General features: G+C 42.9%; 1 protein-coding gene and 2 long non-coding RNA genes across 3 annotated transcripts; 2 read left to right on the top strand and 1 right to left on the bottom strand.

The window, feature by feature from the left end:
* Positions 1-73,872: 73,872 nt before the first annotated feature.
* Positions 73,873-81,548, bottom strand: PIM3 (Pim-3 proto-oncogene, serine/threonine kinase). Its single transcript, XM_007054567.4, has 6 exons — positions 78,628-81,548; positions 78,082-78,191; positions 77,851-77,901; positions 77,074-77,437; positions 75,609-75,785; positions 73,873-75,493 (listed from the first exon to the last, which is right to left on the bottom strand). The coding sequence occupies exons 1-6, from the start codon at positions 78,710-78,712 to the stop codon at positions 75,309-75,311; spliced, it is 972 nt and encodes a 323-aa protein (XP_007054629.2). The 5' UTR covers positions 78,713-81,548; the 3' UTR covers positions 73,873-75,308.
* On the top strand, positions 78,595-113,174 carry LOC122466526. Its single transcript, XR_006292123.1, has 4 exons — positions 78,595-79,412; positions 106,128-106,212; positions 106,626-106,738; positions 110,865-113,174. It is a non-coding gene; the product is annotated as an uncharacterized LOC122466526 (long non-coding RNA).
* Positions 86,173-87,073, top strand: LOC122466525. The gene is made up of 2 exons (XR_006292122.1): positions 86,173-86,347; positions 87,011-87,073. It is a non-coding gene; the product is annotated as an uncharacterized LOC122466525 (long non-coding RNA).
* Positions 113,175-144,179: the final 31,005 nt, after the last annotated feature.

The following is a 144,179-nucleotide window of genomic DNA, read 5'->3' as shown; positions in this document are numbered from 1 at the left end:
TTTCTCAGAAAGTTGCGAAATACAAAAGCTTCAATTCTCCGCTTGTTTAGAGGGCTCTTCAGTGCACTCTCCTTTCATTTCCCTTTTTCCTTCCACCAATCTACTGTTTCCATTTTATTACATTTTGTTCTCAGAAGTGTGATTCTTTTTTTAACTCTAGTCCTTGACATAATTTTTTTTTTCCGTTCTTGTTGCATCAGATACATAACTTAATTGCAGTTGTAGGTTATTGGGGGAGGGTGACACTCTGCAGCTCTTTGTCTTTGTTTGCTTTACCTCTTGGTTCACCATATTTCCTCTTTGTCGTTTTCTAAAGGAGTCTATTCTGGAAATGATCTCGTATTTTCTGAGATACAATTCAGTGTTTTGCCAGCTAGTGCTGGTTGAGGAATCAAATGATTTACAAATATTTTCTTGAATAGAAGTGGCAGGTTCAGTTTGCAATTATTTGTGTGGCTGTATTATTGTCTGCAAGTATTCTAGGAGCTGATAGGTATTGAAGAATATGTTCACAAGTTCCAATAGTTTCATTAACTTTAGCGTAAATCAGTACTCTGAAAATTCATACCAAAGTGTGCTGGTTTCTATTTTTTTTTTTTTTTTTACTTTAAGAGATTTCAGTCACGCGGTTAGAAAACTGGCAGTATCACGTGACAGGTACCAATCATACTTACCAGAGAGAGGATAGTTGAGATAAACAGTTCAGCAGCAACCCATTGGCTGAAATTTGTTTGCATTAATGGCAAACACTAATGAACACATTAACAGAACTTATGATTGGTTTGCAAATGATTCTTGAACAGAAAAATGGGCCAAATTTGTAATAAGTGTTATTCACAATGAATAATTCAACCAGCTACGATTTCAGGTTTATTAGAAGCCTCTATTTTCTGATCCAGAGAATTTTACAATTCCATGTCTGGCATGACTGCTGTTCCTGTTTTATCTAACACAATGGTAGATTTCTGATTGTCTACGTCAGGCTTTTTCATCCAATTACCAAACACTCCTAAGCCGATATTTATCCTGACTTGTACCAGGTTTTTTAGTACTGAACAGGAAGCCCCAAATAGCCTAGTCACTGCAGTAAATCCTAAATGGCCAAATTAGACTGTGAGCAAATAAGTGCTTGGTGGAATTGTGCATCTTCAGTAAATCAATTGAGCCAAATCCTACCCTCTACTGGTTCAAATCCTGAGCGCCTCCATTGACTTCGTGTTTGCTCTTGGTTTGCATTAGTTTAACAGAGATCAGAACTTGGCCCACGGTTTCTAACTAACACTCTGGAGAATGTGTAAGAATGGAATATCTAGTATCTCTTTACTATGACTTAATAGTATTAATTTTTTTGTAGTAGCTTCTATATCAATAGTATATTCCAGTTTTACAACAAATAAGATCTATGAGGGAAGATTGAAAAAACTGGGTTTGTTTAGTCTGGAGAAGAGAAGACTGAGAGGGGACATGAGAACAGTTTTCAAGTACATAAAAGGTTGTTACAAGGAGGAGGGAGAAAAAATATTTTTCTTAAATATTTCTCTGAGTACAGGACAAGAAGCAATGGGCTTAAAGTTGCAGCAAGGAAGGTTTAGGTTGGACATTAGGAAGAACTTCCTAACTGTCAGGATAGTTAAGCACTGGAAATTGCCTAGGGAGGTTGTGGAATCTCCATCATTGGAGATTTTTAAGAGCAGGTTGGACAAACACCTGACAGGGATGGTCTAGATAATACTTAGTCCTGCCATGAGTGCAGGGGACTGTACTAGATGGCCTCTTGAGGTCCTGTCCAGTCCTACGATTCTATGATCAATGGGGATAGCTGATAGTTTCCAGTAAACCCTTAAAATCACCGAGATTCTAGGCATGGAGTTGGTCTCTTTGAGCCTTCTCAGAAGTTTTGCCTCTTAGATCATACTGGAATTGGAGAAGATAAGTTTCATGGTCATTTTTCTTGTGGACATTTTCTGTTTTTAAGTTATTTTAGTGCATAAATCATCCAACAGACTTGTACAAGATACTATTGTATGAGGCAAGCCTATCTACTCTATTTTGAGATAGATTTAATGTAATAATTATAATTGTACAGTCTTCAGGGAAGAGACTGAGATTTGTACGGTGCCTATTGCAATGGCACCACATACTGTGGTAGGCTCTCTCAACAGGCCTTTCCCTCAGGGCAGGGTTTATTAATTCCAAGCACAAAGGCTCACAAAATCACAAAACAGAACTTTTTCCCCAGAGCAAAACAGTCTGCAGGAGTCTAGAGAGCCCCTTCTTGGAAAAGAGACCCACCACTTCCTTTCTAGCCCAGCTGAATCTTATGACAGACTCTAACCCGTTCCTGGCTGTTGCAGCCTGTCACAGACTCCATTCTGATTGGGGTCTCTGGGCATTACTGTAACAGTGATAATCACCCATTTTTTCATGGTTTGTGTGTATAAAAACGTCTTCTGTATTTTCCACAGTATGCATCCGATGAAGTGAGCTGTAGCTCACGAAAGCTTATGCTCAAGTAAATTGGTTAGTCTCTAAGGTGCCACAAGTACTCCTTTTCTTTTTATAAATACTCTCTAACACTTCTACAGGAGACTGATACTGCTGGTCTCATGGGACATATATGGAACGGTGGGGGAGCATAGGGTTTGGGGCAGACACCATGGCCTATTTGACAGGGTGGGGGGAGGGGGGATGGAGGCAAACCCAGTTACCCAGGTACAGCAATTCAGGAGAAACTTCTGCAAGGAGTGACAATCAGCCCATTGTTTGCTTCAGTGTTTGTATTTTAAGCGTTTGCAATGGAAACCAGTAACCAGCACATTTCTGTGCTTGGTTTTTTCTATACTGTATTTTTTTATTGGAAATCCACTCATGTTAAGATGATGATATGTGATCCATACAGGCTTAAATAATCATTATTACAAAATGACACCTATCACATTTACTAAAGGCAATATTTTCCTTTTGTTGTTAACGCTCTCTGTTTTTCTTATGATTGGAATTGGAATTCTACATTATTTGGCTGTGAATGTTCCTGAAACTATGCACCAAGTTGATTTTAAAACAGCTCTGGCATCCAGACTCTTTCTATTTTTTGATGGGGGAAAGGGTATACTGTATTCATTACACTGAAATCTGAAGTAGCAACAATTTAGTAGCACAGTGGAATTTTGTTTTGTTCCTAAGACAACATAAGAGTTAATATAGTCAGTATTGCAAGTATGATGAATTCCCTAAATACAATACAAGGAACTGTGGTATTTACAAGTTGTTGGGTAATTTAGAGAATTACTGCTATACACTGCCAGCTCCAGGCACTCCTCTTCCTCTGTAGTTTAATGACTTGAAAATAAGGTACACGGAGTTGTTACATCTCTGTATCTTTACACTAAAAAGCCAAACAAAAGGAAATGAATGAATAACTAATGTTTTGCCACCTCCAGGCCTTTAACAGGGTTCAGATGGATTATGCTGTTTCACCATTGACTCCACCCCTAGCTCCAATTGCAGAGTAGAAACTCATAATGCAAATTGATGAGAGAGTCTTTAAACTTTGTCCATCATGCTGCTTAGTGTGTCTGTGAGAAAGTAATGCTTGTGAAAGGGGTCATGCTGAAGACCATGGAGCCTGAATTCTCTCCAGCCTCAGTGTTCACTTTGCCTCTTTAATTCTGCACCTTGCAAAGTGTGCACTCAATAATGCAGAGCTCCTGCAGAGCCTTTGTCTCAGTTCCTGTGAAACCCATTCTAATGTTGGAATGGGACAGAAATGCTGAGGCATCTTTGAACAAAAACTGAGTAGTTTAGTGTGGAATATTAACATTCTTTTAATGTATGTTTTGAGTGGAATTTAATTTATATTTCATAGAGATGGAACACGTTAAGCAAATACTAATTAATTACTAAAATCTTGGGGCCAGATGCTGCTTCTATCAAAATCAAGGGCAAAAATATCCCTTTGACTGCAGTGGAGCAGAATCACGCCCCTCCAATAGGGAGAACTGAATCCTGAAAGGTGCTGCTGAGTGCTTTTGTCAAGTGTAAGGTGGAAGAAAAGGGAGAAAGGAGCTTCCTCCATTTTGCGTAACCGTAACCTGCATAACCTGGGAAGAATTACAGCCGTGGGGGCAGGGCAGCCCAAAGGGTGCAGGGAGGAGTGGAGCTGTATCCCCTCACGTCTACATGTCAGTGTCAGGATGGTTGTATGCACACGGAAGTTCCAGGAGAAAAGTTTGCCTCTGAGGCGCCATGGCTCCCCATAGGCCAGTACGGATCTGCACCACTCCAATGGCAAAGCAGTTTCTTCAAGACCCAGACTAGGCCTTGGTAATGAGGTAGCCCTGAATTTCAAAGATGTTTTAATGATCAGTTGCTTTTCATTTGTCATACAAAGCTACTGTGCCAATACTTATCAAAAGATGATACAGACATGTGAGCTATACACTTATAATCCATTCAATAGTGTTGATTTTTGATAATCAAAAACTGTTTGTTTAACATATACTGATATGTGCAATCAAAATTAAACGCTTACTTGAGCTAATTTAAGACATGAAAAAAATATTGCTGGAGCAATTTATGACAGAAGAAAGACATCTATGATATTCCTATCTGCAGCCTATTCTGCTGTATCCCGTCTTGACCTTCCTTAGCCCTTGTCTCTGTCTGAATGTGCTTATAGCGTCTTATAGATCCTTCTTCCTGCCCTTACAGTATTTTAGTTACATAACATAGTTTGTGTTTTGAAATTCTTGTACAATGTATGAAGAGAAGCAAATCATTAGATTAAGAATATGACTGAAGCATTTGCAGATATCTCATTTTTTGTTCTTATGTTTTAAGAATAATTTTAAAGTACTGATTTTTATCATTTGAAATCTCTTGGCTAAAGTTTCATTAACATGCACTGAAGTCACATAGGTGAAAACCTGCAGAACTCTCCTCTATCATGCAAGGATTTTTTTAAAATCCTTTGATCTTTGGGATTTGTGCTAGCATTTTAAGTTACTGGATAACTAAAATTAATTTACATTGCACCTTTGAACTTACAGAGCTCCAAAGAACCTTACAATCCATGGAGCAAATTCAGGGCTTCTTCACATTGCCTGCCTTCAAATAAGGGTGCAAACTGAAGATACAGAAACAGTTTTGTATCTGAATTATTAACAGATAGGAAGAGTCTGCAGTACCCCTGCACATTATTTGTGTCAGAAGCACAAATAATCCCATCAGAGGAGGGTACATCAAAAATCGGAGGAGTGCATTGGAATGTTAAATACAATAATGACTCAGCATAACCATGTTTCTGGAGAGGAAAAGGAGAATGGTGAAGATACAGGGCAGATAACATAGGAATGGGGAGCTGTTCTTGCCACATACCACATCCTATTGCATTTAAACCCTTGCAGACACTGTTTTAGATGTGAAATGAGTCCAATTTTTTATGTATTTTTATTAGTGGATGTGTTGAAACCTGAGGATGAAATCCTGGCTCCACTGAAGACAGTGGGAATTTTACTATGGACTTCAGTGAGGCCTGAATATCACCCTGAGAGTGTTGGGTTCTGCAGACCCTTAATTTATTGGTTCCTTATTTTAAAATGGTTTTAGATCTAGCAAACAATCACAGGAACATATTAAGCTGTTTTTTTTAGTATTTCTTTTTATTGTAGGGTTGGAGAGGGCAGGGGAAAGATGGGGTCTCTTTTCAAGATGTCATAGTCCTTTTAAGAGAAACGGCTTGAAGAGAAGCTATGCACTACTAAAGAAATCCTAGGGAACACTTAGGAGTTAAATGTTCAGTCAAATATGCTAATTTTCAAGCAAAATTGTGCCCAAAGTTTTGTGGAAAGAGGTCTAAATATTGGTGTTCATTGGCACAAACAGTTTGCTCTTCTGCTTTGGATTAAACTTGTCATAGTAGGGGCTGTTCAATAACTCTAATTTGGCCATTAAATTTTTGCCACCTTTGCCCTTTCCTAATGATTGTGACAAAATGCTGTCTGCAATCAGCAAGGCTCAATCGTTGTGGGAATAATTTGAATAAATAATCAAGTCTGCAGCTCATCCATCACCTTGACTGATTTCTCTATTCCCTGTTCACCTCTTCATGACATTTGGCAGGTCACTTGATATAAAATATGCAAATAGCAATCTGAAATAGGCCAAATCTGCTGAAATAAGTTGGCTGAACCTGTCTTCTTAAAGCAGCTATGAATCTTTTGTATGGTGAGCAGAAATACTTGCTTAAGAATTTCGTCTCATGAGCATAACGTTGTTTTAGACTTTACTCTTTTCCTATTTTTTCCAGATCTGAATAACATTCATAGAGCTTGCTGCATGCAAACCAACACTGACTGAACCATAATATTATAAAACATTACCTCTTAAATCTCCCACTTCCTGGGAAGAAAGCTGCCAATGAGAAAATGGACAAGGGACTGAGAGAGATGGGGGAAGGGAAAATTGGGAAAATGAAAGAGTTAAAGAGAAAAGAGAAATAGGGGGAAATCAAGTAAAAAGGAAAGAGAGGTAAAAAAAGGAAAAATAGAGAAGATCCTAATTAGAGATGGGAAAGACCTATTATCATTGAGTCCTTTTTGTCAAAAAGGCAATGTATAGACTAATGATAGACAATGTATCAAATACTGAAAGGATTTTACCTTACTAAAAACAGCACTGGGATGAACTTTGGGCTTGTCTACACACAGTCACTGAGTTAAATAAATTGGTTTAGAAACTGATTTACTTAAATCGGTGAACCCCTGATTGTAGACATCCTTAAATTAATTTAAGAAGGTCCAAAGTCAGGTTAGATTAAATGTTATAAACTGATTTAAACTAAACTACTATACAACATTCTTAGACTGACTTAAGAGCATCCCTACATGGTTGTAGTGATTTAACATCACACCTTCAGTTAAACTAGTGCAGCTGCATGTGGACCAGGCCTTTGCTCTTCAACCTTCCTCTTGCTCTCTCATCTTCTTACCATTCCACTGTCTTTTCTTTCCTCTTTCCATCTTTCACCTCACCTTCTCCCATTTCAGTCTTCAGCATTAATCACCTTTATTTGTGAAAGAGAAATGTGATTTTACCATGGTGTTGGAAGTCTTGGATTCTAAACAAATCACTTAGGGCCCAATCCTGCTTTTCTTGACTTGTTGAGAACAGGTCCCTGAGCCTTTAATTAGTCTGTTCCACACATACTCCTTTTGTAAAATAGGAATAGCAACTAGATCACCTGGATATTAGGACTAATTATTTACTGTTTGCAAAATACCTTGAAGATTAAAAGTGCTAAGTATAATTACTTTGCTTACCACAAAGTCCTGGTCCTATTTCCATTGAAGTCACCCAGATCAGGCTTTCAAACATGTAACCAGATTGGTCCTTAAGCAGATGTAGCCAGTTGTGAAGACTTTGGCAGGCCCAACAAATAATTTAATAGGAACAGTATTTATTTATCTGGCTTTTGTTATGATGGATAACAAATTCATACAAACTTCCACTATATCTAAAAGATACTAAAACATAAAACAGTGGCATTAGTTAGTAATTTTATACAATCAGGTAGAATTCAACAAAACATGATTTAAAGGAAACATGCTTTCTAGCCCCCAGAGGCCTCTTCTCCAGGTGTTTCACTATGCATTGTAATAAAATAATAATAATACAAAAGAAATAAAATTCTACTTCTTTGAGAAAAGATATGTTCATAAAAGCAAGTTAATAAGCTAGTGAGGTATGATATATGTCATGAAACAACTGATACTCACAGGTGGAAATCTCCATAAAAATGACATACATTTTTGCTTGACAAATGTTTTATTTTAAGTCTCACGGCTATTAAATAATTCCCAGATTAATTTTCCTGGTATCCTAAACAGCTAATAAGAAAGATTGCATTCCCTAGTCTCTTATATTTTCATGTTGACTCTCAAACAAAACTTTCAGTCACCTTTTCAGTAATGTTTCCTCTTCTACTTCAGGTGCAGAGCAAAGTAACTTTTTACCCAAAGGGCCATTTTTAGGGAATCTGGAGCCAAGTTATGCTTTCAGCTATGCAGGTAGACACATATTACTGCATACCACATAAATTTAGCTTCTGAGCCAAATTAAGCAGTGAGTCTGAAACCAGGGGAGTCTAAAGAAGTTTAATATGGTGCAACTAACAGCTCTTTCAAGTCCCATGTATCTTGTACTAAGCTGGACTCACTCAGCTAAATCCTGGTCTTATCAAAGTCAATGGAAAAACTCCTATTGACTTGAGTGGGACCAGAATTTAGTCCATTTATACTTACTTAGTCACACCTACTTTACTGATGCGTAACTTACAACCTTTTACACATCACATCTGAATTTGTCTGAAGCAGAGAAGGGGGTCCACAATGTGGCTGAAGTACACTTCAGGAAGATTTCAGAGTAGCAGCCATGTTAGTCTGTATTCGCAAAAAAGAAAAGGAGTACTTGTGGCACCTTAGAGACTAACCAATTTATTTGAGCATGAGCTTTCGTGAGCTACAGCTCACAAGAGTGTAACTTGTAAGGTCCATTCACTGATGTCTGGGGCATAAGTTAGCCTGGGTGCAAACTTGAGCAAATCCAAGACATGATGAGGAGTGCTAAATTTCTCATGCTAAGTGATCTTATTATGCTACCTCCAGTGAGTAATCCTCAGTGTATTAACAGAGTTGAAAGGTAGGTGACTGAGTAAAAAGCAGATAGAAGGGAAGCTGCAGAGACCAAATGCTTGATCCAATGACTGAAATTCATGGGAGGATTTCCATTGACTTCAAAGGGTGTGGGATTGGTCCCCAGATAAACAAACACTTTGGAATAGACCTTGCATGAGAGCTTTGTCCAAAGTGAATTCCAAACAACAGGAAAACCTGCGTTTGGATCAGATAGCCAGGGTCAGCCTGAGGAGATGGGTACCTAAACCTGTGTGGCCTTGCTAAGACAGGGCTATTAGATTTTTGTATCTGGACAATGCTATACATAACTCAACCTAGAAGTACAGGATGGCAGCAATGAGTCAGCTACCTGGCACTGAAGCAAACTGGTGGGCAAATGTGAAAGGTGGGCTGGCTGTATTTGTTCTGCTGACAGCACAGTTATAGTTGCTATTAGGAGGAGCCATCGAGTATTAGAGGATCCTAAACATTCCCCAAAAGGTCATGCAATTACATGGGTGAGCTAAGGCACACCCTGATGGTTCCAACGTATTCTATTTCTTTCATAAATAAATAAAACTTGCAGTGTCTTTTGCCGTTCAGTCTTGCCATAATTGGTTGGCTGATTTCTTGTAGACTTCATAGCAGAAGTGAGGATTTGAAGGAATAGCAGGTATGGTTCAGCCAAAGAGTTTTCCAGACAGAGGGCCCAGTGTGGGAGAAGCAGACAAACTGGGATTCAAGCCTGTCATCTTGGCAGAGTGGAAGATGTAAACAGTGACTTAAGAGACAAGAGCAGCTAAGCAGGGAATAATATCAATTACAATTAATTTGTCTGAAGACTTTCAACCTTAAAATGTAGCTATAAGCAGTCCTAACTTCAAAGTACTGTCAGCTTGTTTTGTGCCAGATCAAAGATATCAAATATTTGCTTCCTCACCTTCAGCCCCCAACTAAAACCTCTCCAACGCATCATCAAGGATCTACAACCTATCCTGAAGGATGACCCATCACTCTCACAGATCTTGGGAGACAGGCCAGTCCTTGCTTACAGACAGCCCCCCAACCTGAAGCAAATACTCAGCAGCAACCACACACCACACAACAGAACCACTAACCCAGGAACCTATCCTGCAACAAAGCCCGTTGCCAACTGTGTCCACATATCTATTCAGGGGACACCATCATAGGGTCTAATCACATCATCCACACGATCAGAGGCTCATTCACCTGCACATCTACCAATGTGATATATGCCATCATGTGCCAGCAATGCCCCTCTGTCATGTACATTGGCCAAACTGGACAGTCTCTACGTAAAAGAATAAATGGACACAAATCAGACGTCAAGAACTATAACATTCAAAAACCAGTCAGAGAACACTTCAATCTCTTTGGTCACTCGATTACAGACCTAAAAATGGCAATTCTTCAACAAAAAAAACTTCAGAAACAGACTCCAACGAGAGACTGCTGAATTGGAATTAATTTGCAAACTGGATACAATTAACTTAGGCTTGAATAAAGACTGAGAGTGGATGGGTCATTACACAAAGTAAAACTATTTCCCCATGTTTATTCCTCCCTCCCCCGCTGTTCCTCAGACATTCTTGTCAACTGCTGGAAATGGCCCACCTTGATTATCACTACAAAAGTCCCCTCCCCTCCCCCCGCTCTCCTGCTGGTAATAGCTCACCTTAAGTGATCAGTCTGGTTACAGTGTGTATGGTAACACCCATTGTTTCATGTTCTCTATGTATATAAATCTCCCCACTGTATTTTCCACTGAATGCATTTGATGAAGTGAGCTGTAGCTCACAAAAGCTTATGCTCAAATAAATTGGTTAGTCTCTAAGGTGCCACAAGTCCTCCTTTTCTTTTTGCGGATACAGACTAACACGGCTGCTACTCTGAAACCATAATGTGTGTGTCGTGGCAGAGATGAAGCTGAGAGGAATAGCAAAATACAGTATTTAAAAAGATGATAATTACTCAGCATTTATCTAGCACAGTGGTTCTCAACCCCAGGTCACTTGCAACCCAGTCAGCACACAGCTGTGGCCCATGTGACATCCACAGAGCCACACAGGGAGTACATATATTGTGTGGATGCAGCCAACATAACACATAGAGAGCTGCATATGAGGTCCACAATGGTAAATAGGTTGAGAACCACTGATCTAGCACTTAAATTTTGTACAAACAGTCATTATTAACAAGATTTTCCATTGTCAGAGCATTTGTTAACTATTCTAACGATCTCAAGTATTTAAAAAAATGAGTAAGCACTATAGCCACAGTTTTTCAGGTGGAAAAACCGAGGCCCAAAGAAGTTAAGCGACTTGTCCAAAGTAACACCTGAGTCAGTATCACAGCCAAATTTTAAAGTGCGGCGTTCCAAGTTTGCCAAGTACTGCTTAGTTTACTAGACAACATGGACACTTTGGTAGGTTACTATTAGAGCAGGGCGGGAATTTTACAACAAAATCAGTTTTTGTCACAAGATGCTGATTTGTCAAAACAAATGTTTTGCAAAAAATATCTTGGTTTCAACAATCCCTGCTTGACTTCCTGCCTGCTTGTCTCGCAGGCTGCTGTGGAGCCTGGGGTTCTGGAATCCACAGCTTCAGGGCACCTCCACCAAGCAGACTGCCCTATGGTCAGGGATGCTAGGGCTTCAGGGGTCCATGGCTCTCCTGCCATGCAGACTGCGCCAGCGCTGGGCACCCAAGGACTTCCAGGCTTCCTGCCACAGAGTTGGGTGCCTGGAAGTCCTGGTAGCCTTTGTTGGGGCTCTCAGGGCTTCCAGGCTTCCTGCCACAGAGCCAAGAACCTGGAAACCATGGAGGCTCCCAGAAGTTAGATTTCCTGCTATGGAGTTTGGAGTCTGAAAGCCCTGGCTGAGGCTGGGAGTTTGAGCTCAACTTAGTTCTGACATTTTCAAAATGAAACATTTTGATTATTTCAAAACAAGCTTCCTTTTTGTATTTTCCCTCCATGGGAAATCTTGAACATTCTGAAACAGATCCATTTTTTTTCCCAGAATTTTGGAATTTACAGTGGAATGGAAATTCTGACTTCTTCTGACCAGCTCTAGGTACAAAACAATATGATGCCTTGTTTGGTCTCAATTACCCATAGCAAGATATGGTGTTCCTGAGTCATGCTGTAAAGATCTTTCAGCTATGTTTCCAGCAGACCGGTATACAAAAGTATGGAGTTGAAGGATGCTTCAAACACCTAATAAAATAGACAGCTGTCGTCTTGAATTTGTACACCATACTATTCACTGATACTAAGGTAAAGTGTATCTACTTAGCATTTTTGCACACAGGTTTTTAAAGGTGTTCCGGTTGGTTTCTGCGAAGCATGTACATTTTAAAGCAATATGAGCTATAAATTCCCTTTTGTTGGGGAGTTATGAAATTTAAATGCAGAGCCCTTCCTAAAGAACCAGAAATAGCAGGAAACTGGTGCATTATTATGTTCACCAAGGTCAAGTTACCTTTTTCATATCCAACAGCTGTCCTGGCATCTTGCTCAAATCCTAGGTACAAAATACAAAACAGTCTGTTTTCCTCTTGATGGAATCTGATGCTGCTGGCTCCAGATAGATGAAGGGGAGGATCGGTACAGTGCCCATCTAAAGAAAAGAAAAGAAAGCTTTTTTGGCTGTGATATGTAATTTCAAGTGTGCTGGAAATAACTTGTTAATCAGACTCATTTCTTGTACAAAGAGGATGAAGCCATAAATAAACCATCATAGATTTTGGAGATTTTTCTGGCAGCTCTGAACTCTAAAGCTTATCATCCTTGGTACCGTTTGACAATTAGAGCCACAGATAGAAGGCAAGCGGCTCAGAATCAAAGGGGATGCACCTATTATATTGTCCAGACTGAGAGAAAGAAGTGTTCTGATGGCACTCCTCTGTCTTGATTGCTCTATTATATTTACAGATACATTCTTTATTCCAGTTCCACCATAATTTCACTAGAATGATTGACCATTTGTTTGGTTCCAGTTGCCCTTCAAATGCCTAAGAGCAAGGACATTGGGAAAAGTGACTATTTTAAATGTCCGTGTGCCTATCCCACTAACAGCTTTTGCAAAGCTTCCTTTTCGACCCCTGTCACTGGTTACAATCTCTCTGCAATTTGTCTTGTTGCAAACACATTGCATCTTGGCACTAATGATGATCAATATTTTCTCAAAATAATTTGGAGGACAGTTCAGTCGTCCTATGGGAGTTGGGCCTCCTCCAGTTAAAGCGGAATGAGCCTGCAAAATTCTGGAAGGGTGGTTATTCATCTATTCTGGATGGGTGCCCTGACACATTTACCATGAGAGTTGACTTACTTCTCATAAACAAGGCTAAAAAATAATAATAAAAAAAATTCTAGAAAATAATGTGGATCATGCTGGTTAAGTACTAGTACTATATACTGTCGGCTGTGTTGCAGGTTACATGACATATGCTAATTGCTGGCAAAAGTTCAGTGAGGTTTCTGCTACTTCATATTAACTGCTCATTAAAAGCTACTGCTGATGAAATTTCAGCAGGAGGAAATTATTTTTGTCTCTATCCAGAGATCAAATGATTACAGATGGAAAGTACTGTAACCTTGAAGATAAAGAGAGAAATTTTGTCACTGTATTCAGAAGCATATCATGACAAAGTTGGTTTCAAAGAAAGCATTTTTGACAGAGTTCCATATGTGAAGTTAATGACAATGTTTAAGGTGTAGGAGTCATGGGATAAGTAGAAAGTTGTTGCTGATCATTAAAAATAAAGGGCATGAAGAAGAGAAAGATTAGTGCTTGTCAGAAATGGACTGTACTGTGTGAGAGGGGCTGTAAGTAATGATGAACAATGCAACTCTCTCTCTACACGCAGATTTCAGTCACTTAAAGACAAATAATGGGATTGTACACACTGAGATAGCTAAAAAGATATTAGGAAATATAACTTAAAAATTTTACTCAAGGAGTCAAAAAGAAAATGTATTTATTTAGCCTGGATATTTGAATATCTAGAGGATTAGTAACAGACAGCAAAACAATGCAGAGCCTATTAACCCTATTGGATGATATAACATTGGGGCCAAAGTTTTCCATCAGCTGCCATTAACTTTAGAGGGAGCCACACCCTTGCATCTGAGAGCAGACTGTTGCCCTAATTAAAGTTTAGATTTTTGTATATTGTCATCAAACTGTAATTGACCAGCCAAATATCTCATGTATCAGGTGCCTTTAAAAACTAGATTTTTATTTCATTTTATGTAAAAAACCCTTATTAACTTCAATTAAGATATTTGCTACATGACAACTACAATGCAGTGTAAAGATATTAGCATGCAGTTGTAACTTTAACAAGTTGTAACTATGCATTACTTAAACATATAATCCTAGCAACAATATAATCTATATTTTACTTTAAATAGTGAAATTACATTTCTAAATGCTGGTACAGTATTACTAGGTTATGAACACTTTGTGAGTCTCCCAAAAATTCATACACAACACCTCTTCTCCAGTTATGTATCTCTAATGCTCCATTAATGTTAATGAGAATTGCATATGTATGTGTCCAGAAGAGAACATACATTCTCTGCCCTATCTATGACCTCTCTACATAATCTTGCCACTGTTAGTGTGAGACACTTCTCCTCTGCAGCTCTTGTCATGTGGAGCAAGCTTTCTATATCTCTCTGCTTCATTTCAGCTTTCAGCCACATTTCAGGTTTATCCTCCTTTGCTTATAGCTTTTAATTTCTTTCTCCATTGTTTTTATTTTAAACTTTGCATCTATACTTCTCCATTTTACTTCAATGGGACAAACTGCCCAAATAAAAATTTTCAGGATCAGGTCCAAGAATGGTAAAGGTCAACTGATGTCAATGAGATTACTTTTTTGAATCAGGATTTGTAGGGTCAGAATCCAATTCTCAAGTGGTTGGGTACCAGTTTTTATGAAAAATGCTATAGTAAATAAAGTAGTATTGTATTATAACTTAGCTCTTTCATTGTGGTTCCTGAGGTCCTGTCCATCTCAGAGTTTCCACAAAAGAATGGACAAAATATCAGTGTTCCCCTTCAGCAGCTCTGAAAAATGTTACGTTATGAGAGATTGTGAAACATAGCCCTGAACAAATCAATGCAACTGTGTTATTTATGTGTGACATTAAGAATAGCACGGGGGGGAGGTGATTTTTTATTTTTTTATTTTTCTCCCTGAGATGTGTGCATCTCTTTGGATTTGTGTGGCTTTTCAACAGCTGTAGGAATCTGAAAGAGATTGTAGGGTTTATTTAACTTTTAAATTCCCATTAAACATCACATAGTTTTTGGTGTAAGGTGTAATCACAGGCACGCAAACTCTAACTTACAGCTTGCAGCAGTGAGAATCACAACTTTTATGTCATTCAGTCTCAGTTCCATATTGCACAACTTTTCTCTTTTTTTGATCTTTGCAGTCAATTTTATGATTCTCTAGAGGAGCTATTCACATCTCTCAGTTAAATACTTTAAACACAATCATATTTCCAAAAATAATGTTCGGTAGAAATGTTCAGTTTTTGATAATGACCCAATTTTAGTTGTATTCCACAATGCCAATATGATAGGAAGTATATTATCATAATGGAGTAACTGACACGTCAATGTAGGACTAAGGAGAGAACATCCCTTATTCCTATATGACACTGCTCTGCACCCATGCAATGTTCTCTGAATGGGAAAGCTCTACAACTCCTATACAGTTGGGGCCCATGAAATGGCTCATGGACAACTTTGCCCCCATAACCTCCCTATGAAAAAAAGCCTTAGCCTTCTGTTTACATCTATGTACTTAAAAACCCACAAAGAGCACCAACCCATTCTCCTGTCCTCCTTCCCGTGGCAGTTCACCTGTAAGGAAAAACTATGATGGATTTTAAAAAAACTGTCTTCACCATAAAATCTTCTATTATTTCATCTGGTTGTAACACTGTATAAATCAACCTTTAAAATAAATGTTATTAAAAATACTTAACAGGAAGGTTATCTTTTCTGTCTTCTGACAATAAGCCATGTTCTGCTCTGGATTTTGTCATGTTCTGAAATCACTGAGGGCTGATCTGTGTTACAAAATTGTGAAGAATCATGTTTTGATGATTTGTGATCATTATATTGACCACCGTTCTTGTCAACGTAGGCCCGGGCAAATCTTGCTCAACATGATTACGATTATGATTAATCTAATTATGATTTAATTATTATTATTGAATGTTTTGTCTGACACAATACTGACCAATCAGGGCATAGATCAAGCTGATTGACCTTAGTCTACATTGTCAGTATGTTGAGGTCAGAATCATGTTAGCTACTGAGATTCTTCAAGATTGCATTCCAAGATAAAATTCTCTCATTTTATCAGGCCCTGAGTGATCAAGAGGACTACGGGACTAAATATTTGACAAAACTATTGTTTATTGTCATTCAGTTGAATGAAAAATGACTCATAGCTGTTTTAAAGGATGTTTTATTATTTATTAAATTTATCTGAGAGCTTAATGTTACTTTAAATAGTTATGTATTTAACCATATTTATAATATGAAAACTCTTGTAAAAATAATAAGGTATCTACTTCTTCTTCTTTTTTTTTTTTAAGGAGATCACCAAGATTTATTGACCTAAGAGGTAAATATTGACCAAGGCAAACTTGAGGTCAATATTTATCTTGAGGGACAATAAATCTCTATGTTCATTGAAACATAGTCAATTAAATGAAAACATTTTAATTAATGTTATGTGAATATTGCCAATATAAACAGCCAAAAGTTGAGCTATTTTCAAACTTTTTGCATTTAATTTCCTCGTTTTGTTTTTTTTAAAGAAAAGAAGAAAACGCGGGGGAAAATGAAAATGCCCTCACGGGCATTAATGAGCTTCCATAATTGTTTTGTATAGCTCTGTACAGTTGGGTTTAAACTGATATTCTCTGTAGATGGTAAAATATCTAGCTACAATTCTACACTGTTATGCACTTTGATTGCAGACAAAGCCCTGGCTGTGTAGATCTAAGCAAGACTTGGTTAAGTAAGTTGGATCTTTCTTAGTTTATCCTTCACCAGGCAGATATTCTGTGCATTCTATGCAGCAAGTGCCAACAGAAGATTGAGGATGAGTTGTATCTGTGTTATTTTCACAGTTGTAGGTTGTGACACAGTATGATTGAAATATGACCATTTATATCATTAATATTGCCTCTTTTAGACAATTGCAACAAATCTTATACAAAGTAGGTCATGTAGGGCATCAATGGAAAAGTTACAATCTATCAAATATGATTATCCTGTTTATATGCATGTATCCTCTTTCTATCTAAAGTTATGAATATTGATTGTGTACTAGTAGTTCAAATGTGTTTGCTCCTGTGGTAACACCCACAAGATAATTTACATCTAATCTGGCCAGCACATTGTGAATGAACTAATTGAGTGGATGGCCCATTAAGGAACACTTAATTCTTACAAAGAATCATAGAAGAGACTCGTCTCCACCACGTGATCCTTCCTGTGGACGCTTTTGCCAGAACATCTGTAATGGCCACTCCTGTGATTCATCAAAGCATGCAAAGGCATGTGTCTAGCTCATGTGACCCTGGACTCCATCTTGTGCCTGTAATTTTCCACAAACTAAGACTGAGAGCAGCCCCTCCACATGGGTGAAAACATGAAAGACTCTGGAAGCATCTCCATTTTACCTCTTTCCTGCTCTGATCTCTGGATTAGGGACTTATATTAAAAGGAACATTCCAATCTATGGATTGAGGACCTTCCAAACTTTTGGAAGTTACTAGGGACTTTACAAGCCAGCAATTTATTCCATCACTGCTACAAACTTGATCCAAGAACTTTGCAATGATTGTACGTATATGATCCATTTTAACTCTCTCCTTAATCTGTTCTCTTATAAATAAATCTTTGGATATTAGATACTAAAGGATTGGCAGCAGCGGGATTATTGGGTAAAATCTGAGGTAAATATTGACTTGGGTGTGTGACTGATCACTTGAGATGAGAAGAACCCTTTGTTTGATTAAACTGGTTTTAAATAACAACACAACATAAAGTCTAGTGTCTGGGTGGTGAAACAAGACTAAGGAGACTGCATTTCTGACTTCTTGTTAGCCAGTGTGGTGAGACAAAAGTTTACTTTTGTTACTGGCTTGGTATATTTTATGGAAGAATAACCACCAGTTTGGGATGGGTCCGCTCCATTTCTCAGCAGTTTGTCCTGAGTCTGGTATTTTCAGCTGTGACCCACTGAGGCCTGGTGACATAGGTATATCTTTCCAAAGGCTGATTCAGTTCAATGTGTTTGCCTTGTATGCGTGTCCTGAGATGGGGTAATGATAGTAGTGAGTATGGTGTTCAGATTACCCTTTTACGCTTCAGAACTCCAACCTGAGCCAATGGTTGTTGTCTGACTTACTACTGGATTCATCCAGGCTTATTGTAATGGTCTCCGTGATTACAGGGGGGGGAATGGTAGCTCAGTGGTTTGAACAATGGCCTGCTAAACCCAGGGTTGTGAGTTCAATCCCTGAGGGGGCCATTTAGGGATCGGGGCAAAAATTGGGGATTGGTCCTGCTTTGAGCAGGGGTTGACTAGATGACCTCCTGAGGTCCCTTCCAACCCTGATATTCTATACCATGTTCCTATTACAAGTGGGTTTAGGCTTTACATATATAGTCAGATACATCCTGGATCCTGTGACCCTGGTGACTGAAAGGGTAAGACTGACATCTTTGTAATGGCCAGACCATTACTTCCAACAGTTTGCAGCCAAGGCTCACCTATGCTTCTGTGTGGTTAGAAACTGGTCTGACTGCTGAGCCTAATGGAGAAAATACATTTTTATGTTTCTCTTGAGTGAATACTTTGCTGCCAGTGGCCTGGTATGACATTATAATCTTCTGTCCTTGGAGATACAGTGGCTCTTTAGTGTTCTCTCATCCTAGTCCTCTTTGACAGGCACACTAGCAGATGAATAGCCAGGAAAAGATAAAGCTCATGATAAAGAGGATAGGGCACCATTATTGTAAGTCATGCTGAATTGAATCGATTGCCACATAGTGCAGTGATTGGGTCGCAAAATGTCAGGCACTGAGTCGCGGCGGTTCTGGTCAGCACCGCCGACCGGGCCATTAAAAGTCCCATCAGTGGCTAAGGCAGGTGAGTTCCTACCTGTTCTGACACTGTGCTGCACCCCAGAAGCAGCCAGCAGCAGGTCCGGCTCCTAGGCTGCCCCCGCCCTGAGCACCAGGGGCGAGAGCCAAGCGGAGCTGCTTTCGTGCCTCTGCCTAGGAGCCAGACCTGCTGCTGGCCACTTCCGGGGTGCAGTGCAGTCCACAGTACCAGGACAGGCAGGAAGCCTGCCTTAGCACCCCTGCTGTGCCACTGCCTGGGAACCGCCTGAGGTAAACCCTTGCCCCAATCCCCTGCCCCAGCCCTGAGCCCAACCCAAAGACAGAGCCCCCTCCCACACCCTGAACCCTTCATTCCTGGCCCCACCCTGCAGCCCACACCCCCGCACCCCAACTATCTGCCCCAGCCCTGAGCCCCTCCCACACCACAAACCCCTCATCCCCAGCTCCATTTGGTTGCAGGCATCAAAAATTTTCCTCAACTGGGTTGCCAGGAAAGAAGTTTGAAAACCACTGACATAGTGGACCAGATGGTGACTTTAAGAAAGCTGAAGAAGCTGTATTATAGCAATGTCCCAGGACAAATTCTAGCTGACTTGGCCAGAGAAAAAAAACAACGAGGAGTCCTTGTGGCACCTTAGAGACTAACAAATTTATTTGGCCATAAGCTTTCATGGGCTAAAACCCACTTCATCAGATGCATGGAGTGAAAAATACAGTAAACAATATATATATTACAGCACATGAAAAGATGGGAGTTGCCTTACCAAGTGTGGGATCAGTGCTAATGAGGCCAATTCAATCAAAGTGGACATCGCCCATTCCCAACAGTTGACAAGAAGGTGTGAGTATCAACAGAAGGAAAATTACTTTTTGTAGTGAGTTTCTCCTGGGGAATCCAGGGAAAGTGCTGCTGGAACAGCAGCTCCACAATCTTTGAAATGTTCAACCTGGGTCCTTTCTTGCTGCAGGTCTCTGGGTATGTCTACACTACGAAATTAGGTCAAATTTATAGAAGTCGGTTTTTTAGAAATGGTTTTTATATAGTCGATTGTGTGTGTTCCCACACAAAATGCTATAAGTGCATTAAGTGCATTAACTCGGCAGAGTGCTTCCACAGTACCGAGGCTAGCATCGACTTCTGCAGCGTTGCACTGTGGATAGCTATCCCACAGTTCCCGCAGTCTCCACCACACATTGGAACTCTGGGTTGAGATCTCCAGGCCTAATGGGGCAAACACATTGTCGCGGGTGGTTCTGGGTACATGTCATCAGGCCCTCTCTCCCTCCCTCCGTGAAAGCAACGGCAGACAATCGTTTCTCGCCTTTTTTCCATGCAGACTCCATACCACAGCAAGCATGGAGCCTGCTCAGATCACTTTGGCAATTAGGAGCACATTAAACACCACACAAATTATCCAGCAGTATATGCAGAACCAGAACCTGCCAAAGCAAAACCGGGTGAGTAGGCGACATCATCACGGTGACGAGGACATGGACACAGACTCCTCTCAAAGCACAGGCCCTGGCAATGTGGGCATCATAGTGCTAATGGGGCAGGTTCATTCCGTGGAACGCCGATTCTGGGCCTGGGAAACAAGCACAGACTGGTGGGACCACATAGTGTTGCAGGTCTGGGACGATTCCCAGTGGCTGCAAAACTTTTGCATGAGTAAGGGCACTTTCATGGAACTTTTTGACTTGCTTTCCCCTGCCCTGAAGCACAAGAATACCAAGATGAGAGCGTAGCCCTCACAGTTGACAAGTGAGTGGTGATAGCCCTCTGGAAGCTTGCAACTCCAGACAGCTACTGGTCAGTCAGGAATCAATTTGGAGTGGGCAAATCTACTGTGGGGGCTGCTGTGATCCAAGTAGCCAACACAATCACTGAGCTGCTGCTATCAAGAGTACTGACTCTGGGAAATGTGCAGGTCATAGCGGATGGCTTTGCTGAGTGGGATTCCCTAACTGTGATGGGGCGATAGACGGAACGCATATCCCTATCTTGGGATCGGATCACCTTGCTAACCAGTACATAAACTGAAAGGGGTACTTTTCAATAGTGCTGCAAGCACTGGTGGATCACGAGGGACATTTCACCAACATCATCGTGGGATGGCCAGGAAAGGTACATGACGTTCGCATCTTCAGGAACTCTGGTGTGTTTCAAAAGCTGCAGGAAGGGACTTTATTCCCAGACCAGAAAATAACCGTTGGGGATGTTGAAATGCCTATAGTTATCTTTAGGGACCCAGCCTACCCCTTAATGCCATGGCTCATGAAGCCATACACAGGCAGCCTGGACAGTAGTCAGGAGCTTTTCAACTACAGGCTGAGCAAGTGCAGAATGGTGGTAGAATGTGCATTTGGAAATATAAAAGTATGCTTGTGCAGTTTACTGACTCGCTTAGACCTCAGCTAAACCAATATTTCCACTGTTATTACTGCTTGCTTTGCACTCCACAATATCTGTGAGAGTAAGGGGGAGACGTTTATGGCGGGGTGGGAGGTTGAGGCAAATCGCCTGGCCACTGAATACGCGCAGCCAGACACCAGGGCAGTTAGAAGAGCACAGGAGGACGCGGTGCGCATCAGAGAAGCTTTGAAAACCAGTTTCATGACTGGCCAGGCTACAGTGTGAAAGTTCTGTTTGTTTCTCCTTGATGAACCCCCCCTCCCTTGGTTCACTCTACTTCCCTGTAAGCTAACCACCCTCCCCTCTCCCCTTCGATCACCACTTGCAGAGGCAATAAAGTCATTGTTTCTTCACATTCGTGCATTATTTATTAATTCATCACACAAATAGGGGGATAACTGCCAGGGTAGCCCTGGAGGGGTGGTGGAGGACGGAAGGACAAGGCCACACAGCACTTTAAAACTTATTGAATACCAGCCTTCTGTTGCTTGGGCAATCCTCTGGGGTGGAGTGGCTGGCTGGCCGGAGGCCCCCCAGCGCGTTCTTGGGCGTCTCAGTGAGGAGGCTATGGAAGTTGGGGAGGAGGGCGGTTGGTTACACAGGGGCTGTAGCGGCGGTCTGGGCTCCTACTGCCTTTCCTGCAGCTCAGCCATACGCTGGAGCATATTAGTTTGATCCTCCAGCAGCCTCAGCATTGAATCCTGCCTCCTCTCATCACACTGCCGCCACCTCTCATCTTCAACCCACCACTTACTCTCTTCAGCCCGCCACCTCTCCTCGTGTTCATTTTGTGCTTTCCTGCACTCTGACATTGTCTGCCTCCACGCATTCATCTGTGCTCTGTCAGTGTGGGAGGACAGCATGATGTCAGAGAACATTTCATCGCGAGTGCGTTTTTTTCGCCTTCTAATCTTCGGTAGCTTCTGGGAAGGAGAAGATACTGTGATCCTTGAAACACATGCAGCTGGTGGAGAAAAGACAGTGGTATTTAAAAAGACACATTTTATAGAACAATGGATACACTCATTCACGGTAAACCTTGTTGTTAACATTACATACATAGCACGTGTGCTTTCGTTACAAGGTCGCATTTTGGCTCCCCCCACCGCGTGACTAACCCCTCCCCCTTCTCCCTCCCCCCACTGCGTGGCTAACAGCAGGGAACATTTCTGTTCAGCCACAGGCAAACAGCCCAGCAGGAACGGGCACCTCTGAATGTCCCCTTAAGAAAAGCACCCTATTTCAACCAGGTGACCATGAATGATATCACTCTCCTGAGGATAACACAGAGAGATAAAGAACGGATATTGTATGAACGCCGGCAAACATACACTGCAATGCTTTGTTCTGCAATGATTCCTGACTACGTGCTACTGGCCTGGCATGGTAAAGTGTCCTACCATGGTGGACGGAATAAGGCTGCCCTCCCCAGAAATCTTTTGCAAAGGCTTTGGGAGTACATCCAGGACAGCTTTATGGAGATGTCCCTGGAGGATTTCTGCTCCATCCCCAGACACATTAACAGACTTTTCCAGTAGCTGTACTGGCCGCAAATGCCAGGGCAAATTAATCATTAAACATGCTTGCTTTTAAACCATGTATACTATTTAAAAAGGTACACTCACCAGAGGTCCCTTCTCCACCTGGCGGGTCCGGGAGGCAGCCATGGGTGGGTTTGGGGGGTACTGACTCCAGGTTCAGGGTAAGAAACAGTTCCTGGATGTCGGGAAAACTGGTTTCTCCGCTTGTTTGTTGTGAGCTATCTACAACGTCCTCCTCCTCATCTTCCTCGTCCCCAAAACCTGCTTCCGTGTTACCTCCCTCTCCATTGATGGAGTCAAAGCACACGGTTGGGGGAGTGGTGGCTGAACCCCCTAAAATGGCATGCAGCTCATCATAGAAGCGGCATGTCTGGGGCTCTGACCCGGAGCGGCCATTTGCCTCTCTGGTTTTCTGGTAGGTTTGCCTCAGCTCCTTAAGTTTCACCCGGCACTGCTTCGGGTCCCTGTTATGGCCTCTGTCCTTCATGCCCTGGGAGATTTTGACAAATGTTTTGGCATTTCGAAAACTGGAACGGAGTTCTGATAGCACGGATTCCTCTCCCCATACAGCGATCAGATCCAGTACCTCGATCCATGCTGGAGCTCTTTTGCAATTCTGGGACTCCATCATGGTCACCTCTGCCGATGAGCTCTGCACTCACCTGCAGCTTGCCATGCTGGCCAAACAGGAAATGAGATTCAAAAGTTCGTGGGGCTTTTCCTGTTTACCTGGCCAGTGAATCTGAGTTGAGAGTGCTGTCCAGAGCGGTCACAATGGAGCACTCTGGGATAGCTCCCGGAGGCCAATACCATCGAATTGCATCCACACTACCCCAAATTTGACCCGGCAAGGCCGATTTCAGCGCTAATTCCCTTGTCGGGGGTGGAGTAAAGAAATCGATTTTAAGAATGCTTTAAGTCGAAAAAAAGGGCTTTGTCGTGTGGACGGGTGCAGGGTTAAATCGATTTAACGTTGCTAAATTTGACCTCAACTCCTAGTGTCGACCAGGGCTTAGTGTATTTAGAGGAAGAAAGGCCACTTTTGAGGTTAGCACTATCAGCATTGCTAAGTGGGAATAGTGTCTCTGTTTCTCATCCTGACTGCAAAGTGTCACTTACAGGGGCTCTCAAAGGGGGCTAGATTCCTCATGCAGTTCCCCTCCCCTTTGTAAATCCATACAAAGCCCGGCAAATCTAGCCTCCCTTTGGTATAGTGAAAAAAGTTTTTTCCTCCTCCACTACACCACCTGAAAAAATTCCATTAAAGTCCTGATCCTGTGAGGTGCTGATCCTGTGAAGTGGGAGCACCTCCATTGTAGCATATTGCAATATCAGATTCTAGACAATTAAAACCAACCACTGCTGTTTTTTCTTCACTTCGTGTCAGATCCTATTTCTAAATCAAGCTTTCTAGGTGTTTGGTATTAAGTAAAGTAAACTGTGTAACAAGAAAACTTTAATTATCCAAATTCTCTGCGAGAAATGTGTGGCAGGCACAAGACATCTATTGACTCTCAAAATGTCTGGCTTGATTAGCATTCATGAAGCAATGAGGAATTTTACAGTGAAACAAAAGCATCACCTTAGGTGGGGGGGTGTTAAAGTGCATTGCAAAAAGACTGACATTCCTGTTAGATTTGCATTGTGATCAATTAACAGGCTGAAGATAGCAACTGTACTCCAAAGAACTTAACAGTAAGATTACTTTGAAAATGCAGCTTTCCAATTCCATTCAGCTAACAAGAAAGCCTAAAATTTGTATCCATCGCAATTATAATGGTTTGTGGCAATATATGCTTAGAGTGTATACATCACCATGCATTGTGGGCCAGATTTTCAAACAGATGAATGCACTTTTGCATACATTCATCATAGGCCTGGTCTACACTGAGGGGGGTGAGGGGGGGCAGGAATCCATCTAAGTTATGCAACTTCAGCTGCATGAACGTACTTAGATCTACTCACCACAGTCTCTTCACTGCAGTGTCTTCACTGCTAACACTCCCCTGCGACTCCACCTGCACCTCTCGCCCTGGTGGAATACTGGAGTTGACAGAGAGCTCTCAGGGGTCGATTTATCACAGCTAGACTAGACGCGATAAATCGACCCCCGCTGGATCGATCGCTACCTGCCGATCTGGTGAGTAGTATAGACATACCGTAAGGTATTTCAATTCCGGCAAAGTGCATGCCCAAAATAGGGTTGTGTGCACACACAGAGACAACCACAACTTGTGTGTACTTTTTGAGGGATCTTTGCACCTGAATTAGAAGTGTGCACATAAATACAGACCCATTCAAAAATGAGGGTCCACTTACATTCTATGTTGGCAGACAAACACTCAAATAGAAGTAGGATTGCAATTTTAACAATAAAATTTAAAAGACTGTTAACATAAATACTTAAGATATTAATATCTTAAATTATTTTTGCTTTCACTTATACTGACACAGGAGCACACAGTTCTTTAGTATAACACAAGAAGAGAGTAGCCTTATCTCTGCTGGGACTTGATTTCAGATGTTCAACTAGTCTACAAGTTTTATAATACAAAAGAGATGCAGAAAATGTTTGCAGCTGTATTGTTCCTTGGGGAAAAGTGGGTCAGGAAAAGGTTCAGGATGTAATGTAATAGTTTTTATTGGAATAGTAAGTAAATTGTAATACAAAAGCTTTCCAGGTCTGCCAAATTGAAGAAGGGATCTTACTGATGCAAAAATCTGCAGTGTTATAACTTGCTTGTTAGTCTGATAGAATATTAGGCAGTGTATCCTCTTCATAAAGATATACCATCTATTAATTGGAATTTTGAAAAGCTATTAAAAGATAGTAGTAGTCGGACACTGAAAATGTCCACAGAACATAATTTTCATAAGTACCGTTTACCTGAGAGAGCTGAATGGTTCCTCTGGTGATTAATGGTTTCTTTTAGAGCAAACGGTTTATTTTAAAGCAAAGGCTCCAGAGTTTTTTATGTTTCAATCTTCTAGGAGTATTAAAACCTAGAAATCCCAAATCCAACGTTATGCAAAATAGATCATGCAAATTCCTCTCTGTAGCTAACTCTTATTTCCTTAGTCAACAGGACCATCAGTGGTGTATTAGCCACTGGGTCAATTGGAGGGCCTCAGAAAAATGACTGCCCCTGAGCCCTGACCTCACTCCCCAGCAGGAGCGCTGGGTGGGCGAGGGAAGTTCCCGCACCCCCAGCGCCGGGAAGGCGGAGCAGGGCAAGCCCCCACAGCCCAATCCCATTTCCCCAGCAGGAGCGCCAGGGGAGGTGCATGTGGGGGCGGAGGGGGAAGACTTCAGGCAGAAGGGATGGAGAGGAGGCCCCACTTGCTCTGGCCCAGGGCCCTACAGAACGGTAATCTGCCTCTGGGTACCATAGATCCTGGAACTAGGGGTGCTGGGGTGCTGCCTTATCCCCTGGCTTGAAGTGGTTTCCATCATATGCAGGGTTTACAGTCTGGTTCAATGGCTCTCAGCACCCCAGCTATAAAAATTGTTCCAGCATCTCTGCATGGGACTACTTGCAGGAGTGAGGTGAACAGGGTTAAGTCCTGTGTATGGGGGTGATTCTGGAAGTCACAGAGCAACTTCTGAGCCTTAAAAGGCAATAGGAATTGAGGGCACTTACCCTTTTTTGGAGATACTCTGCTCACACAGTCAGGCCAACTGGATCAAATGTTTTTAGGCTGTGACACATGGTTGTCAGAGACTGTTTCCTAACACTAGTTATATCCAGGACAATCATTGGTCTGCACACCTGCCATTTTATATTTCTATTAGGTGTGATTATTTTAATATGGATTGTTGAAATCTTATATTTCTCTTTTTAATCAAATGCTGCTGCTTCTGGTTTTGGAACAAGATGAGAGAAGTGGTTTTAATAAGCAGACCTGGGACATGAATTTCAGAGCATTTAAGGAAAATACAAGTGAGAAAGGGGCTTTCAGATCCACACATGTTTCATAGAGTTTCCAACCAACATATGTCTGTCTGTATCTGCAGCTTTTCTAGTATAGTCTAGTTTTAGCTGCTTCTTCTCAATATTACATTTTTCTTTTATGCTGCCCCAGAGTGTGCTAGGGTTTTCACAGAACCAAACAAAACCAGACCTTGTCTGAGCCCCAAAGAGCTTACGTCAAGTATTAGGCAGATGGAAAAAGCAGTTATAACAAACAAAAAGAAGAGAGAACAAGGAAAATAGTGATAAGATTGTGAGCTTACTCAAAAATCAAGCTTGACATCTTTAATAAATCTATATGCCTAATGTATATTTAATTCATGTGACAGAATGGTGGCCAGCACAGCTGTACCAGCACTCTGATCACTGGATCACCCATTCAATTGCCCGGGAGTAAACCTGAGGGGCAAAGCTGTGGCTAATTGATAGATTGAGAATGGCCAGGAGAGAGCGAAAAGCCTAGAAAGTAGAAAAGACACAGGAAGGAAGTGCTCAGAGGGGAAAAGAGAGACTGGAAGGCTTTTCAGAGCTGGAGCCAGGAGAGTTCTCACTTTTCTTTACCCCCCTCCTTGACTGAGTGAGCAAAGGAGTGAATGCTACTGTAAATACAGAGCTGCACAAGTTTGTAAGGGTCGGGGGGAGGACACTGTAACGACAAGAAGGTCTCTGAGTGGTCTGTGGCTAGAAAAGAGACAGGAGTGGGATGACGCCCTGTCAGAACTCAGTATTTTCACAAAGGGCACACTGAAGTTTCTCCCTCAGAACTCTGTGGGATTTTGAATGAGAAACAGATGAATAATCCATCGGATTTAGGTTTTCACATAGATATCAGGCTGAAAGGAATTAAGCGAGGCACAAAATTAATGTGGACAGAAGGCCAGAATAGGTCCCATAGATTTTAATCTGGATGGTTCTTTTTGAGTTGCTAGTGTTAGAGTTTCTGAATGCATATCACCCAAAATATCTCCTCTTTCCAGCTGTTCGATTTCATGCTCGTTCTTCCAGGTGTGTGTGATTTAGCAGGAACATACAATCCTGGATCCAGTTCTATTCAGCATCTTCATAAGGGATTTGGATAATGGCATAGAGAGTACACTTAGAGAGCTTGCGGATGATATCAAGCTGGGAGAGGTTGCAAGCACTTTGGAGGACAGAATTACAATTCAAAATGCTCTTGACAAACTGGAGAAATGGTCTGTCATAAAAATAAAGGGAAGGGTAAACCCCTTTAAAATCCCTCCTGGCCAGAGGAAAAATCCTCTCACCTGTAAAGGGTTAAGAAGGTAAAGGTAACCTCGCTGGCACCTGACCAAAATGACCAATGAGGAGACAAGATACTTTCAAAAGCTGGGAGGAGGGAGAGAAACAAAGGGTCTGTGTCTCTCTGTCGGTATGCTGCTTTGCCGGCGATAGAACAGGAATGGAGTCTTAGAACTTTTAGTAAGTAATCTAGCTAGGTATGCGTTAGATTATGATTTCTTTAAATGGCTGAGAAAAGAATTGTGCTGAATAGAATGACTATTCCTGTCTCTGTGTCTTTTTTGTAACTTAAGGTTTTGCCTAGAGGGATTCTCTATGTTTTGAATCTAATTACCCTGTAAGGTACCTATCATCCTGATTTTACAGGGGTGATTCCTTTACTCCTATTTACTTCTATTTCTATTAAAAGTCTTCTTGTAAGAAAACTGAATGCTTTTTCATTGTTCTCAGAACCAAGGGTTTGGGTCTGTGGTCACCTATGCAAATTGGTGAGGATTTTTACCAAACCTTTCCCAGGAAGTGGGGTGCAAGGATTGGGAGGATTTTGTGGGGAAAGACGTGTTCAAACTACGTTTCCCAGTAAACCCAGTTAGAGTTTGGTGGTGGCAGTGGTTATTCCAAGGACAAAGAATAAAATTAATTTGTACCTTGGGGAAGTTTTAACCTAAGCTGGTAAAAATAAGCTTAGGAGGTTTTCGTGCAGGTCCCCACATCTGTACCCTAGAGTTCAGAGTGGGGGAGGAACCTTGACATGGTCTGAAATAAACAAGATGAAATTCAATAAGGACAAATGCAAAGTATCACACTTAGGAAGGAATAATCAATGGCTCAGTTACAAAATAGGAAATGACTGCCTAGGAAGGAGTATAGCAGGAAAGGATCTGGGGATCGTAGTAGATCACAAATTAAAGATGAGTCAACAATGTAATACTGTTGCAAAAAAAGCAACCATTCTGGGCTATGTTAGCAGGAATGTTGTAAGCAAGACACGAGAAATAATTCTTCCACTCTACTCAGCATTGATAAGGCCTCAGCTGGAGTACTGTGTCCCATTCTGGGCATCACATTTCAGGAAGAGTGTGGACAAATTAGAGAAAGTCCAGAGAGAGCAACAAAAAAGATTAAAGGTCTAGAAAGTATGACTTATGACTAGGGCTACAATTTTGTCATGGAGGTCACAGAAGTCACAGATTCCATGACTTCCAGAGACCTCCGTGACTTGAGCCCTCAGCACCTGGGAGCTGTAGGATCTCCCGCACCCTTTGAGGCTGGGAACTGCAGGGGCTGAGCTTCTAGCTGCAGTGGGGAACAGGGGTGCCCCGGAGCTCCCAGGCAGTGGGGAGACCCCAAGCTCCTGGCCACCACGGCTGCTCCACAGCTCCCAGCTGACACATAGCTCCCGGACGCTGGGGTGCCCCGAGCTCTGAGCCGCCGCCGGTGGCGTGGGGAGGCTGCAGCTCCAAGCCAGGCCCTCCTGGGTGATGTGTGAAAGTCACAGATAGGTCATGGGCTTCCATGAATTTTTCTTTATTGCCCGTGAACTTTCTGTGACTTTTACTAAAAATATGCATGACACAATCTTAGCCTTACTTATGAGGAAAGACTGAAAAAACTGGATTTGTTTAGTCTGGAGAAGAGAAGCCTGAGGGTGGACATGATAACAGTGTTGAAGTATGTAAAAGATTGTTATAAAGAGGAGCATGATAAATTGTTCACCTTACCCATTGTGGACAGGACAAGAAGTAATGGGCTTAAATTGTAGCCTAGAGATTTAGGTGAGACATTAAAAAAACTTCCTAACTTTAAGGGTAGTTCAGCATTGGAACAAATTACCTAGGGAGGCTGTGGAATCTCCGTCACTGGAGGTTTTTAAGAGCAGGTTCGACAAACACCTGTCAGGGATGGTCTATAATACTTAGTCCTGCTTCAATCAGGGGATTGGACTAGATGATCTATCAAGGTCCCTTCCAGTCCTACATTTCTATGTTTCTATGTGGCCATACAGGTCGGTCTTAGGGAGTGCCACATGGTGAATGTAGATTGCAGTGATTCTGCATTAATTAGAAGGAATTGCTTAATTTCCCTAAAAATCTTGGGAGATAATTATTAAGTTACCACTTTTTTACACAAAACCTAGTAAATGGTATTCAGTAGGAATTTTGCCAATGACTTCAGTGGGATCAGGATTCAGCCTTTAGATACAAATCCTGCCCCTTCATACATGATTGTGGAGGGTTCTCTGGCTGCAAAACAACTATGCACACAAGGACCAGGATTTAAGTAGGTGCTGCAGGTGGTTTACTCTCCCTAAATAATGGATGCAGAGCTCAGCTTGGTCTGGACTCCATGCACTGCTGTGCCTGGGGATAGGCTTGGGAGACATGAGGCTGAAAATGCACTGCTACTAGAGTTGGTCAGGAATTTTTCGACAAAACATTTTTAGTCAGAAAATGTCATTTAATCAAAATCAATTTTTTGGTTTTGACTAAACTTTTCTTGGGAGAGTTCCTCAGGTGCAGGATGGAATTTCTGATCAATCAGACCCCCCCACTCCCACTATCCCACTACCCCTACCCCATAATAGCCTAGCAGTTAGGGCACTCATGTGGCATAGGGGAGACCTTGCTTCCAGTCACAAGCCTCCAGTTGCTCAGGCTGAATGGCGAGGAGATGATTGGTCTGATATCTCGTAAAAAAACATGGAAATCTTTGTTTATATCAAATGACATTTTTATGCACGTTTTCTACAGATGTTAAATTATCATTATCACTAGATCTATTCAATAACCAAATAACAAATATTTGTTAAAAATAAGATAGCTACCCACAATCACTGTAATGAACCCATCCTTATGTGCTTCTTGATTTTTTTAATATAATCCTGTTATAACTCCTTGGTTTTTTTGGCAAAGATCAGCTGTTCACTAATTTAATTTTCTAAGCCCTTATTCATGCTTGTTACTTACCTTCAGTAGTCAGAGACATCTTTGGGATCCATAGTTGGGACCTTAGCTCTAAAAATACCTACTTCCATTTGCCGAACTAATTATTATTTATCATTGTATTAAGTTAGTTCCTAGGAACCCCAGTAATGGATCAGGACTCCATTGCAGTAGGCACTTTACAAACACATGCCGTGAAGAGTTTATGTAACTCCATTAGCTTAACCTGGAGATGGTTAAACACAACAAACTTGGCATACATAACCCAGTAAAGGTCAACGGTACACACACACTGGTGAATATTTTATGTACTCTCCCAGTTAAGACAGTGATTTTTTCCCCTTGAGCACAATGCAGGCCATCTAAAATTCACATGCGTTCAAATCGACAATCAGGCTGTAAACTTTGGTAGGACAGTGGGATAAGGGTTGAGCAAAGGCTAAGAGAGGTCAAAGACTTTTCAGAGACAGAATAGGGATGATCAGGATGTTACTTCCTTGTTGCATACACAACAGGAAGATAAACTTAAATTGATTTCTTCTGAGATCTCTGTTAAGAAAATTAACATAAAGTAGTCAAGAACCTCTAGTATTTAGAACTTGTGTGCTGAATCCTGAGGCCCATGTAAAGAATGAGTTTCCTGTAGCATGGAAAAAAGACAGTCTGACTTAATCTGTCTGACTTCAGTGACTCCTCCCATTACTATCCTATACTGATAGAAGAGAATCACTTTTATATAGTTAGCAGGTGTACAAGGTGTCACCCTACCCTTGTGGAACTGATGACATTGCATTGACAACAGGAGGCATTGCACGTCCTGTAGCCAGCTTGAAATAAAATAAACGATTGCATAACAGTTCAGATTTACTTACAGACACCTTGGTGAAAATGATGGGGACAAAGTAGGCGTGTATTATATTTATTTGTTTAGACTTACGGGGGGGCAGGGGAGCATTTATCCTGGACACTTATTGTTATTAGCACTTAGTGACACTTATCATTTTAAAAATACGACTCAAGGAGAAGGAATATTTATTATTGAATTATTGAAATGTTAGAAAGTACAAAACGTTACTGGGATCAATAGCCCAAAAAGCAAGGGCTTCCCTCTAGTTTCTGGAGCCAGGGTCTTGTAAATCCAACACAAGGATTTATCGGAAGAAAGTGAGAGGCAGGCTTCTATGAAGCCTAAGTTTACTTTAGTGCTGCATAATGTATGCAAAGCACAAATTTCATAGTATATTTATAGCAAGATAGAATGTCCAATGACTTTCATTAAATGAAGACATCTCACTCTTTTTGTGAACGGAAGAACCAACTCTTTCTACACGATACCTGCCTTGCATGTGGGAGCAAACAAACTAGCCTTCAGAATTGCTACAGAACTGTGGAGTGGGAGTGCTTTGAATGTTCCTGTCACTAAAAAAAAAAAAAGGGTATTTCATAAAAGTAAACAATGGATCAGTAATGGAAATGGACCTATTTTTCCTGCACTGATCAAATCGCTGGATAAAAAGCTACATCTATATTAACATAAGATAACTATTTTACCACCCACACTTCACTGAAACAAACTTGTTAAGGCCTATTTTTATTGCAATGGTCACTGTAAGAAAAATCATGTATCCAAACAAGCTCCTCTGTTTAGTTTGGAAATATGATTTATGGATACTGGATGGAAATTTCCTCTAAGCTTTTAGCTCGGGGAACCATTATATGTGAATGTTTGCTACAACTTGGTATAAACAGTAATCCCTATACTCAAAATGGGAAATACTTCAAATACTGCAGTAAATTTTCTGGTGGGTGGTAAATATTCAGATTTTAATGGCACCCACTGCAGCCAGACCTTGACCCATTTGACTTTACAGACTTCTAATATCCCATAGAAAAGAATTATAATGGCTGCTCTGGTAGTGCAAGCTATTCTTAGCTAGTCAGCACTATCTGCAGAAACAAACTGATTCACTTTGATTGCCACTCAGCAGGACTGAAGGTGGAAGTCATATGTAAATAGATGGGCTGGAAATGGATGCCTGTATTCATTAATCTTTCATTAGACTCAATCTCAAAATTACCCAAAGGTTTTACAAGGACTTTTCAAACTCTAATTTGGCCCCTGGCCTTTAAACAAAATGAAAGCTATTGATTGATGTTCTGGCCAGGATGCAAATAAGCCCATAAGCTCCTGAATCAGGTTTTATTGGTTTAGATGCACTTTCTTAGGTCTGCTCAAGAGACCTACTAAAAATGAAAGTTACTATAAAGCTTCATTGTAAGGTTAATTCTGTGTTAAGTTTAACTAACAATGAAAGAATATTAAAACCAGACTTTTTAAAATTAATTTCCAGAAACTTCCTGAACATTTATCTCAGAATTCTTCAAAACTGAAAAGCAAGGTAGAATATAATAAACAGGTCTTCAAAGAACTAAATGAGATACATATTTAAATCCACCGATTTAATAAAACATACTAAAAGATTTAGACTCTTGGTCTCAGAATTTTGCTTAGTGACAAGTTAGTTACTTAGAGTTGCTTCTGAAAAAATAAGCATTAATAATATGTACTGTAATATCACTATTGAAGGAACAAAAATAGGATCCTGATTTTGATCTTAGTTACCCTGTCTAAATTCAGAATAGCTTTACTGAATATAGTGGCTGTCTCCATATTATTTCTGTGAATTCACACCAGAGTAACTGAGATCAGATGCTGTCAATAACTTTTTTAAGCACTCAGCAGATGGCTTTTTGAAGGGATTTATTTTTTTGTGCAAGGAGGGGAAGGAGGGTTGATGTGCATGGTTCATTCATCAAAATAAAGGTTTGAAATGTGGTTCTACTTTGAAAAGTAACGGTTTCAAAAATACTGTATCACAGAGTTCCACACTCTGTTTTTTCACTGATTTCATGTCAAATTTCGACAGCTGAAAAATAAAAATGTCTGTTCTGCAAACTCAACCTGGAATCTGAAAATAAAGGTTCCTGAGTTTTTGGCGCCTGTACCATCCCTAGTAATAAAGAATCTGCAGTACTCAGTTACACCTGTGCGACCCTACAGTCCTCTTCAAATTATTCCCTCTGCTACACCTGTACCACTCTACTGAAAGTGGTATGATGGCACAGGCATAGGCTTGTGGCTGTGTGCATAATCTGCAGATAGCAGGGCTTCCCAGTGGCCTGCAGTTGGAACTATGTTAATAATTGTTAATGATGTGTGAGCTGGAACAGAATTTAGTTCAGCTGAAGTGGCTCTGCTATGCTAACAGAAGTAAAAAGCAGCTCAATCTTACTTTTGTCACTAAAGTACACATCTGTAGCTCCAAATACAGAGGTGGGGGAGGGAGGTCTGCTAGGTAAGTGTGACGTAGCGGGACTGTTCTTAATGTTTCCTCTAAAAGAAAAGGAGGACTTGTGGCACCTTAGAGACTAACCAATTTATTTGAGCATGAGCTTTCGCTCAAATAAATTGGTTAGTCTCTAAGGTGCCACAAGTCCTCCTTTTCTTTTTGCGAATACAGACTAACACGGCTGTTACTCTGAAATGTTTCCTCTGAATATTGTGGGGGTGCCTCAGTTTCCCCTATGCATTCTTAAGTATCTAGGTGGTGGGATAAGGGTGTATGATAGTTGCAGAGTCCTAGAGGGCAAGTGTGTGCAGGGGTCTGGACACAGAGAATGGCCAACACCCTGTTTCCTGGCAACTGATGGCCTGGCCCTTCCCCCCTGCAAGGTGAGAGCTAAAGGGTTGGAGAACAAAGGAATCAGGTGACCGCCTGGCCCGGGAAAGGGACAAAGCCCAGAGGAGGAGGGGCTAGAGAGAGTTTCAGTTTGGGGCTGGCTGGGGACATGGAGTGAAGTGCAGATGTGGTTGTCTGGCTCACTGCCCCCCAAAATGGACCCAGCTGAGGGGTCCTGTTCTCTGCACCTACAAGCTCTGTTTTAGACCATGTTCCTGTCGCCTAATAAACCTTCTGTTTTACTGGCTGGCTGAGAGTCAACGTCTGACTGCGGAGTTGGGGTGCAGGACCCTCTGGCTTCCCCAGGAGCCCGCGTAGGCGGACTCGCTGTGGGAAGCGCAAGGAGGGGCAGAGGATGCTGAATGCTCCGAGGTCAGACCCAGGAAGGTGGAAGTTGTGTGAGCTGTGTCCCCTGAAGACAGTCTGCTCACAGAAAGGAGACTTCCCCAGAGTCCTGCCTGGCTTCATAGGGAGCAGTTCCAGAGCATCGCCCGGGGACTCCATGACAGTAAGAAAACCCTATTTTTGCAAAGTCACTTTTCAAAGTAGAACCACACTTTAAATCAGGCTAGTTGTCACAGGTTCACAGATCTGGATTAAAAAATACAGAGACCACAAAGCTGTGTCTGAAATGGGTCATTCATTTGCAAGAAGCATTATAAATGTATGAAAATAAGCTTGTTATGAACAAATGAATTTCCATCATTGGGAAATGACACATCTGGTATTAGCACCACTTTAAGCTCTGACCAACGCTGTGCCATTATAATACTTAGCTATCTCACAGGAATGTCATGAAGACTACTAGTTCGGTCTGTTAACAGTGGGAGACCTGGCAAGAACTGGCACCAGACATCTGTCAAATGGACAGTGAGCATGAGCAAAAGCTAACAGCAGTGAGGAGGAAACACTCCATTTGTATCACAAATGGGTGATCTGTTCCTTATAACTGGAGTTTGTTGGGTCTTATTTAATGAAGAAGCAGCAGTCATCAGACTATGAGTCTGGCATCAGTCAACAGAGCCAAATTAGGTTAGAGAGGATCCAGGATGGACTTTCTCTTCTTACGGGGTCAATGCTGAGCACTTAACTTTTGTAGGGGGTTGCAAACAGGGGCAAGTGTTCAGCATTAAGGGAATAAAAGGGAGTAGGAAATCAAGGGATGGGAGAAGAAAGGAAAACAATGTGCAAGCCATTGATTCTCAGCTTTGAACAATAAATAGAAAGTGTGGAATGTGCTCTTGAATAATTATAGCACAGCTTGGTGTATTGACTGCTGCAAGGCCACAGGCAGTAGCATCTGTCTCCCAGGAGTATTGGTGATATGCAATAACATATAACTTGGAGCATCTAATTGGGAGCTGGGGGGAGGGGAGGATGAATTACACTTTTGAAAGTGGTGCACTTAAATAAAACAAAGCAAAATAAACTCTTTTATAATAGATTTTTTTTCTATGAAAACCTTAGTCCCAAATGGCTATGCTGATCTGTTAGCAGATTTTTAATTTCCATCTTTAAAGAATAAATATCCTGAAAATTCTCAGTTGTTTTTTAAAAAAGGATGTATTCTTGTCCCTGAGGTAATGGTATAGTGCAGGCCTTTTAGATTAGCAGCAGTCAGAAGTTGGGGGTATGACTGCAAACAGTAGCCATTTGAGTCAAATCATTTTGACCGCTGCCACATGACTGACTTTTTGTAACCCATAGGACTAAGACAAGGAACTAAAACTTTTCTAGAAAGGCTGGCTGAACTCACTGAGCTGTTCACGTGTCTGGTTCAAGGACTCTGACACCCCTCTCCTTTATTATGGTGAGAACATACATATGTCCCTTGGGAGCGCAGCATATCAAACTTGGGCAATTGTTCATTTCTCAACAGTGGCTAAGAAACTGGGAATGTTCTGAGTTTTCTAGCTTCCATAGCTTTTGAGTTATGCAACCATAAATGTTAAAATTGGAACATTTGGAGAAAGTGTGTTGTTTTGTTTTTTCTTAATATGCACATATATTCTCACACACTTGAATAATACAAGAACAGCTCAGTGAGTTCAGCCAGCCTTTCTAGAAACAAAATCAGTTATGAATGTTTCAGAGTTATGAACAACCTCCATTCCTGAGGTGTTTGTATCTCTTAGGTTCTACTGTATGTGTCTACAATGTGGTTCTTAGTGTTAGGATAGTTAGTAAGTTTTAGTTCTATTTTAAAAACCTATTTGGACTTGTTGTTTCCCCGTTTTTTTTCTGTTCTTGGTACCAAGGTATGCTCCAGTCACAAGATTTCAAGCCATGTGCTTCTTGCTCCAGGCCTATGCCAGTGAGCGACCCACACAACAGCTGCCTTAAGTTCTTGGAAGAGGCACACACGAACAACCAGTGCCAGATTTGCAGGGAGTTCAAACCTAGGATGAAGGATAGGGAGGCTAGTCTGAAATTCCTACAGATGGAAGCCACCGGATGTCAGAGACATCCCAGTCTGATTCAACGTACCTCCAACATCAGTGGAATCCCGGCATCATTCTCCCTCACCTGTACTGAGGAAGAAATACAAATCTTCCAGAGATGCACCAGCCAGGGGAAGGTCTCCACTCTCTACGTTTGGTAAGAAAGTCAAGACAGAATGGAGTAGAAGTACATCTGAAACCTAAACACTCGTCCTCCAAATCTGTGCTTAAGTCAGCGCAGTTGATTATAATGCTGCAAGGGGTAACATCAAGCCTGGTGATGGAAGCAGCATAGTCAACTTCTTTGGCACTCTAACGAGACCACCGTGGTGCTGACTACTCTGGAAGCCTACTAAGATGGTGTCAATCCACCCAGCATCTGGGTCCCGACACTGATCCCCGGCATTGACTGGATCACCTCCGCCATGGTCAGAGGAAAGGGAATCCTCCTCATTGGACTTGGAGGTGGGATCATATGTATCTCAACCTTGAAGCAGGACCCAGGAGTCTCCACACAGATCCTGTCTTCCTACCAATCACTGTGACCTTAAATTGGACCTCCCATTGGAATGTGGCCAGGACAATGGGGCTCTTCTCTGTATCAGTGGCTGTTTCGGAACCCTTGGGGATTTGCCCCAACTTCCAGATCTCCCACCTACCATGCGTACTCAGAGCCCTCTTCTAGAAGGGCTGAGTCTATGCACCAAGTGGCTCTGTCCCCAAAGTCTGGAACTGGGCTCGGTACTGAGCATCAGGGGGAGGTTCCAGAGACAGAGCAACAGCTGGTAGAGGAGATTCTATCCCTTCCAGTTGGGTAATCCACTTCATCCACGCCAGACAAGACTGTTTAACCCAGCACAATTTCACTTCCTCCTGATGATTTTAAGTTTTATCAAGAGTTGCTAAAGAGAGTGGCCGCAGACTTAAGGATACAGGTTAAAGAGGTCAGGGAATCTTCATATCACCTGGCTGACATTTTATCATTGGTTGGTCTCTCTTCAGACTAGCTCAGCCAATTAACAAGGCGATACTAGAGCCTGTAAAGGCTCTATGGCAGACTCCATCTTTACTGCCTCCCACCTCAAACAGGGCAGAAAGAATTATGTACCCTTGCAAGATTTTGAGTACCTTTATACTCATCCATCACCAGGGCTCATTACTCATAACAGAGGCTAAAGAGAAAAAGCATTAAAGGCAGCAGCAGGCTACCATCCCCAAATCAAAGGACACTAGAAGGCTGGACTTATTTGGTAGAAAGGTTTATTTAATAGGGAGTCTGCAGCTGCATATCGCTAACAGGCTCTGCTAGGGTAATATGATTTTATTAGTGGGTCGCCATGCAAAAGTTCAGAGAGCTGCTCCTGAAGAAGACTAGACAGGAGCGCTCTTTCCCAGTCAGTGAGGGAAGACTAGTCAGAAGAACATTGCTGCAGGTGGTGCTGGAGCAGCAGACCCAACAGCTAGAAGAAAGGGCACACTTAGACCATCCTGGCTGCAGGCTTCTGCTCTTCCCTGTGAAGTACAGAGCACTATCCAGGACATGCCATTTGAGGGTCCTTCTCTATTCTTGGAACAGATAGACAGCAAATTCCATAGTCATAAGGACACTAAAGTCACCCTGAAGTCTTTAGGTCTGTACACTCCTGCCCCAGTCAGGAAGCTCTATCAGCCACAGCAGATGCACCAATTTTCCATCCCACCTCCTCGGCAGGACCTATTAAAAAAGAGGTCCCAGGGATATAGGTGTAGGTTCCCACTCCTGCTGCTTCGGCTATGGCTCCAGGCCCCTCAAGACACTGGGAACCGCAAAGCAGTCATTGTGATAGGCCAGTCAAGGTTGATGAACCCGTCTCCATATCTCCTGAAGAACCCCCACACACGCCTTCTCAAACAATCTGTCTCACATCCACAGTGCTTGCTTTGGACCAGTGAGTCTTGAGCACTGTAGAAGTGGGAGGTACTTTCCAGTTTGCTTCTACCCCTCTCTCCCCATACCTCTTCAGGGACCACTCCTTACCGAGTAAGTTCAATCGCTGCTTTTCTTGGGAGCCATAAAGGAAGTTCTGCATGGTCTCAGAGGGAAGGATTTTATTCCTGATATTTCCTAATTCCAAAAGCAAAGGGGAGGGGGGTCTTAGACCAATTTTAGACCTGTATCAACTCAACATATTCTTAAAAAGGACAACGTTTTGCGTAGTAACCCTAGCTTCTATTATCTCTTTCCTGAATCCTGGGGACTGGTACGCTGCCCTCAACTTAAAATATGCTTACTTCCACGTGGCAATCAATCAAGCTCACAGGAAGTATCTTCCAATTTCTGGTAACTCAAAATCATTACCTGTTCCCTGTACTGCCTTTTGGCCTGTCAACAGCTCCCAGGGTCTTTACAAAGCTCATGGTGTAGTAGCTGTAACAATCTTGGGGTTCATTAAATAATAAATCAGTGAATGAGAAAGGAATACAACTTTAATAAAACAAACTGGAGAGCTTGTGTAGTGAGCTGCTGCAAATAGCCATGTGGTGTTCCTGACCTCTGCCTCCAGAGCAAATCTCCAAATTCCCAACACTCTCCCTTATGGGGGAGCATCTCCAAATCACAATCTTTCATAAACATATGTCTATATCTTCCCCCTTAAAGAAAAACAAATTAACTGTGTATATATACTGTTAACAACTATCTAATAACACATACATTAAATTCTCAACTCATGTAGTACATTTCCATATACCCAATGTGTCAACTACCTAGAGAGGAGAGATTACCAGCACAACACTCTTGAGTGAGTCTGTACCATTCACTTTCCTCAAATCCCCATTCTCCAGGCAGGCTAGCAAGTCTCTATGAGTCTTTCAGGACATTTAATCTCTTGCTCTGATCTTCTCAGTATCAGTCTTTCATTAGAGTCTGAGTTGTTTTCTTGTTGCTGAACAGTTTCTCCTTTGTGCATTGATGATAAAGGATCAGTCAGATGGGAAATGTCAGTGGCCACCTCAGCTGTCAGTGGGTTGGAACTTTCTGGGGTTACTCATAGATCCCTTCAGTTACATCTAAATGTACCCCGCTGGTCTGTCCGGGCTACATAAGACCTTGCATGCAGCTGTTCTTTAAAGGTACCCCTTTGGCCCCAAATATTAGAGGTGCGATTCCACAGGCACACTCTGTCACTTGGGTTAAGAGATGGGACATCACAGGCCCTTTTGTCAAAATAATATTTCTGCTTCCATTTCTGATTTTCTTTCATCTTCCGTATGGTTGCATTGTGACGAGATTTCAGCAAGTTATCAGTAATTGGTAAATTAGATCTCATCCTTCTTCCCATTAACAGCTGAGCTGGAGAAAAGCCATTCTCTAGAGGTGTACTTCAATAAACCAATAAAGCTTTATACAAATCACCCCCACTGTCAAAAGTTTTTTTCATAAGGTTATTTATGGTCTGTATAGACCTTTCCACAAGTCCATTTGATTGGGGATTAATTTGGACTTGATGTTTTGTGATCAAAATCCCAATGTATGGCAAATTCCCTAAAATTTGCACTGGAAAATTGCAGCCCATTATCACTAACACTTCATGTGGAATTCCATATCTAGAGAAGATTCCCTTCATACTGGCTATCACAGACTTACTATTAGTACTATGCAGTGTGCAAATTTCTGGATATAGAGAATAATAATCTGTGACTATTAAATAATCCTTTGATTGCCAGGTAATTAAGTCAGTGCTGATCTTCTCATTAGGTCTTTGTGGAACTGGATGAGGTCTCAGTGGCTCTGCCTTTTGGCATGGCTTGTATTTCAAGCATGAAAAGCAATTTCCTACCACATTAGTGATATCATGATTGATCCACGGCCAATACAGCACCTCTTGTGTTTGATGTTTGCACCTCTCAATTCCTAAATGACCCTCGTGGATCTTCTGTAGCATTTCTTTTCGGAGGCTCATTGGAATTACAACTTTACTGCCCTTGAAAATCACCCCATCCATTACAGTCAGTTTGTGTCTGCATTTCCAATAGTGTCTTATACTTGGACAGCAACTGCTTATTTCTTCAGGCTACCCTTTAATTATCACTTCTTTAAGTGATTCAATGATTCATCTTTCTCCATTCCCCCACTTATTTGTTGCAGTTTCCTGTGAGCTAAGGGAATTTAATTTACAATCAGATCTACATAGGCTTGCACCTCTGTCTCTAAAGTCTTCTCTGGCTTTGTGGTAGCTACTGCTCTGGAAAGTGCATCTAAAGTGAACATAAATTTACCAGCCATGTAGGTCACAACCAAATCATACTTTTGCAGCTTTATCATCATTCTTTGAATTCTTAAGGTACAGTCATTTAGTGGTTTGCTAAATAATGCTATCAGGGGCTTGTGGTCCATTTCAACTTCCACTGTCTATCCATAAATATACTGATTGAATCTCTCACAGGCAAACAGTATTCCTAAAAGCTCCTTTTCGATCGGTGCGTATCTGGTTTCTGCCTCAGTCAGTGATTTGGATATATATGCCACTAGTTGCCAACAGACCTCATGCTTCTGTAAAATCACTGCACCTAACCCAGACTGTGAAGCATCTGCTGAAATTTTATTTGGCCTTCCTGGTGCATAGAACTTCAACACTGGTTCTTGTATCAGTTGTTTTAAACCTTCCCATGATTCCTCCTGTTCTGCACCCCAATACCATCAGTTTTTTTTCTCTAGGAGTTTTCTCGAAGCTGCTGCTTTAGTAGATAAATTACATATGAATTTTCCAAGATAATTAACCATTTCCAGGAAGCACTGAACATCTTTCTGTGACTGGGGACATGGCATCTTTTCAATCACAGGCCTTGACTTTCAGCTTTCCCCGGGGGTGCTCTACCCCGACTCAGCCCCGAGGTCCCACCCCCACTCTGCCCCTTCCCCCAAAGCCCCGCCCTCGCTCCGCCTCTTTCTGCCCCCGCTCCTCTCCCTCCCCCAGCACCTCCCATCCACCACCAAACAGCTGATTGGCAGCAGGCAGGAGGCACTGGGGGGTAAGGGGAGGAGCTGATCTGTGAGGCCCACCAAACAACTGATCAGAGGGTGGCTGCTGGTGGGTGCTGAGCACCCACTGTTTTTTTCTGTGGGTGCTCCAGCCCCGGAGTACCCATGGAGTCAAACCTATGTTTTCAATTGCTGAAGTCTTCCTTTTATCAGGTTTTATGCCTTCATTGGAAATAATGTCCTCAACAAAGGTCAGTTCTGTAACCCCTAAAACACATTTCTCCCTATTTAGTTTGAGGTTTGCATCTCTAGTTGCATCCAGGACTGCCTGAAGCCTTCAATCATTCTCCTCTTTTGTTGAGCCCAATAATGATGTCATCCTTTGAGGTGTCAACACCATTAATATGTTCATAGATCATATGCATGGTTGCAGCACACTTCTGGTACTGAAGCTATGCTGAAGGGTAAATATAAAGTATTAAATGTGCATAGTTTTGAGCTTTCTTCAGTTAACTTTAGCTGCCAAAATCCTGAGGGTGCATCCAATTTACAGAAATATTGAGCATTTGCAGTTTGAGTCATAGTCTCTTCTCTGCTTGTTACTTTGAAGTGTTCTCTTTTTACAGCCTTGATGAGGTCTCTGGATCTAAGCATATGTGTAGCTGGCTGTTATTTTTTTCCATGATGACTAGGGTGCTCATGCATTCTGTTGGCTCCTCAATTTTTTGAGTTACTTGCATTGCTTCCATTCTTGCAAGCTCAGCCTTGGGTTTATTACAGAGTGCAAAAGGCACGTTTCTACATTAGTGGATAACTGGAGGGACCTGCTTGTTTATCTGGATTGTATGTTCACCCTGCAAGCAATCCAGCCCTTGAAACAGGTCATGATATTCCCAAAAGGATGCCTTGTAGCCAAGTTTGATATGATCTAGTTTTACCAAATTGCGTTTCTCCCATGCATCTAGGCCTAAAATTGGTGTCACCTCCTTTGGCACTACAATGAATGGGAGTTTTTATGGTTGATATTAGCAATGCACCTCCCCTTCACTGGTATATTGCTCCAGAATAACCAGTTATTTTTATTTTTGTTGATCCCAGTTTTGGTCTTATTTTCAGTCTCTCCTAATCTTGTTCAGACAGAATATTAACCTGAGCTCCTGTGTCTAGTTTCGGTGAAATAATTGTTCCATTCACTGTCACAGGTAGTGTACAATCCCTCTTATTAGGCTTGGTAGATACCAGTACGTCTATGAAAATTGCCTCAATCAGATTGTCTTTAACTGAATGTACTTGACTTTTCTGCATTTGGGATCTGGAGCATTTTGCAAAATGATTATTTTTCCCACATTTATGACAGAGTTTCCCAAAGGCAACACATTGTTTGGGGGCATGCTGTGATCCACACCTTCCACACATAACTGTCTGTACCTAGACTTCTCCCTAGCAGTGGTTTTCATAGAGAGTGGTTACACTTTCTGATTTGACCTATTCTGGCTATATTCTTTAGTACTTAGTACATGGATAACCCCTTTTGGTGAATTCAGACTTTTGGCTTGTGCTTTCAGAATTTCTGCTGCCCTGTGTATTTGGAGAGCTTTTTCTAAAGTTAAATCTCCTTTATGGAGCAGTCTCTCTTAACACATTGTCTGATCAGAGACTCTGTCAACTCACCAGTCACAGGTCTAACTGAGTTTCTTTAATTCTGTGACATACTGATGCATGGTGTCATCAATTTTTTTGCATGCATGTAAAAAATGTGTGTGTCTCAAAGGTCTCATTCCTTTTTGGCATGCAGTGTTTCTCAGATTTAGTCATTATTTTACTTAGGTTTATGCTTTCATATTCTTATAAATTATAAGTTATTATAAATATCCAATGGTGATTTCACTTTATCATTTTTCTCCTCCGCCCCTATGGCTGCTAAATACAATTTAAATCTCTGTCAGAATTTTTTCCAGTTCTCTGCAACATTGCCTGACAACTGCAAGCTGGAAGGAGGTTGCAACAGATCCATTTTGATTCCCCCACCTCTTCTTAAGCTAGTCAAGCTACTATTGTGCTCACTAAATACATGCAAAAGCCTCTGTGCATGGTGCTCCATGTGCTTCTCTAGTGCCTCCCTTTGTCTCTGCTTCCCATTGCAAACACAGGGATTAACTTCAAAATCACCACAGTTTCCTTCTCATTTGGCACGTTTGACACCATGTAATGATCTTGGGGTTCATTAAATAACAAACCAGTAAATGAGAAAGAAATAAAACTTTAATAAAACAAACTGGAGAGCTTCTGTAGTGAGCTGCTGCGCACAGCCATGTGGTGTTCCCAACCCATGCCTTCAGGGCACATCTCCAAATTCCCACAGTCACAACACTGTCTCTTATGAGGTCAATGTCTCCAAATCCCAATATTTCATAGACATATCTCTACAGTAGCTGCATTCCTCCAAAGATCAGGAGTGCAGGTTTACCCCTACCTAGATGACCAACTTGTCAAGGGACAGTTCAAACGGCAAGCGCAGAGCAGTGCTGCCCTGATCCCGGCAATAGCCAATGCTCTGGGACTGTTTAATCAACACAGAAAAATCTGACCTCTCCTCAGTGCAAAATATAGAGTTAGTTGGGGCTGCTCGAGATTCATTTCAAGCCAGGGCCTGCCTTCTGGATTCCAAGTTCCAGGCAATTTGATCAATTGCCATTGGTTTGAAGGCTTGCCTGGTCACAAAAGCATGCAACTTTTGAAGCTTCTGGATCACATGACTTTTTGCACCTATGTGGCTCAATACAGCAGATTGTGATTCAGTACTCTGAAGGTCTGGCTGGTATCAGTCTACTCAGCAAGCTGCTATCAGCTGGACTCCATGGTAAGACTGCTCTCCCATGTCCTCCCTTCCCTAGACTGGTGGACAGATCCAGCCAATGTATAGGTAGATATTCTGTTTGCCTTCCCACAACCGAATCTCACACTAGTGATGGATGCTTCAACCCTGGTATGGTGATCCCACCTCAGTTCACTACAGATGCAGTGTCTATGGTCTATCAGAAAACGTAGCTTTACACATCAGTGTCAGGGAACTGAAAGCTGTCAGACTGGCATCCCATTTCTACCACGGATCAGGGAAAGCAGCCTGTTAGTTCTCACAGACAACCCTGTGGTAATATTTTACCTCAACGAGGAGGGGAGCCTGCTCTTCTCTACTCTGTGAGGAAGTGACTGTACTCTGGGAGCTCTGTATTGCCAACTCAGTAAATCAAGAAGCATCTTGTCTGCCGGACATGTGGAATAACCTACCGGACAACCTGAGCAGATCATTTACAAGTCACCACAAGTGGTTTCTTTGCCAAGATGTGGCCAGTTACATCTTCCAGTGATGGGGTTTTCCCCAAGTAGGCCTATTTTGGACAAAGTCCAACCGAAAGTTTAAACAGTTCTGCTCCCTATGGGACCACTGCCTGGGTTCCATGACAGATGCCTTTTCACTGACATGGTCAGGCATGCTGCTCTATGCTTTTCCACCAATTCCATTCATTAACAGGGTATTGCTAAAAATAAGACAGGACCAGGCCAGAATCAGATATATAGCCCCAGCATCAGCACTTTTTTTCCACTCCTGGTGCTGTCAGTGAAACCTCCAATTTCACTTCCACTGGACTGGGACCTAATCTCCCAGGACCACAGTTGCCTTCTTCACATGAGCCTACAATCCCTTCGCTTAATTGCAGGGATACTCCACAGCCAGAAACTAGAAAGCAGTCTTGCTTGAAAAGAGTTCAAAAGATCCTGCTAAATAACAGAAAGCCTTCTACAAGACTACTTACCTTGCTAAATGGAGGCATTTCTTCATCTGGTCTCATGACTATGGGGTATCACTGATGAGGTCTTCATATTCTGGGCTACTTATTATACCTGAAACGTCAAGTTTTGGTGGGTTCCATCAAAGTATATCAGGTTGCTTTTTCAGCATTCCATCCTAAAGTGGACAAGCACTCTGTTTTCTCCAATGACATGCCATAAGGTTTTAAAAGGCTTAGTCAAATTATACCCTCAAGTACAAGGCTCCATTCCCCATAGGATCGAACCTTAGTATTGTCAAGACTTATGGGTCCCCCATTTGAACCGTTGCCCACCAGGTTTCTGCTGCTGCTATCAGTGAAAGTGACATTTCTGGTGGCTATTATCTCATCCAGAAGAATAGGGGAGCTGTAGGCATTAACATCAAGGACCTCCGTATACAATCTTTTTTAAGGACAAGGTTTGTCTGCGCCCTCATCCAAAGGTGGTTTCCTTTTTCCACATCAACCAGCCAATTTATTTGTCTGTTTTCTGCCCAAAACCACTTATGAACAGGAAGGGTGTTTGCATATCTTGGATAGCAGAAGAGCCTTTGCTTTTTACTGAGATAGAACCAGAGACTCTAGTAAATCTTCTTAGCTGTTCATAGCAGTGGCTGACAGAGTAAGAGGTCAATCAGTCTCCACCCAGGAATTTCTTCCAGGATTGCATACCGTATACGCATGTGCTATGATCTAGCTAATGTCGCTCCACCTGACAGAGACACAGCTCATTCAATGAGGTCACAGTCAGCCTCGATGGCCTTTATGGCACAAGTTTCAGTTGCGGACATTTGTGATGTGGCAACCTGGTGTTTGGTCCACATGTTTACCTCCCACTGTGCTTTGGCTCAAGACTCCAGAGACAACACCAGAGTGGATCAAGTTGTTCTCCAAACTTTATTGATATAGGTTCTATTCCAGTCTCCTGTTCTATGGCTTGTGAATCACCAAGGGTGGAATGTACATGTGCAATCACTTGATGAAGAAAAAAAAGTTACTAATCTGCCCCCTAACTGTTGTTTTTTGAGATGTGTTGGAAATGTCTATAGCTTTATTATCAGAGTTATGGTATGAAGGAACTGAAGGGACCTAAGAGTGGCTCTGCCCTTTATAGCTGCATGCAGTGATGCACAGCAGCAAGGGGAGCTCAAGCCACCCAGAGGGTACCACTGAGAGGAAAAGTTTCTGACGCCCATGCACTGGGTGTGCAGACATCAAGAGTGGAATGAACATGTGTAGCACATCTCAATGGTTATGGAACAGGTTAGTAAGCGTTTTTTAGTCTGGCATGATCTAACGTTGGCAAACCCATGTTCCATTAAATCTCTTTTACGAATTACCTCTATGAATTTAATTATTCTTTCCTTCACAATTTGCCTTAAAACCTGTGTAACTTTATCACCTTCATGGCCAAGATGGAGTCTGCTTTGCAGGCACCTCTGGCCAAGAGAAGGTGCACGCAAGGACGCAGCAGGGAAAGTCCGTTCCACCCCAGGGGCACCTGTTCCAAACCCCCTGAGTGAACACACACACACATACCAGAAGAGTACAATGAATATAGGAAAGGGAAACATTTGTTTACAGAAGGATGAAAGGAAAAAAACAACAACAGGAGGAAAGATACGGGTAGCGGTAAAACAGGGTTGCATTCAACACAAGGCCCCACAGACCCAGTGGTACCACAGTCTGAAAGGGCTGACACCAAGCAATGTGTCTTCACACAGAGTTCAGGAGTCCTGGGCAAAGTTCCAGTCCAGTGGTGAGTCTTGGGTGCTCCTGGTCGTCTTCAGCACCAGTAAACTTTCAACAACAAACCCCTCCAGTGCCCTCTTTTGCTGCTCTCTGCAAACACACAGAGCCTCCCTCCTTATTCTCAATGCAATGTCACCAGCCCCAGTACTCACGGCCCGAGACAGCTCCTGGCAGCAGTGACACTGGGTCCAGCTCCAGTTTGCCCTTCTCGGGCAATTCCTCCCTGGCACAGTGCTCCTCCTGTCTCCTGTCCTGGGGCGGCCCCAATCAGCCACTCTGTCCCTCCCAGGATTTGGGCAGGATCTCAGCTGCTTTACTCTGTGAGGGCCTGATTGCTTGCTGCAACCCTTCTGTATGGAGCTCCAGAGACACACACCCTGTCGCTCTCCCCCCATACCCACCCCCGTCTCTCTCTCTCTGCTCCCCCTCCCCCAATAGGAACAATCAGCACATCCCCACTCAGGAAAAAGATTTAAGGGGGCCATGCTCTATAAACCCCAAAGGGGTTACATGTTGCATATACTGAGGTCAGAAAGGCAGGTCTGTAATTGCCCAGATGACCTTTTTTCCCTTTCTTAAACAGAGGTATGATGTTAGCCATTCTCCAGTCGTATGGTACTACTACTAAATAGACAGATTTAGTAAAAATCCTTGCTACTGGACCACCAATCTCATGCGCCAGTTCTTTCAGTATTCTAGGATGGAAATTACATGATCCCCCAGATTTGAGTGCATTAAGATCTTTTAAGTTTTTCTTCCACCTCAGATGTGGTAATATCTGTTTCAAGACATTCATTTCCATCAGCTGTACTGCCTTCATGTACATGTCCCATATTATCATCAACACTGAAAACTGAGGCAATGTATTCATTTAGTTTTTGGTCTATACCTAGATTATCTTTAATCTCCTTCCCTTTCAGAGTGCATAGCGGTCCAACCTCATCATTCCTTATTTTCTTTCAATTTATATAACTAAAAAATGCTTATTACTTATTTTAATTTCCTCAGTAAGAGCTAATTGATCTTGACTTTTACCAATTCTTATTTATTCTTACATTCTCTAACCTCCACAATGTAGCTTCTTTGCTGATCAGTACCTTTTTCCATTCCCTGTAGGATCTCTGCTTCCTCGTAGTAAGATTTCTAAGGTGGTTATTTATCCAGTGGGTCTGCTGATTTGAAGAAATTCCAAGCCTCCTCCATATTTAAGTCTTTGAGCTTTTCAGTCCATGTGACTTTTTTAGCTAATTCCCTCAATTTTCCAAAGACTGCCCTTTTTGAAATTAAAAATCATAGTTGCCAACCTGGTTTTGATTATCCCTCCATTTAATTTAAACTGAATTAACTCACAATCATCGATCCAAGGTTATTTCCTATGATCAGCTCTTCCACAATGTCCTCGATACTTCATAAAACCAGGTCTAAAATTTCATCACATCTTATTGGTTCAGTGACGATTTGATGAAGAAAACTGTCATCTATTATATCCAGGAAAAACAGGTTTCTACCAGTATTAGTAGCATTTATTCTCCAATCTATATCTGGGAAGTTAGTCTCCCATTATGACATAATTCTGCAAAGTGCTCATCTATCTAATAATATTGAAGACGTCACTATCCATACCCGAGTCTAATCTTGGCAGTCTATAGCAGACTCTTAACACTATCCCAATAGAATCTCTTTTACAATCCCCTCCCAAAGTGATTTTGACCCAGACTATGTTGTCCATATTACCACTTTGTATCTCTTTGCTGCTTCGCTGACGTACAACGCTACCATGCCACCTTTACCTTTATTCTGATCTCTCCTAAACAGCACAAACCTTTCAATACCTGTATTCCCATCATGAGTGCTAATCGAGGCAAATCTCTGAGTGGGCATTTATTCTGGTATAAGAGTGCAATTTATTTAATTAATTTATTTATTACTATACGTCAATTGGGAACACATTTAAATTAAACCAAAATAAACTAAGGGTGTCTACACAAAAGTTTTCACTGGTCTAACTAAACTTCTCGTCTTTTTTCTTGCCACTTCTCTATTTGGGATTGGAGACTTTTACAGGCTTCTTTCACAACTCATGATCATACACCAGGCTGTCCTGCAGATTCATCTCTCTGTAGTCCATTGATATTCAATCTGTATACCGAGTCTTTGGTCTCTCCTTTGGTCATCTTCTGTTCACAATCATTGCAAGAGCTGTCCTACTGATATAGCTCTCCAGTGTCTGCTGGATATGCCCATATCGACGCAGTCTAGCCTGAAACAACTTGTCTTCAGTTGGAGTGACCCACATTAGGCTCTTTACAACTTCATTTTTGTTTCCTGTGAGAGGGTGTCCAACCATTTGACCATCTCAACATCTTCATTTCCATGGTGGAGAGCATACTGATTTCCTGTCCTGTGGCTGGCCAAGTCTTTGTTCCAAACAGTAAGATGTGTTGAATTACAGTTTTATACACTCTGCCTATTAACTTTACTGGCACCTTTTTGTCACAGACAACTGGGGTCAGCTCCTGCCATTTGCACCTAGCAACTTAATTCCACTCAAGAAGGCACCATTATCAGCAACCACTGATCCTAGGTGTTTAAATTATTTCACTGTTCTAAGCTCTCTTGTGATATTCTTAATGGTGAATCCTCCTCCAGCAGTTATCATAGGTTCAGTTTTATCAACATTCACTCTAAGTCCAGCCTTCTCCAAACTATGTTGTCACTGTTCAGAGTTGGTTTGCGGAGTATCACAATCTTCCTCACATATCACTAGGTCATCAGCAAACAGCATGTTCCAAGGCAGTTCCCTTCATATATTCTCACTTATCACATCCATGACAACTGCCAACCCCTGATGCAGGCTAACATTTACTTGAAATTATATATTGTAGCCCCATTTGGTTTTGACAGTCACTCCATCATACAAATCCTGAATAAAATGGACTTATCCTTCTAGCACACCTCCCCATTTCAGACTAGTTCTCTTGGTACACTGTTGTATGTCTTTTCCATGTCCACAAAGACTGTATGTACCCAGTAGCCAACTCTCTTCCCGGAACTTCTCCATGAGCACATCAACTGTGCTTCTTCCCAGCAAGAATTCATATGATGCTTCCAAATTTCAAGCACTCTACTCAGATGCTTACTTGAGTGATTAGCACACAGTGTAATAATCTAAACTGATTTAATTAAACAGTGAAAGTTTGTATTTAAGAAAGACCCTAATAGCCACAGCGCTTCCTCCAGATATTTTCCCCTGTAGACAGCAGCAGCATCACGTCTGTCTTACTTGGGATGACCCTAAGCCATTTTTCTTTCATCCATATTAAAGCTTCTGTACATTCTATTAAAGTACAGAACCTGTAGTTGTGTTCCGTGAGAGGGAGATGTGAATCTGAATGAATCATCCCCACACTGATGACTCGAATTGAACAAATAATTGAATTTTGACTTTTCTGATTATAAAATGTTCATAAGCAGATAGTGAGAAACTAATTTATTTGAAATTATTGGGAATTTGTTTGGGAATTTCTTTTCCTCATAAAATTGTTCACTAACACTTCTGTGAATATTGAAATATCAACATTTGCATTGTATTTATTAGTTACACAAGTCTTGTGGTACTGTCTGTTCCCTGATTGACTGATTTATATATCTAACCATCAAATTTAAAAGATTATAATTGAATATAAATGCTAACTATGCATTCTGTGACTATCTGAGCTTTAAAATCCATTTTTTGCAAGTGTTCAATTTTATAAAGTTTGACCCCTTGAATAGTCTTGACAAACAAAGACAAAAAGGGTGTAAACACAGTAGAAGTGAAATGTTTCTAGTTCAACATGCACATAAGGGTTTTCCATTATTCACGTAGCTCTGTTGATGACTCTACTGGCCAAAACATTTCACTACTTCACCTAATGGTGTATATGTCCATTTCAGAGTAGGGGTGACGATCAAAACTGAGGTGAGATTCCTTTACACTGACTGAAAGGGTCATAATGGCATAAATGAGCCTTTAAAAGCCACAGTTTCAGACCAGGGAGAATTCATTCCTTTGGTGTAGGCACAGAAGAAGATAGCCTTACAGCTGTCTTTTGAGGACTCCATGAATCCTGGTTTAGGGGCCATGCCAGGGCAGAGCTAGGGTGGGATTTGCATGTCAACAGCTGTGCCACAGCACTATAGGGATTCTGAGCAGCATTGCAGCCCATAGGGCAGGCTTGAAAGACTGACATAACTTAGACAGGCCCCTTGGGCTACCTAGATGATGCTGGGGACGTTTCCATCCTCTGGAGCAGCTAAGCAAAAGTGGCTTAATGCTGCCCTAACTCTTGCCTCCCTCTGAGTTCTGTGCTGCACCTCTGAAAGGTGCAACACAGAAACTGTTCAACATTTTCTCTCCCCACTCCAAACATTTACAACTTTGATTTTTTTATCCCCATTGCACTATGTTTTGAAAACTGTTATAATGCTTACACAGAACCTCTTGCGAAGGAGTGTGGTTGCTATAATGGTACAGCACAAAGCACTGATTGATTAAATTCTGTAGCTGAATCTAATTTGCAGCTCTGTCTATATCATCACTGAAAATATCTGTTGTTTGTCTCAATTTGTACTCTGGATGTGTGATTACATGGGTTGCCTGTGCTTCTGACAAGTACTGTACAAGTGTCAGAGCTGCTTCATTTCCTGCTAGGCAGTAAGACTGGGATCTACCGACACAAAATATAAAAACCTTAGTGTCACTACAGACTAAGAATCTTGGGAATGAAAACTCTGCATTCTTCACTCTTTGTAAAAGAGATTATGTATGTTTTTCCTTGAAGGATATTTTGGGCTTTTCAAAAGTTAGTAGGGCCTAACAGACTAAATACAGCATGTTCTCTTGTAGTGAAGCATTACCACATGCTGCCTGCTTCCATGAATTTAAATCTCGACTGGACATTCAAGGCTACAAAGAATACACTGAGATCTCACTTGTTTTTGCTTGGACTAATGTTCTTCTATGCCGATGAAGACGTTTGTTATGATCCTCTTGACAACTGTTTAGGGAGAAAACTTATTTTATTGTAGCTAGGCCAAGCAGATGCAGACAAATGGAAACAATAGGGCTGAGGAGTTCTGAAATACAGAAGATATAAAAAGAAAATGATACTGCTGCCTAAATAAGGAAACATGTATTTGCCTCTTTCATTAGTTTTCTATCATGATTTTTGGAACTGGTTACTTAGTAACAGACTGCATTTAGCTCTATTGATCACATTTTGGAGGAATAGATGCAATTAAGTCTTTCATTGCTATATATAATGCAAAGACATGTAAGCAATAACATTATGATGTGGGCATTGTTTTTGACAATATATGAAAAATGGAACATTAGTGGCTTGAAATGAAGCTAAATGGGGCTAACAGACCAAGCTCTGTTGTTACAGATAATGGCATCACTCACTTTAGAGGGATTTTATTGCAATTTTAAATTAAAAAACTTGAAAATATCATTTTTAGAGGGTTTGAGTTCATACTAAGAAGTATATAGACCCCAAATTTCCTTTTAATACTTTCACTGTTCTAGAAAAGTCATCTGTATTAATCTAAAATGTTGAACTTGACCATCTTAATTAATGGCCAGGTTTTTCAGTTTTAATGTCGCAGGGACAAGTACTGAATTTTGGGCATCCATTTTTAAGCTGATTAAAAAGCAAAGGTAGTATGAGTCAGTGCCCAAAGATAAGCCTGCCACTTGAACAATTACTCTGCTCTATCTATGTACTAACTGAAAAAGCTAGAATTTCAAAATGTTGCTTCTATTTGTTAACATACAACTTTGCATGCACAGTCACTGACATGTACATTTTTGTACACTCTAATGTGTATGCCTAAGTGATAGGTTTCATGCATAACAGCTTTTCAGCATGAAATTATGATGCATATTATAAATTTGTTTGCCTGAGGAATAGCACATGAAAATTGAGCACACAAATTATTTCTTGCTCTGTTTATAATATATCTGTCACAGAATCTCAGGGGATCATCTAGTCCAACCCCGTGCTCAAAGCAGGACCAATCCCCAATTTTTGCCCCAGATCCCTAAATGGCCTCCTCAAGGATTGAACTTACAACCCTGGGTTTAGCAGGCTAATGCTCAAACCACTGAGCTATCCCTACCCAGGTTCTAATTACATGAGTAAAGTTGCATGTGCATGAAGATATGCTAGGTTGAGACCACTTTGAGAAATTAGTCCTGTAGACTAATAATTATTTAATCTTTATAGATTCATAAATTTACTAGTGTTTCTTAATATCTCAGAAGGGCATCACAGCACAGAAGTCCACAGACATTGATAGTACTCAGAATTCTCTCTCTAGCTGAAATTTCTTGTAGACTCATAGGTCAGAAGGAACCATCTTGATCATCTAGTCTGACCTCCTACACATTGCAGGCCACAGAACCTCACCCGCCCACTCCTGTAATAGACTCTGGCTGAGTTACTAAAGTCCTCAAATCATGGTTTAAAGACTTCAAGCTACAGAAAATCCACCATTTACACTAATTAAAACTTGCAAGGGACCCATGCCCCATGCTGCAGAGGAAGGTGAAACCCCCCCCAGGGTCTCTGCCAATCTGATCCATCTAGGTAGTTTGAGTAGAGAACAACCACTCTTTCCACCTGGCCTTCCGCTTACTGCCTCCCTGCCACAAATCCCCAGCTGCCCAAGGGGGTCCCACGGGATCCAGGGCAGGGTGGGAATGTCCAAGGTGATCGCTGTTTCTCCCCTCCATGTAGGAAAGCCTCTGCATAGTGCAGACAAGTAACAAACTTTCAACATTATTATTGTCCAGATGATCTTGGCTCAAAATATCTACTTTGTTTAAATGATCAGCTGCAGTGAGAATAGAGAAACTTCCATGACTGACAATAACTTTAGACATGGCTCTGGAAAAGAAGACATTTAAGATGACTCTTTGAGAAAATAGGGTTAATTTCTTCTTCTGGCAGAATGGATCAGGACTATTCTCTGTCATATGACTGACATTGTCTTCAGAATACAAGGAGATAAAGATGGCTGGAGTAAATTTTGTATGGGAGGATGACTAGATTCTGTGCCTCATCAAATTTGGAAAGATCGAACAATAAGCCATGCTGATTCTGTGGTGGGGGGAAAAAAGCACAGTCATGGTACTTTTCCTAACTTAATTACTCAGGGGGAAAAATGGCCCTCTAAATTATTTAGAACTATTGATTCACATTTCAAAGCAGTATATTTTCTCTGCTTGCCAAATTTCAAAAGAATTAAAGGAGTTAGAAATGAAGTTCCTTTTCCTGATGGGCAACTCAAAGTAATTGGTGCATGAAAATTTGGCCATGTTTGTTATTGCAATTGTACAGCAGACTGCAATGCTGTGCGGGTACTTCAGTCATCACAATCTTGTGGATATGTGATGCTCAGCGGCTTTGCCCAGGAAAAAGACTCACACGCAGGAGTCATAAAGTAGAAAGAATCTTTTGTCTTGGGGTTGCACCAAACTTGCAAAATAAAATCGGCGCAAAATAAAATTCGTTCAGTTTGAATACATACTTTTGTTGCGTTGCTGAAAATTTGTGTGTGAATGCTTTTATTTCAGATGAAGAATGACGTATTTAGATTTACCTTAAATTGTTGTTGTTTTTTAAATCTGTATAAAAGCAGGCCAAACATTTTTTTTAAAATCGTCTCAGGCCTTTTTTATACAAATTAAATAAGAAAAAAAAATGACACAAGCCCAATTTGGGAAAAAATATAAAAAACCTTGACAGGTTACTTTTTATGCCAAACTGCCTTTGGTGTCATTTATTTTAGTGGTAGCTGTAGCTGCTTGTGTTTTGAGCAAAAATGGGATTTCATCTTAATACTTTTTTTAAAGGTAAAGCAAACAAAATATCTTTGTGTCGTTGATTGATAAATATTGCCTTATCGTTGTTGTTCCCCAACCCCACCCTTAGGAAAAAGCTTTACTACTTTCTAGATTTTTCCATTTGAGGGAAGGTTTCATGTGCCATCACCGATCAGGTCCTCCAAAGATCTTGCCAGTGACCACCAGCAAAGAGAGGGAAGCAAAGACTTGATATTTCTCATTTATAAAATATGATAAGCTTTCTCATTTATAAAATTTATAAATTATGATAAGCTTTCTGAGGGACACTTTTAACATGCATTATGAAGGAGTAGCTAAGGGCACTAACAAAATGTTTACATCTAGGGTTGCCAACTTTCCATTTTTCAAAACCAGACACTACAGGACCCCCAGCTTCCCCCTCTTCCCCATCACTCACTCCCCCTTCCCCAGGACTCACCTGCTGCCTGCAGAGCCAGTCTGGGAGGAGGTGACATGGAGTCTACCTGCTCAACCAGGGCATGGTGGAGGGTGGTCCCCAGAGCAAGGGTCCAGGGGCAACTGGGGCATGGCAGGGCAGGGGGATGTCAGTTCCCAGGGTCAGAGGCATGGCAGGGCAGGGGGATGTCAGTTCCCAGGGTCAGAGGCACAGCAGGGCAGTGCGGGTGTGTCGGTTCTCAGAGTAAGGGGCCAGAAAGCCAGGGCCCTAGGAGGCTGAAAAGGCAGTACCTACCTCCTTCTGTCAGAGCCAGGAGTCAGTTCCTAAGCTTCTCTCCAGTTCATCAGCTGAGCTCCTCCAGCAGCAGCTGCTCTTCCCGCCCTCTTAGCAGCGGAGGCCAATTACTGCAGTAATTGGATTTTTGTGCCGGTCAGCAGTACTGACCGGCCACTGCACTGGTCCCCTTTCGACCGGTTGAAAACTGGACACCTGACAACCCTACTCAATGTCACTTTTAAATAGCATCTTTTTGCTAAGGCGAAGAGTAACTAAGCAGAGATAAAGCAAAATCAGTAATAAAGGTCAGAATATTTGGGTTGGCCTAATGTCAAGTTATTCAGATCACAGAAATGTGGGGCCAAATGAACAAACATACTGTATACTAAGAAGTATTTAGACCCCAAATTTCCTTTTAATACTTTGACTGTTCTAGAAAAGTCAGCTGTATTCATCTAAAATGTTTAACTTGACCATCTTCATTAATGTCCAGCTTTTTCAGTTTTAACATCGCAGGTACAAGTATTGAATAGGTCAGTTGGCTGGCTATATTCAGACCTCTATTCTTTCTTTTTAAAATGTCTTATTTGGATTTTGTTTCAGTCTCTTTACAATAATGCTGCTCTAACAGAAAAGCAAGAGAAATATATGGAATTTATTATGTCCCACTTAGACAAAGTTAAACTGAGCAGGCTGTATTTTTAAATAAGGACTTCTATGCCAGAAGAATGCCATCTGATTTAATTTACCTTTTAAATATTTTTTGTTGGTCTCGGTACAGACCACAGTTAGCTTTAGGGCAGAATTATGGATTATTTAAAGTAAATCTAGTCTTTGAGAAAAACCATAAATTATTATTAGAAAAAAAACTGGTTTTATATAAAACCAGTAATCCTATCAAAATATATTATTGATTTTTATTTTTTTATTTTTTTTTTGGATTCTGACACTTTGGAAAAAAAACCACACCTAAAATGATGGGAATTCGTCTTTTTTTATTATTATTGTTTTGCTGATCAAGGAGCGTGACCTGACTTAGCTATTGCTGTCTCTTTTCCTGCTTATGTGCTGCCACTGTCTATACGAAGCTCTTCTGGCAAGAAGGGAGTCGCTTCTCATGAAGGAAGCTGTGTGTGGTAATACTGCTGCCATTCAAAAACCTTGACCCTGGAATCTTTCTAAATATTCTGGGTTCTTCAGCATAATTGTACCTAAAATAGTGTAACTGATGTGTTGCATGTGACATTGGCTGGGAACTAATTGATTTTTTAAAGGTCCACAATTATTGTACGGATTGGCCGGGTTTTTTTGCATTAAAAACATGGATTAACTGGTAATTTTTCCTGGTTTTAAATTTTGATTTATCAGACTGAGTCATTGAACATTTTGCTTAGGCCTTTAATAAGTACCTGATTTTTAGTCTGGGATTTACCTTGAAAACCTTTAATACAGGTGAAAGAGCGGGAGAGCATCCCTATCCACTGAATCTGAAATAACAATAATACTTATAAGTGAATGAGTCCGAGGCACATGTCAGGCTCCCTGCACCAAGCTTAATTAAGCAAAGGCACTAATGGGACATAAACTTTCCACAACAGCTTACCTGAAAGTGGCACAACTCTTTTAGGGGGGAAAATAAGCAATCAAATGGCACAAATAACTGAAGAAAGTAAGCTGTCTTAAAATGAGGCTTTTATGCATGAGACAGAGGACCTTACCACAGATCAAACAAGAATAACATGAAAATTAAAAACAAGTATGGTGGGGCAATAATACTTTCTCTACTGCAGAATGAATGTTTTACGGTAGGAAGAGAAAAAAGAATCTGGATTAAACGACTTGTGTAAATTTAAGATCTTAAATGTAATGAAAATCAACAGAGCTTTGAGATAGTAGTATTCAAATCACCTTGTTAAAGCAAGGTAATGCACTAATTTAGTGTTCATGTTCTGTACAGCAAAACAACCCTAAATTACTAAAATGTACTGATGAAGGTTCACAGATGAAAATATTAAATTCTGCAGGCATAAGGGTTATTTATACTTACCTATTGCCAAAGACAGGTGTCCGGCATGGGGCACATCTGAACACAGGGTAGCTGCAAGCGTACACCTGAACAAATTGTTTAGCACTATTTAAACAATGGTAGCTTCTGCAGCTCCACTGGTGGCAGCACTTGTGTGGACAAGCTACCAGAAGCCAATGGCGTTTTAACCATTGTATAATCTAGAGCTGCTCCATTACAGCATTTCCTTATCAGAGCCACCCCTGGCAAAGTTGTGTGTCACAGCCGCTGCTCAGCCTCAGCTTCCCAGTGGGCCTTCTGCTGCTCCACCAACCTTCCAGTGTTTGATGGGTTGCAAAGACTTAGTCTTTCTGCTTGGTCACTTAGAGATCTACCCTTCTGAGGTATTCACGGCATGCCTACGCTACGGACATTATACCGGCATAGCACTGACATAGTCCCATAGTGCAGATGTGGCCTACACTGGCGGAAGGAGATTCTCTGTTGGTGTAGGAATGCCAGCTTCCCAAACAACATTAGCTAGGTTGATATCAGTATTTTTCTTGGGCCCAGAAGTGGCACTCCACTGTCTGCAGCTTCTCCGTGAATGTTACCAACAACCTTGAATTGTTTTTGACTATATCCATCAGCAAAGTGTCCTCGAAGATACTTCCTGTATTTGCAATTTGTCCTATATTTGCAACTACCTACTTGTGGTGCACCACACTTTACATCAATGAAAGCAGCCAAGTATGCATGCACCTAAGTGATGTACCAATTGTGGTGGCAATACACCAACGTAACTTGCGTTGACCATGGTTGGTAGTATGGACATGGCCTGAGCAGGGCTCTTCTTTTTAAGCCCTTCCCTGGAAGCCATTATCTTTCCAGGTACTGAAGTTAAACTGACTAGTCTGTAATCCCCAGGGTTGTCCTTATTCCCCTTTTTATAGATTAGCACTATGTTTACCCTCTTCCAGTCTTCTAGTATCTCTCCCATCTTCCATGAATTTTCAAAGAGAATCGCTAATGTCTCAGACATGAGTGGTGAGTAGCATAGGGAGAGGAGGGCTGTGCCTCCCCAAACAGCACTGTGTGGCCCCGCCCACTCTCCACCCTGAGGCCCCCTTCTGCTTGCTGCTAATTTAAGATCTCCTGGTTAAATCAGGGTAGTCTCTTGCTCTACTTTTTATCTTTCCTATACAGTGGGATAGTGTGCTTTTGTGCCCTTAATAATATTTCTTTGAAAAACTGCCAACTCTCTTGAATTGTTTTTTACCTTAGACTTGCTTCCCATGGGGTTTTACCTACCAACTCCCTGAGTTTGCTAAAGTCTGCCTTCTTGAAATCCATTAACTTTATTCTGCTGTTTTCCCTCCTACCATTCCTTATAATCATTTATCTTTATCATTTGATGATCATTTTCCTGCAAACTGCCTTCCACTTTCAGATTTTCAGCCGGTTCCTCCCTGTTTTTCAAAATCAAATCTAGAACAGGCTCTCCCCTAGCTTTCTCTACCTTTTAAAATGAAAGAAATGTCTCCAGTGCATTCAAAGAACTTGTTGGATATCTGTGCCCTGTTGTATTATTTTTCCAACTGATGTCTGGGTAGTTGAAGTCACCCATCACCACCAAGTCCTGTGCTTGGGTGATTTTTCTAGTTGTTTAAAAATGATAAAGCTTTATTATTCTTTATAGCTACCTCTTTCTCTGTAGGCCAACCACAAGAAAGTGACAAAATCACAAATAGTTGAGAAGGTCTGACATTTTGTCCAGGAGTCTGCTGTGGAACATATGTGCCCTTAAATTTCCCAACATTGCTAACACTAATACAATGGAAAATTTGGGGTGTAAACAGAGCCATACACAATACCCAGTACATTACAGGTCTTTGCACCTTGCTGCAATAACACAGGAATCACTGCAGTTTTCCTGATTTGTTTTTTTTATTGACTCTTTACAAGAGTGCTACAACACAGCAACCTGGCTAAATTAACTCTGAACAAGTTTTATCAACACTTCCACTCGTACAAATATCGGTACAGGAAATTTCCTGGTGGTGGACTTGATGCAGAAATTATGGTGTGAAACTCTATGGTCTGTATCATGCAGGAGGTCAGACTAGATGATCATAATAATACCTTCTGCCCTTAAAATCTGTGACTGATTTTTTTTTTCTCCTCCATTTTCCACCACACTGATTTTAAACCCATTCAGTTTCATTGTTATTCCATCTCTGTTTTTCTCAATCTGCATGATGATTTTTGGAAGACATTTATTAAAATAGTACTTGACTGTTACAACTGTCACCCTTTGTACCGTAATATAAATCCCAACAGAATGAATTTCTTAACGTCTGCATGTTGCAGGAAACATGAATTCTTAATGAATCTAATGATACAAGTATAAACAGATGACAGTACTTTCCAGTCTGCCATGGAAACAATATGTTTTAATTAAGAGTACAGTTTTAATACATTTCTCACTCCTTGTACAAAAATTAATGGTGATTAACAGACTACCAACAAGCCAACTCTAATAATTTCTGTTTAAATGTTTTTGTTTAGTGTTTTCAGTCACTCTCTACAGGGAATTAATTACTGGAAATGAAAGGGCGGGGGTGGGAGGAGGGGAGAGTTCATGCCAGTTAATATACGTGAGAAAGTGGAAGGTAATCAACTGTATAAATTACAGTCGTACACGCAGCCTTGACTGTGGTCAGAATATGCACAAGAGGCCATGGTTATTTTTGAAATTGTTTACATTGCAAGGGAGAAAACATATCTATCTTAAACTCCCCTGCACTATGATTAAAACTAGCCAGTGGTAATCTATCATCAGAATAGCAGCAAACCAATCTGATTTTTTCATTATTTTATCATAGTTCTGGCTGAATTTAGTTATTACAGTGGCCAGTGGAATAGTGCATGCTTGATCAGTCACTTAAAATAAACCCTTTATGCTGCAAATTGCTTTTCAAATAAATAAAATATTCAGCTAAAGCCTTTTCTACATAGGGAAATTTGTTGGCATAATTATACCACTATAATTATGCCATTATAACTCCCCATGTGGAAACACTTAGGCTTGGCCTACATTTAACATAGCTATTGTTGAAATAGCTGTTGCACTCAGAGATGTGAAATTCACACCCCTGAGCATTGTCGTTCAGCTGACCTAACTCCTTTTGTGGACACAATGCTTCCTTTGAGCTAGCTACCATAGCTTAGGAAGATGAAGTCCCTACAGTGATGGGAAAGCCCCTTCTGTTGCAGAAGGAAGCATCTACATTACTTGGGCACAGCTATGGCATTGTCGCTGTTCCGCTGTAGTGTCCCTAGTGTAGACATGCCTTATTCTGAAATAGGGCTATGTCTACATTACAGCAGCTATAGCAGTACTGCGACAGCACTGCAACTGTGCCACTGTAGTGTAGATGCTTCCTACATTAACAGAAGGGGGTCTTCCATTAATGCAGACAACCCTCTCTGAGAGGTGGTAGCTAAGGGCTTGTCTACACTTAAAACACTACAGTGGCACAGCTACACCACTGCAGCTGTGCCGCTGTAGCACTTCAGTGTATACAATGCCCATGCTGACGGGAGAGATTGTTATGCTGGCGTAGATAGTGTACTGCCACGAGAGGCAGTAGCTAGGTCAATGTAAGAATTTTTCTGTTGACCTAGTGGTGTCTACGTGGGGACTTATGTCAGCTTAACTGTGTTGCTAAGGAGCATGGATTTTTCATACCTGTAACCAACATAGTTAAACTGATCTAATTTTCTAGCGTAGACCAGGCATAGGTTTACAGAAGAATAAAGTCATTGACCTACCGGTATCTACAGTATGGGTTAGGTTGACCTACCTACGTCGTACAGGGCATGACATTTTTCACAGCCTTGAGTGATGTAGCTAAGTCGACCTAAGTTTTAAGTGTAGACTAGGCCTTAGTGTCTTTTCAAAGTAAAATTATACTGGTTTACTTTTCTCATGTAGGCAAGCCCTAACTCAGTTTTGCAGAAAACTCTGACAAATAATAGGAACAGCAAAAGTGGAAATTACTATATATACTCCTTTCACCTCAAAGAGGTGTTAACTTCAAAGGTAAGATGGGAAACTTTAAAAGGCAGTACTCTGAAGGAAGGCAACTGAGAAAAAAACATTTATCTGAAGTCTGTCTGGTTATGTCTAGAGTTTTTGTTCCTGTTTTACAGTTAATTAATTGCCAGCTAATTTTTTATCTAATAGCTTTATGAGCAGTATCTAGACACTTCACAACCAATTGAACATAACCATTGGTCATTTATTCTAGGAATATGTCTACACTACAGACCCAATACTGGCACAGCAATGCCAGCATAGCTCCCTGGTCTAGAAGCAACCTATGCCAAAAGAAGGAGTTTTTCTGTCAGCATAGGAACATCACCTACCCAAGCAACATTAGTTACATTGAGAGAAGCACTCTACCATCAACAGAGCTGTGTAGGGGTTTTTGTCAGCATAGCTATTTTGTTCAGTGGAGTGATTTTTCACACACCGTCTGATGTAGCTATGCCAAGATAACTTTTAAGTGTAGATGAAGCCTAGGTCTCTGCCAATTGGCAGTCAATTAGTCATAGTCATAGAATATCAGGGTTGGAAGGGACCTCAGGAGGTCATCTAGTCCAACCCCCTGCTCAAAGCAGGACCAATCCCCAATTTTTGCCCCAGATCCCTAAATGGCCCCCTCAAGGATTGAACTCACAACCCTGGGTTTAGCAGGCCAATGCTCAAACCATTGAGCATTAATTTGAGTTCCAACAGAAAGAAACACCCTAGGGCTGGTCTACACTTAAAAATTTAGGCCAGCATAGCTATGGTGCTCAGATGTGTCCCTGCAGTATTGAAGCAGAATGAGAACTTATCAGAGCTTCCCTCAGGCTCACCAGAGCTGGACTGCTGGGAATGGCTAGACTGCTCAGGAGTCAAAAGGAGGTCCTGGCTTGCCACATCACCAGATCTCCCTCTCACCAGTCCTTCATCCTCATCCTCCTCTTCCTTGTCCAGCACGTCATCCTCAGGGTTCACTATGGTGGCCAGTGACTTCAGTCCCCCTCCCACTCCCCGAAGTACCCATGGGGCTCTTAGTGGTGGAAGTGGGGTTGCCACCAAGGATGGCATGCAACTCCTTGTAGAAGTGGCACGTGGGCGGCTTCGCACCAAAGTGACTATTTGCCTCCCTTGCTTTCTGCTGCGTCCCTATTTTAGCCCTTCTCCTCCATGCCCCAACTGATCTGGCCGAAGATGTCAAAGCTCCTGTGGCTGAATGGAGCAGAGCTATGCTTGCACAGCCTCCTCTCCCCACAGACCCAAGAGATCCACCACCTCTGGAGTACTTCAATCAGGAGCGCGTTTGCTGTGTGGCGCCATCATGGTCAGCTGGGCAGTTGCTATTTTAGCTCTCCATACCCAGTAAACAGGAAGAGCAATTTCATAAGTTCCTGGGGCTTTAAAAGGAGAGGGGCCTATACCGGTGTACCTGGCTGCAGGACAGTCTAGTTCAAAATGGTGACCAGTGCGGTCACGGTGGACTTTGTGGGACACCTCTTGGAGGCCATTAAGGTTGCCATAAGCAACGCAGTGTCTACACTGAGACTGCATCGCCCTAACAATGTCGACCTAAGCATTATATCTCTCACTGAGGTGGTTTTATTAGGTTGCCGTAGTAGGTGAGTTAAACTGCCAGGAGGAGCATTGTAGTGTAGACCCCTCCATAGTTAGGTTGACGTAAGCTGGTTTACATCAACCTAACTCTGTAGCGTAGACTAGGGCTAAGGTGCTTTGCAATACATCTGGAAGAAAGATGCTATATACATGTAAGTTGGTTGTCATTGTAAAAAAACATAAATCATTTTTAAAAATTGTTATTAAATAACATAAATGTAAACTTGAAAAACATGAAACCAAATCTACCATGTTTTCTGAGCGGACTCCTGCTCCCACTGAAATCAGTAGATGCTTTGTCATTTATGTTAATCGGAAGCAGGATAGTGCCCTTAATATGTGACAAAGGAAATACAGCTGAGGAGATGAATGGAGGGCCAGATTATGAATCCTTAGCTCACACTGGTGAGCAGTTACTTACTCAAGGAGTCCTACTGAAGTCAGTAAGTCCAGTGAGAGAAACGGGTTCCCAAACTGCGCTGCAATTTATATGGTAAGTTTTATTATGTTAGAATATTTAAAAAGTTACGTTATATTCAAACACAATAATTCAGTCATTTTTTATAGAGATTACTGCTCTGGAATTTTTAAAGAAAATAGAAGGACTCCCCTTTCTCTATAGAACTCCAGCACTACAATAGGGGGTTTTCATTACAATTTCAGCCTTTCTTATTCATTTTTCAGCTGAACAGCACTTCTTTTGTCACAAACCAAGGGATAATCCTGCAGTCATTACTCAGGCAAAACTCCCTTTGAAGTCAGTGGGAGTTTTGCCTAAGAACTGCAGAATCAGGCCCTATGTCAGCACAAGCACTTTGACCGGGAATTGTCATGAAAATAATCACACTCGTTTAGAGACATTCAAATGGTTCCAACAATTGAAATAGTAAGTCAGTGAAATGTGTTTCTTTAAAGTGGTCTTGACATTCAGCTTTTTATTTAGATGATCCTAGTTAATAAATGTATAATGAACCTACTCTGAGGACTAATTGCTGCAGTTTTCCTTTATTTATTTTTTTAATGGCGGCAGTTACTGTAAAAGGTGCTCAGTAGAGGATATTGTGTGTGGGGGAGAGGGAGCTATATTTCCTGGAGACTCAGTGACACGGGAACCTGGGAAATCACAGGCCTTCGGAAAAGAACCTTAAATGCAAATTTGATCTTGAATCTCCTGCTTTTCTGTATAATGATGTTACATCACTGTAACATTTCTTCTGTGTACACAGCTGGAAAAGTGACATTATTTATTGGCAGTTCTACAATGTTTCATACATTCTCTCATTTGAAAGTGTACCTGTGAGATTGATTAAGAAGTAGGGCATCCTTTCAAACTTGTGATAATATGAATGATTTAGGGCCTGACTTTTGGGAGGTGCTGAGCAACCCAACTCTCATATCAGGTGGGGTCCTCAGTACCTGCCAAGATGGTGCTCAGCATCTCTGATGAAAAAACCCACCTAGAATAAGATAAATGAGGAATGAAAAATCTCAGTAGAATCTGCCAACATTCTTGGGAAATTCTTTTGTCATGGAAGTGGTAAACTAGTGTAACCCTTCTTCAAGGTGGTGTCGGCAGCAACAAGTGCCGCGTTCACTATCCAGGGATTCCGCTTAACAATGCAAAACAGAACCAGCTCAAGTTCCACGCAGTAATCTGGAAAATTAAACATCATCCTTGGGCACCTCTAAGAGGCAATACTTCCCCACTCGCAAGCACTGTGCCTGTGTATAACAAAAGAAAAATGATATTAAAAGGGGAAAGGAGTCCAGCATTACCTTGCAAAAACACCACACCCACCACTCAAAAGCATGTAACCATAAGTAAACACCCATCCCACAGTACGTTGGGCAGTGTCTTTTGCCTCAGTTTCCCACCTTGCTGTGTGAATGTCCAATGACTGACTGTCCCTTTAACATGCCACTGCGCCCCACTCACAGTTGGTTATCCTTGGTCAGCAAAGACCCAGAGTTCAGAGGCATGTTCACATGGGTTCATCTACCACCCTTGAAAGGGATGGGGGGAGAGTAATACCTCTCCTGCTACTGCCGACACCTCTGCAATTGGCTCACTGCAGCTGCTATCTCTGCCACTGCTTCCTGCAGCTGGCTGCTTGCTGCTGCTGTCTTTGCCACCGCTTGCTGCCCCCGCCATTTCTGCCTCCACTCAGCTCTACCACTGTTATAATTGCTGCTGCTCATGGTCACCTCTACAATGCAGCACTCTGAGGTTCCGCCACTTAACCAAGTCGCTAGTGATTTCAGCTCTTCGTGATTTCACTGTGTAGTGGGGAACCCCACTGGTAGTGCAGTCTCTGCCTTGTCTACCACTGCAGCACTGTTCCCACATCAGGGTCTATGCCTTAACCTCTAGCTCTGCTCCTCAGTGAGGGTACCAGTTCGAATACTCAAACAATTCGTACAATGGTGCACAAAAATGGGCAAAACCCCCTTCAGTTTTTTAGAAGCATTTTCTGTAATTTATCCCTGCCCCTACTCACAGATTGAAAATAACTGCTGTTATGAATCATTTAGAGTAAACCAAGAAGTGTACTCAGCCACCACACACTGGGTTTTGCTTATGGCTTAATCTCAAATTGAAGGTTTAACACTGACTCACCTTAAAAAAAAGAAGTGCAAGATAAGAACATGTCCCACTAATTCCGCTATTGCTATGCTATAAGCAGTTTTTTAAATAATGGTTTATGTACTCAATTAGCAGATTATTAGCTATAATAGATAGAATTCTTATTAAGTCTTATGAAACTTAATCACAGTTTATCTGATGCCAATATTGAATTTATATTATTACATAGGCATTATACCTCTGTAGGCCAACTTTGATACAGTAGACCTTCAGAGTTACGAACACCTTGGGAATGGAGGTTGTTCGTAACTCCAAACTTTTCGGAACGCTGAACAAAATGTTATAGTTGTTCTTTCAAAAGTTTAAAACTGAACATTGATTTAATACAGCTTTGAAACTTTACTATGTAAAAGAAAAGTACTTCTTTTCCTTTTTTTTGGTAGTTTATATTTAACGCAGTACTCTACTGTATTTGCCTTTTTTGTTTGTTTGTTTGTTTCTGCTGCTGCCTGATTGTGTACTTCCAGTTCTAAATGAGTGGTGCAGTTGACTGGTCAGTTTGTAACTCTGGTTTTCATAATTCTGAGGATCTACTGTAATTTTCTTTACAATGTGTTTTAAGAAAATGTGAATTCCAAAATCTGAGATATAAAGTATGCAATAGTTTTAACAAATACCTGGAAGTCAATTAAATTTCTTTGGACATTCAGATGCAACCACGCCAGATTGCAATACAAATAAATAAATAACAACAATGGATCCAAAAGCATTGCATTAATTCTGCATTCAGTTAATATGGAGGGACTGGTAGCTAAGAAAAGTTATGCACAAATCATCCTTTGGCTCTATTATTGCACCTCATTCCATCCGTGCAGCACCCTTGTAATCCTAGTTCTAGAGCTTTCCTGGGCCACTTACCTTACCCAAAGCAAAACCCATGAGCCATATGCAATAAGGTGATGCTTTATGCTCACCTTTCCCCTGGATCATATGGCTTTACCAGTTTTAAACCAAGTCTGTCTTGAAATTAATTAAGAGTTCTGCCTAAAAACAGATGGCAAGTGTAGTTCCTTGTAACTTCAGCACGTGCACAAATCTGCTGATCTATAGAAGCCATGCAGGCCTTGTCTACATTAGGAAAACTGGGGCCAATAATTTGCTAGCGGAGTAGATTTGTCAGAGCGTTTTGTCTAATGTAGACAAGACTCAGGCATTTTTACCTCCATATTGTCTAAACCTGCTCTGTTTCTGCCACTGTTAGAGTTGCAACCAATGGAGAATATAGGTTCCAGTTTCCTTCACCTCAGTGCCATCTGCCTATGAACGTGCCCATCAGCAAAGGGACTTAAGTGCCTAACTGCAACTTTAGGCGCTTCAGTCCAAGGTTTAGGCATAATGCAGAGTCTCAACCCCCCACTCAGCTGCTGCCTAACCCTGTAGGTACCTAAATTCCCTAAGCACTATGTTTCTGTGGGTGGGTGTGCACAAGAACACATAAGTCCTGTTGCTGACAAGCTGCTCATCGTCCTCACTAAACCTCAGTAGGATTCTCACAGTAGCTGTTTCCCCACACCTCTGTCTCCTGTGGGGGCCACTCCGGCAGGCAGTCTCAAGAGCACCAGTTCAGGCCCCACACAAGCCAGATCAGATCAGCTGACTGGCAGTGTGTATTCCAGCATGCCAGGGACTGGAGTACATAGCTGGGATGTGGGAGGTCTGTTTTCAAATCCCTGCTTGGCCTGATTTGGAGCAGGGACTTGAATGCAGGCCTTGAATGCAGTGAGTACCTTAACCACTGGTTTATTGGGTATTTGGAGGCAAGGCTCCTTCACTCTTTCCTGTTGAAGCTTTTTACTTTGTGTAAGTACTTAAATATTCATTGGGCCACACACCATACATCCTGGCAGAGGAAGGATTTGAAAACAGGTCTCCGACATCCCTGGTGACTGTCCTACCCACTGGGTTATTGGCTATAATGCAGTGAATGCTCACTCACTCTTTCCCACTGGTTTTTCACGATAAAGGGATGGCCTGGTTTCGGTGCCTTACTCCATGAGAGGGTCCATTCTTGTGAATCCCAAGTGGAAATAATCCTCCCTCCTTTGCCTCCCCCCCCCCCCCCCCCAGCCTGGAATTAGGTGCCCTTCTGTCTTTGAAGGCAGGGCCTAAGACCTTCTTCTCTTCTGAGTATATCCTACTTGCTAGTTTAGGCAACTCCGCACTCAGCTTTTTGGGTTCTGTGATACCCTTTCTTAAGCATCTAATCCTCCCCAGGCATTGTATCGGGAATCTGGATGCCTAACTTGAGGCTGAGGAGTCCACTGGGCAACAGGGCAACTAAAAGTTGGGTGTGGGAATGCTGAGCATTGCCATGCCTCTGTCCATTTGTGGCTCTAGCCTGAGTGCTTTCCATGTAAAATCAGGAAGACTAGTGAATGTTCTAGTTAGACCTCTCAGTCTCTGGCATTGTGCACTTTTTGGGGGTACAAACTGTTTGGGTATCTTTTTTGTTTTTTTCTGCTTAAAAATATGTGGCCCCAGATTTTTTTTACTGAACTCAAACAACATGACACTCCTGTGTCAAGGAAGAGAGTACAAGCAGATATATGCAAATTGGGTACAAGCCTCTGCTCCTGATCAGGTGCCAATATAACACTTGGTGCCCTCAAAGTGTGGGCACCTTGCCTTTAGGTCTTTGTTTTAATTACATGATCTCTTTTCGCTTAGTTCAACTGCTCTGCAGCTCTAATAAAGCAGTCTGACCAAAGTTCAGTGTGTATTTGGTAAGCCACCATTACCTAAGGGAAAGCCTCAGGCAAGTATATTAGTGGTTTAAAGCACTAGTAACCTTGCAGCTAACCAGTCAGTAATTTAGAACCACAGTGAGCTACATATGTGCTTGGATACAGTAACATTACAGGAACCTCTTTTTACTTGTACAGGGATGCTGATGTCAGCTGTGAGAAATTAAGCTGCTAAACCTCCAGCTGCCCCATAGGCAACTGATGGCCATGAGCTCATATTTCTGTAGTAGTTTTGTCATTCTACTCATAGGAAAATGAAACTAACAACAGGGTGAAATGGCCATAAAGCTCTGGCACACTGTTATCCCATTTAAAATACTATTATTATTTGTACGTTTGTGTGCTAGAGGACAAGTTTCTCTCATGGTGATTGAAGCTGCAGTCTCCTTGGAGCAAAAGCCAGTACAGACTTTGAAACATGTGCCCAAATACTGTGATGATGAAAGCCATCTAAGAACCTGGATAGATATATTATTCCAGCAACAATCTCAAATTTAATATAGAGTATGGCTAAATTGCACAGTTAAGAACCTAAGAACAGCCATACTGGACCAGACCAAAGGTCTATCTTGCCCAATGTCCTGTCTTCTGACAGCGGCCAATGCCAGGTAGCCCAGATGGAATGAACAGAACAGGTAATCATCAAGTGATCCATCCCGTCGCCCATTCCCAGCTTCTGTCAAACAGAGGCAAGAGACACCATCCGTGCCCATCCTGGCTAATAGCCACTGATGGACCTATCCTCCATGAATTTATCTAGTTCTTTTTTTGAACCCTGTTATAGTCTTGGCCTTCACAACATCCTCTGGCAAGGAGTTCCACAGGTTGACTGCGTTGTGTGAAAAAATACTTCCTTGTGTTTGTTTTAAACCTGTTGCATATTAATTTCATTTGGTGATTCCTAGTTAACCTGGACTCTTACCTTCATTTTAGACCAACCCCTCCCACCATCATCCACACACAAAAATCTCTAACCCAAGTTTGGAGCTGCTTTAAACAGCTGTTTATATTTCACAAATTTACCAGCGTGTGGGCATGGGTTAGCTTTAACTCAGGCTCGAACCCACCCACTATACAGCGAGGACACATGCTAAAACACTCCAGTGTTGACTACCCTTTGCACAATTCCCCCTGAAGGACAGACAAATTCTCCTGCAGTTGACACAATTGACTGGGATGAATCCTAGAGCGTCTCAACACAAAAAAAACATGGCATATGCCACCAGACACACATCAGCAAGTGCAGAAACAGTGAACTCACAGTAACATGAGTATGTCTTTGCAGTGGGGATGCTCACACCCAGGCTAGGCTAACCTCGGTGCACAGAGGTGGGGGCCAATCACCTGCATTAAACGTACAGTGTAGACATAGCCATGCAGAGTTGACTATTTTTTAAATTCATTCTCCACACTTGTCCCTTTTTCAACTCGTTTAATCAGACTGTTAACGTCCAAAATGGGGTAAAAGGTATGTTGTGTGTTTCTCCCAAGGACTGCACTGCAACAGCTAAGCTTATTGTCTATCCTGCATTGCCTTAAGAGGTTCTAGAGGTGAAAACCTGGTTCTGTATATGCTCTTAATTTGTCTACTATGAATTCTTTATAATGGAAGCCTTTCAAATCTTATGAAATATTTAAATCCAATTCTGCACCCCTCTTTCTGCTCCTAAAGCTACGAGTCAATGGACAGTATGTTAAAAACCACTCTGCAGGACTCAGACATCATATTTTTCAGAAGATATACTTTAGTTTCACCAACAGAGGTCACTAAACCACCACATGTTTAATGGTTTTCTTTCGGCATTTTGGGAGAACACACCCTGAACAAGTTTTCTGATGACAGTCTACTACATTTTTAAAAGAGCTCTAATTTGCACACTTAAATAAAAATCATTTTGGTTAAGTAACTGGAAAAAACAATACAATAGCATGATTATGCGTATAGAATACAAAGGGTTGTTAAGAAGATGATTATCAGCTGTATCGCAGAAAAGATAACATTGATTTATAAAAGTACATTTAGTACCTGAAAAAGTTTGAAATCAGAGCTGAGCTAATGGTGTACATAAATAGGCCTGCTTGCCAGCTAAATCAGAGTGTAAAACTCAAACAAGGTTCTGATGTTTAACAACTAGAATCTTCCATGATCTAATTAATGCTACTTTCCACATTTTGCAATGTCAAGATCCAGCCTAGTATGCAGAGAGGAGGCAATAAGGAAAAGAGTCCCTGAACAATTAAATTTTAAAAATCAATGCTTAACTGGCAGCAGTCCTGCTAAAACCAAGAGCAGCCACAGATGTATTAGCACACAAAGCCAGTTAATAGAATTGTACAAACAAAGGTCATTTGCAAACCTACAGCTGTAGTATAAACCTGGTTTTGCAAATAATTATTATCCACTCAGGATATGGTACTCTAGCCATTCAGCTCCCATTATAACATAGGGGAGCTGCACAGCTAAAGCCTTGTGCATCATTTTGAGAATATACCTTTTATGTTGAACTAATCCCAGCTGGGAGTCAGCATTAACTCTGGTGTCCTTTTGACCTTTTTCCTTTTAATATATTTCGCCTCAGTAGCAAAAGGTGAGAATGTGTTTTTCAATTGCAAAACAGATCATTTCATCAGTGGTTTTTTACGAATGTAAGACATGGCCTGTAAAATGTACATGTGGAAAATGTAGACAGTCCCCAATTCAGACATTCATTTGACACTTAATAATAGATTTACAGCTATGCTTTTAGGGTTGCTTTTTTGGTATCCCTTTGAAACTTACTCATAATGGTAGGCCTCACTGACACCACTCTCAACAGCTGCTGGTATGTATGAAGCTACTGGAGTGGAAATGTTAATCATCATCAGCTACTGGAATTTCTCTAGGGACTACTTGTGGCCGGACATGTGCTTCTCTAAAGAACTTCAATAGGCTTTTGGAACACATCTTACAACCAAAAACAGTTGTCTGAACGATTGCAGAAGAGAAAACCCTCAGGTTCTATCCTTAATATTCTTTTCATAGTGTATGATTTGTAAAGTCTCTCAGTTTCCCTGGATGTAAGTTATTTAAATAATGTTGGTTTCAGAGTAGCAGCCATGTTAGTCTCTATCCGAAAAAAAAAGAACAGGAGTACTTGTGACACCTTAGAGTCTGACACATTTATTTGAGCATAAGCTTTCGTGAGCTACAGCTCACTTCATTGAATGAGCTGTAGCTCACGAAAGCTTATGCTCAAATAAATGTGTCAGTCTCTAAGGTGCCACAAGTACTCCTATTCTTTTTGCGAATACAGACTAACACAGCTGCTACTCTGAAACCTGAAATAATTAGAATACCACTTTATGAAGAGAAAGACCTAAACTCCTTTCATATCTATTTCCATCACAAAACTGCAAGAAAATATGTGTCCTTCCCACTTTTGCTTTACCTCCTGCTAGTCAGTGGCATTTACAGTCTAACCTTATTAACCTCAAGAGTTTGACCTTATGTCAGAGAGGATGATTGCCCACAGGAAACCTAAATATCAGTGAATGACCTGGCAGAAGACAGGGCTCCCAGGAAGGGAAAATAAAACTTGTTGGGGGGTGGGAGCAGGGGGGGGAAGAGGGGAGAAGAAAAAAGTTTTAAAGTCCTGACTTTCACCATTATCATAGGTATTGCGTAGTAGCGCTGCAACATAGTAACCTATAACGTGGTTTTTTATAATAGTGGAATCTTGCAGTCAAACTTCACAAGCTTCGAAAAAGTGGGCATTTCTGCTTCTCTTCACCCCTAATTAACTGATTATTCAATAAAACAAGAAGGCTGAATTTGATATTCACTTGTTTCCATGGCAATCACAACCCTAGGCTTGATTTCATTATTGACCCATATATTGTGAAACTGGGCTGTCACATTTGCTTCCAAACATAAAATTTGAAATAGTAGGGGGAATATTGTGAATAGTTTGCTGGCTAACTTCTCTGAATCAAAAAAGTGTTCATGTTCTCAAAAGTGCATTAGTTGAAACTGCCATCCTTTCTTGGACTCATTGTAGAGATTGATGCACAGGAATTTTTCCTCTCCCAAAATGGGGGTAAATTTACTTTTCCCACTTAATTATGGGTTACTATTTCACAACTGGATGTAGTGGAAAGGCTTCTTTGTTATGGTTTAGAAGGGTGTTAACAATAGTTGAAGTACCAGCGTATTCAAAATCCATAAGTAGTGGTTAATTTCTTTTGTGATGAAGTTCTATATAGCAGCATCATTTTTGTTTTTTGAAGGAAATTCACATAGATGTAGTCAAAGTGAGTGTGTCTGAACAAATAGGAACAGTTTGAAAAGAAGATTGGCTAGAGCCTATTAATTCTCTGGCTCAGCTGCTGGAGCCCCTTAAAGTTATGTTCTTCAAATATTTATAATATAACTGCTTTCTTCCCTGTGTGGTCTGAAATGTAATTCTGAGTACAAGTGAATACACAACACAGTACTGTTATATACAAAAAAAGTTTAATTGAAATACCTGTATAAAAAATATGATCTCCATACATTTCACACTGTTAAACAGAAGGAAAAAAATCCAAATCCAAGCTGCACAAATGCAACCAGATCACAGAAACACAGCTATTAAAATAAATTAAGGTTTATGACTCTGCCACCCTACCTTCCAGAGCCAATACACAAAGACTGTACAATGTCAATAATTTAAAACCCTTCCAAATAGCATTACTTTACATTTCTGGTACAATACCAGTACCAGATGAAGGCATACTAAACTTTAAAAAGTCATTCTATTTCCCTTAAATTAGACTTTGTACAACAACAATTTTCCATCTTCCAACAGAAACTGGTAAGGTCAGAAAAAAAATTTTGTTTTGTTTTTTGAACAAAAGTTAACAGGAATGCAGAAAAGAGTGTCATGGGCAAACCACTAGAATTCCCATGGGGGAGGGGGAAAGCAGTGTTGAATATAACTCTAACCAAATAAATTAAGCAAATAAATAGCCACAGTTGAAACTGTGGGAGGTCTTCTAAAACTTCAAACAAATAAATAAAAAACTGTATAATACATGGGAAAACCAAATTTACATAAACACATTATACAGGTATGGAAAAAAGTAAAGTCCTTGAATATTGCATTGATTGTGCATTTAAACATGCCCATACATACTTTAAGACTCGCAGGTTGACAAAAGGAGGGGGCGGAGGGAGGGCGGGATTGAGAAAGGGGCTTCGCATGCCCAGTGGTAGAGATGATAAAAAAAAAAAAAAAAAAACAAACAACCCAAGAGTGAATGTTCCTGATAAAAAAGCTGATATACCTGTTCATATTTGTATGCAGGCTACAGGAAATATTTTGGAGCAGCAGAGGTGGGTTTGGGGGCGGGACAGGGACTGGAAGGAGTGAAATGTCTGTGTTCAAGTATTCCATCACCAGTGGATGGGACTACTTCATTCAATCACCGAACATGTTCTCCAATGCATCATAGGAGCTGCTTCCTCCAGCACTCAGTCTAAAGGGAGCAAAATCCTATAATGAACTGGATCTTCTTTGGACATACACAGCTCAAAAAAGAAAGTCCCACTGAAGCAGCTTTCAAAAAGGCACTCAAAAGCAAATAAAAATCTAGTCCAGGCTCTATGAGAGCAAAAGAGTTTACCATGTATTCAAGAGGTCACTGCTTTCTTAATAAGGTCAGTCTTTTGACTAAGTACTGGCCTGCAACTCCCAAACAACAGCGTTTCCAAAGGAAATTTCTCATTCCAAAGCAGAAACCAGCAAAAGGGGAAAATAAAATCAAGTCCCTCAGACAAAGATTGAACTACAGAATAATGAATGCATTTTTCTAGCCCCTCCTACGTATTGGCAGCAGCACTGTGGTCTTTCTGCTTGTAGCTCCCCTCCCATTGCGAGGTCCTTAGTGTTTCACAGACTCTCATTGCTTGAACTTGTGCTAGATACATCAGTATCAAGGGTCCGTAGCCTTATGTCACAATCCTCAGACTTCACTACTTCAGATTTGTGCATCCATGCATGGTCAAAAATTTGTTCAAGTGTTGGTCTGTCTGAAGGCCTCAGTGAAAGGCACCATTTGATCAGCTGCTGACATTCTGAAACAGATGAGGTAAACAGACATTAAACTAGAAAGCCTTAAAGAACCACAAACAAGAAAATCACCCAGTATCATGAATTAAGTGTTAGTAATTTTTTAGTGTTTGAGCTCACCAGGTGATATTCTTCTCCTGAAGTATAACCGTCCTCTCAAGATCTCTTCATCTTGTTCAAAAGGGATGTCTCCACAAACCATATCAAACAGGAGCACTCCCAAGGACCACACTGTTGCTGACCTCCCATGGTATCTGTGGTATCGGATCCATTCTGGAGGACTGTACACTCTTGTTCCTACAAATGAAAAACACAACATCCCCCCCAATATCAGCAAACTAAGTTTTATTTTCTCCCCTAACATTTTAGTTGAGCTGCACATTCATATCAAACCACACAAGACTAAAAAATTCTAAATATTCAAAAATCATAGTGGGCCAAATTCATCCCCAGCGAAAGTCCAGAGAGGCTAGCTACAGTTACTCCATGAATACATTTAGACCATTAGCTTGTGCTGTTCTGTTGTGATGAATAACAAGGCTTCCATCAGCTGACTGTTTACTAAAGCATGGCTCCCTTTCACTGACCATGTGGTGTCTACAGCATCACACCAAAAATAGACACAAAAGGACAAAGGGAATGGGGGGGGGGGGGGGCGGTGGAGAACGAGGAGAAGAGAAACAAAAGGTGAAACTCAGGTCTACCTTATTACATACAGCTAATCGGCTTTATCCAATTCCAAGACAGTGTGAACAAAATACAGACTTGCTCACAAACAAATTTTTCAGAATAATCAAAAAAGGCTATTCCGCCGCTTTGAAAAGGCTTTTAGAAACTGCCCTCCCTTGGCACTAGGCTGTTTCTTGGATACCAAACAAAAACTGGAATTTGTGATGCTGACGGTCACATGGCCAGGAGGTTCGGGTTTCACAACAAAACAGATGTTAAGTGCAGCAGCTGACAACAGAGAAGGGGAGGGGGAAGTCCCTCATCTATATCAGGCACACTCACAGCAAGGGAAAAAAAACAAAAACAAAAACAAAAAAACCCACAAAAAATCCCCCAGCTCTTCCATCTATGTGCAAGAAGCATTTCAGTTTTCCTATATTAAAAAACCCAGAATTTAAGTCATTTAAGGGGCATATATCATTTACCCCAGGATTTTAAATCTCCAATGCAGGCATCAGCTGGGTTGTGAGTAATTCGTTCAGATTACAAGTCAAAATACATGCATTGCATATAACATAGATGGGAACGCCTGGCGCTGGTGAAGCCTCAATGTAAACAGATCGCCCTCTAGGAAAAAGGCCTTTTCCAAGGCAGGGAAATATAAACTGCTGCGTCACTGCCTGGAATCACTTCTTTCCTACTCAACAGATCACCCGCAAGCGCCTCCGGGGCACAGGTGTAAATTACCCGCAGATCCATTACCAGCTACTGCAGCTGCAGAGCCACCTTTTGTTGTTGTCAGGAGCTAAGAAAGTGACTAACACCCGCGCCGGGAGAGCGCATCGGGTAAGCTCTAGCGCAGGGCTTTGCTGTCTCACCCGCACGGAGGCATTTTGGGGATGGGAGGGGCACATACCATCGAAGTCGGTGTAGACAGTGTCCTTAAGGATGGCTCCGGAGCCGAAGTCGATCAGCTTGAGCTCGCCCGTCCTGAGATCCACCAGCAGGTTCTCGTCCTTGATGTCCCTGTGCACCACGCCGCAGGTGTAGCAGTGGCGCACCGCCTCCAGGACCTGCCGGAAGAAGCCCCGGGCCGTCTCCTCGTCCAGGGCCCCCTTCTCGGTGATGAAGTCGAAGAGATCCTTCACCAGCTCCGGCCGCTCCATGATGATGAGGTAGCCGTCGGGCCGCTCGTACCAGTCCAGCAGCTTGATGACCCCTCTGAAGCCGGAGCCCACCTTCTTCAGCAGGACGATCTCCAAGGGCACCATCGCTCCGCTCTGGGCAGCGCAAAGAGGCAAGGGCCGCGGTCACTCACCGGGCAGCCCAGGCGGGGAAGCCAGCCAGCCTGCCGCCCGTCCCCACACGCGCACTCCGCCGGGTGGAGGCGCACCCCCCCCCCCCCCCCCCCCCGCGCTGGGCACGGAGTCTCCCGCAGCAGCGCGGGGGCTGGGGAAGTCCAGCGCCGCTCCGCTGGGGGGCTCCGCGGCTGCCGCAGTCAGAGGGGGAGGAGCCGGGGGAAGAAACCCCGCCAAAATCCCCCCCAGCTGTAAACAATAACACAGGGGCGGGAGGGGGACCCAGCCCTCTCGCCACCCAAACAATAGCCACCCAGGGTGACTGCCGGGCGGGCGGCTCCCAGCTTCTCTCGCACCCACCGCGCGGTTACACCCGCTCCCCGGCGAATACTTACGATGGTGCCCCACTCGGTGACTCGCTCCTTCACCACATGCTTCACGGCCACCTGGGGGGAGAGAGACCAGGCGCCGTCAGAGCGGGGTGGGGGAAAAGCCTTCCCCGCTCTGCAGCGGCGGAGAGGGCTGGGGCGGCTGCGACGCGCGACCCTGCGGCCACGCACACGCCGCCCTGAGCAGACAGCAAGACACAACTACGCAGCCATGAATAGCCCCCCCCTTCTCCTTACCGGCAAGCCGTCTGCTATCCGGGTCCCCGCGTACACGGTGCCGAAGCCCCCGCTGCCCAGCACGGAGCCCACCTGGTAGAGTTTATCGAAGGGCTCCTTTTCCGATTTCGCTAGAAACGGGAAGACAAATTAAGAGTGGGGGGTTGGAGTCGCTCTATTATTAATAAGGCAGGACACGAGGCAGGCGAGAGGAAGCCCCGCCAGGGGAGCCGCATGGCTGTTCACACCGGCACATGCAGCTCTTCATCCTAAACCTAGCGAGCAAGGGGAAACCAGGCGGGTTTTGGTGCGACACGACAGCAGCGATCCGACAAGCAGCCACCCAGCGCCAAAATATCCAACACGCCCCACTGGGAGGGACGCGGACGCCGCGCACTCTCCCATAACAACCCAGCTAACAGGGGAGCTGTGCCCATCCCTACGCGGCGATACGCTAGCAGGGAATGTGACAGCCGAGAAATCCTCGGAGCTTGCAAACTCCCCATTAAAAAGCGACGGGCACCGCACCGTGGCTGGGTCACAACCAGCGAGTCGCTAACTGCGTACCTGGTTGGAGGATTTTCACCGGCAAGTGATCCATGCTGGTGGGGTTGCAAATGTGAGCGAGGGAGCCAAACTTGGAGAGCAACATCTTCCAGAGGAGCCGGGGGAAGGGGAAGGAAAGAGATCCTACAGCGAAACGTAGAGAGTGTCCTCCGGGCTAATTATTCAATTAACGATCTGCTGGGAAGGAGCGGCGCGATCTCCTTCCCGACCCGGGAGGGGAGCTGCGAAGCGGCTGCCTGGGCTCCTGCTCTGCTCTCCCCAGTCCACCAGCAGCAGTTGATGTTGTAGCAGAGGGTGGCAGACGCCTCCAGAAATAAACAGCCACAAAGAATCCAAGCTGAAGCGGCGTGGAGCCCGTCGACAAAAAGCAATCAATAACGAGGGCGATGCTCTGCTTCTCCCACCGCAGCTGAAACGCAACCCCAGATGCCAGCAGGGCTGCAGAGAAAGTGGGTAAAATCCGCCCCGGCGAGAAGGACGCTTGCTCGGGGCCGCTGGGTGACTGCGAATTCAATCCAGCGCCGCAGTGAAACCGTACCCCTGGTGCAGCAGCAGCGCAGCCTCCTCGGTGCCTGCTCACTTCTGAGCTCAATTACAGCAGGAGCTGCCTCTTAACTCTCAATGTTTTGGTGCGGGGAAGAGAGATACAAATATCCCTCCGCGGGGGAGTGGGAAAACACCTCGTTGTGCCTTCCGGAGTTCTTCCCCTCCTCTAGAGCACAGCGCGCTGAGATGTCTTCGTGCGGTCTCCGGCTCTGGCGGGGACTGCAGAGTCCCAGCCCACAGTAAATACAAGGGATGGGGGGTCTGGAACTACTTATTTGTAGTAATAGACGCGCACAGTTACACTGTCTGAAATTCTCATCACACGCTACCAAAAAAAAGGGGGGGCAGAGCAAGATTCTGTAATTTGCATTAACTTTATCAGTCAGCCAATGAAGGGCCACCTTTTCAAAGGGGGTATCGGGCAGTGGCCAATCAGGAAGAGGGTTTATTTGCATATGCTTAAGTGAGGCCAGGCGCGCAGGGCGGGAATTCCTAGGCGCGCCTTTCGCCTCATTTCTCCTTTCTCCCGGCTGCGCTGGGGAAAGGTCACTCTGCGCCGAGCTGAGACACTGCGTCTGGCGCTGGGGTGGGAGGGAGATAGGGGGAAAGAGCAGCAGCAACAGCAGCCGCCGCCATGATCCCCGTTGTGGGGACACCGGGAAGGGGAGGGCTGTATCCATGCTGCTCCTTTGATGAAGCCGACCAAACACCGGTTAGAAACCTGCTTATTTATAGCGCAGTGTTCACCGGCATAACACATCCTGCTCCCTTGCCTAGTCTAGCTTCATTTGTGCCCGCCCTCTTTCTGCTGTGATTTCTTACTCCTCTCTCTTCCGGGCCGGCTGAGCTGCACCGCGCTTGGCGGTGGAGTTTGCTCCACAGAGCCTGGGTCCGAGCCCTTCAGCCTGCGCCCCTGGGTCTCGGCTGCAGGGGGTCTTTGTATGGCCGCATCTGCCGTGTGAAAGCCCACGTGCGTTAGGGGGAGCTAATGGGATTCCCTGATACACGCTGGGAGACTTCAGTATGTTAGACCCGAGCCTGCCCTTGAACGGCGACGAGCCCTTTCCTAGCTAGGCGTCGGTTAAGAATTGCGAGAAGCGCATGTGCTCCCCCCGCTCCGGTTCGCAGGGCTGGAAATCCGCACAGACGCTGCAATGTCACACGCTGGATCCCGTGCGTGTGTCTCAGGCACCTCTTGACGTCTGGCGCGGGCTGAGATTGAAAGGCAGCTCCTTTCCCATCAGAGTCCACAGAGGGCGCTGAGGCAACGAGGAATCATCCGAGGGAAGGCCGCATGGCGTCCTCAGGCGGGGTAGGCGCTCAGAGCTGCTGCCAAGTCTCACTCAGCTGGGAGGCAAATCTAGATTAATTTTAAGGCAGTTTTTAGAAACACCTCTCTCGTGAAGAAGGAATTTACAGCTTGTTTCAGTGAGAACTAACTTCACTGAGTTTCTGCCATTTCCACCGAAACTGGAACAGCTTGAGCTGGGCCCTGCCTACAGGCTCAGGTTGGTTTAGGGCTTGTTCGCCAGTTCCGTCTAGAGACCAGTCCTTATTGCATTTGGTGGGTAGAGACAGTTGGATAGCAGTTTTAGGGACTACTTAAACTCTGCTTTCCAGTTACTGGTAACTGGGCTAGAGTTGCAGCAGCTGTAGTCTAAGGGCTTGTCTTCACTGACATCACTGCAACAGTTCGTTAGAGTTAGTACAATTGAGTTACTGCACTTCAAAACAACACTGGAATTACGCACACAGTGATTTGATTAGCAGCACAGAGTGATTGGATTAGCAGAATGATTGGATTAGTTGATGAGCAGTTTTAACCCAAACTGCTGCTTCCCCTCAGCATTACTAGGGCCTTGTCTATACTAAAAAGTTAGGTTGACCCAGCTCCATCATTCAGGGGTGTGAAAAATCCACCCAGAGCGCCATAGGACCTAAGCCCTGTTGTAGATAGCACGAACAAAAAATTCTTCTGTTGAGCTAGCTACCCCTTTTTAGGGAGGTGGACTAACTACGCAGTCGGTGTAGGTTGTGTCACACTGAAGTACTACAATGCAGTGCTATAGCTGTGCCACTGTAGCGTTTCAAGTGTAGACAAGCCCTAGCTTAAGCATCAGCATCACTCAAATTTCAAAGCCCCCAGTTCCCCACCCTCGACAGGAAAATTCACACCCCTGAACGATGCAGTTAAACCGACTTATCCCTAGTGTAGACAGTACTAGGTAAATGGGAGAATTCTCCCGTTGACCTAACTACTGTCTCTTGGAGAGGTGGATTACCTATGCCGAAGTGAGGGCTTCTCCTGTCGGCGTAGGTAGTGTCTTCACTGAAACTGCTTGTGATTCATGAACCTGGGGAAGATAAGTGTCTGAATGCCTAAATTGAGTGTGGGGCCTGAAACAAAACGAAACAAAACGATGAGGGGGGAAGATTGCCCTCCCTTATGACTTTTAGCCTAGTGGATAGGAGGCTCAACTGGGATGTGGGAGTCCCTGGTTCAAGTCCTCCCTACTACTACTGAAGAAGTACAGAGAAGAGAAACAAAAATGATTAGGAGTCTGGAAAAGCTTCCATATGAGGAGAGATTAAAAAGACGGGGACTGTTCATTTTAGGAAAGGGATGATTAAGGGGGGATAGGTTAGAGGCACAGTTGCCAACTTTCATATGCTAAATAAGCTCCCCGACTTTCACTATAAGCCAAAAACTAAGCTAATCCCATTTCAAAACAAGCCAATCCCTAAGAACCTCAACACTCTATGTAACTAGATCCCCTCGGCATGCAGTCTGAAACTGTGGTTGGCCCACTGTGCACCCCTGACTCTCTTCCCCCCTTGCCCCTGCTTGCCACTTGCCCCTGCTTCCCCTCCCCCTGCCACTGCTTTCCAGGAGCCAATCAAAAAAATGAAGCAACAAGCTACAAGGCAAAAACTACCCAACAAGCAACTCACAAGCCAATTAAGCCAAAAAAAAAGCCCAATTTCTGTGTTTTTTCCTGCAGGTTTGGCATGTCTGGTTAGAGGTCTATATCATCATGAATGGTGTGGAGAAAGTGTATAAGGAACTGTTATGTATCCCTTCACATAACACAAGAACTGGGGGTCACCCAATGAAATTAATAGGCAGCAGGTTTAAAACAGACATAAGGAAGCACTTCTTCACACAATGCACAGTCAACCTGTAGAACTTGTTGCCTGGGATGTTGTGAAGACCACAGGTGCCAACTTTTCGAAGTGCCAGGGGGTGCTTGACGCCTGGCTCTGCCCCCACCCCCGGCCCTGCCCCCACCCCCACTCCACCCCTTTACCCAAGACCCCACTCCTCCCAACTTCTTCCCCCCCGGTTTCACCCCTGCCCCCGAGCATGCCGCATCCTCTCTCCTCCCCCTCCCTCCCAGCCTCCTGCATGCTGCAAAACAGCAAATTGTGATGGGCGGGAGGTGCAGGAAGGGAGGGGGAGGCGCTGTTGGCCGTTGCGAGCCATTGGAGAGATGGGGGGGGAGGTGGTACGGGGGAGGGGTGGCTTAGAGCCACAGCCCGGCCACAATAAGACCCGGGTGGGCAGTTGTGGGGAACCACGGTGGACCCTCCACCTGCCTGCAGTGCAGGGGGGGGGTGGGACTGAGAACAGCCCTCGTCCATGTCCCCAACCTGCAGGCTCCTTGGCCGGCCGAGGGCACGTGGAGGGTCTGCGATGCCGCGCGGGCTCCTCACACCTCCTCGTGCGGATCTCCCCGATAAGGTTCTGGCGGGGGGTGCCTCGGAGCCTCAGCCCCGCCAGGTAAGTAGAGCCCTGCAAATCCACGGATATCTGCAGACAGTGGATGTGGATATCTGCAGATAGTTTTTGCGGATCGCAGTCTGATGCGAATACACATTTCTGTATCTGCGCAGGACTCTATAAACCTTCCATATTGTTTGTGCTGCTCCTTTTCGTCTGCCTCAGAAAGTTCATTTCTATAGCCCTGAACAATTGCAACTGTAGGAAACCTATATAAACTATTTTTGCCTTATTTGAATGTTGTTTTTCAACTGTAAATTGGAAGCAATTCAATGGTATTATGCTAATCTGTTCTTTGGTGTACAAATAATTTTTTGTGCACAAGGGTCCCTGACAAGCGTCAGTTGTGGTATACAGTAATATGGGAATACCATGCAAGGTTCTGCCTGCTGCCTAGAAACAATAACTGACTCGAACTTTGTTCTTAGTTATTACAGGGTATCTAGGTTCAATTTGCTGTGCCACAGCATCAGGTATGTCTAATAAAATTGTATTGGTCTAACTATAGTGCTCCAGTGTAGGTAGGGTAGTTGGTGTAGAGAGTTCCTGTGTGAGATAGCCAATAGGTGGATGTTATGTAGCCTGACTACAAGGAATGGTGGGGAAAATGGGCTTCTAGTGTGAAAAGCTCCAACTGAAGTTGATGAGAGCTAGGAGTGTTCAGTACCTCTGAAAAACAGGACCCAATTTCTCCAGAGATGTAGGGCCTGTGCTCTAACTTGCATGCCAACAAGTGGTTATGGGACTGTGCATGAGGCAATGCAGGCTATACTTGTTTACAGGTGCTAGAAAGTGAGCTTCCCCCCAATGTCCCTTAGAAGCGTTATGCCTGCTCCTAACCTTTGCAATTGTAATTTCTCCAGCACTTTACCTGGCCCTGCCCTTGCTGTCAACTCTGTGTAGTTCAGGCTGCTAGACCGTACATAACTCCTGTGTGTTTTTTAGAAAGGACAAGCAACTGCATAAAAACGAGTGCGTACATAGCAAATAAGAATGTAACAGGAAAAAATACGGAAACGCTCGTTATGCCTCTTTTTTGAGCTCACTCCCAAAAAATGTTGTCTTTGAATTTCCACAGTGTTATTGCTATAGCTGACCAGTACAGATTATTTTGTTCTTTATGGTTACCCCCACCCCATATAATAATTTAAGCTGAAAAGGAAAATACAATTTATATTTTGTCTTCAAATGAAATCTTCATCACAAATCCCATAATAGCTGTCAATCGGACTCCAACAGCACTAGGGCAGCCAAAATGTGTTCTGGGTTACAAACCTTTTTGGCAGTTGCATTGTGTATTTAGATGGACTGATGGCGCAGTCATAACCTCTGATAATTCTTCCAGTGTCTTCCTTCTCTTGACCATCATTGTTTCCATCTTATTTAGACTGAACTTCAGTCATTTAATTGTTGCCTAGGTCCATATCCTCATCATGCATATGGCAAAATAAAATAAAATCCACCACCTTTCAGGTGAAAAGGATATATGGAGCTGAGTATCATTAGCAGTAGACTGATGTCAGCAAGGTAGTGATGCCTCACAATCTCTCCGTGTGACCTCAGATACACATTTAGCAAGAAAAGTGTCAATGAAATCTTGCAGAATCATGCATGATAGGGCCTTTATGGTAGATGAACAACCTCTCAAACCTGCCATTTGAGATTTCTCAGAAAGGAAAAACATGGTCTTATGGGAGAATAACACTTTCCATCTCTGTCTGTGAGATCTGGCAGGTCACCAATACTTTGTAGTTGATGATGTCAAGGTCTGCCTATAGAATTCACTGAAAGTCACTGAGAATACTTTTATGGGAATCTGGGAAGGAAGATGACATCAGAATTGCCATACTACAGTCTTCCCAATAATTGTCTCTAAAAATGATAAGTTTGAGGAAGCTCAGTGATTGACAAAGAAATAACTTTTTCACCTGAATGACCTTGTCAGTTACTGATCAAGAAGCCATCACTTGGCTTTAACAACCGTGACCTTTTGGGAGGTTATTAAGAAGGTTGTAGTAGGGCAGCTCCAGATTCTTTTGGTTTCCTATCAGTCTACTTTTAGGCCTGGACATAGTACAGACACTGCATTAGCTACCTTGGTAAGTTATCTTTTGGCAATGGACAAAGGTCAGAGGTCCATGTCCCTTTGATTAATCTTATTAGCCTCTGATACTGTTGACTGATCTGCCTGCAAGATCTGGCAGACGTGGATGGGACTGTTCTTCAGTAATGTCATTATTTCCTTTCTGAGAAGTGAGTCTAAAGGGCCTGCTCATTTTTTTTAAGTGTTTTTGGAATCACATCTGTCCAGATGGACACATTAACTCCATTCATAACGGTGCTTAAACCTCCACATAGTTTTTTCCCAACTATGAGAGAGTCTTGCCGGTTGTAACCCTTCTTTCCTCTGTTCATCCAGAGCCTCTCTGAATGAAACAGCTGAAACTACTAGTGAAGAAGGCACCTCTTCCACAACATGAGTCTCAGCCCTGGTCTACACTACGAGTTTAGGTCGAATTTAGCAATGTTAGATCGATTTAACCCTGCACCCGTCCACACAACGAAGCCATTTTTGTCGACTTAATGGGCTCTTAAAATCTATTTCTGTACTCCTTCCCGATGAGGGGATTAGCGCTGAAATCGACATTGCCGGGTTGAATTTGGGTTAGTGTGGACGCAATTCAACAGTATTGGCCTCCGGGAGCAATCCCACAGTGCTCCATTGTGACCTCTCTGGACAGCACTCTCAACACGGATACACTAGCCAAGGTACACAGGAAAAGCCCCGCAAACTTTTGAATTTCATTTCCTGTTTGGCCACCGTGGCGTGACCACGCAGAGCTCATCAGCAGAGATGACCATGGAGTCCCAGAATCGCAAAAGAGCTCCAGCATGGACTGAACGGGAGGTACTGGATTTGATCGCTGTATGGGGAGATGAATCCGTGCTATCAGAACTCCATTCCAAAAGACGAAATGTAAAAATATTTGAAAAAAATCTCCAAGGGCATGAAGGATAGAGGCTATCAAAGGGACCCCCAGCAGTGCCACGTGAAACTTAAGGAGCTCAGGCAAGCCTACCAAAAAACCCAAGAGGCAAACGCCCGCTCGGGGTCAGAGCCCCAGACATGCCGCTTCTATGATGAGCTGCATGTAATTCTAGGGGGTGCCCCTACAACTACCCCACACCTGTACGTGGACTCACGCAACAGGGATGAGGATTTGCTGGACGAAGAAGATGATGATGAGGAGGAGGTTGAAGATCGCACACACCAGGCAAGCGGAGAAACCGTTCTCCTCGACAGCCAGGAACTGTTTATCACCCTGGAGCCAAAACCCTCCCAACCATCCCAACCCAGGCTCCCGCACCTTGAAGGCAGAGAAGGCATCTCTGGTCAGTGTACCTTTGTAAATATAATACACAGTTTAAAAGCAAGCGTGTTTAATGATTATTTTGCCCTGAAGACTTGGAATGCATTCATGGCCAGTGGAGCTACTGGAAAAGTCTGTTAACATGTCTGGGGATGGGGCAGAATTACTCCAAGGATATCTCAATGAAGCTGTCCTGGGGGTACTCCCAAAGCCTTTGCAAAAGGTTTCTGGGGAGGGCAGCCTTATTGCGTCCTCCATGGTAGGACACTACCACAGCAGGCCAGTAGCACGTAGTCTGGAATCATTGCATAAGAAAGCATGGCAACGTGTGGTCCAGGTGTTTGCTGGCATTCAAGCAACATCTGTTCTTTATCTCTCTTTGGTATCCTCAGGAGAGTGATATCATTCATGGTCACCTGGTTGAAATAGGGGAATTTTATTAAGGGGACATCAGAGGTGGCCGTTCCTGCTGGGCTGTTTGCCTGTGGCTGAAAAGAAATCATCCCCACTGTTAGCCACGCGGTGGGGGGAGAGGTGAAGCGATCATCCCAGAGAATTGGGTGTGTGTGGGGCGGGGGGGTGAGTTGGGTTTGTGCTGCACGTTAACCCGAAAACATCAGCCCCTCCTTTTAAATGGCCAATGTGTCTTTTTCAATTTTAATCTCCCTTTTTTTTCCTCCCACAGCTGCAAATGTTTCAACCCTGCGACTAGCATCTCTGTCCCAAAGGCTAGCGCAGATAAGAAGGCGAAATAAATGCACTCAAAATGAAATGTTCCCTGAGCTCATGCAGTCCACCCAAACTGAAAGAGCCCAGCAGAATGCGTGGAGGCAGACAACGGCAGAGTCCAGGAAAGCACAAAATGAATGCAAGGACAGGAGGGACGCGCAAGAGGATAGATGGCTAGAGAAACAGTCGAGGTGGTGGGATCAAGAGAAAAGGTGGCGGCAGCATGATGAAAGGAGGCAGGATGCAATGCTGAGGCTACTGGAGGATCAAACTGATATGCTTCGGTGTATGGTTGAGGTGCAGGAAAGGCACAGACCGCCACTGCAGCCCCTGTGTAACCAACTGCCCTCCTCCCCAAGTTCCATAGCCTCCTCACCCACACGCCCAAGAATGCGGGAGCGGGGGGCTCTGGGCACCCAACCACTCCACCCCAGAGGACTGCCCAAGCAACAGAAGGCTGGCATTCAGTAAGTTTTGAAGTGCAATGTGGCCTTGTCCTTCCCTCCTCCCGTCCTCCTGTACCCCTCTCGGGCTACCTTGGCAGTTATCCCCCTATTTGTGTGACAAATTAATAAAGAATGCATGAATTTGAAACAACAATGACTTTATTGCCTCTGCAAGCGCTGATTGAAGGGGGGACGGGAGGGTGGCTGGCTTACAGGGAAGTAGAGTGAACCAAGGGGTGGGTTTTCATCAAGGAGAAACAAACAGAACTCTCACACCATAGCCTGGTCAGCCATGAAACTGGTTTTCAAAGCTTCTCTGATGCACAGGGCGCTCTGCTGTGCTCTTCTAACCGCCCTGGTGTCTGGCTGTGCATAATCAGCGGCCAGGTGATTTGCCTCAACTTCCCACCCTGCCATAAATGTCTCCCCCTTACTCTCACAGATATTGTGGAGCACACAGCAAGCAGTAATAACAGTGGGAATATTAGTTTCGCTGAGGTCTAACCGAGTCAGTAAACTGCACCAGCATGCTTTTAAATGTCCAAATGCACATTCTACCACCATTCTGCACTTGCTCAGCCTATAGTTGAACAGCTCCTGACTACTGTCCAGGGTGCCTGTGTATGGCTTCATGAGTCATAGCATTAAGGGGTAGGCTGGGTCCCCAAGGATAACTATAGGCATTTCAACATCCCCAACGGTTATTTTCTGGTTTGGAAAGTGAATCCCTTGCTGCAGCTGTTCATACATACCAGAGTTCCTGAAGATGTGAGCGTCATTACCTTTCCCAGCCATCCCACGTTGATGTTGGTGAAAAGTCCCTTGTGATTCACCAGTGCTTGCAGCACCATTGAAAAGTACCCCTTGCGGTTTATGTACTGGTTGGTAAAGTGATCCGGTCCCAAGATAGGGATATGCGTTCCATCTATTGCCTCACCACAGTTAGGGAATCCCATTGCAGCAAAGCCATCCACTATGACCTGCACATTTCCCAGAGTCACTACCCTTGATAGCAGCAGCTCAGTGATTGCATTGGCTGCTTGGATCACAGCAGCCCCCACAGTAGATTTGCCCACTCCAAATTGATTCCTGACTGACCAGTAGCTGTCTGGCGTTGCAAGCTTCCAGAGTGCTATTACCACTCACTTGTGAACTGTGAGGGCTGCTCTCATCTTGGTATTCTTGAGCTTCAGGGCAGGGGAAAGCAAGTCACAAAGTTCCATGAAAGTGTCCTTACGCATGCGAAAGTTTCGGAGCCACTGGGAATCATCCCAGACCCGCAACACTATGCGGTCCTACCAGTCTCTGCTTGTTTCCTGGCCCCAGAATTGGCGTTCCACAGCATGAGCCTGCCCCATTGCCCCCAGGATGGCCAAATTGCTGGAGCCCATGCTTTGAGAGAAGTCTGTGTCCATGTCTTCATCACTCTCATCACCGCGCTGCCATTGCCTGCTTTTGCAGGTTCTGGTTCTGCATATACTGCATGATAATGTGTGAGGTGTTTACAATGCTCATAACTGTCGCGGTGATCTGAGTGGGCTCCATGCTTGCCGTGATATGGCATCTGCAGGAGAGCAAGAGAGCAGAGTTGCAGGGGAAGCGGTGGTTGAATGACCAGTTTTGCAGACCTACTGCACCGTCTGCTGCCAGGACACAACAGCTGAGCAGGCTGCACTCTTGCCGGGGTATGGCGAGACAAGAGCAGCTGAGCAGAGTTGCAGCAGAAGTGGCCCTGCGAGACCACCAGGACAGCAGAGTGGCAGTGGAAGCAGTGGATAACAGCGGTCATATAGAGGACCTGCAAGGTGGATTCATAGCATCAGGAGAGCAGAGTGGCAGCAGAAGCGGTTGTTCGATGATGATGGTTTGCAGTCCTACTGCATCATCTGCTGAAAGCAGTATAGCGCCTGCATGGAAAAAAGGTGCAAAATGATTGTCTGCGTTGCTTTCACGGAGGGAGGGGCGACTGACGACAAGTACCCAAAACCACCCGCGACGATATTTTTGCCCCATCAGGCACTGGGAGCTTAACCCAGAATTCCAATGGGCGGCGGAGACTGCGGGAACTGTGGGATAGCTACCCACAGTGCAACGCTCTGAAAGTCGACGCTAGCCTCGGTACTGTGGATGCACTCCGCCGACTTAATGTGCTTAGTGGGGACACACACAATCGACTGTATAAAATCGCTTTCTAAAAAATCAGCTTCTATAAATTCGACCTAATTTCGTAGTGTAGACATACCCTCAGTCTCTTCTTTGAATCACATTTCACATTGATTCATAGATTCATAGATACTAAGGTCAGAAGGGACCATTATGATCATCTAGTCTGACCTCCTGCACAATGCAGGCCACAGAATTTCACCCACCCACTCCTGCGAAAAACCTCTCACCTATGTCTGAGCTATTGAAGTCCTCAAATTGTGGTTTAAAGACTTCAAGGAGCAGAGAATCCTCCAGCAAGTGACCCGTGCCCCATGCTACAGAGGAACACTATTTTCCTGGTGCATATTTAACCAGGTGGAATATTCCTGCTTGGAAAACAAAACAAAGCAAAACCAAACTTATGATAGTTATATTTATATATTATTGACAGTATATCCACCTTTGTACATACATGCGTGTTATTGGATTCACCACATGCAAATAGAAATCTGACTAAATGTTTAATTTGCTTTATTTGATATTCTAACTGCTGCTTTTACGATGTTGTTATGTACACAATATTCAGAGAAATGTTAATGTCAGTAATCTAATTAGCTGTTTGAGACAAGGGCTTCATGAATACAATCATAATTTGAATGCTATAGAAGCAACTCTCCTTTGAGACTGGCAATAATTAGTAGTCTGCCTAATCAGCAAATAAAGTTTTCAGAATGATATGACCTGATTGCAAAAGATGTATGTTTTAGCAGAAGCTGGATCTTTGGGAGATATCTTAGTACACCAATCAATGATTCTACAAAACAAGCTGATATATACAAATGTCATCATTTACAGTGTGGGTAGTGGGGAGCACAAATACATTTTTACATGGAGTGTTTAATGTCAAGATGAATCTATCAGTCTACATTCTCTGTTCAGGCAGAGTTATGTTCAGTGCATGACCAGAGAGGTGTGGGCAGAGGAGACAGTAACCCCAGTACATTATCTTCATCACACCTAGCTTCTGTCCCCTCAAGAATTAAATCCTAGGGAGTAGTATGTGAAGTCAAGAATCAGACTTTTAAGATGATATTCTTTATGGTCACACAATTGTTATTAATTGTCACTTGCATAGTGACAGACGATGAAAGTAATTGTAAATAAGGAATCATTATCCTGTGACGGTGTTTCTAGCAGGGTTCCATGGGGTTCTGTTCTTGGTCCAGTGCTATTCAATACCTTCACCAATGATATAGAAGACAATATAACATCCTTGCTCGCTAGTAAAATTTGTAGGTGACACAAATATCAGTGGAGTGGTAAATAATGATGGGATTTGGGTGAGTTATATGGACCAACAGCATCTCTTGATAAGGTGGTCGTATTTGAACAACATACATTTTAACACTACCAAATGCAAAATCATATATCTAAGAACAAAGAACATAGATTAGTCTTAAAATATGGAAGTTAGTGTCCTGAAATGCAGTGACAATGCAAAGAACTTGGGGGTCATGGTATATAACCAACTGAACATAAGCTCCCAATGTGATGATATAGCTAAGAGGGAGAACATGATCCTTGGACGTACAAGCAGGGGGATATCAAGCAGGAGTAGGGAAGTGGTATTACCTCTGTATACAGCAGGGGTCGGCAACCTGTGGCATGAGGCCCTCCAGGGAAAGCCCTGGTGGGCCAAGCCAGTTTGTTTACCTGCCGCGTCCGCAGGTTCAGCTGATCGCAGCTCACACTGGCCGCAGTTCACCGCTCCAAGCCAATGGGGGCTGCGGGAAGCGGTGCAGGCCAAGGGATGTGCTGGCCGCCCTTCCCGCAGCCCCCATTGGCCTGGAGTGGCGAACCGTGGCCAGTGGGAGCTGTGATCGGCCAAACCTCTGGACGCGGCAGGTAAACAAACCGGCCCAGCTGGCCAGGGGCTTTCCCTGGTGGGCTGTGTGCCAGAGGTTGCCAACCTCTGGTATACAGCATTAGTGAGACCATTGCTGGAATAATGTGTTCAAAACGGATGTTGAAAAATTGGAAAATATTCAAAAAAGAGATACAAGAATGATTCAGGGTTTGGAAATCATACCTTATGGTGACAGTCTTAAGATCAGTCTATTTAGTTTATCCAAGAGAAGGTTAAGGGGTGACTTAACTGATATCTATAAATATCTGTATGGGGAAGAGTTTTCTGATATTAGGCAGCATTTTAATTTAGCAGAACAAAGTGCATCAAGATTCACTGGTTGGAAGCTGACCCCAGACAAATTCACACGAGAAATAAGGCACTTTTTTTTTTTAATGGTGAGAGTAATTAACCATTGGAACAATTTACATAGGGATGGGTGGATTCTCTATCATTTGAAGTCTTAAATCAAGAGCGGATGTCTTTCCAAAAGATACGCTCAAAGATACAGCTCAAACAGAAGTTATGGGTGTGATGCAGAAATGTAATGGGTGAGGTTCGATGGCATATCATATGCAGGAGGTCAGGTTGGATGAACATAATGGTCCCTTTTGGTATTAATGTCTATGAGCATGTCCATTTATAAAACTGATCAAGTCCTATGGCCTAATTCTCCACTGTTATACATCTGTGTTAGTGTAATACCAGTGCTGGAATAATGTGTGCAGTATTTGTCACCCAATCCAAAAAGATTATTGCAGAACTATAGGGGGCTCAGAAAAGGGTGATGAGAATGATTAGGGACATGGAAAAATCTCTCATATAAAAAGAGATTGCTTTATCTTAAAAAGAAGAAGACTAAGAGGGGAAATGGGAAAAGTATAAATAAAATAATCAATGTTCTAAAGAAGATAGATCAGGAAATTCTGTTCTTTGTCCCATAACACATGAGCCAGGAGACATTGAGTGAAGTTAAAAGTTGGCAGATTTGAAGCTAATAAAGGGATATAATTTTTTCACACATGTAATTAGATTAGAACTTTCTCCCAGCAGGCAGCTGACCTGCCAGGAAATGTCCGTACCTACTGCAGGCAGTTCTGTGGTTCCAGGATGACTCCTGAGTCATCTCAGGACCCGTATGTAAATCTGTGGTGGAGATCATCCTCGAATTGAGGGAGCACCGAGGACAAAGAATTAGACCAGTGGTGGAAACCTGCGGCCTTTGGGCCATACGCAGCCCATCAGGGTAATCTGCTGGCGAGCCGCGAGACAGTTCGTTTACATTTACAATGGAAGCTGCAGGAAGCGGCGCGGGCCACAGGGATGTGCTGGCTGCCACTTCCCGCAGCTCCCATTGGCCAGGAACGGTGAACCACAGCCACTGAGAGCTGTGGGCGGCCGTGCAAATATAAACAAACTGCCTGGTGGCCCCACCAGTGGATTACCCTGATGGGCAACGTGCGGCCCGTGGGCCATAGGTTGCCCACCACTGAATAAGACTGTGGAGCTCATTGCCATTGGAAGTCATTGAGGCTAAGAACTTAGCGAGATTCATAAAATATCCAGAGTTGTCATAATTAATGGCAATTTTTGGAAGGTCTATTAAACCTCACTTTTGAGGGTTTAAGCCAATCTCTAACTATTAGAAAACAGATTGAGACCGAATGTGGCTGCAGATTATCCCGTATCTGCCTACTGTGGGGTTCTTATACGTTTCTCTGAAGCATCTACTATTGGCCACTGTCAGAGACAGCATACCTAGATTGACCTCAGGTCTGATCCAGTATGAAAGTTCCTAGGTTCCTGTATTAGCCAGTGTAACTCCCTTGACTTCAATGGAGTTATACCAAAAGTGGTGTAATGAAGTGGAGACTCAACCCAGAATCTTTAGTCCAAAGAGATTGTGTCTAACATACGAGGTACGAGAGGTAAAAGACTGTCTTTGCATTCAGAGCTGATCCAAAGATGCTAAAATAAGGCTCAAAATCTGATTCTGTTCCATCTTCATTTTGTACATTTTTCAAATATTAGAACACCGTGAACTGTGAAAGTCAAATTTTACCTGAACTGTGGACTTTATTCCCATATTACTTACATCAGTCCAGTTTATTTATATAACTTATTGATTACCAATAGCCAAAAGTATTTGGATATGTTCTCCATTAAATAATTCAATAAGTTACTAATCATAAGCTGGTTCCAAAAGCCACACTACAAACCCTCATTACCTCTACTTTCAGCAAAGGACAGAAGGAAATAGAAATTAATAGGCTGTACAAAACAAACAATGAAGGCTGTCACAGAAATCGAGAGAGAGTTCCACAGATGAGGGCCTGCCATACAAAGATCTGTGCCCGCTCCAGACTGAACCTTGAGACTGCAATTTAGTCAACCCCACAATATTCCACATTCAGAATACAGCACGAGCTGGTGTAGCTGGTACCTTGGTACTATGTTATTACTTTCCATTTTGGCCTGCATAGGGCTATGTTTCCAAATTTAAAGGCACAGTAGGTCACCTTAAGTAGGATGAGAGCTGTTTTTATCAGGAACTGTTAAAAGGATGCATTTGTTGTCATGCAGACATGGTGAACTAATTCACAGTTGTAGGTGTGATAGAAGGATACATTTTCAGGACCATGTTAGGATTTTCCAAGCACTTTTACCGGTAGAGGGGCTCATAATTAGGGTTGGGTGAAACAATCCAAAATGATTGACATAAGAGGGTTCATATTTCTCCTACATCCCTTTACAACACCATCTCTTTTTATATGTGCCAGACTCCAATTCCATTTTTGAACCACAGGTCAATCCCTCTACATGCATTCACATAATGAGAATTAAGTTAGAGTTTCACACTTCAGATTTCCAGTAACTGGCTGAATAAAATGTATCCCTTTGAGCCAAGTAGAGGAAAGAGCCACCAAATTACTTTGAACTGTGATCCAGGGTTCCCATGACAGACTACTATGCTTTAGGTCTAAAGGGCACACACCTGCATTTTGACCTCTTGTCTGATTTGGGATGCTGCCAGCCTATAATTATCTGCGTCAATCCTTGCAAATGTTGGAATATAATTATTAACTGGTTAGGGCCCCAAACCCGCAGTAGACTTTGCCGCTTGCGCGGAGTCCATTGCAGGTTTGGGCCTTAGTACAGATCACAAGCTAACTAGATTGTTATGTGTGCTACACATTTTAATATCATCTTATCATATAAAAGGCCCTCCAAACTATACTAAAATATATAACCTACAACAGAAGTTTCACATTTTTCTCCAAAGGCAGAGAGTTTCTGGCTATGTATGCTATTCTGTAAGGCTAGCATGAGGACAAACATTTTATGTAGTTCTTTTTGTGGTCCATTTTTTAGATGGATATTTAAAGTAAAGATCAAGTCTGTTTTAAAAACAGTTCCATTTTGTATAAGGGGTGCTGAGAGCTTGTTTGTTTAATGTATTTGTAAAATTTAAAAATCATGGGTAAGAATTGCTTAATATCGTTTACTAATCTTTGATCAAGGTTCAGCCAATTGTACTGCAACCTTAAGCTCCAAATAGTATGAATATGTAACTGTCCTTGCTCAATGTTTCATTCACAGATAGCGAAGGTATGTGTCCTAAACACCATGTGACTATACAATCAAAAGAAAATGTTCTTGTCTATCTTATCAGAAGTTTTTTGGAGCTTATATTAACTTTGTGATCATAACTTCTGCATTTTTTTGACAAACTTCATTAGTATTGTCCTTGTGTATATTATATTAATGTATCTATCTATACGGCTTTTAAAATTATTTCCTAAATATTAAAAGCCAACAACAAATGTTGTACTGCTATACTCTCCCTAACTAAGCTTTCCGTTGCATTCTCTTTGTTAACTAGATGACTTTGTTTATGTTTATATTCACAGCTATTAAGTCTCACTCTCCCATCCCACAAACTAGTATACACAGCAAATTAATAAGACAATGTGACCAGCTAGTCAAAAGGGACGAGTTATTTTGTGTTCCTCAGGTTTCGGGGCCCAACTGAAACACTTCAAAGGGGCCTGATTTTCAGAAGGGATGAGAGGCAGTTCAGTGTTCTGTGGACCACGCTTTAAATATGTTAAGCCAAGGCACATGTTCAGTTGTGCATAGTTTCCCATTTCAGACAGCCAGCTTCTTTTCCTTAGTCTAGCCGTGGCACTCTCCCTCCAACAAGAACAAACAACTTCTCTTTTCCTTATTTATGTCTTCATTGGACTCAGTGGCCTATCCCTTTCCCCCTGTTCTTCTGCCCTCCTGGGTCTGCAGTGGGCACTAGAAGGGAATTCTTTCCCAGCAGACTAATCTTTCCTAAAAAAGTCTTTTAGAATGGAGTAGGAAGCAGCTTAATGCCTCTCCCTGTTGACATCTCTTTATTGAGTGAAGGTTGGTATGTTCAGTACTTTCTTTTCTACATTTTTGAGGAACCCAGAGGGGCATTCAAGTACCCTACTGTACTTATGACAGATCAGAAAAGATATTAAACAGCTTTCTAAACTTTGGTCTTTCTATGCAAAGTTGCTGTAGACATGCTGGTTGCAGGATATTAGAGACAAAGCGGGTGAGGTAATATCTTTTATTGGACCAACTTCTGTTGGTCAGAGAGAGACAAGCTTTCGAGCTAACACAAAGCTCTTCTAAGATATTACCTCACCCATCTTTTCTTTCAGTCTTTCTAATCTAGACAGTAGTACTAAGTACTCACATTTCCTTGGATAAGTTTTCAATTTGTGCCGTTTTCTTTTAAAGTTTAAATAAAAGGTTTAAATTTGGAATCATATTTACCAAAACCCTGCCCCTGCCTCCTCCTCTTTAATGGAAACAGGGGTTGGAGTCACTTTGCTAATTCTCCTGGAGATGGACCATAGCACATGAGCAGACACATTGAAAGAAAGCCAGAGCTAGTGCAGAATCCCCCTTTGTTCCCTCTATGACCCCAGTCTCCCAGCAGGTAGGATGTTATCCTGTGAGGAGCTGAGCACTTTTGGAGATGTACTAAGCACTCTCAACTCTCACTGACTCTATAAGCAAATCAGTGTCGATAGGTCTTACAGCCTGGTCCAGTACCACTCTGCACATTCACCAGTTTGTTATGAGTGGATCCAGTCGCTTGGTCCTGTGTGCTTCCAAGTTAACTGGATCTGGATAGAGTCTAGTCACTGTTTCTGGCTCCATAGGGAACAGTCCTAGGCATACACCTCTCATGTGATACCTTCCTCAGTACTTGGATTGCTGCCAGACTAGATTAAACATTAGCACAGCATTGGCTTTTCTTCCAGTTCTTTGGATCTTCCTCGTTAGCAAGATTATATTAAAACTAACATCAGTGGGCTAGGTACCTCTTTGGCAACTCTTTATAAACCTTTGGGTGCAAGTTATTCAAACCTGCTGATTTAAAAATGTTTAACTTTAACTGATGTTGTTTATCATCCTTATCGTTGGAAAAAGTATTTCATTATCAAGGTGTGGCTACATCATCTAGCTTTGTTCCAAATACTGAACATAAATACTTATTGAATACTTCTGTCTTTTCTGCATAATTGACAATTTTACCATCTCCATCCAGTAACATGTATAACAGTCTTAGGATTTTTTTGTTTTTGATATATTATAAAACATATTTATTGCCTTAGCCCAGCTGCCTTAGCCCAGCTAATTTTTTCATTGATACATTTAGTGTGTCTTATTAATTCTCTGCATTTATCACCTAATTTATATTCCTTAACTCAATTTACCTCCTTTCCATCTACCTAAAGGGAAGTTGAACATATTCATAATTAATGTTATTAGTATTTCAGAAAAATGAATGTGAACCTTAGTAGCAAATTCCTACATTTTAGAAATGTGGGGAATAGATGAGGTAAAGATGGAATTCTCATCTCTATCTTGTACTTTAGAAATGGCAAGGAATTGGATTTAATCTGACCTGGAGTCAAAACTGTAGAGGGAGGTTCAATGCTATATTAAATACATTTGTGAACAAAATTTTTAAGTGTGAGCATGTAAATAGGATATCTAGATCCTGCATGTGGATGCTCAAATCGACATTTAGGTACCAAAATGCCAGTTTTAAGTATTTGAATGTTTAACTCTGGAATCTGTATGTTTCTTTAAAATGCCCATTTTAAAAGTCTGACCCTGAATCTATGTTCATAGAAGAATAAATCTCATGGTCATTATCCAGATATTTGGACACAATTCTCCAGTACTTTGAATGAAATTCTGACTGTTGCTTTGGCTCCTGTATGGGTTAAAGAGACAAAGCACCACAAAGAGGCTCTAAAAGCCCCAAATCTGGCCAGGGAGAACTTCCTTGTTGCAGAAACTGAGGAAGACATCCACAGGGTTGTCTTCAGAGGGCTTCCTTGCAAATCCTGGCATAGAGGGTCCTGGCGGGGCAGGAGGGACATGTCGAGGGTGGGTCAACATGTGCTGCTGCAGATATTCTAGGCCAGGGATCGGCAACCTTTGGCACGTGGCCAGTCATGGAAATCTGCTGGCGGGCCGGGCCGGTTTGTTTACCTGCAGCGTGGGCCGAGGCATGTGCTGGCCTCTGCTTCCCGCAGCCCCCATTGGCCTGGAACGGCGAACCGCAGCCAGTGGGAGCAGCAATCGGCTGAAACTGCGGACGCTGCAGGTAAACAAACCGGCCCGGCCTGCCAGCAGATTTCCCTGGTGGGCCACGTGCCAAAGGTTGCTGATCCCTGGCCTAGAATATCTGCAGCAGCACATGTTGACCCACCCTCGACATGTCCCTCCTGCCCCGCCAGGACCCTCTATAGGACCGTCCCAGCCCGCCAGCGGATTTCCCTGATGGGCTGCGTGTCAAAGGTTGCCTATCGCTGTTCTAGGCAATGCTGGATGGCCATAGGGACAGGCTTCCATAAGGTAGGCATACTCCGGGGAGCTGTTTAAGGTATGCTGGATGCTGCTCTGGCCCTGGAGCAGGCCAGAATTGGGAAAGCAGGTGGTTTAAAGTCACCTTAGTCCCTCTCCCCCTATGCTGTGAGTTTTTAGAGGTGCAGGACAGAGGTGCAGAACACTCTTATCTCACCCTTATTCTGATACATAGGAATCAAACGTTGTTTGAGAGCTGCTTGGGTTCTGCACAAGGGGCTAATGGTATTGAATACTATATGCAGGAGGACTCTGCAAACCTATGTATATCAGAGAATACTACTGTTCATGGTAGCTCAGCGTTTGTGATGTGGGGGAATGTGAACATGGGTGCAGAACAGATCCACATGGAGACAAAGCTGCGTAGAAGGGCAGCGGCCAGGCACATTTTACTTCCTGTTTCCCCCACTCAGTATTCGCTACACAAGTTCACTGGAGACATTTCTTTTCCAGTGAGGATTCCATTTGTCCTCCCTCATGGTGTCTGTGATCAAATCTGTTTTGCTCTTGCACCTGAGTCTGTATCCATCGTTAGTGAAATTACTGTTATGACATTTAGTAGGTTGAAATTAAAATTGGACACTTGTTCATTAAATTGACAACTAATCTAAGAAAAAAGCTTTCCCATTCACTTCCAGTGCATTCAGTGCATATCTCACTCTTAAATCATATTATGCCTGTTTATGTAATGTTCTGCAGCAGACCACAATGTGTTGATACACTGTTGTCTATAACATGTAATTCTAAAATCAGAACAGACAACCAAAGTTCATTCATCCAAAATTTTATTCCTAAATTAACTCTTTCAGTAGTTCATTATGTCCTTTCAAAATGTAGAAATGTGAATAATCATGAACCAGTATAAAAAAGTATGCATGAGAAGTTCAATATAATTCAAAGAATGCAATTAAAAATTAAACAAAGCATGTATTTCACGGGAGGGAGACATCTACCAGATACTAAGAAGTTGTTGTGTTGTCTGTAACCTTTGATTTAAATATTTTCACTTGGTATTTTAAATATAAATAATAATACTAGTGATCAACTTAAAGCCTCTAGGTTTGAGTCACCAGGCTGGTTACAGATAAATTTAATTTGGTGGAGGATTGTAATGATACAAGTGATAGATTTAGTCTTTATTTAAAATGAAATAATTAGTTAAAGCAAACAGGCATTACAATATAACCATGTGCTGTATTTTAAATTCAGACTGGGAATAAGGCCTACATTTTTAACGGTGAGGGTAATTAATTATTCGAACAACTTACAAAGCATCATAGTGGATTCTCCATCATTGACAATTTAAAAATTATGATTGGCTGTTTTTCTCAAAGATATGCCCTAGAAATTATTTTGGGGACATATTATGGGCTGTGTTATACAGGAGGTCAGACTTGGTGATCATAATAGTTGTCCCTTCTGACCTCAGCATCTATGAATCTATGAAAGTTGCATCCAGGGGCAGTCAGTCCCTGGATGAACAGAGTGGGTATATAATCCTTCCTCTAATGCTGCCTTGATGGTGGGTGAGTGTGCTAATCTAAAATTTTTATAGATTTAGTTTAATATTGTAAATTATTTTTATAATAATTTACAATACCACCCCTTAATTAATCAGCATTAAGCCTGCCTTTTACCATATCTATATTTCCACTACCATAATTAAAATACTTTCTACTCCCTCATTGGCTATTTAATATAAAACATCACCTTTAATTAATATCTGTGTAAATGCCATTCCAGTAACTATCAGTATAGGTAGCATTCTTCCAAAACATTCACATTACATCCAAAAACTCTTGTTAAAATCAGGGAGAACCAAACATGTTGACAACATGACCTGGGGTTATGTCCTCACTTATCTTTAACTTGCCTCTGAGCTGTCTCATTTTATTTCATCCACAGTGTACCAGACTTCATTATTGTCAAGCCTAAATTTAGGCCCAAAAATATGTTTCCAATTTACATTTCAGCATATTTCTATTACATTTTTATTTAACATAAACAAATGTCATTTTTATACGTTTACATGTCTACCTCATTGCCTAGTTTTGTGGAACTTAATTACACTTACTCTGTAGAGCAGTTTTATAATGCCAGTTCATAGGCACTGATTCTTTCAATGATAATGGATGAAGGGGTGCACATGGATCTAGCATACCTAAGTCTCAAATGGCCTGACTTTAATTCCCCTTACAACGGTGTAGATCAGGAATAAGTTGATTTGAATTCAGTGTATTTATACCAGTGCATGCAAGATCAGACTCAGGTCACAAATCTTTGCTAGGCATAAGAAAATATCGAAAACATGGGACACCTTTTTTGCTGTGGGCAGAAAACAGTTTCTCTTTTCATGAACTGTATTCATTTAAATTCATATGACAATTCAGTTTTTGACAGCAAGCACCTCACCTGGGTGAAGAACTTTGGGTGTGAATGAGAGCTACTCAGAACCTATGTTGAGGTTTTTAAGAATAGGTTAGACAAACACTGTCAGGAATGGTCTAGTTATGCCATAGTCCTGCCTTGAGTGCAGGGGACTGGACTAGATGATCTCTCGGGGTCCCTTTCAGTCCTACACTTCTATGATTCTATGAAGATCATATACACAGCTAGACAGAGAACCCAAGGATTTGGAAGCTAAGAGGGTGGGATTAGGGTTTTTTAATTTATTTTTCTTCCCAAATTTCTCTTTCATTTTTTCTTAGAGAAGAAAACGATAACATGTTTTTTCTCTAAAATGGTGAGTGAAATGGGGAGGAAATGTATTCCTGGCTTTCTCTCTCCCTTTCTCCCTTCCATTGGCAGTGATAGGGTTAAGACTCACTTGGGTATATTCTCTTTCATGCACTCAGCATCTTCCACACCAGCAGACCTATTTACTTAGCACTCCCTAGTTTACCTAACCAAGGGCGCACGTACACAGAGGCTAGGAGATGTAAATCCTAGCTTGGGTAGATATATGCACAACAGCTCTGCTCAGGCTAGTGCCAAAAAAATAGCAATGTGGGTATGTCTACACATCAAAGAAAAACCCCTGGCTGGCCTATGCCAGCTGTCTCAGGCTCACGGGGCTCAGCCTAAAGGGCTGTTTCATTGCTGTGTAGACTTCTGGGTTCAGGCTGGAGCCCTGGCTGTAGGACCCTGCTGTGTGGGAGGGTCCCAGAGCTAAGGCTCCAGCCCAAGCTTGGAAGTCTATACAGCCTGAATGCCTTGAGCCTGAGTATAATCCTTCCCGATCCCATTCTTGGGAGGCTAGCCTGAGCCACTGTCCATGCCACCATGGCCACACTGCAGTTTTTAGGCAATAGCTCAAGCAGAGCTAGTGTATCTACCTATGTTAGAAATTACATCTCCCAGCTGCTGTTTAGACCCGCCATGAATGGGGAGCTCTGCTCAGGCCTAGACAGAATGGGGTCCTAGTCTGTAAGAGGCAGAGCTGGGAGATGCGTGAAATGGACGCTCTATGATAGTTAGGAAATATGAATTTCTCATTGATTTCATTGGGAGTTGCGGACACTGACTAGATCACAGTAGATCCACAGCGCCTTGCACATGTAGGACCTGTATAAGCACCTAAACTTAATGTGCCACATACTTTCACCTACACTTCCTGTCTACTCAGTTCTGTTCTTTGAAGCAGGCAAATTACTAAAATGTACAAGAATCCATTTGTGTGCCTGCAAACCAAAACACAGCTGGTAGATCTAATTTTAGGTTTGCCAGCCTTGTCAGTGTCCCTTTGAAAGCAAAGTACATATTGTTCTGTGTTTCACACAAAGACTGAAGGGATATATTCTCCTCTCAACATGCATGTTCTGTTAACACAAACAGAAATGACGCACGTACCTCAAGGACAGCAATCTATCCACTAATCCTGCATTTTAGGTTTTGACTCTTTTCAGTGATGTACCAGCACAGGTGATACATATACTATACTATTCTGCATTCAGATGAAACATCAGAAGTTGTAACACAATTGAGAAAAGGGCTAGCCAGCTGAGAGCCCCTGTTATTCCTTCTGGGGCTGAAAAACACACAAAATAAATAGGGACCTGCTTTTCAGAACCCACAACTACTTGAAATAAATGGGAGTTGCAGATATTCAGCATCTCTAAAAATCAGACCGTAGGTCTTTGGTTGTTCACTGTTCCTTTAAAAAAATTTTTTTTTTTTTTTTTAGTATTACACTTGTAACCCTTCTGCCAAGTGAAGTCGGCCGCAACCAGGACCGGGTTCAATATCTAGGGGTTCCTTTTTAACAATACAGCACAGCACCGGCTCGAGCCCCCACCCAGTAACCTGGGAAAGTTACACACCACCCCATGTGCCTCTAACAGGCGATGCTTTCCCACTCGCAAAAACAGAGTTAGAGTGTAAAAAAGAGATTTTTCATGAAAGGAGGGAAGTCACCCAACATTAATGAGAGAAAATGCTGCAAGCAGGATTCAGCCATGAGCAAAACACTCACCCCAGAGTACGTTGGGCAGTGTCTTTTGATGCAAGTATTTGAGTTTTATAACCAAAAGTTCCGTTAACATGCCCCTCTCTGCTCTTTCACCATACCTCACTAACAGTGGTTGTCCTTGGTCAGTGAAGACCCAGAGTTCAGCTGTGCATCTGGGTGAGTTCACCTCCCACACAGGGGGCGGGGGAGAAGGCACCTTGCTTGCTCTCTCATCCAAGCTCTTGCTCTGGTGTCACCACCCTGCCGGCCAGCTACTGCTCCGCTCCGCTGGCCACCCTGCCAGCCACTGTGCTGCACACTGTCACCTTCTGCTGCTACCTGCTTTTCTGTTGTGACCTCTGCAGGTCAGTCTCGAGGTTCCACCCAGCTCTCAGTAATTGTTAGCTCCTAGTGGGGGAACTTCATTGCTGAAGCAGGCTGGACGGAAATGCTGTCCCACAACAAGTGATTTCAGCTCTAGTGATCTCTTAATAAAACAAAAGACTCCCAATGGAGCCTTCATTATTTCTTTCTTTGAACAGTGGGGAGGGGCAGGTTAAACCATGCCTAGGACTCTCAGCTGGAGTCCGCACCTCCTAGCAGTGACACTTATCCCCATCCCCTCTTAGCCTTCACAGGGGTCTGGTCTGGCATTCAATACTCCTGCTTAGTGACTTCATTTCAATTGAGGGTGACCCCCTCAGTCAGGAAAGGCTAAAAGCATAGTTCTGCTGCCCTTTACTCATACAATAAGGATAACATTTCATTAGCCTTGCATTCAGTGATTTGTAACCCAACACCAGCCAAAGTTGATCACTTTAGCCACACAGCTCTGTCTGCTGGATACCTAGGCAGAGTGGGTGCGTTCATGTAAATACAGTCTGATCCTGAAGACTTTTTCTCTCCCCAGCTAGCTATCAGGGGAGAGCTCATTCAGAGCCTGCTTAGACACTAGTTTGTAAATCGTCTCAACTGCAGTTTCATCCAAATGATCAAAGTCTTAAATACAGGTTATTAGCAAAGAGGCTGACTTAATGTCTTAATTTAACGAAAGATTTTCAGTTTTGAGGAATGATCCGGTAGTGTCACAGCTGGCTGTTTTTTTGTCTGTTTTTTTGTATAACCTCCAGTAAGATGGTGAGCTCTCTTAACAGCCCAGGAAAGAATCAGCGCACATCTGACTCTATTTCAGGCCCTTGTCTGAGGGCACAAGTTTTGTTATTCAAAGCACGCAACTCATGAGGTAATACAAAAAGTGATTCCTCTGAACAAACCAGGCTGCATTTCTCAGAAGCCTTTTCCCTTGCCTATCACAGTCCTCCACCCCGGAAAGAGGACACATCTCTTCCTTAAAATTTCTGCTGAATCATGTGACAGCCTTTAACCCTTTCCTGTCTCTCTGACCCTCTCACATCCCCTCACCCACCAAGAATGGGGTCAAGAACACTGTTTGTCCAACAAGCCTGTCCCCTTTCCTGAGAAAATAAATTTGCATTCACCTGCGTCACACCAGGTTTGTGGTGTACAATGAAAGTGTAGGACTGCAGAACCATATTCCAGCATGTCAGTCAGGGGTTGGTCTCCATAGATTGCAGCCATGTCAGACGATTATGGTCATCAGCCAGAGTAAAAGATGGCACCAAGCAGGTAGTGTCTCTGGCCCATTTTATCACTAAGCTCTCCTTGACTACTAATCTGCTTCTCTCCCTAGGAAGGAGTTCTCTACTGAGGTGCAGAGTTAAGGCCAGAATGAACCACCAGATCATCTAGTTTGAACTCCTGTATATTCCAGGCAACCAACACCACCCAACATTCACTCGCTAAACCCTACAACCAAACTTAGATCAAAGTATTACAAAGTAAACCTTTATGTGCCACAGGCAGAGAATAGGAGGGACCACGGTGCACCAGAGCCCAAGGCTCCCACAATGGCAATGAAGTGCAATATAATCTTGGAAAGTGACCCCCACACATGCTGCAGAGGAAGATGGAAAACCTCCAGGTCACTGCCAATCTGAGCTAGGGTAAAATTCCTTTCCAACCCTATATATGGTGATCAGTTACACCCTGAGCATGTGAGCAAGAACCAGCTAACCATGCCACTGAGAGAGAGAATGCTCAGTGCTACATCAGGGCACCAGCCCACCCCATCCAATGTCCTATCTCCAGTTGTGGCCATCCTTGATGTTTCAGGAAAGAGATTAAAAAAAGACATGGTCCCAGAATACATTGGTGGGGGAAAATGCTTTCCTGACCCCTGCGGGTGGCAAGCTGAAACCCTGAAGCATGAGCTTTTAGAAACACAAGACATAAACTGGAAACGAGCCCCAAGGCTGTTGAGCCTTCCTCCCCATTAAAAGCAACCCCATCAAACAATTGTACTGAGAAATTTGTCAAGCGTTTTCTTAAAACTAATAAGTTGTTTGCCCCCACAACTCCTGTTAGGAGGTTGTTCCAGAATCTCACCTCCTGATGGTTAGAAACCTTCTAATTTTCAGCCTGAATTTGTTCACGGCCAGTTTATATCTATTTGCTCTTGTGCCAACATTGCCCTTTTGCTTAAGTAGCTCTTTACTCTCCCTGGTATACATAACGAGCAATCATAGCTGTTCTCAGCCTTCTTTTTGTGAGGCTAAACAAGCCAAGCTCTTACAGAGTCCTCTCATGAGATAGTCCCTCCATTCTCCTGATCATTGCAGTAGCTCTTATCTGCACCTGTTCCAGTTTAAATTAATCTTTCTTGAGCATGGGTGATGAGAATTATACACACATTCCAAATGTGGTCTTACCCATGCCTTGCACAATGACATTAATACTTGTCTATATCACCTAATGTTGTGTGCTCCCCATCCTTTAGATCCTGCTAGAGAATGGCATCTGTCTGCAAGACGAATTTCTTCGTGCAGCACTGGTTCTCTGCAGAGGAGCCGTATGCTCTTCCAAAAAGCTTCTGCACAAGTGGAGAACCAATGTATGTACCTTCCAGGGTGTTTTACTGCGCAAAAGGTAAGGTATTAATTACATAGATAATATGCTGCTATCCCCAGGAAGGATTTGACATGCTGCAGTGGTTTCCAGGCCAAGGTTCACTAAGCAGGCTTTTCAAACTTCTGCCCATGCCCCTGTGAGAGGAGAAAAGAAGAGGACAGGGAACTTTCAAGGGGATTGAGAGGGGTGAACAGGTCACTTTTTATTTGTATTGCAGGAGGGAGAACAACAGAGACATGGAAGTGAGGAAAAATGAAGAGGACAGGACAGAGAAGACCTGCAAAATTGTTACATGGTCTTAGGTAACAGGGCCAGGTTCTTTGACTGGCAATACCAGTATCTAATCACCTGGGGAGTAAGTTAACTAAAATCTTCCCATGGCCCACCAGGTAGGTAACAAAAGACTAGAGAGGGAAATTCTTCGAAAACAAACAGAAAATGTATTAAAAGAGTTACTAACAATGTCAGGGAGAAGTGTGTGTGTGTGTTGGGGGGGGGGCGGGGGAGGGAGGAATAAAACAGTTTAAAACCATAAAACAGCAATGTGGCCCAAAGATGAAGCCCGGTCCCCAGTACAACCCTTGTCAATTTACACTTCTAACCAAACTAACTAAACCAAGGTACCCCAGAACTGTACTGTATCTCGAAGGATGGATCTTAAGTGGGATCAGCTGCGGGTGTTAAGTGACAGTCTCTTCATTGCTTGGGTTCGCAGGGACCTGGATCTGCAGTGGTTACCAGGAACAGGAGGAGCTCAGGACCTTCACTGCTTTGGAACCAGCAACCAGGAGACTGCTGCTGTTGGTAATCACTGGAACCAGGAACAAGGTAAGTGGATTCAGGTGGAAGATACCCGGATTGGTGGGATAGATCAGGTAAGATGGTGAAGGAAGTCCTCGATGCCCAAACATGACAGTCACTGGCTGCCTCTCAGATGGACAGTCCCACTGACAGGGTGTGCAGTCCTTTTATGCCTTCTGTGTCGCGCAAGTTCTAGTCCAGACACGTTTGATCCAGTCTCCTCAGAGGCAGTTTCTGGGGCAAACCCTGTTTCCCGCTAAACGAAAAGATGCAAAAGTGAGTTGTAAACAACCAAAATTGGACTCCATTTTAAAAGATGGATTCCATTGTCCAAAATGCCTTATAACTAATTATTTTAATACAAACACAATAAATTCAAATGTGAATAGTGAAACAAGCATAAGTAAGCATGAATAAAAATATTTATAGGGAACTCCGCCCTACAAAATAGCGGAGGCAAGGGGGAACAAAGGCAGAGTATGCCAGGAAGTAGTGTGGAGGAGGAGTAGATCTTGATGGTGAAAGAGAAAATGTAAGAACGAAAACATCGGAGGAGAAAAGGAGCCATAACTAAGGAAGGACATGTTGCTAAGTGGGTTGAGGAATATTGTGTACATCAAGCAGAGGAATATAGGGGTATGGTAAAAATACACAAAATAGTCTAGATGGCAGGGAAATTATAATGGCTGAAAGAGACAAACACTAAATAAAAGGTGGGTTGTAGTAGAGGACATAGTGACAGGAGGAAACTGCAGGGTGTCCTGATTTTAAGGCTAGAAATATGGTCACCGTATTAGTGAATGAATAGCTGAAAAAGTACAGCCTGGAATTTTTTCTTAGGCATGGACAGTTTTTGTTAATGCATTTAATTTTCCTGTTCAAGATGCTCCACTCATCAAGTCATATGGTGTATAAATGCTTTATGTTGCTCTTTGCTGAGTTAAGTAAAACCCGTGTGTGTGTGGGTGTAAACTCTCTCATAGTTTGGTTGAAACTGGCATTTTTTCACTTGAACCAGGTAAAGGTGGAGTCAGGGTGTTTTCTTCCAGGCATCTATTTATCATGGTGTACAGTTTGCTTTGTTGTTCAAATAATGTACGACTCCACCCTCTTTCATTTATTACTAAGAAAGGGCATAAGGCTGTTTAAAAGAGTTTCTACGGTAGGGCTAATGAAGCCAGGTATCAGATCATTTCACAATGCTTTTACGACCAAAGCTTTGTAGAGAAGTGTTAGAATGTAGATATATCTGAGGTTGCAAAAAAAAGTCCACAAAGCTTAAGGAAATTTGGACACTGAAGTGCCCATTATTTATTTGGGGCTAGATAGTGCCCCCGCATCATGAAAGAGGGAATAAGGAGCTTACCCCACCTTTTTGTGTAGTATGAATTTGGGGAGCCCAGAACTGCAGTCCCTGTGTTTGACAGAGCTCAGGGTTTTGCTACCCAGATGGTCTCCCGGGATTATTTCATGGAAAGGGGGGAGTATGCACAACAGTGGCTCTGCCTCCTTCATGTACTAGCTAGCAGAGCTTGCTGACCACATGGGAGGGAGGACATTGCATCCCATAAAGGGGTGTTATGAACTGAACCCACCCCCTGCACAAATGAGACGCTCCAGGAGGCATTGCTCTTCCTTGAGGCAGAATCTTTTGGCGCGCTCCCCAGGGGTGGTGCAGCTCTATGCTGCCTCTATTGCAGGGCTGTGGCTAAAAGCCATGGTGTAGCCCTTAGCAAATTTCTTATATTGCATGTGAAAAATTAATGTCATTCCTGTTGAGTAGCTTTACATTAAAAACAAATCTGTTCAATGCTTTCATATGAAATTTCTGGGCCACAAGTTCCAATGAATTAGATGGTGTCATTCAGGTCCCTGGGAGGCACTTTTTGGCAGTCTCTTCTCAAGGGGCTTAGCAATAGAATAGCAGGGGTGTTGCTGAGTAGGGCTGAGGTAAATTGGCAGAACACGGTTTCTTCCACAGCATCTGCTCAAATGTCTGCCTCAAGCCAACAGTAATTTGTTTCTCACTTTTATAGACATCAAAACTCAATGGAAAAGAGTTTTTAAAATACTTGGCTAATTCCTATTTCAGCAGGGCTGCTTGAGAGTAACAGAGATCAGGATTTGTTCCATGGAGCTATCATAGCTGGAGTCCAGGAAGGAGACTGGCTGTGATACCGTACCTTGATAAACTTAAGCTACTGTTTGTGAGCTCTATTAGAAATTTTCAGTTCCTCTAAATATAACCATCATCCTTTGTCAGCTGGTTGATAGCTCCAGCCATCTTTCTGTTTTCTGATGACAGTTTTTCAGGGTCCCTTCAACAAACTATTATTCCCAGTTTCACTTAATAGACCACAGAACCAAGATCCCTCAAAATAAGTTTGTGCAGCACCTTTGTGCTGAGCACAATATAATCTGAAAGCAAAAGGTACAATTACAAAGGGGAGAGGATTTCCCAGAAAGGTCAGGGAGGAACATTTCTTTTAGATGACTAATATAGGTAGGGATGGGCAAACCTTGTGCTGTTGGAGGTTTTGTGAACCTTGTGAACTGTAGTTTCAGGTTCACAGGGTTTGCAAAACTAGTTTGCATCAGCAAATGTTTTTTTTCCCCCTATAATATTATTTTCATAGATTATTCTTTTTCCACCTAAAGAGAAGTCTCTGCTTCTGTATGTATTAAGGTTAAAAGAACAAACTCCAAAAGTTAGGCTGGCACAAGTTAGTTGCCTGTAATACAACTTCTCTCCCTGTTAACTTTTTTGTTCTCAGTATGTCCATATTTGACTTATGTCCTTTTCAGTGTTCGACATAGCTATGGTATTTTGGGTTTTTTCCCATTCTTCTTCTTTTTTCAAAATCTCTAGGTAGATAAAGGTGCAAATCAGAATCAGGGTCCCATTGTGCTTAGCAGTGTGCTTTGGAACCCATAGCATTCAAGCAGGTTTGAAATTAGGCAAAATGTTTCCCTCAATCACTACTAATAATGTTGTAGTGTGTGTATGATTAAAAGTCCTAAGGGTTGCATGAAACTGTTTTTAAAAAAAGCTATTTTATGTTATATAACAACACATTATAAAATACTTTTGTACCATGCATGACTGTTCCATATTTATCACAGGTTAATTTATCCTACATGATACTACTCTATTGCATTTATATTTAAAATGTAATGTTGAATTGTAGACACACGGAAATCTTCACACATTGTATGGTGATTATCTTCAGGGCAATAATCTATAATTAAGGAACATTGTTTAATGAACCATCATCTGAATATCTTTATCTTAGAAATGGAACCAAAAAGTTTTGTTTTGGTTTTTAGATAATGCTTAAACAGATCATTACTGTGTCCTGAATTTTGCCTTTAGCTTATGTCAGTAGTGTTAAATAAATGTAGGTGGGCAACCAGTAAGAAAATAAAAGCTATTTTTTATTTTAAAATATACTAATTGGGATTTCCATATGCAGTTTAATTGCCCTAATTAATACTACAATTCAATTTCAAAACAGTTAATCTTTTAAAGGAGCAGGAGTAGTGGGTAACTATGAAAATTATCAAAGATGAAGGCATATTTTTAATTACTCAAATTAATCATTAACATCCGTTCTTACAAAGAATCACCTCAGGCATAGGTATAGGTGTGTGTGTGTGTGTGTGTAAAATATTAAAATAATATGGGTGAGAGTGAAGCTTTTTTAAAAAATAGAACTTAAAACACCATTGAAGCCAACTTTGATGAAAGCTTCTTTATAGTTTTAAGCTGACTCTGGGGTATAAAACTAATCAAAGTGGAATTTTAGTAAACTAGAATGTTAAAGCAATAGAGCACAATCTGTACACTGCCAAGATGTAGAAGAATTTTCCAAAAACCGTTGGTGCAATTATAATAAATTAAGTATGTAAAATATGCTATATGGAATTTCTGCTCTGTTTACTATTCTGCCATGAAAGGATTTCTCAATAGAATGAATGACTTTTACAAGACATTGAGATTTGTAATAGAAACATGTGCCTCTGAATATGTCGTTTGGGAGGACATTCATTTTTACATGAATTCAGCCCTTTTATGCAATAATACCCATTTAATGTGCATTATTGCAACAACATTTAATATTAGGGCTACTGACAGAAATGTCGTTTACTACAGGTAAAAGGATGGATTGACAGTTTTCAGTTCCCCAAGCAGTTTCCCACAACAGCTCTTCTGCGGATGAGCCAGTATGGCAAGTTTTGGCTCGCAGTTTCAGTGGTTTGCAAATGATTTCATCTTGAAAATATGGGAGTTACTCAACAACTGGAGCCAGATTATGATCTGAGTTATTCTGGATTTATTCTTGTGCATCTCCGTTGATTCTACCAAAATTATTCCTAATTGACAACAGTGTTATTTCGATCAGAATCTGGTGCAGTTTCCTATCCAGTATGGAAACTGGTGATAAAGAGAAGACAATGCTAGCTGGAAAGGAAAAGTGCATGCCTCTTTGGTGCAGCTAGAAGAAATGATTAATTATTCTACTTGTAAAGACACCTCATGCTGCCTTTATAGCCTTGGTTTGTATCAAAGACCATCCCTACTAAATTACAGAAGACTATATAAATGTAGAGCTCATCTGTGCTGGAAAGGCTTGTAAATACTTTTCTGCTTGGATGCAAGCTCCACTAGTGCTATTAATGGTGGAAGTTGCAGCGTTAGTGTAACGCTGACAGCTGGCCGGATTGAACCGGGGACCTCTGGAGCTTAGTGCATAAGCCGCGACTGCATGAGCTAAAAGCCAACTAGCTGTTAGCTAAGACTGTAGAGCAGACTGATTTTAACTCTCTCTTTCTAAGTGATCTCAGTGCCACTAGATGGGACAGAACACCACACCCAGGAGGTGTGTGGGTTACATTAGCAAGGTGCAAGAAAATAACACCTTTTTAACCCCCCCCCCAAAACCCCTGTGCCCCATCTATGTTGGAGTTGCATCCGCGCAGAAAAATATGTAGTGGAGAGAAGACTTCAGAGGCTTCTTACTACTGCCTAGTCAAGAACTACAATTCACAAACAGTGTAATTAGTTATTTCAGGAGTGAATCAGTATCCCATTATGGTGTTGTGGCACTACTGATCTAAAATGAGTGGTCCTGAACACTTGTTAAACAGATGTCTGTTTCTGAAAGCATAGTGGGGCTAATCCCAGTGTTTTAGCCATATTCCAGCTAAAATAAGTATATTCTGTTTAAATTTGTCCCGTAATTTAAATGAACATTATACTGCTTTTCTTATCCTACAGTACGGTATAATGTTGTGCAATGTTGAACTGCTTTTTTATTCCAGAGATGAGCAAAGTCATTAATATATGTGCTATTAAAATCTAAGATACTGAGGCTGTATTTCAGTAGCTTAATTGTATGATAAAAACACTGAAAACTATTGGAAAACCCTCAGAATTATTTTACGATTCTATGCGTGAGGGATCTAAAGAGTGAATGTTTTGTGGCTTGATGGTGAAAACAAACAAGAGGCCAAGATACTGAGGCTTTATCTACACTAGGAAATAGAGCTATCAACTGCACCCATACTGTCAATTATATAAACTCTGGTGTATATCAAGCACAGGTGTCTTTACCACTGTGTCGTCTAACCCTGCAAATATCCTGTGATGGTGCCCCCCATAAGGCTTTATGGAAATATGCTTATGAATATATATGACATAACTGGAATACGTTCTATGCTACATATGCCATGTAATATATTTATGCAAAGGTTATGATCTACTGAATCTATTAATCCTATTTGTATGCATGTATAATTTTTGTATTTGAAGTTATGAATATTGGCCGTATACTGGCTTGATTTCTAAATAACCTTAGTAGAGCATTTGGTCGGTTCCTGGAAAAAGGAATTCGCAAAGTTAAGTGCCCAATCAAGAAGCGCTTAAGGAACAATGTATCTTGGAATGCTCCAATCCACATAAGAAGTCTTCCTGGAGACAGTCAAGATACCATGTGGGCAACGGCTTCTGCCTGTAAAAACTGTGAGTCATGCATGGACATGTGACTTGCCCAGGTGACTCCAGAACTCCATCTTGGAGCTGTACTTTGCATAGGAGAAAGGAGGGGATCTCCACCCACAAAAGAAAGTCTATTTAAGCCCATGGGAGACCCCTCCATTTTGTCTTCAGCTGGCCTAGGAGATGGCCTTTCCACCCCCAAGGATACCTGAAAGAAACTGGAACAAAAGACAATAACTACAGGGGTTGTGAGTGATTGCTGGACCTGGATTAGAAGGAGATTTGTCCATAAAAGGAAACTTATGGGAACTGGTGAGGTTTTGTCCATATTCAGTTTTATTAGACGTAGACTTGGGGGGGTTATTTTATTTTGTTTGGTAATTCACTTTGTTCTGTCTGCTACTACTTGGAACCACTTAAATCCTACTTTCTGTATTTAATAAAATCACTGTTTACTTATTAATTAACCCAGAGTATGTATTAATACTTGGGGGGGAGGGAGGCAAACAGCTGTGCATATCTCTCTATCTGTGTTATAGAGGGCGAACAATTTATGAGTTTACCCTGTATAAGCTTTATACAGGGTAAAATGGATTTATGTAGGGTTTGGACTCCACTGGGAGTTGGGCATCCAAAGACAGGCACACTTCTGTAAGCTGCTTTCAGTTAAGCCTACAGCTGTTAGGGGACGTGGTTCAGACCTGGGTCTGGGTTTGCAGCAGGCTAGCGGGTCTGGCTCAAACCAGGCAAGGCACTGAAGTCCTAAGCTGACTGGGCAGGCAAGTAGGAGCAGAAGTAGTCTGGGCACATCAAGTGGCAGCTCCCAGGGGGTTTCTGTGATCCAACCTGTCACATATCCCTTTTAACATTTTGACATTAAAATCAAGCAGAGGATTCCTCATGTTTGAACAATCAGGTCAGACCTTCTTGCTGTGCTATTGTCCTGAAGCCTAACTGTGAGGGCCCTACCAAATTCATGGCCATGAAAAACACATCATGGACTGTGAAATATTGTCCCCCTATTTAATCTTTTGTGTGCTTTTGTGTGCTTTTACCATATACTATAGAGATTTCACAGTGGAGACCAGCATTTCTCAAATTGGGGGTCCTCACCCAAAAAGGAGTTGAAGGAGGATCACAAGGTTATTTTAGGGAGGTTGTGGTTTGCCACCCTTACTTCTGCTCTGACTTCAGAGTTGGGCATCCAGAGAGTGGTGGCTGCGGGCTGGGAGCCCAGCTGGGAGCAGCAGTACAGAAGTAAGGATGGCATGGAATGGTATTGACACCCTTATTTCTGCACTGCTGCCTTCAGAGCTGGGTGGTCGGATTGTGGCAGCTGCTGACTGAGGGCTCAGAAGTAAGGGTAGCTGTACGACAGCCTCTCCTACAATAATCTTGTGACTCTCCTCCAATTCTTTTTTGGGTCAGGACCCCATACAATTACAACACCATGAAATTTCATATTTAAATAGCTGAACTCATGGAATACATTTTTACAATTTTAAAAATCCTGTGACCATAAAATTGACCAAAATGGATTGTGAATTTGGTAGGGCCCTACTAATTGTGAAGGATCCTGTGTACTAGAGGAGGGGGTGATGTTGAAGTTTGAGTGATAGCATTTTTTCCAAATAATTTTGGTTAGTAAAAGGAGTTCTGAGACCAGGCAGTAGTTTGAAATCATGATGTAGCTCAAGGCAGAATTTGGTGCAATATGTTAGACTTTAACCTATAATTAAATGGAAAGATTGCTGTATTGTTCTCAAATGGAAAAGAACATGTATTTGGACACTGAAAGACACACAGTTATATACCAAAGCCTTATCAGTTAAATGTAAAGGTCTGACATAAAGCCACAAGTGCAAGGACATTCAGAGAACACTGATAGTTTGTCCGTAACAAGCTCTGTGGTTCATAAATGGTCCAATTCAAAGCACATTTATGTCAGTAAGCTTGGGACAGGCTTGGGTACTGCTGATCAGAGGCCCTTTCTGTACTAGACCTGAGCAGCATGTTTGAAAATGGTTTTCATCCACAGGTACCATTGTATCACAGCTTGTATTCATGCTTAGACATCTTGTTAAGATTTTGGTTGCACTTTTCCCCTCACCTTTTTATTTATGCACTCCCTATCCGTGGCCCCACAAAGTCATGGGACCTCCTGGTCAGCCTCCTCCTGGCCATGGCTAAAATGGCCATCTATAAAACCAGGGTGAGGAGGTTGGCCGATGGAGTCTCCTGTGACCTTGGGGCCTATTTCCGATCCTCCGTCCGTTCACGTATCCGGGCAGAGTTCCTCTGGGCTATGTCCACTGACTCCCTTGATGCCTTCGAGGAGCAGTGGGTGCTGCCCGGGATTCTCTTCTCAGTGTCCCAGTCTGGTTCCCTTCATTTGACCCTTTGACCGCACTCCTGTCCCTGTTATTTCATTAGTTGTCCCCCCGTAATCATTTGGTTTCTAGGTCCTGTGGATCCCCCTCTTAGGCTGGGGAGGATCCTTTAGCAGTGGGCGGGCTTTGCCTGCCCATTTCCTGGATCCCAATAGGATCACTCTTCTGTACAGGCCCCTGCCCTGTGGACCCAACCGGCTCCCCCGCCCCTTCGCCGTGAGCTGGCTGCACGACTTGCAGCTGGTTCGTTTCCAAACCGCGCCAAGGAAACATCTGTACACGCTCGTGCTCCACACCCTTCACTTCCTCACCCTCACATTGCACCCCGACACAAAGTGTCGGGACCTCCTGCCACCTCTGGAGGGTGAGGCGCCCCGGTGGCCAGGCTATACTCTACCCTGGTCCCGAGGCCCACCGGGGATATCAGTTGGAGAGTCCTTCATGGAGCCGTGAGCACGGGTGTGTATTTGACGTGGTTTACTCCTGTCCCAGACACCTGCTCCTTCTGCAGTGCAAGGGAGACCCTGGTGCACGTTTACTTGGAGTGTGCCAGGTTGAAGCCCCCATTCCAGCTCCTCACAAATATTTTGTTACATTTCTGGCTACACTTTTCCCCTCACCTCCTTATCTATGCACTCCCTATTCGTGGCCCCACAAAGTCACGGGACCTCCTGGTCAATGCCCTCCTGGCCCTGGCTAAAGTGGCCATCTATTAAACCAGGGAGAGGAGGTTGGCAGACGGGGTCTCCTGTGACTGTGGGGCCTATTTCCGATCCTCCGTCCGTTCATGCATCCGGGCAGAATTCCTCTGGGCGGTGTCCACTGGCTCCTTTGACACCTTCGAGGAGCAGTGGGTGCTGTCCGGGGTTCTCTGCTCGGTGTCCCCGTCAGGTTCCCTTCGTCTGACCCTTTGACTGCAGTCCTGTCCCTGTTATTTCATTAGTTGTCCCCCAGAATCACTTGGCTTCCAGGTCCTGTGGACCTTCCCCTTAGGCTGAGGGGGGGGGGTCCTTTAACAGTGGGCGGGCTTCTGAGTGTCCACTTCCTGGATCCCAATAGGATCACTCTTCTGTAGCCATCTGGGCTGACCCTGTCACACAAGATATTTTAAAAGGTATTTTTAGAATAAATTTGAATAGAGAATACATTTAATGAAGTTATGATCTACTTGTGGTTTTTCTTGGAAGCAGAAAACTGTGGCTGAAATAATTGAGTAGATTTTTCCTTTCAAATTATTCTTTCAGCTTTTCACAGGCACAGGATTAATCATTATTTTAAGTCTCCCTGCTCGAAGATCATACACAATAGCAGGCTGCAATGTCAAGGCACACCAGAGTGACTTAGCTATAGTTGATAACTGTGTTTATTAATTGCTAGCCAGCCCTGGCCACTTTTAACTTCCACTTTTTGTTACACAAACTAAACAGGGTGAAGTGCTACAGATTCAGAAGAAAACACTGTAACCTTTTGATGTTTGCCTGCTAAATCTCAAGGGTTTTATGACGAGATGTGCTATTAGTCTGGAATTTTGGCCACACCGTAAACTTTAAATCCTCCCATTTGTCACGTTTTTCTCTTTTGGAGGACACACTGTTCAGACTTTTCTATATTTGACATGAGATTGGAGGGTTAGACGGGATAACAGCAGTGCAACTGGTGACTTTCATTTGAATCGATTGATGCTATGGAATGTTTTTCTTCCATCTTGATTTGAATTGCACCTACAGCACTAGCTGTTTTAAACACTGAGACCAACATTTTCCAAAGTATCTAGTGATTTTGGAGTGCCTCAGTTTTTGGATGTGCAATTTGAGTCACCTTTTAAAGGTCCTGGTTTGTGAAAGTGCTAAGCACCTGCTCTCTGAAAATCAGGCCACTTTAAGACATTTCAGTTTGGACACTCAAAATTGGAGGCACTCAGAATCACTGGTCACTTCTAACAGGAATTCAGAGCATAATAGAAGAAATGGCAAATAGATATGGCATCTTGATATGCAAGGAAGTGAATATAATAAAAATACTGGGCCAAATCATGCCTTCATTTACATCTCTGAAATCAGTGGGTTTGCACATATGTAAATAAGGGCAGAATCTGACCCAGTCAATATACAGAGGTGACAGATTCATGGCACAGCTGTCAGGATAGAACCCAGTCACATTAGCTTGGGTTACTGTGGAATTATAACAGTATTGTTCATGGAGGTATATTGTTATTGATCCAAAATAATGACCATTATTTCCTGCTGACTTTGCAGTTAATTTCTATTATTGCTTTAGACTTCAGCCTTAGAATTAAAAGGAAAAAATCTACTGTTTGCTAGGCTGAAAAGTGACTTTCATTATGGATAAATTCTGAGAATCTGTCCTACTGTCAACCCACAGGACAAAGGTTTTTCAGTAGTTACCTCAACTTCAGTCAGGGTTTCTTATATAAAAGCACAGACTCACTCTTCCTGGCAGAGTGAGATAAACTGCAGTTCCATGGTCCTCCTGTGCTCTGGGGCTGCAGTTCACCAGGAGACAGGCCAGGTGGTATTGCAAGGTTTCACAAAGGGAAGGCAGTTTTAAAAACTGCTCAGGGTACCCTGTTATGTGACTGCTCCCCACCCTTTGCTGCCCACTTCTTGGGTTGCACTGGCTTCCTGGGGGTGGTAGGAAGCTATGGCCTCTTTGCACCATCAAAACTTTCATCTGGTGGACCTTGTGCTGCCATGGGCTTTTGTCAGTCTAAACTAGCTGAAGCTGAAGTCAGCCCATGGAGTTCACAGAAGCAATGTGCAACAAATTCCTTTTAGCTCTTGCACTCTGTGAGGTTGCCCAGGTATAACTGGGGAAGAAGTCAGCCTGTCTTGTCTATTTCTTACACTATGTCATAATTCGAGTTATGCGACAGATATGCCGTAAATTGATTCTACTCTTCAATTTTAAAAACAGATTAAAAACATAGACAACATTTTCAGGCTTGGTGCCTGAATCTGGGCACAGAAATTAGAGGCCTGATTTTTCAACTATTAGTATTTATTTTATTTCATAATGCCCAAAATGCTTGATGGAAGTCTTCCAGTGCAGATGTGATAACAAGATTCATGTCCTGATGATCTGACAATCCAGTCTCAAATATGACACAACAAAAGGGGTGGGGAAGCCACAAAACATTGCAGGGGGTGAGGGAACAGGAAGGACAGGGTTTGTTTGCAGCCAGATTACATGGTTGTTTATCAAAGTCATATGCTCATCTTGGTAAAGCAATTCTTTTTAATATCATCGTATAGATTCATAGATATTAAGGGCAGAAGAGACCATTATTATCATATAGCCTGGCCTCCTGTGTAACACAGGCTTCAGATCCTCACAAAATAATTTCTGCATCAAGCTCATATCTTCTGTTTGAGCTTTAGCATATCTTTTAATATAAAAATAAATGTGATATATGATTTTTTTTAAGTGAAACTTTAGGAAGGATTTGAATGAGGAGAGGGTTTTGGCCTTTTGGGCCAGCGCAGGGGGCTTTTAGTGTGAGTTGTGATGCACAGGAAACTTATTTAGATGCCTATTTTGAGACACCTAACTTTGCAGAATACGTTGCCAACATTTTCCAATAGTTGTTTCAAAATTAGCGTCAACTGAAAAAATAAAGAGACTGATCTGAAGCCCATTGAACTTAATACGGGAGTCTTTCCATAGATTTCAGTGGATGTTGCTTAGGTTTCAAAATGACCAGCATTCTGAACTCTTGGAACAGAATTTTCTAGTTAATCCCGAAATTAAAACTTCCCCATTTGATTAACTATTTTGTTGTATTAGTTAAATGTATAACGTAAGAGGATGATTTTAAAACAAACAAAAATACCTGTAGTAAATTCAGAGGTTTAGCATTATCTTAATGAGAATCCTTCATTTCAGCCGCAGGTCTGAAACCTAGTCAGAGCTACCTTCTGAGAAGTGCACAAAGTTCCTGTGACACACAATAAGCTCTTGGCTACAAAATTTTTCTGAACTGATAAATAGCTACATATGTGCTCTGCTTAAAAATTATACCCCATTGATTCTGTAGAAAACACCTCAGTATGAAGCAGAACCACAGTCTTGAAAAACTGAATAAAAAGACTCAAACCAAAGCAAATTTAAAGAAAATTTTGAGGCAAAAGAAGTAAAATGTACTAGGTATTATAACTTTTCTAATTAGATCATTTTAACCCTTGCAATACCAAAATGCCAATATAGGTAGAGTGACCAGATAGCAACTGTGAAAAAATGGGACAGGGGGTGGGGGAGGGGGGGATCATATGCACCTATATAAGAAAAGGTCCCAAAAAATGGGACTGTCCCTTTAAAAATGGGACATATGGTCAACCCTAAATATAGGTGTGTCAAGATTCCTTCCCCACTCTGAACTCTAGGGTACAGATGTGGGGACCCACGCGAAAGACCCCCTAAGCTTATTCTTACCAGTTTAGGTTAAAAACTTCCACAAGGTATAAACTTTGCCTTGTCCTTGAACAGTATATTGCCACCACCAAGCGTTTTAAACAAAGAACAGGGAAAGAGACCACTTGGAGAAGTCTTCCCCCAAAATATCCCCCCAAGCCCTACACCCCCTTTCCTGGAGAAGGCTTGATAATAATCCTCACCAATTTGTACAGGTGAACACAGACCCAAACCCTTGGATCTTAAGAACAATGAAAAATCAATCAGGTTCTTAAAAGAAGAGTTTTAATTAAAGAAAAGGTAAAAGAATCACCACTGTAAAATCAGGATGGAAAATACTTTACAGGGTATTCAGATTCAAAACACAGAGGATCCCCCTCTGGGCAAAACCTTACAGTTAGAGAAAATAGGAATAAACCTCCCTCTTAACACAGGGAAAATTCACTTAAAACAAAAGATAAACTAATCCGCCTTGCCTGGCTTACCTATACTGGTTGCAATATTGGAGACTTGGATTAGGATGGGTTGGAGAAGATGGATTTCTGTCTGGCCTCTCTCAGTCCCAAGAGAGAACAAGCACGTAAACAAAGAGCACAAACAAAAGCCTTCACCCCTCCAAGATTTGAAAGTATCTTGTTCCCTTATTAGTCCTTTGGGTCAGGTGCCAGACAGGTTAGCTGAGCTTCTTAACCCTTTACAGGTAACAGGATGTTGCCTCTGGCCAGGAGGGATTTTATAGCACTGTATACAGAAAGGTGGTTACCCTTCCCTTTATATTTATGAAACGCCCCTCAAATCACAGATAGGGTGAAACACTGGCTGGGATTTCTTCCTGGAGCTCTAGGATAAAACAGAGTGAATAAGACACATGCATCTCTAAATATACTACTAACTGTATAAAGACTGGTTTCAGAGTAACAGCCGTGTTAGTCTGTATTTGCAAAAAGAAAAGGAGAACTTGTGGCACCTTAGAGACTAACCAATTTATTTGAGCATAAGCTTTCATGAGCTACAGCTCATGAAAGCTTATGCTCAAATAAATTGGTTAGTCTCTAAGGTGCCACAAGTTCTCCTTTTCTTTTTGCAAATACAGACTAATAATATTTCCCACATCTTAAGGAAGATTTGGACCAGTTGATTCTGGGAAACTTTCACAGGAGAGTGCATCAGCCATTTTGTTAGAAGCTCCTGAAATGTGTTGTATGTCGAAATCAAAATCTTGGAGAGCTAAACTCCACCGAATAAGTTTTTTTGTTATTTCCTTTGGCGGTATGAAGCCACTGTAGCGCAGCATGGTCGGGTTGCAAGTGGAAACCCCATCCCCAAACGTATGGGCGTAGCTTTTCCAGAGCATAGACAATGGTGTAACATTCCTTTTCACTGATTGACCAGTGGCTTTCCCTCTCAGACAGCTTCTTACTGAGAAACACGACAGGATGGAACTCTTGATTCGGTCCTTCCTGCATTAAGACTGCTCCCACACCACGCTCGGACGCATCTGTGGTTACTAGGAACGGTTTGTCAAAGTCTGGTGCCCTTAGCACAGGGTCAGACATGAGTGTCGCTTTAAGCTGGTTAAAGGCCTTCTGCCACTCTTCAGTCCACTGAACTGCATTTGGCTGTTTCTTTTTGGTTAGGTCTGTCAGTGGAGCGGCGATTTGTCTGTATTGCGGTACAAATCGCCTGTAATATCCAGCCAAGTCTAAGAAGGATTGGACCTGTTTCTTTGACTTTGGGACAGGCCAGTTTTGGATAGCATCCACTTTGGCCTGTAGGGGGTTGATAGTTCCTTGACCCACCTGCTGTCCAAGGTAAGTCACTCTGTTTAGGCCTATTTGACACTTCTTTGTCTTAACAGTTAGTCCTGCCTCCTTTATGGGCTTGAAGACTTTTTGTAGATGTTCTGCCTAGGAATCCGAAAATATGGCCACATCATCAAGGTAGGTGACTACATATTCTCCTAATCCCTCTAGGAGACCATCTACAAGTCTTTGGAAGGTGGCAGGTGCATTCCACAGCCCGAAAGGGAGTACATTAAATTCATACAGCCCGACATGTGTGATGAAGGCTGACCTTTCCTTGGCAGATTCATCTAGCGGTACCCGCCAGTACCGCTTGGTTCAGTCCAAGGTAGAGATGAACTGGGCCTGTCCCAGTTTCTCCAGTAGTTCATCTGTGCGTGGCATTGGATAGTTGTCTGGGCGAGTTACAGCATTTAGCTTACTGTAGTCACGCAAAAACATATCTCCCCATCTGGTTTGGGAACTAGAACCACTGGAGATGCCCATGCACTGCCAGAGGGGCGGATTACACCCATCTGTAGCATATCATGGATCTCCCGTTCTATAGCAATTTTAGCTTGAGGAGACACCCGGTAAGGTTGGGCTCTAATTGGGTGAGCATTACCTGTGTCAATGGAGTGGTATGCCCGTTCAGTCAGTCCTGGGTGGCTGAGAACGTCGGTGCGTAGCTAGCGCACAGCTCCTGGATCTGCTGTCGCTGCATACACCCAAGGGTCATGGAGAGGTTCACCTCTTCTACGCCACCAGCACTTTTTCCTTCATAGTAGACACCTTCAGGCCACTCAGCGTCATCTCCTCCCTGGGCTGTAAACTGACAAACCTTTAATTCTCTGGAATAAAAGGGCTTTAGAGAATTAATATGGTTGGAGGTGGGGAATGCTATGAGATAATTAACAGCTCCCAGAAGCTCTTGGACCGTGAATGGCCCTTCCCACGACGCTTCCATTTTATGGGCCTGGAGTGCCTTTAAGACCATGACATGGTCCCCTACTTTGAAGGACTGCTCTCTGGCATCTTTATCATACCAAGCTTTTTGCTATTTTTGAGCATCTTTTAGGTTTTCTTTAGCAAGGGCTAAAGAGGTTCAGAGGGTGGTTTGTAGATTGGTTACAAAGTCCAGAATATTAGTTCCTGGAGAAGGTGTAAACCCCTCCCATTTCTGCTTCACCAACTGTAATGACCCCATAACCTCGCGGCCATATACAAGTTCAAATGGTGAAAACCCTAAACTGGGATGGGATACAGCTCTGTAGGCAAAGAGCAACTGCTGCAACACTAGGTTCCAATAATTGGAGTGCTCATTTACAAATTTACATATCATGGTCCCCAAAATTCCATTAAACTTCTCCACCATGCCATTTGTTTGATGGTGGTAAGGGGTGGCAACCAAGTGATTTACCCCATGAGCTTCCCAAAGGCTTTCCATAGTTCCTGCCAGGAAATTAGTTCCTGCATCTGTGAGGATTTCGGAGGGCCAACCTACCCTGGCAAAAATGTCTGTTAGTGCCTGGCACACACTTTTAGCCCTGGTGTTGCTTAAAGCTACTGCTTCCGGCCATCGGGTGGCAAAATCCATGAAAGTCAGTATGTACTGCTTTCCTCTGGGTGTCTTTTTCAGAAAAGGACCCAGAATATCCACAGCTACTCGCTGAAATGGAACCTCAATGATGGGGAGTGGCTAGAGAGGGGCTTTGACCTGGTTTTGGAGTTTTCCCACTCTTTGGCATACCTCACAAGATCGGACATAGGCAGAAACATCCTTGCCCATTCCCTCCCAGTGGAATGACCTCCCCAAACGGTCTTTGGTCCTGGTCACCCCAGCATGGCCACTAGGATGATCATGGGCTAAGCTTAAGAGCTTGGCCCGGTATTTAGTTGGAATTACCAACTGTCTCTGAGGATGCCAGTTTTCCTGGTGCCCACCAGAAAGAGATTCCTTGTATAAAAGTCCTCTTTCTACAACAAACCGGGATAGACTAGAAGAGTTGAAAAGTGGTGTGTTGCTCTGTGCCTCGGTCCAAGCTCTCTGGAGGCTTTCATCTGCTTTCTGTTCGGCCTGGAACTGTTCCCTTGATGCTGGAAACATCAGTTCCTCAATGGATTGTGGACTTGGGCTTGGTCCGTCTAGAAGTGATGCAGATGATGGGGCTGTTTCCATTGATGGTGAACCGGACTCAGTGCTAGCAATGGTTCTGGTGCTGGTTGCTTTGCCAGTTTCGGTTTGGAGACTGGCTTTGGTGGGTCTCTGGGACTGGATCCACTATGGCCGTTGCAGTTATTGGCAGGGGATCCGGTTCCACCACCTCCATCTGGGTCTCTGGTAACACAGATGGGGCCCTGGTGGAAGGCTCAGGAACAGGGATAGGTGTGGAAGCTTGCTTAGTCTGGCTGTGGGAGACCATTCCCACCCTCCTGGCCAGCTTTACCTGGTCTTCCCCCAGCAGCATGGGAATGGGATAATCATCATAGACTGCAAAAGTCCACATGCCTGACCAGCCCTTGTACTGGCCAGGCAATTTGGCTGTAGGCAAATTGAAAGAGTTGGACTTGAAGAGTTGAATCGTCACTTGGGCCTCTGAGTTGATTAAGTTGGGGTCCACTAAGGATTGATTGATAGCTGACACCTGCGCTCCAGTGTCCCTCTGCACTGTAACCTTCTTCCCGCCCACACTCACAGTTTCCCTTCGCTTTAAGGGTATCTGGGAGGCCTCTGGGCCTGAGGACCTTTGTTGTGACCCTGGTGCAATGAACTGTAATCTGTTGGGGTTCTTGGGGCAGTTGGCCTTCACATGCCCCAGCTCATTACATTTAAAACATCGCCCAGTTGACTGGTCACTGGGGTGAGGTGGGTTGCTGGAGAATGGTGTGGTGGGACGATAAGGTGTCTGGGATTATTATCAAGCCTTCTCCAGGAAAGGGGGTGTAGGGCTTGGGGGGCATATTTTGCGGAAAGTTGTCTCCAAGTGGTCTTTTTCCCTGTTCTTTGTTTAAAACACTTGTTGGTGGCAGTAAACTGTTGAAGGATAAGGCAAAGTTTATACCTTGAGGAAGTTTTTAACCTAAGCTGGTAAGAATAAGCTTAGGGGGTCTTTCATGTGGGTCCCCACATCTGTATCCTAGAGTTCAGAGTGGGGAAGGTGCTGGAGGTCTAATTCAAGAATGACACTTGTTCATAGGCTAAGTGTTGTGTCATCACGCTATTCTGAGACAAAGCTTCCCCCTTGCAGTAGAGCCTTGAGGTCCACGGCAGATGCTGGCCATTTAGGAGTCATCCTGACTGGCCCGAGTCCCCGGGACGTCCCCTTTTTGGGGTCTTCAGAGTCCCCCCAGGCCTGCTAAGTTTGTGGTGTCCACAGGTCAGGGATTTTAGGAGCTGAGCAGCAGCATTAGTCAGTTTGTTTGCAAGTTGCCAAAAAGAGGGCCAATTATCACAGGGTATGCTAATTTATCAACTAGCTCTACTGTAACTGAATCGGTGGGTCCCCACCATCAGTTCCAGTTGTATACTGGGATAAGGCTTTATGCCTCCACGTTTACGTTGCAAGCAAATCACATCCCCATCCCAGGCCGATCATCTCTCCTGCTAGTTCAGCTTGCATCACATTTGGCTACACCCCAAGTCTACAAACATGGATGCTTAGTGGGACCATCAACTTGAGGGGGGAGGGGCTCTTGCCTGCCTTGCAGCCCTCTGTGTATTCACACTCCATCGATGCACACTCTTTCTTCTTATGTCCCTGTGCACTTCTATGCTCCCACAGGAGTAGCAGATTACCAAGGTTGTCTCTGTCAGCTCCTTCATAGAGAACTATGAGTAGAATCTATGCTTAAGCTCAAGGACTCCAGACTAGTTGTTTGCATCACTGGGCAGCTATCTGGGTGATCCTACATCTGAGCTCAGCCCTGTGTCTCACTGAGGTCTTCCCCTCTGCTTGTAGGTAGCTCAGGTCACCGGGATGGGATTTGCTGATGATATTTTTCATCGTGCCCAGGGTGCAGTATCTGCTGGTGGTAGGGTGACCAGACAGCAAGTGTGAAAAATCGGGACAGGGGATGGGGGGTAATAGGAGCCTATTTAAGAAAAAGACCCCAAAATTGGGACTGTCCCTATAAAATCAGGACCTCTGGTCACCCTAGCTGGTGGGCACCTAGAACTGCCTGGGGCTGTTTGGTGAGTGGGCCGGAATACCCACTCCTGACCCCTTACTGGAAGTATGGATACAAACTGCTCTGTTAGGACCAGCTCTGCATCTTGAGCCCTGGAGCATTCTTCTGGGCAAAGCCATTCCCAGCAGTGCTCTTTTAATGGTTGTGCTACCACCTGAGGGTGGGCCCCCTTGGGGTATGTCTCTGCTCTGAAGTGCTGCCAGTGTGTCTCGTCGCTTATAATCCGGGTAATCTGAAATAGAAGTCATCACCTGACTGTAGTCTTGAGCCTATTCTGGATCAAGGTTACAGTAGGTCAGCTGTGCCTGTCCTATCCACTAAAACTAACACCCAATGCTCCAGAGGCCATTGAGAGGCCAGCACCACTCTCTTGAAGGTGGTGAGGAATGCCTTCAGACCCATCATCTGGGTCCATCTTAGTTAACTTCAATGGCACAAATGGCAGAGCTCCCCCAGGGGTATTGGGCCCTGCAGGGCCTCCCTGGGCAGGGGCTGGTGATCTTAAGTGTTGCAGAAAGTCTCTGGAGTTCTTGCTGCTGGAACACAATCTCCTTCAGTTGCTGCTGCTGGACTGCTTGGGCCTTTGACGGCTGCAATATTTGGTGCTGAGTTGCTGTTGCTGTTGGCCTGCTTTTGTTGCCACTCTTCCATCCACTTACACCATTGCTCATGGTCCATCTGGACGGAAGCCCCCTATCAATGGACTGGTGTGGAACCTTTTTCTACTTTGGGGCCTTGTATCAGGTGTAGGACTTTAAGGCCCACATTCTCCAACACTTGTAGTTGACTGACTCTCAACCTGGGCTCGGCCATAGTCTCTCAGTCTTTTGCCCCCTGGTCTCCTGGGCAATCTCGCTGTTCCCGGCAGGAGGTCAGCTTACTCTTGGGGTCCTTTTGAGTCCCATTGCCTCTAGTCCATGGTGGCGCTCCCCAGGTCCTGCCACAGGCTGTTGGCTGGGAAAAGCCATACATGACCTCTCACCTGTGTCAGGCTTGAAGGGATGGGAGGAAGGGAAGGGTAGCCACTACCCCAGGCTGGGCTCCCGTTGCTACTGGAGCTCACTGACAGTTCCAAGCAGTCTATCCTCACAGGCAAACTCCAGCCCCTATCCCCCTTCAGTGACAGTCTTCACCTTTTTAAGCTGTCCCCTCTGCAGGTGGAGTATGCTCCATAGGTGCACCTAATTGGAGCTGCCTGAGTGCATGAACATGTGTTAGCCTTTCTATTAGTGGGATTGGAGTGTGTCAAATAAAGTCAAATGCTGCAATATAAAGCATGTGGAATACATTTATACTGGGCATTTGCAACTGCATTACAGCTCCTTTATGTCATGTGACTGGTGGAAAGGGGCTGTACCCACTCTTGAGAATCTGGTCCACTAGCTTGCGTGCGATAAATTGTGGAAGCTAATCTACCAGCAGTATTAGTTCTCCTTAGCTTTTAATGCAGGGGTCTCGAAGTCCCGGCGCGTGGGCCATCTGCGGCCCGAGAACCTCCCCACTGTGGCCCGCGGAGGAAAGACGCAGGCAGCCACGCTGCCCAATGTCTGCTGCAGGCGCCGCATCCCCCGCAGCTCCCATTGGCTGGGGGAGAGGGACAGAGATACCATCACTAGTCGCCAGGCAGAGTCAGCCATGGAGGGAGCATCATTAGTTGCCGAGCAGAGTCAGCCATGGAGGCAGGGTCACTTTTTTCCACAATGAATATAAACAAGTCAAAATACCGAACACAACTATCTGATGCACACCTTGCTGCAATCCTGAAGGTTTCAGCTGCTCAGTCACTGAGGCCAAACGTCAGCAAACTGACAGAACTGAAGCGTTGCCAGCTGTCTGGCAAACACTACAAACTCTCTGGCAGGTGAAGAATTGTATCAAGTTGTATGACAGTTTCATTATTTCTAAGAAATTTGAAATAAAAAATACAACACAAAAGTTTTCTTTTCTGAACACCATCTTCAGTGACATTATTGGCCCGCTGGGAGGATTTGAGGACTGGCACTGGCCCTAGGGTAAACTGAGTCTGAGACCCCTGTTTTAATGCTTTCACTTATACATGTGCCTAAATGTTTTTTAAAAGCTAGTGGGAAAATAACCTAAATAAATATACAACTGTTACACAAGTGTGTCACACTTTGTGAGCTAAAGAATGAGTGACTGCATGAAAACAGGTGTGTACCAGTTAGTCTGTACTACATATATGTGTTCCTGCTGCTCTGACCCATCCCTGTCCCTTCAAAGCTGCTAGCTACCTGAGCTCCTGCCTCAAGTTTTTGCTCCTGTTGGCTTTAATCCCCAGAAGCCACTCAGCATGCATCCCTCTGGCTATTGCACTCACTTCTTGGCTTCAGCAGCTCTTACAGCAGAGGCACTGGAAGCACTGACAGTGTCCCTGGGGCCATAATGGCCTTCGCTCTACTGCCTGACTAGATTAAATCCCTGTGAAAGTGTGGGGCAGCACTGTGTATTTCCTACAGGTGTTCATGGAGAGGGGTAGATACTCTTTGAAGATCTGCTTAACAGAAGGGAATTAGGGACTGGGCTTTCCTTGGTTCCATGCACCAATCTGACACCTCTTAGCAGCAGCCATTTAGCCTCAGGGCCCTTCATCTCCAATCTTCACACACAGGGCATAAGCCAGAAAACATGTAGTAATAATCCTTAGCACTTTCCAGTGGTAGGTCTCAAAGCACTTTACAAAGGTGGGTTAGCTTTGTTGTCTTCATTTTACAAATGGGGAAACTGAGGCAGAGAGACATTAAGTGATTTGGCCAAGATCAGGCAGCAAGCCAATGGTGGGGCCAGTACAAGCCAGTTCTCTTGACCTCTAGTCTGGTGCCTTATTCATTGTACAATGCTGCCTTCCCACTTTCTCTTCGTCTTAGTTGTTTCTGAAGAGAAATGCTGGCCACTTACAGTTTCTGGAGTGCAATAAGTAATTTGCTAATGGTGGGTCTGCTTTCAGACATTGTAATATTGATTGCCGTTATAATTTTGGTGACAGAGAAAAATACTAGAGTTCAGTACCAAAGCAATTGGTCTGATTATAAAATGTCAAGAGCACAGCACCTGGAGAGATAACAAGTGTCACACCTGCACTGTAGCAAAAAAAGCTGAAAAATGACCTACCCAGAGATTAATCAGGCTAGTTTTCTGGCACTCAATAAAATCCTTCCCCCCACTGCCTCCCAAATGCTCTTTTAAATAGCCATATTATCCATATGTCCCTGAACTTGATGATATTTCTCATGGGTGCACTGACAATGATTGCTGAAATCACAAATGATCAACATATCCAATATGCTACTTACAACAGGAGCAGATGTTTCTGACTTTCAGATGGCAAGGGATTTATGGACAAGTAAACCCGGGTTGTTGGTTGGTTGTTTTTTTCCCTTTTCCCCTCTCTCACTGACTGGAAATTGAGATCCGGAATCTGGGTTCTGAGATATTTACTGCTCAATAGCTGTATTGACTTGTTCACCCTAGGACCATGTTAGTACTCTGATTCAAGATAATAAACCTTACAGGGCTATATTGGCCCAGGCTGGTCCTGGGGTGCACAGAGGGATGGGGCAGGTAAACTATCCTCTCCCTCACAGGCCCCCTTCATAGTTGTGGATATAACCATAGTCCCTGTGGTTCCCAGAGCAGAGAGAGTGCTCACACATTGTGCCCATGGAGCCCAAGGCACCCCAAAAGGGATGGAGTTGGCTGGGCATGCAGGGTGAGGGAATAAGGCAGAATTCCTCCTACAGCTCCCAGAGTAGTGAATCTCTGCTCCATCCTGAGTCTGGTGCTCATCAGTTCACAGATATGGTATATCTTCCTGGAGAGGAAGACATGACTCAGCCCATAGTTTAAAGGTTTAAAGGCAGAATATTGACGTGTCCATAACTTGTTGCAATACCTACACATTATGCTTTACTTTATTTATGGTATGCTATTCTGTATCAGGCAGCTATTGCAGATATTCCAAACACTTGGAGGCACCTCCTCCTACAGAAGTGTGCATGGAGGTAAGGGAAATAGAGGGGCCAGGAGAAAACTCTGTGGAGATTTATCTCATGGAAACAGTTTCCTTGGTTGGAGAGAGCAGAGGGATTTGGGAATCCATAGAGGAGGGGAGCAGGCATTTGGTCTTCCAATAGTGCATATGCTGGGTGGGGGATCTACCGGAAAGGAATGGTCAGTTCCACAGAGAGTTGGTCTTATCCAGATCCACCAGTCACTGTTACCTGGCAGCATGGCTTCTACAGCCACCTAACATCTGTCCAAAATTCCCCTCTCTGAGAGGGTTGGGAAAATGGAGACTCAGTTAATGCTCCTTGAGGGTAGATGCAGGTATCAGCTCAGCAGAGAGGATGCTGCAGAATGTGTCTCCTTCTGTCCCTCACACCCCAGATTCACACATTCTGAGTGCCAGTATCGTGGCTTTCATGGATCCTAAGGTGAAGAAAAGGAAAAGCATCTATTTTTTTGGTGGGCCCTAACTAGGGTCCCCTTCATCTGCAGAGTAGATGGGATATGTTGCAGGCCACCCAACAAAAGAGTAAGTGCTGGAAATTCCCCTGATATGGTTGCCATGATTCACTCTATTTCCCAGCTAGTTCTGCTCTACTGGATTGAGCAAGGGTGGTTGCAGACTACCAAAAGCAAGACTTGTCCCTCACCACTGAGCAGGAAGTAGGGCTCCAGTCAACCCTACCTATTGACTAACCTCAGGCCCTCAAGTGGGGGCGAGGGGGACAAAGCACAGGATTCTTTATATAAACCCTAACCATTTCCCAAGAGAGCTTCCTCCCCCTCAATGGCAGTGCCTGGTAGCAAACATGGAATGGGATAGCAATAGCACACAGGGATCTCCTCATAGCTTCACTGGATCATCCCAGGTTTCAGAAACAACAATGTGCTGGCGTGGGTCTCTGGGGGCTACTGATAGCCACATGTTAAAATTCTGCCACCAACCTGAAAGAAAGATTAGGACCGTGTCTCTGTACCCTGACTCTAATGAATTTCATCACATCTCTGGGCACTACTAAATCACTCCTGACTGATTTGTTTTTATCCCAGAAGCTTTCATGAGTACTTCTGAAGAACACACATTTCCCGCCCCCCCCCCCCCCTTTGGAAAAACACTGATTTCACTGAATGACAATTATTTTTACCTGTTTCCTGTGGGAAAATATTCTGGAACACCCCTCAGACACCTTCAGCGCTCCGCCCACTTCTGTTTATACCGGTTGAAGACAGTGCTGGAGTGACACTAGAGTCATGTTTTTTCTAGGAGGAAGTATGGACCTTTTTAGCAAAGTGCAGCTTAGTTTGAGTTTGGTTGCCAAGTGTTGCTGCTTCCCTCCTTGCTTATGATAAAGCATTTTTATTTACTGGGGGGAAAAAATTAATAGACTATTTTAGCCTCTTTGCAACCTCAAAGCCCTCTCACTCCATCACCCCTTCAGGACACAGGGTATATCATGGGCAAATCAAAAGCTTGTTAGGGAGCCACTTGTTACAGCATTGGCAGCAAAGCAAATGAAATATATAGTGATAAGGTTATTTATTTTTCCAGTGGGAAAAAAATTGAGATAAACACCTCTTTGCAGAGCACTCTGGGAGAGAGTAGCATAAGATAGGGGTATAATGAGAGTAGAAATAACACTTAACCATAGCATTGCATTTTGAGATGAACTAACCATGCACAGTCATTCATAGGGTGCTCAGATTTTTGCAGAGGGACACATTTCTTTATATGGCTCATACTTAGATATGTGATGTGTGGAGAGGGAGCAATAAACCTTCTGGCTTTTTAAGCAGCCCAGATAAGGATCAGGCAGAATTGCAGTCTCTGTGCTCAGGGGAATGTGGAGAAGGCTCCATCTCTATTCTACTGGGAGTGCACTGTGCTCCATAAGCAGGAGTTCGGGACACTCCTACACATCCCTTAGCAAAAATATACAAAGATAGCTCCATTGTTTTCTTCTTAATTAATCTTCCCCCCTAAACAGTTTATTGATTTTCTCCATTTGTCAATATCTTTCAGGAATGGATGTACTCAGAGCTGAACAAGTACTCCAGATCTCACCAAAGCCATGCAGAAAGGGACTCTTCTCATAATATGCTTATGCTTAGTAGTACACTTATCATGCTTTCACATGTGCAACCTAAAGTGCCAAAACTGAAAAGGGACATGCCTGTCCATATCTCTTAGTAGGACTAGGGCCTAAAACTGTAATGACCTTTTGCTGTTTTTTCACATTGAAAAATCATAACTAATTGGCTGTTCCCTGCTCCTAGTGGGATCCAGGAGCTTCCCTGGTATAACTCCAGTAAGGTCATTTTATAAGAGATGAATGTGACCACAAATGTCCTGAATGCAAAAATTCCAATTTAGAGACCTGATTCACCTTTGGTGTGGATCAGGAGTAATTCCACTGGAATCAGTGATGTTATACCCATGTGAACCCCATGTCAGTGAAAGGAGACTCAGGCCATAAATACTTTAAAATATACACAGGTGCACAAATACATTATAAAACTGCCATAAAGGAAATGACTTGATAAAATGCTTGCATGTCACAAATACAAATACATGGTTAGAGAGTCTGGAAGCATGCCTCTAAATACTCCTTTATGACCTATCCTAGAATCAAATGAGTGTCATATGACAAATCTTAAAATAGAATTGAAAATATATATTTTTCTGGGCACGAGGTTATGAATCCATGTAAATGTTATAAGAAAAAATGTGCTAGTAAGTCAAGCACAACATCATTCCCCCCCCAGGATGTTATTTGCGTTATTCTAGAGTGTAATATATGACTAACACTACAGAAGTCATTAGTTCAGTCTCTCCATTCCGATAAATCCCAGTGGATTAGAAAAAAATGTCGCCACTGTCCATTAAACAACAGGAAACATATGGCTAAGGAAATGTGAACATGTTTTGATAAGTCTATATTTTAAAGACCTGAAATCTAAAATGATTGTTATCTGAGGCATTCCTATTTTATACATGTGCCTTTTGGGCTAAGTAAACATTCATAATACACTGAAATCTTCATATTATGAAATACTGAATTCTATGAACAAAGTTGATAATATCAAGAAAATTACTGTATAATGAGTAAGTAATTTCCATCTATCCTAATTTATCCTGAAACATGAGAAAAACATCACAGATGCATGCTGCATTGTTTGGAGAACATACATATGCATTTAAGTCATTTATGTTGTATGTTTTAGTGATGTAATTGTGAAATATGTCCTTTTTACATTCATAATTGTGGAGCAGAACAGATGGCAAAGACTTAGTTCAAAGTAATATATACCCATTAAATGAAATTATATTGCCAGCCATTTTTCAGTGATAGAGGAGTTTACTCTGCCACTCTCTTAGAATATAAATAGACAATACTACGGACTGCCAAAATTTGTAATTTGTATTTCAAAGTTTCATTTTTATGGAAATTTACAGTCAAAATTAGTTAGAAAATTGTTTGAAAGGGCCAGGTAGCTTGCATTATCAGGTATAACATTTCAAATACATATGTCATTTGGCAGCATGGCCTACTCTGTGGGCATGAGACTGTGAGCTAGGAATCCTGAAGTACTATTAATTTTGGCTCCGCCACACACTTGTTGTATGGTCCTGGACAAATATTTTAAAGCTAAATTGTGGCTTTAAGGCACAGCCTACAGTAGAGGGTGGTACAGTGATGGGCTCCCTCAGAGAAAGCTCTCAGAAGCCTTGTTCCTGAGGCAAGCCTTGGGGAACACAACCCCTAGTGTGCCTATTGAAAGGGGACAACATGTGGTTCTTCCCAAGTCAGACCACTCTGCTAGCTGGGGGTGGGGATGGGAGTTGATGTTAAAGCCCTGTGTGGGACTTTTTAAAATTCCGCTCCCACCCACTCCTGGTATTCGGTAGTGAGTCCTGCAGGACCCGCACGATCCCAGTCCGGCTGCATGGCAGTACACTAGTCCTGCTCTGGGCTCTAGTTGGTGCCATGATCCTACCATATCTGAACCATGTTGGGGGTTTCTAGCATTGCTGGCAGTGCTCAGGATCCTTGTGCTCAGAGTGTGTTAGGAAAAGATTTTGCTTGGTCCTTACACAGGGTCACAAGGGTAGAAGTAAGCTCTTGAGTCTCAGCTTCACATCTGCAAAGTGGAAAAAAGTATACCTACTTCACAGTGGTAATGGGAGAATGAATTAACATTTATAGAGCACTATGGGTTTGGTCCTGCAAGTTGTTCAGCAAAGCCCCTGCACCTGCATAGAGCCCCATTGACGTCTGTGGGGCTCTGTGTGGTGTAAAAATACACCCAGACATCCCTGCAGTGGAGCCCCATGAATTACTGCAGCCTAACGCCAATCGTAAGACAATCTCCACTTGCTCAAGCACTATTTCTCTGGCATACACACTCCTTATTTGAATACATGTATCTGGAACAGCCTGTAGATAACAATTATTGTTTCCAAGCTGACTGCCCACATGCACAACTGGAACTAATGAGCAAAGTAGTGTATGTGACTATGATGTGATTATAAACAGATCCTTCAGTATTAAAATACTGTCTAAGCATAAATAATGTTTTCCTTAATCTGGCACTTCTTTAGACACTCTGTGCATCATTGACTTTCTGAACTTTACATAATTATTGGCTTGTAGAATAACTGTTCAGATTCTTTCTCTGGTTATGGGATTTTTGGTCACCCTGTGCTAATATTTGCTCTGTCTAAATAATATGAAGGCACCTTGTCTTTGTGAAAGGATGATTGGAGGAATTATACATCTTCTGTCTGAGTGGAACTAATTACTGAAATGAATCAAGCTCCTTTCTGCTGATGTAGTGCTAGTGTAAATCCTTTAAGACCCAATCTTTCCCCCAGTGAAATCAATAAGAGCTTTGCCATAGACTTTCAATAGCTGCAGGATCAGGCCTTAAGTAAAAGGCAATAATAATATTCCATGGTTTTGGTCCTTCAATTGCTTATTAATTATAGACAAAAAGAGTAAAACTCCTGAGGCAGAAACAATGTTACACCCACTAGCTGTTCATTATTGAGTACTCTGTCCCTACTAAATCTTCCATGCCCAGAATTCCACGGAAGCCTATGGAGAGTTCTGAAAAAATTTCCCACAACGTGCAGAGTACTCTTTCCTGAGCAGGGGGAAAAAAATCACTTGGGCCATAGAAATTTATTTTGTACCGTTCTGTAGACATGAAAGGGGTGGTGGAGATTTCCTAGAATGTTTCTTTTTTTCCACACCTATTCAGCAGCCCACTTGATTTAGCCCAGCTTGAAAACATGCTTTAAAAAGCTTACACCGACAAAGATGAATTTTCAGTGTTAGAAAGTAAGTGCTACTCAGAGGGTTATTTGTGTCCCTAGATCCACACGGATTCCCCACCTTCCTTGGGGCAGAAAGGAGCTCAGCTGCCTTCACAGCACCTTTTGGCTTCCCAGACCCTCCAGAGGCTTCTTCGTGCAATCTGGGTCCATAGTGTGGGATGAGAGTGGGCAGGCTAGGGGAGAGGAGTGGAGGCAGCCTGGGAAAGGAGACGCATATCATTTCTCATCGTGTCCTCCAGAAATTGTGTGAGGGAAAGATATACTCTTCCCTGCGGAATTACTTTTTCAAGGGACCTTTATGGGTTTCTAAGAGCATAGGAATGGGGTGGCCCTGACATCATAGCTCCTTTGGCGTTGTGAAGTGCTTGTATGGCAGGGGTCCAGAGCTGGTGCTTGGGGATGAATTCCATGTACATTTCTGTTGAAGCGCAAACCCTGCCCTTTCTCAGGCTGAGGTATGTGTGTGTTGGGCGGGGGAGGGGGGATCTCCACAAAGAGATCCTTGCAGAGATTTCCTCCCTTCTGCATGTAACCCTTTTGACAGGTGAAGTCTGAGGCAACAAGGGTGGGGTTCAATATCTAGGGTTCCTCTTAACACTACAACACAGAACTGGCTCCAACCCCCTCCCAGTAATCTTGGGAAACTTAACTCCACCCTTGCAGAGGTGACAAATGCCCCCCCAGATTGGCCTCCCAGGGGTGGGGAGGGAGAGGGATTCTGTCTTTCTCTCCCTGTGCCTTTCCCCAGACATGGTCGGCTGCTCTCCCTGGCAGCCGGGCGGGGAGTGGGACAGAGCTGCTTCTGCCTGAGAGGCAGTGCAGAGCCTCCAAGCCAGGCTGTCTCAGGCAGAAGCGGCTCCTTCCAGGGAGAGCAGCCGAAAGTGCTAAGGGAGAGGCGCAGGTAGAGAAGGACAGAGAGTCCCCCACCCCAGGAGGTAACGTGGGGCAGGAAGAGTACTGTGGCCCTGAGCTGGGAGCAGGGCAGGAGGGGTCAATGGGCAGGGGAGACAATTAGAGTGGTCACGTGTCCACCCCTTTAGCTTGTGCCCACCAGTAGGGGAGGCACCCATCATCTATGTACCCCTGGGTGCCTCTAAAAGAGGCAATATTTCCCCACTCACAAGCAGAGTCTGTGTACAACAAAAGACAACTTTTATTAAAAGGGAAAGGGAACCAAGCATTAGTTTGGGAAAACATGCAATCACATTCAAAACATGCAATCATAAGCCAAGCACCACCCCAGAGTATGTTGCGCCATGTCCTTTGCCTCGGTTTCTCACCTTGCAGTGTGAAAGTCTGACAAACAAATGTTCCTTTATCACGCTACTCCCCTCTCCCTCCACTGCACCCCACTCACAGTTGGTGTCCTTGGTCAGTGAAGACCCAGAGTTCAGAGGTTGTTCACATAAATTCACCTCCCACTTTGGGCCCACAAGCAAGATAGGTGCTCTCCCACCTATCTTCACTTGGTTTGAAGATCACACTGGGGCTTAGGCATGAGGTAGAAGTGTAGAGGCCTGCCGGAGGCAGCAATCTCATGCCCAGATGCAGAAACTTAGGTGCTTGAGGAACGTTTATGGCAAAAATTTAGGTGGCAGTTGAGAAGGGGTTTTATGGATCACTGTAGCGCTTAAATGTGTGACTTAGGGGCCTACATCTTTTGTGGACCTGTCCCTTGGTGTGTAAAAATGAATATAATATGAAAAGACTTCAGGGCAAGCCTACCACACCAGAGACTGTCACCAAAAAACAAACTACAGAGGCAAGAACACATCTTGGTTAACAGGCTGGAAGAGAATACAGTACACCAACAACAGTATTCACACATTCTTTTCTTTGGGGTAAAGAAGATATATGACTTTGATCAAAGTTCTGTTGCTTCCACTGATTAAATTAAATGATTGATTGAGGCGTAAACAAAAATCTGAATATAAAAGACAGTGATACATAGTAGCTTAAGGTATCAATAATGGGCCACAGGGACATTCACTTCTAGTCTATTTTGGTGATACCCCAGAAATGTTGCCATCTGAAGAATGTTCAATGGCCATCTGATATGAGTTGGTGGTCCAAGTAGAGTTCCTTGTGGAAAAGTGCTGACATATGGCCAGATTCTGATCACAATGACATCTGTGATCAGACAATAACAATAATTAAAGAAAATCATACTCAGTTGCCACTGGTTTTCAAACCTTGATGCCAGTCTCAGCAGGGCTACAAAGACGTACGGTCAGATCTTCCAAGATTCTGCCATCCCTCCTTGCATTTTCCCAGGAGATGTTTCGTATTTTTCAGGATCTGACACAAAATGGTTTTGAGGGTGAGCTGCTCTCTTATGTTTAGGAGCTATGCCAGTTCAGGTGTGATGCAACCTGTGTGAGGGTAACTTGTAGAGTTGCTCCTTGCAGTATACCTTTGCAAGTATACTGGTGGAGAGAGAATTCGGATCTCTGCAACTGTCACTTCTGCATGTTTCATAAGCATTACATTCTCTTGAAAAAAAGACAAGACATAAAATCTGTTTCCTAGCTATAGTCAAACATTGATGAGATAGAAGAAGATTAAAACAGTTAGAAGAAATATTTTATTACCCAGAAATACGTTTTAGCAGTGCACAGGCAAACATCTCTTGTATAGCAATGAAACTGTTGATATTTACCTGAACAAAGTGTGCCAATGCAAACTCAATGAAACAATATGTGCAGTGTATGTATTTTACACATATTGCATATTATGCTAATTAGCTAATTGAAACCAGGAGAGTGAGAGGGACCAATGTGAGAGAAGCCATGGGAACAGAGATGAATGGCAGCAATAGATCAAGTTTGAAGATCTATTGCTGATATAAAGATCTGCCTGCCTTGAAGGTGGGTCTGGTGAGAGCCAGGAAGTATGGGAATTAGTTCCCAGTTCACTCCCTCAGCTCATGCTGGAGCTCTTGGTAGTTTGTTCAGGTGCAGAAGAGGATATAAGTTTGGGGCCACTACTTGTGGCCTCCCATAAGAGTTCTGGAATTGATGGAGGACAGCTCAAGTGAGATAAGGAAGGTCCTCTGGGCCCTACTGCTCTGAAGCAGCTAGCTGCAGGCCAATGAGAATTAGGAAATTTTCCCTGGGGTGCTTGGTTTATTTCCCTGGCTTCTGCTGAAGCTACTGGTGTTGATGCTGGTGTAGTCTTCTTAGGGTTATGAGGCTGCTAGACACTGCCTCTAAAAAGAGGGCTGGGCCTGGGGGGAGGAAAAGAATAGGAATTATAGGAATTTCCTCTCTCCTGTATATGTTATTTCTAAGTAGAAGACAATGAACTATCAGCTCAATTCAATGAGATTTTACTGGCATGACAAACTATAAATGGCATCAGGCTGTGGGTGGAGATGTATATAAATTCTATAAAGTATGTACAATCAAGTATATAAATTCTGAATATCTGCATCCTTTTATTCCCCTAACATTATTCTTTGAATATTTTTACTTATTTTGCTGCACTATGTATCTCTATATATGTTTTTTTAAAGAAAAGTAACATTGCTGAGTGGCTTCTTATTTCATGAGTGAGAGAGAGAGAGAGAGAGAGAGAGAGAGTGAGTGAGAACATATGAGATTGTTATCACTTTGGGTGCCCTCTGCCTTTCGGGCTAATTTCATCCCTTATGTAGCTCAGTTGAGGTCAAGCACAATGAACTGTCCTGCACATGGAAAACTGATGCACCCAAATTCTTAATTAAGTGGGATGGGTAAGGCTGAGCAAATTAAGATGAACCTCATCAAAATAACAGAAACAAGATAAGTTGTCTGAATTCTTTTCATTTGGAACATTGATTACAAAATATCTCAGGAGAGGGTGGGTCTGTATACTGAAGGGATTATATCTGCTCTATCTGTTATCCTGTTTTTATTGATCAGCAAGAGCACAATTCATTTGATATTTCCTTCAATTTAACAGCTAACGTAAAAAGAAGTAAGAGGAATGTCCAGTTATACTCACTAATCTAAAAAAGCCTGATCACAATTGTTCTGAAAAAACCCACAACACAATATTTATCTTCCCCACCCCATTTTACACACACCTGTAAATTTCATTGACTGCTGATTCTGTTAGACTTTGTGCTGATTCTGTGTCTGTAGTGGGAGTATGGGCAGTCTATATCAGCAGTCTGAAATTACAGAGACAACTACAGAAATAGATGTACTCTTAGGTGAAAGCTGTTATTGTTTATTTATTATGGGATTGCTGAGATATGAAGTGTTTGTGACTTTCTGGATAAAGCTGATAAAGTTTTGGTCTTTCACCAGTAGGCCTTCCATCCATTTAAAACAAAAATTTGGGGTCAGTTAACCAAGGAGTTCAAGTGACAGGTCCCTCCAAAACCCAGTTTTCTGCTGCCAATTTGTACAGTTAGTCTGAGAGGTGCAGGGGTGTATTAAAACATACGTTCTTGTGCATGAACACTTTAAAATGTACACTTTCTTCAGTACTGTTTCCACAAATATTTAATGGGTGCCATGGACTATCTTGAATAAAATTTGACAGATTGAGAGTGAGACCATTTTAACTGCATCACATCAACAGTTTGATCCCTAACTCTGTGCAAAACAAGACACCCCTAGAAAATTTTTGAAAATGTTTATTTCTCAGCAATGCTTAGCTCAAGTGACCCCTAATTTGGATCCTTAATCCTACTATGCATCCTCTTGGGGGACACCAAATTTCAAAGGTACCCTATTAAACATGTTGAGTTTAGAAGACTTACAAAGATCAACCTTTAAACAGAAGTTGTGAAGCAACCTATGATGAAAAACGTACTGACTTCACTGGGAAGGAAAGGAGACACTATGGGATTATGCTGGTCAAGCAGAATTTAGTCCCCAAACGTTTAGAAGATTGGGGAAAAAAAAAGGAGGACTTGTGGCACCTTAGAGACTAACAAATTTATTTGAGCATAAGCATGCATCCGATGAAGTGAGCTGTAGCTCATGAAAGTTTATGCTCAAATAAATTGGTTAGTCTCTAAGGTGCCACAAGTACTCCTTTTCTTTTTGCGGATACAGACTAACACGGCTGTTACTCTGAAACCTGTCATTATAGAAGATTGGAGTGACAGATGCTGCTATAGACACACATTGTGAACGTATATTGGGCCCGATTATGCCTGTACTTATACTGTTGTTAATCAGGAGCTACTCCATGGAACTAAACAGGTGTAAAACTTGTGAGAGACAACAATATGGCCCTTCAGGTGCATGTAAGAATACTGAAGATAATTGCTTATTATTCAATAACATCAGTTCTCCAAATTTGAGTCATCATTGCTAGTGTTGTTTCTAACAGTTTAGATAAATGTATATAATTGTTTTAAAAACATAAAGAGGAATTGAGCCTGAGAAAAGAGGACTAAGAATAACAGGATTTAACTCCTAGTGAGCAAATCAGATAAATTATATTGTTCTTCAACTAAATTCATATCTTCAGAATGATCAATTCCTGTCATTTTTTGTATAAACCTTCATTCACATGTCCATGCTGAATCCTAAATGTGATACAAAAGCAATAGACTACTTCATTTCAATTGATTGCCTGGTAATAGGTGCCAAGTTTCTTTTTTATTTACTCCTGGCACAATCCTAAATTTTCAGGAGCCTTGTTGTCAGTTTTTAAATTCCTGCTTTTAATTTTCCAGGAAAATTTTGTAGTAAAAAACCTTCTAATTCTGTAAGATCTTAAACTGAATGACTGAGCTGAGAGAACAAAGAAGCAAATTATATAGTATGTTAACAACAGTCCCAAAAACTTGGGTGAGGAGCTGATGCAGTAGCTGAATACTAATTAGAAGCTTTTCTATAAACACTAGTTATATATGCCTATGAAAAATATTACTTTTACATATCTTTAAATTACCTTTTCTTTTCTTTTCTTATGTTTAATTCTTATCATGCAAGGGGAGCCTTTTAATCTGTAATAGACCATTATTAAAGGCTAAGGAACTGAACGTAGACTACCTTTCGAACAAAGAGCACTACTTTACCTGAGAGGCTGTGAATATGAATGGTTGCTTACACAAAGGTGTGGCTATATCAGGCAATTTGAGGCCATTTGGCATTTCCCCTCCATGTCAATAGTGCACTGCTGTTTCTAGTAGGTACGTCTCTGCATCTCAGAAGTCACCATAACATCTTGCACTAATTGGCCCCCTTGCTGGCAGTCTCAGCAGGGAGTGCAAGGACAGGATGAACATGGCAATAATTACTGTGGCTCCACAGAGGTGAGCGCTAGGGACTATTTGTGGGGCAGCTTGGTACAGCTTGTACTGCAGTTTACTGGGCTTTATTTGATATAAAGATTTTCTACAGAAGACTTTTACCCCCAGAGTTGTCTATTTGATACATTTCAAGAATTCCAAATTCACATATTTATTTGTTAACAGTGCTTTGCTGACAGATGTTACAACGTATATGCTAGTGTTAGGTGCTGCTGTGGCCATGGCTAAAAAGTTAAGGTTTGCCAACTGTTATCACTCAGGTTTCAGAGTAGCAGACATGTTAGTCTGTATTCGCAAAAAGAAAAGGAGTACTTGCGGCACCTTAGAGACTAACAAATTTATTTGAGCATAAGCTTTCGTGATGCATCCGATGAAGTGAGCTGTAGCTCACAAAAGCTTATGCTCAAATAAATTTGTTAGTCTCTAAGGTGCCACAAGTACTCCTTTTCTTTTTGTTATCACTCAGAGCTTTTCCACTCATGATTAATGTGATGAAACCAAACTTATGGCAGTAAAACAATATATATTGTCTGTATCATAGTTGCACAAAGAAGCTCCAGCTGAGATTGGGGCCCTATTGTGCGAGGCACTGTACAAATGAATAGTGAGAGACAGCCCTTGCTCCTGACAGCTTGCATTCTAAACAGAGAAGACAGATATAAGGTGGGACGGAAAACATAGGCATAGAATGGTGAAGTGAGTACACAGCAGGCTCACTGGGAGAGTTAGGAATAGAACCCAGTTCTTTTGACTCCGAGTCAGGTCTCCTATCCACCAGAGATTCTGTTTCCCTCCTTTCCACAATAGAATTGTATATTCTGTTTGTTAAGGCCTTGACTACACTGGCAAGTTTCTGCACAGTAAAGCAGGTTTCTGCGTTGCAACTCCCAAGGTGCACACACTGCCAAGCCACTTAGCGCGTAGAAACTGCGCAGTTGAGGTGCTGTGAAAAACCGACCCCGACAACAGGCGTACAACTTTCTATGCCGGGGGTACATTACTGCGGTGCCAGTGTAGACAGTTATTGGCCTCCGGGAGGTGTCCCACCCACAATGCTGTTCTTGCCTCTCTGGTCTTCGTTTTGAACGCTACTGCCCTGCCCTCAGGTGACCAATTGTCATCCGCACCCTGTAAATTCCTTTGGAATTTTGAAAGTCCCCTCCTTGTTTGCTCGGTGATGCATGCAGTGGTCTCAGCACATCTTTCCAGGTGGCCAAGTCTGCTCCACACACTAGGCAATCCCCTGCTTGGAGCAATGCTGAGCTGCTGGACCTCATCAGCATTTGGGGAGAGGAGGCTGTCCAGACCGACAGCCTGCGCTCCAGCCGTAGGAATTATGATACCTACAGACCGATTTCACGATGCATGACAGAAAGGGGCCATGACTGGGACACACTGCAGTGCAGGGTCAAAGTGAATGAGCTGCGGAACACCTACCACAAAGTGCGGGAGGCAAACTGCCGCTCCGGTGCTGTGCCCACAAGTTGCTGGTTCTACAAAAATTTACCCTGCCCCTGTGGCTACTCACCACTTTGGGGGTCTTGTGGCTCATGTGTGCTTGCCTGGGGTCAGCTAGTTAGTGACAGGTATGTGAATAGTGGCTGTGTTTTAAATAACTGAATCAGTGTTCTGTGTATTGCAAACAATACTGCTTCTGTAAAATGTTGCATTTTGGCTTCATAGATATGACCTTGGGAGCTTAGCCTCCCTCTTTGTTATCGCCGGCTGAATGGATGTGCAGAATTAGAAAATGGCCACGAAGAACTAAGGAGGACTTTCTGCGTGAGGTTACGATGCACTCTGAGGCTGAAAAACAGGAATTGAAGGAGTGGCAGGACAGCGAGAAGAGGGACCGAAAGGAGGACATGGCATGCCAGAATGAAGCCACGGAGCAGCTCTTAAACGTTATGGAGTGCCAGGCAGACACGAACCACACGATACCAGCACTGCAAACTGAGCAACTCCGTGCCTGCCCTCCCCTGCAGCTGCTGTCACAAAAACTCTTAACCATGCACCCCCCAGACACTGCCAACACACTCTTATCAACCTGACTCCAGGCTGTACCCGCGGCATTCCATTCCTCCTTCCTCACAGTCCAGTACTGCGGACTCCCACTACTCACTGCACTCAACACTCATCCCTCTGCAGTTTATCCCTGTTGAAGTACAGTATCTGCTGCACTGTGCTCCAAAGGACAAGGTTGGATATGACCCTGGACATACACAAATCTTTAACCATCCAGGACCCCACCTCCTCCTGGGACCTTCCCTTCCCCCACCCCCCTCAGGGCTGATGTGTGTTTTTGTTTGTCTCTCTCTCCTCTGGTTGCTGTTTTTTTAATAAAGGAATTGTGTTGGTTTGAAAGCAATCTTTATTCTATTAATTGAAAGCAAACAGAGCCCTGCAAAGCAACAGACAATTATTTTAAACCTTCATTTTGCATCGTCTGCACCAATCACAATCATCTCTTAGCATTACAAGCACTGCACTTCCAAGCATAGCAACAAATATTAGTGGCTTTCAGCTTCAAATTGCTGCCTCAAGGCATCCCTGATCCTTATGGCCCCGCGCTGTGCCCCTCTAATAGCCCTGCTCTCTGGCTTTTCACACTCAGCCTCCTGCTGCTGAGCCTTTGCGGTCCAGCCCTGAGAGAACCCTTCCCTTCACAAATATTATGGAGCGTACAGCACGTGGCTATAAGCATAGGAATATTGTCATCAGCCAGGTCCAGTTTTCCGTAGAGGCAGCACCAGTGGGCCTTTAAATGGCCAAAAGCACACTCAACAGTCATTCTGCACTTGCTCAGCCTTTTGTTGAACCTCTCCTTGCTGCTGTCAAGATGCCCTGTGTATGGCTTCATAAGCCACGGCATTAAGGTGTAGGCGGGGTCTCCCAGGATCACAATGGGCATTTCAACTTCCCCTACAGTGATCTTCTGGTTCGGGAAGAAAGTCCCTGCTTGCAGCTTCCTGAACAGGCCAGTGTTCCGAAAGATGCGTGCGTCATGCACCTTTCTGGATCAGCCTGCGTCAGTGCCTGTGAAATGTCCATGGTGATCCACAAGCA

Source organism: Chelonia mydas, chromosome 1 (genome assembly GCF_015237465.2).
Source record: "Chelonia mydas isolate rCheMyd1 chromosome 1, rCheMyd1.pri.v2, whole genome shotgun sequence".
Lineage (NCBI taxonomy): Eukaryota > Metazoa > Chordata > Testudines > Cheloniidae > Chelonia > Chelonia mydas.
The sequence above is the reverse complement of the archived record's forward strand: the minus strand, read 5'-3'. Positions and strand labels throughout refer to the sequence as shown.

Bases quoted from the DNA above. Each gene is read 5' to 3' on its own strand.
- PIM3 (XM_007054567.4), bottom strand. From the start codon at position 78,712: ATGTTGCTCTCCAAGTTTGGCTCCCTCGCTCACATTTGCAACCCCACC. The intron at 77,902-78,081 runs GTAAGGAGAAGG...CTCTCCCCCCAG, and splicing joins GGATAGCAGACGGCTTGCCG to GTGGCCGTGAAGCATGTGGT. The intron at 75,786-77,073 runs GTATGTGCCCCT...TTTCATTTGTAG, and splicing joins TGTCTACACCGACTTCGATG to GAACAAGAGTGTACAGTCCT.